This window comes from Lissotriton helveticus, chromosome 2_1 (assembly GCF_964261635.1).
Source record: "Lissotriton helveticus chromosome 2_1, aLisHel1.1, whole genome shotgun sequence".
Taxonomy (NCBI): Eukaryota; Metazoa; Chordata; class Amphibia; order Caudata; family Salamandridae; genus Lissotriton; species Lissotriton helveticus.
The window spans coordinates 95,492,443-95,636,621 of NC_136059.1; the positions used below are offsets into that span (position 1 = coordinate 95,492,443).

The following is a 144,179-nucleotide window of genomic DNA, read 5'->3' on the forward strand; positions in this document are numbered from 1 at the left end:
ACACAGTAAGGTGGTTATAGGTACAGCAGCAAACAAATTTGGAGATACGTTCTTCCTTTGGTATTATATTAGTTATTTGCGAAGACAAATGGGCCTTGACTATTGCTTTTTACTCTCCTTTTGATGTTTAGTTATCCCTGAAGTCAGCCATAATGTGGTGCAGCTCTTATGCAAACCAGGGTTTCGGTTTCGACTCATCCAATCACTCTTTTGTAGTGTCAGCTGCAATGCCAGAACGTCATGCTCTGTATCAAGAAGGCCCCGGCCACTGTCCTAGACCCAGTTTAACGCCATCCTAGCCAATCTCGGGTGCTTGTTCCAACAGGCAAAATTCACGAGTTTTGGTTGAATCATCTTGAGATTTTCATTTGGGAAGAGTTATTTGGCTGACATAGATAAATCTTCGAAGAAAGTTTGTTTTTGGACAGTTCAGTCGGCCGAACAATGGGATTTCTAGGCCCCTCAATTTAGCAAAGTCTTTTGATAGTGCATTTAGAAGTTCTGAAATATCATATTTATCAAGGGCCGGGGGTTTTCTGGTATCTCTAACTCAAACCCAGTGGAACCTACAAAAAGCAGGTAAATTGAGGCTAGTGGTCTCGTCCAATGAGATGTTTTTGCATTTCGAGTTGTTCTAGTTCACTTTGAAGGCTGACACACAAGGGCCAAGAGAGGGGACTACACTTCACTCAGGAAGCACATTAGATGTTCTGCGAAGATGGCTGTTTTTGGGAGCCGCTTTTTGTGTTCTCCCCTAATATCTACGGGGCATATTATCAAGTAAGGGTGTTACATTATCGCCGCTTTTATCGGCAGGAAACTGCCGATAAAGCCCATGTTAGATGTGAAGACATCTAACATTGGCTTCGATTGGAATTCATAGAGCATATTATCAAGCCCATTATCGCCAGTTTCCTGCTGATAAAAGCGGCGATAATGTAACGCTCTTACTTGATAATATGCCCCTACATTCTGCATCTCTGCCTCATGTTTCTCGTTAGGGCGACCAATTGAGTTTACTTAAAGTTTTGTGAAAATATATAAAAAAATTTATTGTTGGGTCCAGTTCAGGTTTATGTAGCACTTTTTTGTAGGAAACCTCAGTCCACCCAGTAACTAAGTATATTTCAATGTTTTGTAAATATTAATCTTCATGACCTGCTTGTCTAGTCTTTGGTAATTTAATCGTCAAGCTACCTGGGACTTGTTGAGCATTCAGCCTCCGACTTTGCCCCCTGGGGGCTGTAGGACTGGTCTAATAACAGAGTACGGCTGTTTATTATGACTTTATGTAGTTTAGAGGGCCACAATATCAGCTCTGCCAGAATGGTCATTGAAGTATGTGAAGCTACTTTGAAATTGATTGTTTGGTGATAGATATTGGTTAGTGTTTATTGTTAAGCTGTGTGCTTAGTGCACTTAAACGTGGAGCCATAGTTAGACAATTGTTATTCTAAACGTCCAGAGAGTTGCAGCTTCAGCGCTGACCCTGCGAACCAACACAACGGTGACCATGTGCCACAGATCAACAAGAAAGGATAACGGTGACTAAATAATTCAAGGAAAATGTGGGGCAGTGTGGCTCAGGCTTCAGTTTCCAAAACCACTAGTGTCAGATCGAATCGGACACCCACAGAGGAACACATCCACATCTGCAGTCAGCGTATGTCTAGATCGAAGTGCGGTGACGCGTTGTGGTCTCTTACTGATAGCGATAGTCGATGCATTGTGCTGTCTTACCACAAGTGATTGTCAACCTGTTGTGCTCTCTTACTGATAGCGATAGTCGATGCATTGTGCTGTCTTACCACTTGTGATTGTCAATGCGTAGTGCTCTCTTACTGATAGCGATAGTCGATGCATTGTGCTGTCTTACCACAAGTGATTGTCAACCTGTTGTGCTCTCTTACTGATAGCGATAGTCGATGCATTGTGCTGTCTTACCACTAGTGATTGTCAACGCGTTGTGCTCTCTTACTGATAGCAATAGTTGATGTGTTGTGCTCTCTTACCGCTAGTGATAGTCAACGCGTTGTGCTCTCTTACCGCTAGCAATAGTCGATGCGTTGTGCTCTCTTACTGATAGCGATAGTCGATGCATTGTGCTCTCTTACCACTAGCTGTAATTGATGCATTGTGCTCTCTTACCGCTAGCAATAGTCGGAGCGTTGTGGTCTCTTACCGCTAGCGATAGTCGATGTGATGTGCTCTCTTACCGCTAGTGATTGTCAACGCGTTGTGCTCTTTTACTGCTAGCAATAGTCGATGCGATGTGCTCTCTTACCACTAATGATTGTCAACGCGTTGTGCTCTCTTACTGATAGCAGTAGTCGAAGCATTGTGCTCTCTTACCACTAGTGATTGTCAATGCGTAGTGCTCTCTTACTGATAGCGATAGTCGATGCATTGTGCTCTCTTACCGCTAGTGATTGTCAACCTGTTGTGCTCTCTTACTGATAGCGATAGTCGATGCGTTGTGCTGTCTTTCCACTAGTGATTGTCAATGCGCTGTGCTCTCTTATTGATAGCGATAGTCGATGCATTGTGCTCTCTTATCACTAGTGATTGTCAACGCGTTGTGCTCTCTTACTGATAGCGATAGTCAATGCATTGTGCTCTCTTACCACTAGCTGTAATTGATGCATTGTGCTCTCTTACCGCTAGCAATAGTCGGAGCGTTGTGCTCTCTTACCGCTAGCGATAGTCGATGTGATGTGCTCTCTTACCGCTAGTGATTGTCAACGCGTTGTGCTCTTTTACTGCTAGCAATAGTCGATGCGATGTGCTCTCTTACCACTAATGATTGTCAACGCGTTGTGCTCTCTTACTGATAGCAGTAGTCGAAGCATTGTGCTCTCTTACCACTAGTGATTGTCAATGCGTAGTGCTCTCTTACTGATAGCGTTAGTCGATGCGTTGTGCTCTCTTACCGCTAGTGATTGTCAACCTGTTGTGCTCTCTTACTGATAGCGATAGTCGATGCGTTGTGCTGTCTTACCACTAGTGATTGTCAATGCGTTGTGCTCTCTTACTGATAGCAATAGTTGATGCGTTGTGCTCTCTTACCGCTAGTGATAGTCAACGCGTTGTGCTCTCTTACCGCTAGCAATAGTCGATGCGTTGTGCTCTCTTACTGATAGCGATAGTCGATGCATTGTGCTCTCTTACCACTAGCTGTAATTGATGCATTGTGCTCTCTTACCGCTAGCAATAGTCGGAGCGTTGTGATCTCTTACTGCTAGCAATAGTCGATGTGATGTGCTCTCTTACCGCTAGTGATTGTCAACGCGTTGTGCTCTTTTACTGCTAGCAATAGTCGATGCGCTGTGCTCTCTTACCACTAATGATTGTCAACGCGTTGTGCTCTCTTACTGATAGCAGTAGTCGAAGCATTGTGCTCTCTTACCACTAGTGATTGTCAATGCGTAGTGCTCTCTTACTGATAGTCGACGCGTTTTGCTCTTACCACTAGTGATAGTCAACGCGTTGTGCTCTCTTACTGATAGCGATAATCGACGCGTTGTGCTCTGTTACTGCTAGCAATAGTCGGCGTGTTGTGCTCTCTTACCACTAGCAATAGTCGAAGCGTAGTGCCTTCGTACATCTGGTGATGGGTGGCTTTCAGATGGTGACATCATGGCTCACAGTGGCGCTTGGTCCATAGACCTAGCATGTCCCTTGAGCAGAGCATGGGTGTGAGACACATGGTTGTAAGCAAAAAGCAATCTAGGGCTTCAAGCCCTAATTCTCTTCCATGAAGAATGCCACTCTCCTATCATTTCTTTCAATATGGCTGCTTGTTCTCATGGAGCAGGGCTAGGCCGCCACCTAGTGATAGCACCAGAATACTGGAAAAAGGGGCTGAAAAATATGGGGAGCGCTGCAGCAGGTAAAATTTAATTTACTTGAGATAGCACACAGGAATACAAGTCTGCATGATATCAGCAACGTTTAAGATTATGATGTTTGCATTTTCTTAAAAGGTTGTTGGCATTTTCTTCACTAAGAAGTGGAGCTGTTTTTAATGTGTGTTACTGTTTCTGAAGTCGGTGTCTTGAAAAGATAAAAAACATTGCAGTAGTTTTCTAACTAAACCTTTTCAGAGTTCGCTGGGAACACATGTGGTTCTTAGGATTATAAATCATTTGCTCTGTGTATCTGTGTCAAAAAGAGAACGAGTTTTGTTATTGCACGTTATTTTAATATTTATTTTCCTATGTGATGCTGTTGAAGGTGCTTCCAACTTATCCAAGCTATAATGGTTTTTAGAGTGCACGAATTTACATAACTACTTAGATTTGCATACTGCTGGTACATAGTTGATTATACTTATTTAAGGTTTCAATAGGTCATTTTCCAGCACATGATAGAACATAGAAATACTTTATGTAATACGTTTGTGAGTATATGGTCTGCTTCTGAAACGTTAATGTCAGTTCACAGCACATGCATCTGTCCATTGACATGTTATCTTGCATTACTTATGAGCTGTAATTTACAAATCTAACTATTTATGCATTCCATTTGTATTTTGCAATTGGAAATGTCTGCTTTTACTGAGAAGTAGCAAAGGAACAGGACACTTTATTGTACTAGACATGCCTGCTAATTTTGTAGGATAGGAGAGATACATTATTTCAATGTACTCAGGGGCCTATTTATGAAATATTTATTTATTTATTTTATTTTACCGATTTGTAGAGCGCGTGGCTGCCCGTAAGCGTCCCAGCGCTGAATGACAAGAACCAGAAGTAGAAGGAGTTTTACGGGAACAACCAGGTTTTAAGTGCTCTTCGGAATGAGAGGAGGTTGGGTTGGGCTCTGATGTCTGGGGGTAGTGTGTTCCATAATTTGGAAGCATTATATGCGAACAGTCGACCGCCAGAGCGGGCTTTCTTAATTCTAGGAACAGAAGCTAGATTGCAGTTTGAGGATCTGAGCGTTCTTTTGGTGGTGTGCGGTGTGATGAGGTTTTGTAGGATTGGGGGGGCCTTACCATGTAGGATTTTGTAAGTAGTGCAGAGCGCTTTGAATTGTATTCTTTCCTGAACGGGTAGCCAGTGCAAGGTGTTCAAAGCAGGTTTGGCTGAGCAGCGGCGATGAGTTCCTGTGAGGAAACGGGCGGCGGTATTTTGTACTGTCTGGAGCTTTGACAGTACTTTTTTAGGAGCCCCCAGGTAGAGGGCATTGCCGTAGTCCAGGCATGACAGCACGAGAGCATGGATTAGGAGTTTTTGGGATTGTGCAGGGAGTAGGGGTAGAATTTTCCTAGCTGACCGTAGGAGGCTGTGACACACCCCAGCCGTTTTCCTTCATTGGGCGTGAAAATTGAGGCCTTCATCTAGCCATATTCCTAGGCTCTTAATTTCCTGTTTCGGAACGGGTGGAGTACCCATGCAGGATGGCCATAGGGTTTTGGAATGGTAGAGAGATTTATTGCCCAAGATCATTATCTCTGTCTTGTCGTTGTTCAACTTAAGATGGGAGAGGTTCATCCATTTAGTTATTTCACTTAGACAGGTTTGAAGGTTAGGGAGGGAGTGGTCTTGCTGACTTAAGGAGACTACCAGCTGGGTGTCATCAGCGTAGGTAAGGAGCTTGATCCCAAAAGGGGTGACGATTTTTTCAAGGGGGGACATGTAAACATTAAAAAGGGTCGGGCTCAGGGACGAGCCCTGAGGGACCCCACAGCTGATGGCAGTGGACCTGGACGTGAAATTGCCATCTGCTACCTGGAATGATCTGTTCTCGAGAAAGGATTTAGTTGCATCAAACAGGGACAGCCCTATTCCCAAAAACAAATTACAATAAAACAAAGGACAGACGGTTGCTCATACAGTTACACAACCAACAATACTAAAAGAACAATTGACAGTGTAAACACTAAGACAATGGCAGAGGTAAAATATACAGAAACTAGTGAAGTAAACAATTGCAAAAACAGAATCAGTAGTAGATGCACCTTCTTTAATGTGTGCCAAAGATGAGCGTTTACAGCGTTTCAACCAAAACAATTAGTGTGGTCATCATCAGGACAGAAAAGACATAATTCAGAGCATCCAGTATATGATTTTGAAGGTCAAAAAATAGATTGAGGCCTTCCAAACGATGGAGAAAAACTCTCACCAGATCAAACCAACAAGAATGAGCCTAGCTGCAACACAGGCACCCTTGCACCATGGCACAAGTGTGCCTACGTTGCATGTAGGATTGTTTTTGTGCAGGAAGGGGCAAGTGATTTGTTACCGCTATCTTCCTTCTCTCGGTGAATTGCTGCTGGACTCTGCTGATTCGGTTGATGCAGACCGCCCTACGGCGCGACTCATTGCGGGTCTCCCTCTTCCTGTGGTCCCCCGTGGCCTCCCTAGAATCCATTCCAACCGCTTGTGCCCATGAACCTCGGGCCTCCCAGACCTGCTCATCCACCTAACACTTGGAAGTGAATTGATTTCCACTCCGGGTCAACATCAATTCTCCATGTGGCTGCCTAGCTCTCCAGGATTCCTCCTGCTTACACTTGTTTCGTCCTGATGATGATCTCACTTTAATGAGATCGAAATGCCGTCGACCTTTACAAACGAAAACTCCACTACTGCATTTCATTAATTTGGAGTTTTGTTCATTGTTGTTGTCAATGCGATGTAAATTTTAATGTCACGAACACCCCTCACTTCACGCACTTTCACTTTCTGTGTGAGCACTGGAACTATTACTAAAAATATATGATGATACTCCATTTATGCTGTTAATAAATGTGATGTCATACCAAACCTTGTGTCCCAGCATACATTGCGTAACCAGTCCTGCGTGGACTTCCCTTAATTATTTCTCTGATTAACGCTGTTCTGAAGAAATTTTAGTCGCCTAGGCTAAACAAGGACCCTATTGGCCTGCCACAGACCCTTGTTTTTCCAAATACTTAATTACCCCGGGTCTCAATATTGGAGTTCCCTTGTTCTTTGAAACATATATTCACAGCTCAATGTGACGCAAATGTCAGTGACATCAGATTTTGTGTCCAGATTTACGTGTTGACCCAAAATCCCATTGTGCCAGGCTCTCCGCTCAAACAATTTACAGAAAGGAGGAGTTTCACACCTTGTTTGTCAGTTACACTTTTTTCAAAATATAATCCTCTTCGCGTGCAGATTGGGACCGTGCTTCACCTCAAGCACGGATATGTATGAAAACAAATTATTGCAGCAATATTATGCTACATGAACCAATCGCACAGCTGCGACATAATACGATGCAAACTTTTCTTGTTCAAATCCATTTTATTCTGTGCTTGTCACAATTCATCCAACTTGTCTTGCTACACGATGAAAACTCTTCAAACATCCTTTTTGTTTCACATAAAATAGTTGTGCCAATCCAGGCCTCTTACTACGTCACGTCAGGACATTTGCTTCATGAATTACAGCTAAAATCTTTATCCCAATGCATTTCGGGCATTTTAGTTGCCCTTCGTCAGGGGAAGCTGTTTAGATTTAAAAATTAGAACAACCCATATCAGTCTTACCACAACGGAATAGATTATTCACAAATGCACATATAAAGGTCGTTTAATTAAAGTCCTGCCTCTGAAAATAAACCATAAACTCAACCCCCCTTAAATCCTGTCATATTCAAGAATTTACTGAACGCAGTAACCTCCCCCACTCCATCCTCGATGTTAAACCTGCCACTTTGCCTGCGTTGCTGAGTAAACACTGAACATCCCTCATGAACAAATACTAAACCCCTTCCATGCTTGTGACGGAACCGCTCCGTCTCCAGCCTCGGTCGCGCTGTGCTGGTGATGAAGCGGTTCCGTCACAACCCGCTCGGCGAGCCTGCACGGCGCTAATTTCGTGCCTGCGTGGCGCGTTCTAATGAGCGGGCGGGGCCGTGACGTAACCGCTCCGTCACAAGCCCAGCGCGTCCGAGGCTCGTGACGGAGCGGTTCCGTCACGAACATGGGAGCGCCGCGCGGGCCCCCTACCGCTGAGGCAGAATTGCCGCCGCAGCAAAGGGGTTAACTTTAACACTAACTGCCACTAAATTTCCTGCTGTCAAACGTGAGTTTAAATATAAATATTTTGTCCGTACCCTGTTGACATGCAGCTTAACGCTAAGAATTCCCCCAGATCCAATATCTTCAGTTTACCTGCTACTGACGCTGTTCTTAACCATTCTGTTCTGCCATGTAGACTGAATGCTCGAGCAACCCTCATATTGCTATGCGCGCCATCTAAACTCTCCCTTGCGTGCCGGTTCCTCTAAATTCCCTCAATTAGCTAATTTCTTTATGAATTGACTCAGTTTGAATCGTGAAGATGTTGCCATGTTGCTCTCATCATTTTTGGCGATTTTCATGTCGGGTCCAACAATGCTTGCGAGGCAAGAAATTCATTGTTAATGTACAAAAAGGAGATTCAGTTGCACTTTAATGAGATCGAAATGCCGTCGACCTTTACAAACGAAAAATCCACTACTGCATTTAATTAATTTGGAGTTTTGTTTATTGTTGTTGTCAATGCGATGTAAATTTTAATGTCACTCACATCCCTCACTTCACGCACTTTCACTTTCTGTGTGAGCACTGGAACTATTACTAAAAATATATGATGATACTCCATTTATGCTGTTAATGAATGTGATGTCATACCAAACCTTGTGTCCCAGCATACATTGCGTAACCAGGCCCGCCTGGATTTCCCTTAATTATTCCTCTAATTAACGCTGTTCTGAAGAAATTTCAGTAGCCTAGGCTACACGAGGACCCTATTGGCCTGCCACCGACCCTTGTTTTTCCAAATACTTTAATTACCCCGGGTCTCAATATTGGAGTTCCCTTGTTCTTTGAAACATATATTCACAGATCAATGTGGCGCAAATGTCAGTGAGATCAAATTTTGTGTCCAGATTTACGTGCTGACCCAAACTCCCATTGTGCCAGTGAGCGCCAGGCCCTCCGCTCAAACAGCCATATGTTTTGAAGCGAAGGCTGTCTTGTAAAATTTCCGTAATCCTATTCTTACCTGTGCAGATGGGAAACGGCCACTACAACGCGGCCGTTTCAACGAAAAGCTTAACCACGCATGCATTACAACGCATGCGTGGTTACAACGAAAACCTTTACCACGCGTACGTTTACTACGAGGTACGTAGTAAAGGCATGTGTGGTAAAGGGTACAATTAAAAAATGGGGGTGAGGGGGGTTTCCCCCCCTCAAAAAAAACCCACTAACCTTAATTAGAGAAGTGCAGGGAATCGGCATCGTAGAGGAAGGAAACGGCCGTTTTTTTTAATTACGTAACACGTCACCACGGAAAAAACGTGGAGAAGGTTATGCGTGAAAATAGTATTCCGTTGTAACGCATGCGTGGTAAAGGCATGCGTTACAACGGAGTTCGTTGTAATAACATATAACCGTGCAGATATGCACATGTATAGTGTTTCCTCATAAATGGTATCCTAAATTCATGTTCCAGCCACACCTGTGTTGGAATGTGGAACTGCTGGTAAGGTCAGTTGCCAGTAGGTCTGAAGCCATGTAGATACATGGTACTGTGCTGCTTGATAAACCTGCTAGTGCTTTATACAACTTCCTTGAATTCACCTTTTTTTTACAATTGGCACGAGGTAGAAGGTGCCGGATACCATTCGCAGCACAGGAGTGGTAGCGTTTCTAAAGAACCCTGTTTGCATTATAAGGCTTTCCATGGAAAATTGTTGAAGCAAATTGGGCTGAACGGCAAGTCTGGATTGACTCAAAATACTGAATTTAACTGAAACTACACTACAAAAGTCTGAGAGATTTACTCAATGAAAACCTTTACAATTGATGCAGCTAGTAATATGAGGTTTGGGACTCAGCATTTTTCAAGTGTGCCATGAGCACATCAGTATTGCTTGCCTGCAATGTGCACCACGCGTACTATGATGTATACTATCACCTGACTATTACACTTCTCATGGCCATCGGAGGATCGCCACCTTCAAGTGGTTGAGGACTTTGCATGTCTGAGTGACTTGGAGAGCTATGCCGGTGGAAACTGAGGGGCATATTATCAAGGGGGTTTATCTCCGCTTTTTTGGCTTTAAAAGCCAAGAAAGCGGAGATAAAATTATCTCTCTATTATCTAGCTGTCGCTAACACCAGTTAGCGACAGCTAGTAGGAGATAGTGACCATCTTGGGCCCCACTTTGCATGTCAGTGATATTTATCACTAATGACATGCAAAGTGGGCGTGCCAAGATGTTAGCGACTGGAAACAGTCGCTAACATCGCTATCTCCTATTACCAACTTTTTGAGATATTCGCGCTAAGCGTGAATATCTCCAAAAGCTAACACCTGCCCTGAGCAGTTCTTAGCCATGTTATCCAATGGGAGGTGGATAACATGGCTAAGAGCATTAGCTCGGTAATGCATGAATATCGCTGACTTTTCAGCGATATTCATGCATTGCGGCCGTTTTTTATCGCATTTGCGATAAACCTTGGTAATACCAAGGTTTATCTGCGATAAAAATCGCCGCAGCTCAGCGGTAAAATTTTGTCTCTAACCAAGCAATAGCGATAATTATCGCTATTGCTTGGTAATATGCCCGTGAGTTTCCTGTTAGTGTTGCCCAAGCTGGACAAGTCAAAGGGTGGAGACCAGACAAAGTGCGATCAACTGGTCCTCCAGGTTGGGCAAAAGGCGAATAATCTTGCCCCTTAAAACAGCAGCAAGTACTACTAAATCTTCCAGGCATGAGAGACTCCCAGAGTCTCTTCATGAAACATGCATGATGACTGTACTCCTATCCGCAAGAAAACTATTGACGGGATGACAGACGTTCTGTGTGCCAAGTGCAAGACCAGATTGGAATTGTGGAATGTACGGATTATGTATGATGCAGGAAAGTTGTCTCAAGAAACATCTGAGATATGAAAAGGAAGGTCAAAGAACACCAGGAGGAGGAATATGGAAACAGAAATGAAGGCCTTGAACCACAGCAGGAGCACTGCACACAAACTTGCTCAATAAAAAAAGAAGCTTCATTGCTGCTCTACCTGCCAGCTGGCATAACGGGCAGTAGTGCTAGTAGGAATTTATTACCTACATGAAGGCTATTGAGGGTGACAAAATGGTTACAGAAATGAAGAAAAACATATTTGTACACTGTTTAAAGTCAGAGGGCCAAGTGGTGAACAGAACAATCCCACACATCAAACCGCTAAAGAAGACAACAAGAGGACATTGATGGATTTAAAGTAGCAATATTAAGATTGTTGTGCAGGTTTAAGCCAAACTCAAGCACAGTGTTAGACAGATTTTAAATGTTGTACCTGAGTTCAAAAGGAAGGAGAATCCTTTGATATATTCCTTACAGCACTAAGAGCCCTTTCTATGACGTGTACTTTTGGGCCAATAACTGATGAAATGATTATAGATCAAAAAATTGTGAGTATGCATGTTATGAGTAAAAATATTGAGGCATAACTATGAGTCATGGGAGACACTAAGTTAGGTGCACAGACATAATATCGACTCCACAATATCGAATGGACAAAATATCGAGTTTTAAATATCGTTTGGAGAAAATATCGACAGGACAGAATATCGACAGCCAAAATATCGTTTTTAAGGTAAGTGAAGTAATATCGACTGTAAATAATATCGAAAGTAAAAAATATCTTTTTTTATATAATATGTAATTATTTATAGTGTTTTTATGTTATAATATGTGTGAAAAGTGTCAATTTATGTTATAATTATTTTTAATTAATGATTTTTTTTAAAGTATTGTGTAATTTTATTCTGTAGCGGGTTGTGGGTTTATAGGGGAATAGGGTGGGAAGTAATTTAATTATAATTAATTAAATATGTAAATTTATTAATTGGTAGTAATAATTAATTAATTGGTAATTAAATATTATATGTTAATTATTTAAAATTTAATTGGTAATTAATTTAATTTAATTGATTAATTGCTAATTATGTAAATTAAAATAATGTATTTCCTGTAGCGGGTTGTGGGTTTATAGAAGAATAGGGTGGGAAGTAATTTAATTATTATTTATTAAATATGTAAATGTATTAATTGGTAGTAATATTTAATTAATTGGTAATTAAATAATATTTGTTAATTAATTAAAATGTAATTGGTAATTAATTTAATTTTATTGATTAATTGCTAATTATGTTAAATTAAAGGGGTATTTTTAGGGTTCAGGGTCAGTTTTTAGTTTTTGGGTAAAGGGGTATTTTTAGGGTTCAGGGTCAGTTTTTAGTTTTTGGGTAAAGGGGTATTTTTAGGGTTCAGGGTCAGTTTTTAGTTTTTGGGTAAAGGGGTATTTTTAGGGTTCAGGGTCAGTTTTTAGTTTTTGGGTAAAGGGGTATTTTTAGGGTTCAGGGTCAGTTTTGGGTTTTTGGGTAAAGGGGTATTTTAAGGGTTCAGGGTCAGTTTTTAGTTTTTGGGTAAAGGGGTATTTTTAGGGTTCAGGGTCAGTTTTTAGTTTTTGGGTAAAGGGGTATTTTAAGGGTTCAGGGTCAGTTTTTAGTTTTTGGGTAAAGGTGTATTTTTAGGGTTCAGGGTCAGTTTTTAGTTTTTGGGTAAAGGGGTATTTTTAGGGTTCAGGGTCAGTTTTTAGTTTTTGGGTAAAGGGGTATTTTAAGTGTTCAGGGTCAGTTTTTAGTTTTTGGGTAAAGGGGTATTTTTAGGGTTCAGGGTCAGTTTTTAGTTTTTGGGTAAAGGGGTATTTTTAGGGTTCAGGGTCAGTTTTGGGTTTTTGGGTAAAGGGGTATTTTTAGGGTTCAGGGTCAGTTTTTAGTTTTTGGGTAAAGGGGTATTTTTAGTGTTCAGGGTCAGTTTTTAGTTTTTGGGTAAAGGGGTATTTTTAGGGTTCAGGGTCAGTTTTGGGTTTTTGGGTAAAGGGTTTTTTTAGGGTTCAGGGTCAGTTTTGGGGTACAGGGGTACAGGGGTACAGTGTAAAAATAAAGTAAAATTAAATTGACATTAATTTAATTTAATGAAATGAAATTAAATTAAATTATATTTAAATAATTTTAAATAATTTAAATTAAAAAAAATTATTATATACTTACCAATACTTACGTTGTAATGGTAGTGCGTTGTAAAAGTTGCGTTGTAACGTCATATATCCACTGTTGCACTCTTTGCAGCTGGAATAGTAATTTTTACTCTTTTGTATTTGTACGTTAATAATATTGGCTATTATTTAATTAAATTTTGTTACTATATATATATATGTTTTAAGAAATATGATTAAAAAAATATTATTTTTTTACTTTCATTAATTATTTAATTATTAAAAGTTATTTTAAGTATTGTTAATTATATTTTAGTAATTAATGTTTTATATTAATGTAATTAAACATTGTTTTTATTAAAGTCGATATTTTTTACAACTATATTTTTGTTAACGATATTTTGTACTCGATATTTTTGTACTTACCTGTTTGTACATACAAACTCGATATTTTGGTTGTAGATATTTTCTCGTCGATATTTTGGGTAGTCGATATTTTGGTAGTCGATATTATTTCAGTGATCCACTAAGTTATACTATGCTATTACAACAGTTAAGGCGTTAGAACAATCTGAGATATGGATGTTGTCCGTGCAGAATAATAGGCGCATGGAGTGTGGTGAAGAGGTATGCAGTGGAAGTTGAAGATACACTCCCTCGGGCGGTGTCTTTTGTTATAAAAAAACCCTCAATTGTTTGGTATAGATGTAGAAGCTCAAGTAATGTTGCTTTATCATCACAATGTCCTGCAATGGGCAAAGAATGCAAGAATTGTGGGCGCATAGGGCATTTTGCTCATGTGTGATAGGATGTAAAGAAGAATGTGATATCACATAAAGGAAACATTTCTAGCATTAACAAGGGAGAATAATTGAGATGTTTGTGTGAGTGCAAGAAGGAAACAGAGGATAATAAAAGAATGAGCTTAACCATAACAGACTCTAGCAAGGGTAAAGAGGAACTAAGGGTTAAGGTGTTATATTTCATATTGGTACCCTGATATAGGTTTCGGGAACATCGTACACTTTCCCTACATCATCTCCCCGTCATTTCATATGAACGAGCCTTATAAGGACATAACTCCAAATAAGGACAGACTTCCTTGTATGGACATAACGCCTTATAAGGACTGTTGCCTTTCATGGACTAAACCTTTCACCTAGTTCAATGCCGAGGGTGGGTTTTTCTCAATCGATATTGCTAAGACGTCATCCTTAGCACATATGAATAATTTATGAGTACACTCTCCGGGAGGTCCACTTCACCTCTCCCATCAACGCACAAGGTTTGTTCCCCAACATCATCCTCATACTGAACAATGGGGAACATAGGCACATGGACTGTATAAATACGGAACCTCTTGCTATCAGAAAGCAGGAGGGAACCGAGACTTCAAGACAGACACACTGACCAGAGACGCTGCAGCTCCTGGTTTTGGCCGATTTTGTTACAGGGGGGCGATATTGCTGACCGCCGGTAACAAAAAAGGTCCCCAGGGCCCAAAACCAGCCCCCACTCACCGGGAAAACGCCCGGTGCCCGCTATGGCCAGTCCGGCCCTGCCACATGCTAGGTACATCTAGATGGGCATCTTAGGAGTACGCACTTGATTTTATAAATGCATTTCATATTCATGTATGTGTTCATGACTATTGCAAAATGGTAGAACAATACTACTCCGTTTTATTCACGGTACTGCTGGTTCTATATCTCTGCTACTGTGTTACAGTTGTAGCAGCGCACTTATTTTACATGAGAAGAACAACGGTACAATAATTTATTATTGTAAACACGCTCGACTGTTTCTTCTGTGTATCTCTATGAGAGCAAAAGAAGCAAGCACGAGTGACTGGGTGAAAGGTAGTATATTGTTTCCCCTCGTCTGAGGTTCTTATGTTCTGAAGTTGCAAATCTCTCTGATAGCAGGGGATTCTAGTAGCACTGCGAGCTAGCTAATGCAAAAACATAGGCTGACATATTCGGTGGGGGTGTACAGACTCAGTTTGCCACCAAGCCCACAGTATATGTTATCCGTAAACAGCATAGGTCCCGCATGAAAGGGTACTATTGGAACTACACTACAAAGGGACCACCCAAACATATCGTTACCATTTTAAACAAACAATTGGAATTGGTGGTAGATTCAGTTCACTGTGGATGATCATAAGAAAAAAATATTTTTGAAACAATTCAGTGATGTGTTGAGGCTGGAGGGTTTAAAAGAGTCTAATAGTAGAAGGGTTTGTTGGGTCTGTCATTGATCTGAGGATATTTTATTGACATTGTAGGAAAGAGATGCTCAAATTAAATTGTATGCGACAATTAAAGTTAGGGGTGGTTATAAATCCTGGAAGCAGGAAACCTGTGTTGCTGGTGTCTGAGACAAACAGTAAGAGCTGGATAATTAGTCAATTTCCTAAGATTTTTACTGATGCCTTCAGTAAAGTAAAAAATTACTTACACGAAATCAAGATTAAGAAGGATGCAAAACCTAAAAGGGAAAAGTTGAGATTAGTGCCAATTTATCTGTGACAAGAGGTAAAACAGGTATAGGATGATATGATGAAAGAAGAGATTATTGAGGAAGTTGAATCCTTGGAGGGAGTTTCACTGACAGCTTTGTCAAGAGAGGCAGACAAAAGTTTGAGATAGTGTGTAATTCTTAGCTCTCCAAATGCTAACAAAGTATGACATTGTGTGCATGCTGGAAAGAGATAAAATATTCTTAACTCTGGACCTGAGATTTGCTTATGATCAAGACCACTGACTGCTTTGCTCACACCACAAGGGCTATGCAATTTGAACAGAAATCTATTTAGTTTAGCCTCGGCAGTGTCAGTATTCCAAAAAGCAATGTAATACATTTTCAAGGATATTGATAGTTATTTTTGGGTGATATTTTAATATTCTTCAAAGATCACCAATAATCTATTAGGGAAGTGTGGAGAAAGGTGAAAGAGAGTGATCTCACATTTAAGGGAAGTAAATGTAAATTGTTTCGTAATTCTATAGAATTGGAGGTGAAGGTGTAGTACTGAAGACATCTTTAATCAATGCCACTTTGAAAACCCCTACACCCAACAACAAAAAGAAGCTGCTATCGTTGGCTGGACTATGTGAGTGCTACTGCAAATTTATTTTTACAAAATCTGAAAAAAATGAACCTTTAAGAAAACTCACAAGAAAAAATGTGGAGTTTATGTGGTCAGGGAAACTGCAAACTGCGATCAACCAAATTAAGTCCGAAATTGTTGTAGCTCCTATCTTGAAATCATTTTAGATAATGATGAATTGCATTATTACTGTGTGTGCCAGCAAGTATTGTATAGGTGGAATTCTGTCTCAGAATTGGGAAAGAGGTGGGGAATGTAGCAGTCGCTTCTAGGACTTTAAATGGCGCCAAAAGAAGGTGTCCAGTGATACAAAAAGAGTTGTTGGCATGTGTGTGGTCGATTGAGCATTTTGGGAATTAAGATTGGGGCAGTCATTTCACGATATGCATTGACCATAAGCTACTAGGGCCGGAGTGGGACAAAATATAGGTCCGGGCACCAAAATAAGTGTCCATGATTAGTGAACCAGATAGCTAAAAAAAGTGGCCAACATTTGCAAATCAGGCCAGATTTGAGCTTGTAAAGACACGCTGTGTGAATATTTTGCAAGGTACAGGAGAATGCATGGATTTGCCATTGCTATTGCAATGAGGGGTAACGCGTCAATGATTGGGCGCTTCACTTTTAAGCCCTGAAGCACCCAGGGCACTTCATCACAGAGTGGGGTAGGGTCAGCAGTCTCACTGACCCCATCCCACTTTGTGATGACGTTGGGACTGCTGCCTTCCCTCATTGGCTGACCTTTGGTCCATCAATGAGGGAAGGCAGCAGTGCCAAGCCTCCTGGGACCTCGGAGGCAGAGCAGCAGGTAAGCATGTGTGTTTTTTTTTTAAATTAATGTTTGGTGCGTGCGTGCGTGCATGTATGTATGAATGTTTGGTAATGAGTGATGTGAAAGGATGTGTTTGTGTGTGTGTGCGCTCATGGCTGTGAGTGCGTATGAGTAGGTGTGCATGTGTGTCCCATCCACCCCTCTCCCTCCTAAACGTATGGGTCGCCACTGGGGAGCGTCACTGATAGACTCAAACTAGGGCCTCACTTTTAAGCCCTGAAGTACCAAGGGCCGAGTGTCCATAAGTGATGCTTGGCACAGAGTGGGGTGGGGCCAGCATCTCTCACTGACCCCCAACCCACTCTGTGACAAGGTTGATCTTTACCAGGGTCAATGCGTGGGAACACCCACGCTCCACTCATGAAACGCTTCCCTGGGGCAGAGTAATGCAACCCAGCGACTTGCACTGCATTGCGTTACTCTTGATTTATCAAGCCACTCAGGGCCATGCATGGTGCCGTGCATAGCTTGATAAATCACACGTAATAGTTGTGGTCGTCTTACACCCCGTTGCTTGGTGCAAGTCCTCAATATATGCTGGCATTTTAGTAACAGCAGGGCAACAGCACTGTGAATAATTTGACTGTTGTAAATATACATTTGGTTTTTATGATGTCTGCTTTATGTATTTATGTATTCCTTCTCTTCTTTAAACTAATTAAACGTGTTTCTTTTACTGTGTTTCCCTATCCAGATTTGTTTATTGTTTCTTGCTGACAGCTTCTTTCATATCCTAATTTCTGTAACTTAGCAAGGCATGTAATAGACAGAGTACTTCTAAAATTAAGTTGTTACCACTGGGCCTGGATACAGGTCAAGTAACTATCACAAAAAATGCCTGACCCAAAGTGTTCTCTGTTCTGTTAGCGAATTGTTTCTACCAGCTTCAGTGAGCGACAAATGAAAAAATAACATATATTCTATTAGAAAATGAAAATGTAGACTATCCTTCATAGTCATGATGCTTGCACACCACTGGTGCTCAGCCTATCCCAAGCAATCCATCCGTCTCTGGCCCCTTTTTATGTCCTGGCTGCACACAGCTTCAGCTCTCTGCAGGGAGACCTTTAGTTTTCAATACAGAACGTATAGTTAGAGTGGGCTTTTGTTATCCACTTGCACTTAATTGGATGGCATTGTTATCTGTCTCAATTATCTCCTTTTCATTTAATGGCTTTTCTTCCCTTTTCTAGTGTATGTCCCACTCTGAGCTTTTCGGTCTCACTGTGTTCTGATTGGATGAGTTGTATCCTTCCACTTCATACTTGTGTGGACTCCTTTTTTCTTTTTTCTTGAGGGCTTCATGAAAGTGCATGCGTTTTGTTGCTCTCTCCACAATGCTCATTATGTTAATTTTTAAATTGTATTTCTTTAGTTTTTCTTTGATGATGAGGGCGTAGTAATTGCAAAATGCTGCTGGACTGCTTATGTCCTGCTTTTCCCTCTTTGCCCTTTGCTGCCTCCTCCATCTCATGCGTTGTCTTTGGACTCCTCCTCGCCTGCTCTCGGCCCGCATCCCACCCCATCTATTAATCTTACATTTTTTAGGTCTTGCTGGCGTTGCAGCGCGAAGCGCTGCCGCCAACGAGACTTATAGCCGCCTTCATCCCTGTCAAGGGAGTAACAGCTGTGAACGAGCCCGATACAGACCTGGGCACGAGCCGACCCAGGTCTGTGAACGCGCTTCAAGGTTGAGCAGCTTGTGCACGTTTGTTGGACGTCAGGCACCGCAAGCGCAGCCAGACCAATTATCCCAGCATGAAACTCTACTTCCCGAGGCCCACAAGACCAATTATCCCAGCAGGAGTCTCCACTTCCTCAGGCGCCGCAACAATTATCACAGCATGAGACCCACTTATCACAGCATGTCAACAGGTGCCTCAGGCTGCTGGAGCACTCAACTATAAATAATGCACAGTTGAGTGCTCCAGCAGCGTGGGGCGCCTCTCTGCATGCTGTGATTATTATCACTTTGGGGCCTCATGCTGTGATAATTAGGGTGGCATGCTCTATTTGCAGCACTGAACATTTTCAAAGAAGGCGAAGCAGCGACATTCATTGGAGACACTCACCCTCATGCCCTCACCCCCCTCACTCGCCCTCACCCCCTCACACCCCCTGACCCCTCACACATCTCCTCACCCTCACACCCCCTCACTCACACACCCTCACCCTCACACACCCTCACCCACCCTCTCACCCTCACACACCCTCTCACCCTCACACCCCCTCACACCCTCACACCCCCTCACACCCTCACACCTTCACACCCCCTCACCCTCACTCACCCCCTCACCCTCACACACCCTCACCCTGCCTCACCCTCGCACCCCTCACACCTCCCACCCTCACACCCCTCACCCTCACACCCCTCACACCCCCTCACCCTCACACACTCTCACCCTCACACTCTCACCCTCACACACTCACCCTCACACACTCACCCTCACACACTCTCACCCTCACACCCCTCACATACCCTCACACACCCTCACCCACCCTCACACACCCTCACTCACCCTCACACACCCTCACACACTCACATCCTCACCCTCACACCCCCTCACCCTCACACCCTCTCACCCTCACACCCCCTCACCCTCACACCCCCTCACCCTCACCCTCACACCCCCTCACCCTCACACCCCTTCACCCTCACACCCCTTCACCCTCTCACCCTCACACACCCTCACACACCCTCACCCCCCTCACTCACCCTCACACACACTCACACACACACACACCCTCACATACCCTTACCAGCATAGCATAACAAAACATAGCATAGCATAACGAAACAGCATAGCATAGCATAACAAACAAAAGCATAGGATAGCAAAAGCACAGCATAACAAAACAAAGCATAGGATAGCAAAACACAACAAAACATAGCATAGCAAAACACAACAAAGCATAGCATAACAAAACACAACAAAACACCATAGCATAACAAAACAAAGCATAGCAAAACAAAGCATATCATAGTAAAACAACAAAACATAGCATAACATAACACAACAAAACAAAACATAGCAGAACAAAACATAGCATAACAAAGCATAGCAAAACAAAGCATATCATAGTAAAACAACAAAACATAGCATAACATAACACAACAAAACAAAACATAGCAGAACAAAACATAGCAGAACAAAACATAGCATAACAAAACATAACAAAGAATAGCAAAACAAAACATAGCATAGTAAAACAAAACAAACCATAGCATAACATAACATAACACAACAAAACAGCAGAACAAAACAGCAGAACATAACAAAACATAGCAAAACAAAGCATAGGATAGCAAAACAAAACAAGCATAGCAAAACATAGCATGTCATAGTAAAACAACAAAACATAGCATAACATAACACAACAAACCATAGCAGAACAAACCATAGCATAACAAAACATAGCATAACAAAACATAGCTAAGAGAGTCCTTTTCAAAAGTCTGACGCTGACCTTTAAAGCCCTACATGACATTGGCCCCAGTTACATCAGAAAACGCCTTGCTTTTTATAAACCTAATAGAGCTCTAAGGTCTGCCTCCTTGTCCAAAATGGTAGTCCCGACCATCAAACGCGCTAGACTGGGTGGCCGTTCTTTTCGCCACCTGGCTCCTCGCGCCTGGAACGAGCTTCCCCTTTCTCTGAGACAGATCCCTAACCTTATGTCCTTTAGAAAGGCCTTAAAAACCTGGCTATTCACCAACTAGGGCCCACCGTTTTCCTTATTTTCTGTTATGTTGCTGCCTTCTGCTGACTTCTTCGCCAAAGCGCCGGGACACTCCTCTGGAGTAGCCGTTGCGCTATAGAAGAAAATTTTAACATAACATAACATTTAACATAACATAGCATAACAAAACATAGCATAACAAAACATAGCATAACAAATCATAGCATAACAAAACATAGCATAACAAAACATAGCATAACAAAACATAGCATAACAAAACAGCAGAACATAACAAAACATAGCATAACACAGCAAAACATAGAATAGCATAACAAAACAAACCATAGCATAACATAGAATAGCATAACAAAACAAAACATAGCATAACATAACAAAGAATAGCAAAACAAAACATAGCATAGTAAAACAAAACAAACCATAGCATAGCATAACATAACAAAACAGCAGAACAAATCAGCAGAACATAACAAAACATAGCAAAACAAAGCATAGGATAGCATAGCAAAACATAGCATAACATAACTTAAAACAAAACATAGCATAGCAAAACATAGAATAGTATAGCGTAGCAAAACATAGAATAGCATAACAAAACAAAACATAGCATAGCATAACATAACACAACAAAACAGCAGAACAAAACAGCAGAACATAACAAAACATAGCAAAACAAAGCATAGGATAGCAAAACAAAACATAGCATAGCAAAACATAGCATATCATAGTAAAACAACAAAACATAGCATAACAAAACACAGCAAAGCATAACACAGCAAAGCATAGGATAGCAAAACACAGCAAAGCATAGGATAGCAAAACACAGCAAAGCATAGGATAGCAAAACACAGCAAAGCATAGGATAGCAAAACACAGCATAACATAGCACAACATAGCGCATAACATAGCGCATAGCATAGCGCATAACATAGCGCATAACATAGCGCAACACATAGCGCATAGCGCATAACATAGCGCATAACATAGCGCATAGTGCAGAACATAGCGCATAACATAGCGCATAGTGCAGAACATAGCGCATAACATAGCGCATAGTGCAGAACAGCGCATAACATAGCGCATAGTGCATAACATAGCGCATAACATAGCGCATAACATAGCGCATAACATAGCGCATAACATAGCACATAACATAGCGCATAACTTAGCGCATAACATAGCACATAGTGCAGAACATAGCGCATATCATAGCGCATAGCGCATAACATAGCGCATAACATAGCGCATAACATAGCGCATAACATAGCGCATATCATAGCGCATATCATAGCGCATAACATAGCGCATAGCATAGCGCATAGCATAGCGCATAGCATAGCGCATAACATAGCGCATAGCATAGCGCATAGCATAGCGCATAACATAGCGCATAGCATAGCGCATAACATAGCGCATAACATAGCGCATAACATAGCGCATAGCGCATAACATAGCGCATATCATAGCGCATAAAATAGCGCATAGCGCATAACATAGCGCAGCACATAGCGCAGCACATAGCGCATAACCTAGCGCATAACCTAGCGCATAACCTAGCGCATAACCTAGCGCATAACATAGCGCATAACATAGCGCATAACATAGCGCATAGTGCATAACATAGCCCATAGCATAGCGCATAACCTAGCGCATAGCGCATAGCATAGCGCATAACATAGCGCATAGCATAGCGCATAACATAGCGCATAGCATAGCGCATAACATAGCGCATAGCATAGCGCATAACATAGCGCTTAGCGCATAACATAGCGCATAGCGCATAACATAGCGCATAGCGCATAACATAGCGCATAGCGCATAACATAGCGCATAGCGCATAACATAGCGCATAGCATAGCGCATAACATAGCGCATAGCGCATAACATAGCGCAGCGCATAGCGCATAACATAGCGCATAACATAGCGCATAACAGCGCATAACATAGCGCATAACATAGCGCATAACATAGCGCATAGCATAGCGCATAGCATAGCGCATAGCATAGCGCATAACATAGCGCATAACATAGCGCATAACATAGTGCAACATAGCGCATAACATAGCGCATAGCACATAACATAGCACATAGCATAGCGCATAACATAGCGCATAGCATAGCGCATAACATAGCGCTTAGCGCATAACATAGCGCTTAGCGCATAACATAGCGCATAGCGCATAGCGCATAGCATAGCGCATAACATAGCGCATAGCGCATAACATAGCGCATAACATAGCGCAGCGCGTAGCGCATAACAGCGCATAACATAGCGCATAACAGCGCATAACATAGCGCATAGCATAGCGCATAGCATAGCGCATAGCATAGCGCATAACATAGCGCATAGCGCATAACATAGCGCATAACATAGCGCAACATAGCGCATAACATAGCGCATAGCGCATAACATAGCGCATAACATAGCGCATAACATAGCGCATAACATAGCGCATAACATAGCGCATAGCGCATAACATGGCGCATAACATAACGCATAGCGCATAACATGGCGCATAACAACGCATAGCGCATAACATGGCGCATAACATAACGCATAGCGCATAACATGGCGCATAACAACGCATAGCGCATAACATGGCGCATAACATAATGCATAGCGCATAACATGGCGCATAACATAACGCATAGCGCATAACATGGCGCATAACATAACGCATAGCGCATAACATGGCGCATAACATAACGCATAGCGCATAACATGGCGCATAACAACGCATAGCGCATAACATGGCGCATAACATAACGCATAGCGCATAACATGGCGCATAACATAACGCATAGCGCATAACATGGCGCATAACATAACGCATAGCGCATAACATGGCGCATAACATAACGCATAGCGCATAACATGGCGCATAACATAACGCATAGCATAGCGCATAACATAACGCATAACATAGCGCATAACATAGCGCATAACATAGCGCATAACATAGCGCATAACATAGCGCATAGCGCATAACATAGCGCATAACATAACGCATAGCGCATACCATGGCGCATAACATAACGCATAGCGCATAACATGGCGCATAACAATGCATAGCGCATAACATGGCGCATAACATAACGCATAGCGCATAACATGGCGCATAACATAACGCATAGCGCATAACATGGCGCATAACATAACGCATAGCGCATAACATGGCGCATAACATAACGCATAGCGCATAACATGGCGCATAACATAACGCATAGCGCATAACATAACGCATAGCGCATAACATGGCGCATAACATAACGCATAGCACATAACATAGCGCATAACATAGCGCAGCACATAGCGCATAACATAGCGCATAGCGCATAACATAGCGCATAGCATAGCGCATAGCGCATAACAGCGCATAGCATAGCGCATAGCATAGCGCATAGCATAGCGCATAACATAGCGCATAGCATAGCGCATAACAGAGCGCATAGCGCATAACATAGCGCATAACAGTGCATAACATAGCGCATAACAGCGCATAACAGCGCATAACAGCGCATAACATAGCGCATAACATAGCGCATAACATAGCGCAACATAGCGCATAACATAGCGCATAGCGCATAACATAGCGCATAGCGCAACACATAGCGCATAGCGCATAACATAGCGCATAACATAGAGCATAGCGCATAACATAGCGCATAGCGCATAACATAGCGCATAACATGGCACATAACATAACGCATGGCGCATAACATGGCGCATAACATAGCGCATAACAGCGCATAGTGCATAACAGCGCATAGCGCATAACAGCGCATAGCGCATAACATCGCATAGCGCATAACAGCGCATAGCGCATAACATAGCGCATAGCGCATAACATAGCGCATAGCGCATAACATAGCGCATAGCGCATAACATAGCGCAGCGCATAGCACATAACATAGCGCATAACATAGCGCACAACATAGCGCATAGCGCATAACATATCACACAACATAGCGCATAGCGCATAACATAGCGCATAACATAACGCATAGCGCATAACATAGCGCATAACATAACGCATAGCGCATAACATAGCGCATAACAATGCATAGCGCATAACATAGCGCATAGCGCATAACATAGCGCATAGAGCATAACATAGCGCATAGCGCATAACAAATAGCACATAGCGCATAACAAATAGCGCATAACATAGTGCATAGCGCATAACATAGCGCATAACATAGCGCATAGCGCATAACATAGCGCATAACATTGCGCATAGCGCATAACATAGCGCATAGCGCATAACCTAACCTAACCAAGCATAGCGCATAACATAGCGCATAGCGCATAACCTAACCTAACCAAGCATAGCGCATAACCTAACCTAACCAAGCATAGCGCATAACCTAACCTAACCAAGCATAGCGCATAACCTAACCTAACCAAGCATGGAGCATAACCTAACCTAACCAAGCATGGAGCATAACCTAACCTAACCAAGCATGGAGCATAACCTAACCTAACCAAGCATGGAGCATAACCTAACCAAGCATGGAGCATAACCTAACCAAGCATGGAGCATAACCTAACCAAGCATAGAGCATAACCTAACCAAGCATAGAGCATAGCCTAACCAAGCATAGAGCATAGCCTAACCAAGCATAGAGCATAGCCTAACCAAGCATAGAGCATAGCCTAACCAAGCATAGCATAGCCTAACCAAGCATAGCATAGCCTAACCAAGCATAGCATAGCTTAACAAAACACAGCATAACAAAACAAAACAAAACATAGCATAGCCTAGCAAAACATAGCATAGCAAACCAAACACAACAAAACATAGCATAGCATAACAAAACATAGCAAAACAAAGCATAACACACACCACACACAACCACGCACACACAACCACACACAACTATCTATCTATCTATCGCCCTCACTCTATCTGTCTATCTATCTATCGCCCTTACTCTATCTGTCTATCTATCGCCCTCACTCTATCTATCGGCCTCACTCTATCTATCTAATCGCCTTCACTCTTATCGCCCTCACTCTATCTATCGCCCTCACTCTATCTATCTATCGCCCTCACTCTATCTATCTATCGCCCTCACTCTATCTATCTATCGCCCTCACTCTATCTATCTATCGCCCTAACTCTAGCTATCTATCGCCCTCACTCTATCTATCGCCCTCACTCTATCTATCTAATCGCCCTCACTCTATCTATCAATCTATCAATCTATCGCCCTCACTCTATCTATCGGCCTCACTCTATCTATCGCCCTCACTCTATCTATCGCCCTCACTCTATCTATCGCCCTCACTCTATCTATCGCCCTCACTCTATCTATCTTGCTATTGCCCTCACTCTATCCATCTCCCTCTATCTATCTATCTATCTATCTATCTATCTATCTATCTATCTATCTATCTATCTATCTATCTATCTATCGATCTATCTAACACCCTCACTCTATCTATCGCCCTCACTCTATCTATCGCCCTCACTCTATCTTACGGGCCTACTCTATCTATCGCCCTCACTCTATCTATCGCCCTCACTCTATCTATCGCCCTCACTCTATCTATCGCCCTCACTCTATCTATCGCCCTCACTCTATCTATCGCCCTCACTCTATCTTGCTATTGCCCTCACTCTATCCATCTCCCTCTATCAATCTATCTATCTATCTATCTATCGATCTATCTAACACCCTCACTCTATCTAACACCCTCACTCTATCTAACACCCTCACTCTATCTAACACCCTCACTCTATCTAACACCCTCACTCTATCCAACACCCTCACTCTATCTATCGCCCTCACTCTGTCTATCTATCTACCTATCGCCCTCACTCTATCTATCTATCTATCTATCGCCCTCATTCTATCTATTTATTTAGATACTGATCGCCATCACTCTATCTAGCTGTCTAGCTATCTATCGCCCTCACTCCTATCTATCGCCCTCCCTCTATCTATCTATCGCCCTCACTCTATCTATCTATCCCACTCACTCTATCTATCGCATCACCACAGCATCACTCAGCACCACCACAGCATCACTAAGGGGCACAACAACATCACTATGCGCTACCACGGGATCATTGAATGCCACAGCATCACTAGTCGCCACCACAACATCACTCAGCGCCACCACAGCATCAATCTGTGCAACCATTCAACAACAACTGGGTCAAATATGATCTCTCAATGTTTCAAGCTTTATTACAAATGTCACAAAAAGAGGTTAGTATTTCACTTCTGTTCTTGGATTTTCGTCACAATAAAATACACTGAACATATTCTTCACAAAAGTTATTTACAAAAGTTTAAGCTATTGCTATTATAAATTACAATAACTTTTATTTAAGTATTAATTATTAAAAAAATTCAAAGCCATTGTTATTTGTAATATCAATACATCTAAGTCACGTGAATACAACACATATTGCATTACAAATGCTATAGGTGTCACAAGTTATAACTATTGGCATTGTAAATGACAAAGCTATTATTTTTGCTATTTTCAAAAACAAAACATAAATAAAAAATGTGTCATTTACAATACCAATAGCTCAAACTTTCCTAATGCGAGACCTTATGCATTGCAAATGCTTGTTTTTTTTTTGTGACGAGTGCCAGGCAGCTGCAAGGTGCCACAGGGCTGCTCACATCCCATTTTGTGCTTTGCATGAACGTTCTAGTAATTTGTGTACATGTTAACTAACCGTTCTAACATTGATATTCGCCATGTTAGAATGATAAATTTAAAAGGGCAGCCATGCGCCATGATGCATGTCCGTGCACAGTTCACAATGCTCACGTGCACATGTGTCACAACGTATGCAAGCAGTGCTTACTTTGTGCCAGTGCTCTCCGGTGCTCAGCACCAGCACTTAATTGTCATCACGGGCTCAGTCCACCACATGGTGGCGATGTCTTTATAATTTTGAGATGACCACAGAAACTGTGTTTATTAAGTCAATATACATTGAAAATGATAATACCAGCCTCGCATGCCATTATATTATTCTAGCTTTGAGGGGCCTGAAATAGTCTGAATTGTCTCACTTGTCAGAGTGCGATAGTTCGGTGCTATATTGGTACTGCCATTGGCAGCGTTGGCAGGGTATGAAGGCTGCAGTGGCCTTCCGAGAAGGGCCCTGGCACTTTATTTTTTTTACAAATTAAGCACCTCATGCAAATGTATCAGCAGCCATCTTACAATGGGTTTTTAAAAAAAATAAGAAAACCCTTTGCAAAGTTGCCAGCCATGTGTGCGCATGCGTTTTGATGCATTTGTTTGCAAGCACTTGGCAAAAAAAAGACACGCCTTTTAGAGCCAAAACCTATTGGCTTTGCCAAAGCCTGTTGTTTATTAAATGCCATAATTTACAAGAGTCTGTAAGTCAAAGCTGTAAAGGAGGTGGGAAGATTTGAGGGTGAGGATCCAGGGAGCTGGAAGGTCCTTGTGATCCACTTTCACAAGGTCCAGGGCAGATTCACTCATGGACATTCTCTTCCTGCTTCCACTCTCCTCAGAATGACGTCACCTGCCCCTCAGGCAAGCGCTGGAGGTACCAGCAGCAAGAAGCACCTGGAGAGAGACCAGCTGCTGGCGGCCGCCGTCGGGAACCTGCCGGGTCTGCAGCTCAGCTTGAAAATCACCGACGACCAGATCAAGGCGGACAAATATGTGAGTCCTTTGTACAGCCCTCAGCAGCTCTAGGGGGCTTCGAATGTGATGTTTGACAATCAGTGGTCCATTTGTACGAAATTACTGCTGTTGTACAACACATGTGGAAAGATGGCTATGGTGTTAGAAAATTTCAATGGTACAACATTTCTACTGTACTGAATGTTATAATACAATAACATAAATACATTCTTTTAAAACTATTTTTTTTAAAGTACACACAGTTCTTACTTCCTAACTCCTCAAAGGGTTCTCAATTCTTCCCTTTCTAACAAAACATCAGGTAATCCTGGCTTTTCTCCTAAATGCTTTCTCCATCTCTTTCCAAACATTTCAAAGCTTTCCTAGCCCCTCTTTCTCTCTTCCTCAACTCCCAACATTTTTTCTTGGCTGCTAAATCTGTTTTACAGACACAATTATTCGTACATGGTCCGTGACTGGCTACCCGCCCCTCTCAGCTTACCACACCTCACCTTGAAGATTGACATAGGCAAATTGTCTTTGGAAGGCGGGGGGGTCAGGAACCCCCCGGCCGTATTTATTATACAAAACAATAAAATTATGAATATCAACAAGACATCATTATGTTAGAATAACAAAATTGCAGACATTAGATTTACAGTATTGAAGACAAGTATTGAAGGCTAACCTTAACAAAAGTCTAATACAGCGTGTTTCCTATCCGAATCTAACATCCTAGCTGAATTTTGCATTCTAACATTTTGGGCCCTGACGGCAAGGTCGCTAACCGGTGTCAAGTCCTACAAACCACGCCCTTAGCTAAAGGTGCGCATGCGCGATCGGGGACCGCCTACCCCGTCGGCATCCTGAACTCCATTTAACCATAAAGGAGGGCCCTTACACTCTGCGTCATAAGTTGACGACATGGTGTATGTGCGGGGTGGCTAGTGGCCTAAGGAAAGCGTGACTCCCTCCCCCGCATTTTTAGCAGCTAGCGGATATACCTGCCCCTGAAGTTCTAGGAGGGACCAGTGGCCCCTCCCCCTGGGCCGTCCCCTCCGTGGATGGTGACGCCCCCCCTTAGGACCTTAAATTGCTGCTCACCGATCATGACCTTACCGCATGACCCACCCTAATAAATACGACGATGAACCTAGAAAGAAAACATCACTAAAGGACAACTACACTCAACTAAAACAAATAGTACCTGTGCATGCTGTACTAATGGGAAAAAGGCCTAAACATACGCAAAATTACATTTTATTGGCAAACGGTCACAGCTAGAAAACGGGAAAAAGGCCTAGGTATACAAACCATAATTGAACAACAGCAACATTAAACACAATATTCACAGCTAAACGTGGGACAAAAGGCCTACGTACACAAATCAGCCTATCTACTTCAATCATGTCCAACTGGCAAACAAGGCCTAACGCCACTATTCCTGTCTAGTAGCCTGCTTTTGGGGATGGTGGGTGGGTAAATTAGAAGCCCCAAGCGTGGGGCAGCGAGGTCTGCGGGGAGCGAGTCGGAGGCAAAGAGGGCGCTCCGCTCGCTCCCCGGCCCTCTTATGCGCCTGTCCTGCTGGGGGGTCCCCGGCCCTGCTGACCCGCCCCCCAGACTACCCGCCCCCATGCCCCAGAAGCTCTCCAGCTGCTTCCGGGTCACGGGGGAGGCTTCGGCCTATCGGTGGTGGGGCGCGCCGCGCGCGTCATCGCCAGGCGACACGCCCCACCATCGACAGGTCGGGGGAAGGGAGGGCGCCCCCCCTTTTCAGAAGCAGCTGTACTCCTAACCAGGTGACCTCAAACCATGAGTGTTTGTATATAGAATGTGTCATGCGCCTTCTTATAAAACTGGGCCCTCAGAGGTAGAGGGCGGTCTTTTTACAGGTATTGCCTGATATCTCCCGTACCCCAGGGGTCGGGTACTACCGTGAGGTCACTGACTTCCCAAGAATTTACATTTTGGCTTTTACTCTTGGCGGATACCTAAAACAAGCCTCATTACAGTATCAATCCGCATATCACTACGCCATCTTCCCCAGACCGCAAACAAAATGTTCAACAAGACCACAGAATGCGCCTGCATGGCAAGACACAGGCTGGTGAAGAAAACTTTAGTCATTCACTTTCCCTTGCAGAAGGCTGAATATGTGCTTGTAAATATTTCCTAACTCTGCCGCAAAAAGTGAGTCCCCAAAAACGCTGCATTTTATTTATTTGTATTAGATATTTATGTGAGAAGTTGGCCTGATATGCAGTGCTCACTATTCTAGTGATCACTATGTATCAGTCCAAACAACCCTTATTGATGATTGGTTGTAAGTCAACCTGATAGACCAGCTATCCTAGTAGCATGGACACGTGCAGTCTTTAGGCTAAACTCTAGAGGGCGTGTTAAGCCAGCTGTTTTACCATCACATTTACCCCTTGAACACGACACAAGTTGTTATGAAAAATAAAGTATATTTATTTATAACAGTACTACCCTGAACTCTTTATGAGTCAGGGAGCGAAGCACAATACAAAACTCTTAAGAAAACACTTTAAGTTGCACAATTTACACAAATGCCCGAGGGGCACGAAAAACCATATACTACAAAAGTGGAATGCGAATTACTAGCAGGTAAGTAACTATTCTCAGAGGCTTTGGGATCGCTAGGACTAGACTACTGAACCTTTAGATTACGAGCAGGAGGCCTAGGGAGATCGGGTGCAGAGTGTGCACTCTCACGCGGGATGCGGAACAAAGTCTATGGAGGCTAGTAAATGCAAAGTTAGTGTTATCGGACGAATCCGACTAGGTAGAGCTGAAACGAAAAAGGATCTGGACACTTAGATAGTTAAGCTATGCTGGAGCACCGAAATGCTTAGGTTACCTAGCCCAGGGGCTGCGGCTGCATAGGTCTGAAAAGACGTCGGGAATCCTCGTTGCAGTCTATGGAGCCTGAAAGAAGAAGTTGCTGGCAGGCAACCAGTGATGAAGTTCGATGTGATCCAAGCCTGGATCGATGAAGATGGAGACCTGTAAGCAGAGGGGACCAAGTCCTGAATCACTAGCCAGTGATTAGGTGGGCACCAGGATGGCACCGGGCGAAGTCACCTCGACCAGGTGAGTGGGCGACGCTGGGCTCTGCAGTCTCTCGGACCAGGAGGCGTTGTCGGCGACCAGGATGGAGGTGCGAGCTGTCCTACGGTGGTATCTGCTGTCGACGTCGCTGGACCCAGGATTGGGGCAACAACTCTTGGCAAATGCAAGCCCACGCGGTGGACTCAAAATGGCGTCTGGAGTGGACCAGGAGGGACCAGGGTGCTCCTCTGTTGGAGGGGAGCAAGGGCCAGCCTGGAGCAACCAGACCAGCGGTGTTGTCGTCGTGGTTCGTCGTCAGAAGGGCCACTAGCCAACGGGCAAGTGTCCTGGACAACGCGGTGAGCAGCAAAGAGCAGAAGGGCCCCACGCAGATCTCGTGGATGCTGGAGGGCTGGACTTCGGTGCTGGAGCTGCTCAGGGTTGGGGCTTCTCAAACCCCAAAGCACTCACTCAAGGATCCCTCGGTGGTCGTGCTGGGCAAGCGTCGTGCAGTCTTGAAGATGGCCGGTCCCTCGAGGTCTCGTCACACCCACGAATCTCAGCTGGGCTGATGATGTAGGTAGAGGTCAGAGGTGCCAGGGAAGCCGGTTCTCGTCGAGCTGGGCAGTCTTTATCCAGAGGAGAGACTTACAGCAAACCGCGATGCTTGGATGGTGCCTGCGGGTGCAGGGTGACTACTCCTTAGTCACAAGGGAGAAATCTTAGGAAGAAGTCTTGAGTTCCTTTCGTAGAAAGTAGTTTCAGGATTCAAATATGATCTGATTTGGAAGGGGGCCTGCTCCTACCTTTATCCTGAGAAAAGGGGCTGGCACGCGACTAAGTCCTGCCCTATGGGTGGGACTAGGAGGGGGGTGGTTACACCCCTCTCCTTTGTCCGGTCTCTCCCCAGCTCAGGGGCTGATGTGCCCCAGGAACTGGTTTGAGCCGGCATATGCACAGTGAGCACCGGGGTGCCACTTGCAGTCACCTTCCTCTATAGCCCTGCCTACCTGGGATACACAAAACCCTGTCTGGGATGGTGCTGGCACCGCCCCTGACAGGAAACCCTTTGTCCAAGCCTCCCGCGCTGGGAGGACTCCCAGCAGCAGGAGGGCAGACTTGTGTCTCGGTGGCAGCATCCATCTTGTGGAGCTGAGGCTATGTTCAACTTTAACCGGGGTTACAGGCTACCAACATGTCTTCTCCCACTAGAGGGGTGGAATGCTACCCCCGTCGCCAGAACTGGCGAGGGGGTAGTATTCCAAAGCGTATGACACCTTACACAACATGTTTAGATAATGTCAGACCAAAGTTACCATAACCGCGAGGGTTATAAGGCACTTAAGAGTATATGGTCTGACGCTATCATGGAAACGGCTAAGGGATAGATCCCGAAAGCCGCAGACAGGCTCAGCTCATGCCAGAGCACCATCTCACACGATTCCAAGCACTCTGCCTTCAGGATTGTTAAGGCCTGCCATAGGAGTGACTGATAGGAGATCTGTGTGCCCATTTTAGGTTTAGATATAGGTATACTATATCTAGAGCAGGGGTGATTACACCACCTTGCCCCCAGCTGTCAAGCAGCAAGTTGTGTCAGTTTTGGAGGGCCAGCCAGGGGTGGCATAATACATGCTTCAGCCCCTGGTAGGCCCTGGGTACACCTATGCCCTGGATAACTAAGGTATACTGTACAGGGACTGATAAGGTGACTCAGTATCCAATTGGATATGTACCTAGGGTACATGGAATCCATTTTAACAGAGAGAGCAGTGGGCCTGGGGTCCTGAATAGCAGGGCCTCAGGTCAACTAAGTCAGAAAACCAGCAAAACACCAGGCAAAAAGTTGGGGGCAACCATAGTCAGGGATCTACCTTCCTACAGTGTGTAGTTCATTACAGTTTTCACTCTGTTTCAAAACAACAGCCCCATCTCTCTGTTTGATTTATGTTACTTATTTGGAAATACGTTTGAAGGAATTAACCTTAAAAGCAATTGTTTATAAGGGACGCAGAGCAACATTTTATCATATATATTTGTGAATGTGTGATTATCATTTCCATGCATTTAAGTCTCTATAATTATGGTTTTGAAGCTTGGGCCATTGCATGGAGATAGATGTAACTACTAAAAAGAGGACGTGGGAAAATATTTAAACAAATGTTCAAATAGTAACTCCATTACGGAGTCTCACTTCGGATTAGAGCACAAATATTTTCATTTTAAATATGAAATCTGAATAGCTTCGACTCCTCTAAAACAATCTACTCATATATATTTAAAGGGAAGATTAAAAAACCTTCAGTGTTTACTGTTTTAAAATCAGGTAGGTAATAAGCAAGAGAGAGAAGGTGGGCAGTCAGAGTAAATAGATATGGAAAGGGTTTGCTGTACTTAAGTAGAGTCTCTGTACCTATGTGTAGCCCCTTTAAAATCTACCATGCCTCTCAGGACTAAAACTTGTATTTCCCTTCTCATTAATTTTAAACAGCAGGTTTCATATTTGCATTAACACCTCAATGGTCATCACATCAACCTCATCCACAGGAAAAGCTTTAAATCCAGCAGTTCCTATTACGACAAAATGCCGTAATGGAAAGCCCCAGTCTTACCTTGGTTATAGAATGTTAGTTCCATAGGGGCTTGTTTACAAGGCCCTTGCGTCACTTTTGCGTCATTTCTAGGTCTCGCCTGAGACAGTGCATGCGCTGTCTCTACGAGACAATTAGTAAGTGGCTTTCAAAAGTGCCACCAGAGGCTTTTGCTGGCCTACAGCTTGCATTCACGAGCTCGTGCACGTGCACAGCTGCCATCTGTGTTTTTTATTGCTGTAATCAGGCTCCTCTGCTTGCACTACCCCCCTCTCTTTTCCCCCTCCCTCCTGGTCAGCTTCATTTGTGTCTTCTAACTGTGAATCATGCTCCTCTGCTCCCACTTCCGCCTCCCTTCACCCCCCTCCCTCTTCGTCAGTTTCATTTGTGTCTTCTATCATAGTGAATGCTCCTGCTTTCACCAGGCACACACACCACTAGCCGTCAGTGCACGCTTCCACCAGGCACACACACCATCAGTCGTCAGTGCACGCTTTCACCAGGCACACACACCACCAGCCGTCAGTGCACGCTTCCACCAGGCACACACACCACCAGCTGTCAGTGCACGCTTCCACCAGGCACACACACCACCAGCCGTCAGTGCACACTTCCACCAGGCACACACACCACCAGCCATCAGTGCACGCTTCCACCAGGCACACACACCACCAGCCGTCAGTGTACGCTTTCACCAGGCACACACACCACCAGCCGTCAGTGCACGCTTCTACCAGGCACACACACTACCAGCTGTCAGTACACGCTTCAATCATCAGGTACACACACCACCAGCCGTCAGTGCACGCTTCCACCAGGCACACACACCATCAGCCGTCAGTGCACGCTTCCACCAGGCACACACACCACCAGCCATCAGTGCACGCTTTCACCAGGCACACATCCACCACCAGCCGTCAGTGCACCCTTCCACCAGGCACACACACCACCAGCCGTCAGTGCACGCTTCCACCAGGCACACACCACCAGCCGTCAGTGCACGCTTTCACCAGGCACACACACTACCAGCCGTCAGTACACGCTTCAACCAGGCCCACACACCACCAGTTGTCAGTGCACGCTTCCACCAGGCACACACACCACCATACCACCAAAAAAGCCCATCAGATATGCATCTTATAACCTACTTCCATGAAAAACACACGTCTAACAATTTTGTGAAATTCATACCAAATTTCAAGGATCTGATTTACAACAGCAATATTACCCGAGGAAGAGGATACTTCCAGGTAGCTATTGACCAGGATGAAGTAGGAACCTTGGATTTGCCTCTGGCGCTCTGACTTGACCATGGTAAATAATTACCTTGGAATACCATCCATCTTGCATAATATTGGTTAATTAGAACATTGGAATGTTGGGAGCTCCTTTGAAGTCAATGGAGTGGCTATGGGCCAATAATGGCTGGTACGGACCTTTAATTACAACATTCCAATGCTTGTCTTTATGCTTTTCCCTTTTTAATTTAGAACATTTTACCTCCACGCAGTGGAATATTCCACACCACCAGCCATCAGTGCACGCTTCCACCAGGCACACACACCACCAGCCGTCAGTGCACGCTTTCACCAGGCACACACACCACCAGCCGTCAGTGCACGCTTCCACCAGGCACACACACCACCAGCTGTCAGTGCACGCTTTCACCAGGCACACACACCACCAGCCGTCAGTGCACGCTTCTACCAGGCACACACACTACCAGCTGTCAGTACACGCTTCAATCAGGTACACACACCACCAGTCGTCAGTGCACGCTTCCACCAGGCACACACACCATCAGCCGTCAGTGCACGCTTCCACCAGGCACAAACACCACCAGCCGTCAGTGCACGCTTTCACCAGGCACACATACACCACCAGCCGTCAGTGCACACTTCCACCAGGCACACACACCACCAGCCGTCAGTGCACGCTTCCACCAGGCACACACCACCAGCCGTCAGTGCACGCTTTCACCAGGCACACACACTACCAGCCGTCAGTACACGCTTCAACCAGGCCCACACACCACCAGCCGTCAGTGCACGCTTCCACCAGGCACACACACCACCATACCACCAAAAAAGCCCATCAGATATGCATCTTGTAACCTACTTCCATGAAAAACACACGTCTAACAATTTTGTGAAATTCATACCAAATTTCAAGGATCTGATTTACAACAGCAATATTACCCGAGGAAGAGGATACTTCCAGGTAGCTATTGACCAGGATGAAGTAGGAACCTTGGATTTGCCTCTGGCGCTCTGACTTGACCATGGTAAATAATTACCTTGGAATACCATCCATCTTGCATAATATTGGTTAATTAGAACATTGGAATGTTGGGAGCTCCTTTGAAGTCAATGGAGTGGCTATGGGCCAATAATGGCTGGTACGGACCTTTAATTACAACATTCCAATGCTTGTCTTTATGCTTTTCCCTTTTTAATTTAGAACATTTTACCTCCACGCAGTGGAATGCTCCACACCACCAGCCATCAGTGCACGCTTCCACCAGGCACACACACCACCAGCCGTCAGTGCACGCTTTCACCAGGCACACACACCACCAGCCGTCAGTGCACGCTTCCACCAGGCACACACACCACCAGCTGTCAGTGCACGCTTCCACCAGGCACACACACCACCAGCCGTCAGTGCACACTTCCACCAGGCACACACACCACCAGCTGTCAGTACACGCTTCAACCAGGTACACACACCACCAGCAGTCAGTGCACGCTTTCACCAGGCACACATACACCACCAGCCGTCAGTGCACACTTCCACCAGGCACACACACCACCAGCCGTCAGTGCACGCTTCCACCAGGCACACATACACCACCAGCCGTCAGTGCACACTTCCACCAGGCACACACACCACCAGCCGTCAGTGCACGCTTCCACCAGGCACACACCACCAGCCGTCAGTGCACGCTTCCACCAGGCACACACCACCAGCCGTCAGTGCACGCTTTCACCAGGCACACACACTACCAGCCATCAGTACGCGCTTCAACCAGGCCCACACACCACCAGCCGTCATGAACGCTTCCACCAGGCACACACACCACCATACCACCAAAAAAGCCCATCAGATATGCATCTTGTAACCTACTTCCATGAAAAACACACATCTAACAATTTTGTGAAATTCATACCAAATTTCAAGGATCTGATTTACAACAGCAATATTACCCGAGGAAGAGGATACTCCCAGGTAGCTATTGACCAGGATGAAGTAGGGACCTTGGATTTGCCTCTGGCGCTCTGACTTGACCATGGTAAATAATTACCTTGGAATACCATCCATCTTGCATAATATTGGTTAATTAGAACATTGGAATGTTGGGAGCTCCTTTGAAGTCAATGGAGTGGCTATGGGCCAATAATGGCTGGTACGGACCTTTAATTACAACATTCCAATGCTTGTCTTTATGCTTTTCCCTTTTTAATTTAGAACATTATACCTCCACGCAGTGGAATGTTCTAATAGCATGATAATCCTTCTGCCTCGGGCTATACTAGTTGATAAAGACTCTCATCCTTGCTATAGGCGATGTTTGCGGCTCAGGGTTATATCTCGGGTGCAGGGCCATTAACAAGCCTGGGCAGCAGGCTATAAAGTTGTAATAACTTAAATGTCTAATCAGCACTTATACTTTAGAAACAGTAAGGACATCCAGCACGCTGTAGCACGTCTCATCGAGGTTTGGATAAATCACCCGCATGATGGATCTCCATTGACTCCCCTTGTCGGCCTATACCATCTTCAAAACCAGATCATGATTTAGAAAGTCATCATGACCAGCATCTCCGCGTATCTTTCAGACAAGCTCACCATCCTTGATGGCTCTGGACACCAGCCATGGACACATCCAACCAAGCATCAGAATTGAGACTTAGAAAAGTAAAAAAGAAAAAAACAAGCCAGCAGGCCTTTTGGACTGATGCACCCAGGATTTGGAGCAACATCCCTGTATCCATAAGGACCGCCCCGAAGCTGCTCCAATTTAGGAAAGAGTTGAAGACTCACTTCTTTAAAGAACACTAGCTCATAATTCAGTAGCAATCCAATAACCAGCTGCCTTTCATACAACTGATTGATTGCATGCTTACCTCTGACCCTGTACAGTGCTCCACTACCTTTTTGGCTAAGCGCACATTACAAACATACCACAATTTCTTTAATGTTCAGTACATCTGTGCTCACAAGTAAACTATTTCAACCCAGGTACGGACAATTTGACTGTCTTTAGCAGATAACAACCCAGTCTTCCTTGAGCACATTATAACAGAACACGGGGAACAACGGTGTGCCCTTACTTGATGCAGCCAGGTTGGTGCAAGCAGTTCACAGTGATTTGCAAGTTTATCCTAGTTAATTCTCACTTGTCAGATGCAGTTTGTATCTATGCCTGGTGGTCACTAGTAGACCAAAACTTTATTACTGCCTTGTTTCGCAAAATTTTGAAATGGTTTATTGACTCAGCAAACCCTATTCTTGTGTCTTAGACAGCCTTGCAAAATCAATCACCCTTCATCACAAAGCACTTCTTCTGATTGTGTATTCTAATGTCAGGATAGTTCTACCAGTAGCTCTTTCTCGCCACAGTCCTTAGTTTTGGGGTGGGTACCACTTCCACAAGAGGAAATTGTAGTAGAAAGGATGCTGGGATTTTAGCACCCATGAATTTCTGCGGTGCTAGAAACAAGGTAGGACCCCCCTTCACTTCCACCTGGGCTATCTGGAAGGAGAATTTGCAAACCAAACTGAGTTGAATGATTCTGAATACCAGACACTTGGACCATCAGCCAGGGTGTAAGATGTAGCTCCTCTGCTAATGAAGCTAGATGATGTTCTCAGACACTGCCTAATGACCGAGAGTCAGTGATATACTTTCAAAAGATTCATGATTGGTCCAGATAGACCATAACAGATGTCCAGTGAATGCATGGAACTTTCATCCTCTGACTGTAGAGGTAGAAAACAATGGAAGCATCAGCTACTAAGACATACAAAAATTAGGTGGAATATTGATCGAATGCAAGATGAACCAGCTTTGAAAATCAATGTATCTGGCTGGGTTGACATGAACAGTTCGAATAGACACCAGGACAGGTTTATAGCCACAAGAAAAGTGTATGCCATTGTCGGGGATTCAGGCCTGTCATCCCCAAGGGCTTGCAGGGTGAGATTGTAGTGCATTTAAGACTTATAGGAGTTATTGGTAGAGGGCACCAAAGAGAGAGGAGGGGGCCTGGATAGTGGAAATTGAAACAGATTTAAGTAATCGGCCCTTCAGGGCTTCCTCTGCCATTCTCATGGTCCTGGAGGAACCTTACTGGTGGCTCATAACACATGGTGCTTTGCCCAGGAAAGTCTCTGCCAGGACCTCTCCAGGAGAAAACAGACAGAGTGGAGTCATGTCTTCACCCCATTTCTGAAGTGCAGACCAGTGTTTCCAAGATTGACTTATGGCTCCTACACAGTCTTCGGAGCCACTTTTGCTGCAGCTTTGCCCTCTCAACAATCGAAGCTGATAAGGCCAGACGCTTTGGAGCCTGACCATCTAGCGAATACTGTTTTGAGGAACTTTAGGAATCTTTTGTGCCAGGATCAATGCTATCACTTTCCTGCTTCCTTCCTTCAGCTCTGGTACAAAGAGCACAGGAGCTACCTTATGCCAAACCTTGTTATCCCCAAGTTGCACCTCAGCCCGTCCAGCTATAGAAATACACACAGGAGGACAGATTAATTTAAAGTCACTGGGGTAGGCACTTCCATGCAGCAGAGCCTGGCAGGGGAAGTGGGGATCTGTTACTAAAGTCTCAAGTGTTTCATTTGAAGACAGGAACAAGTAGGTGGATTATGGGGGCTCTTACTCCTTGTAGCACCCCGGGTGAGATGGCGGGGGCTAGAATGCCAGCATCTCTTCTACCGAGGTTTCCGGTCTTGGAAGTGGAACCCATTTTAATGGTTAAGACTATGATGAGCAAGTAAGACGTAGAGCCCATCCGTAGCTTGATGCTCAGTCACATACTGCAGCTTGCAGTTGAATAGATAACCCTCCAATGAATGGCAACAACACAGAGGGGCATATTTACAATGCTCCAGCTGCACTCTTATGCCGCTGGAGCGTCTGGCCCACATTTACAAGGCCTCGGAAAGCCCCCTTGCGTGGCTTTTCCTGGCCTTGTAAATATGGAGTAAGGCAATGCCTTACTCTGCGTGGAAGGGGCATTCCATGGGTGATGCTGTGGGTGTTCCCACTCAACATCCATGGTTTTTGACACTGCCCCAGATTTACAACATTGCATAAATCAGGGGCAGTGCCAGAACTAATGCCTTCCCAAAGCAGGTGTAACAAGGAGAAATGTTTACATTTTTTTCCTCTGCCCACATGCATTGCATTTTGCAGCATAAATAGAAGGAGGAAATCAACTCCTGTCACTTCCTGCACAAAAACAATCCTGCCAACAACACAGACACCTTTGTACCATTTGCGCTGGCCCGGCAGAAAGGACAGGAATGCACCATATCTTGTAGATGCAGCGCATTCCTGCCCTTTTCTTTAGATGTAGGGCAGTGCAGCTAGGCTTGTGGCTCTGCCCTATGCCAAAATATTGTAAACATGCCCCAGCGTTTCTCCCAGGCTCACTTGCTTAACCAAATGCTGAACACATTGTCGTAGAACCCATGCTCAAAACCTCTCCCACCAAGGCAATACAGTCAGACATTATGCTATCAGATCCATCCTGAGATCACAACCTGGGTGTTGGACTCATAGAAACGGTCATGATACACCCATAGTCGCAAATGTACATTCCCACCATTGTAGAGTACTCCACTTCATTGTAGCTAGGCTCATGCTCCACAAATGTTTTTGGAGACTTACTTGCATTGCCTGACAGGCGATCAAGATGCATTTCAGATGCACAGAAAATAATTAATGAGTACAGGTACGTGCATAAACCTCTCCCTCCACCTTTGCATAGCTTTCCATTACTTTGTATTATATAAAAGCAGATTTGGTAGCATACATCCATACATACCTACTTTGACAACATCAAATGCTCCAACTCAGACTCACTTGAAGAAGCTGTTGCATTTGTGCATGGTTTCTTATCCGTACCCACGCCTTGTCGTGTATGGTTCCTTATCCGTACCCACGCCTTGTCGTGTATGGTTCCTTATCTGTACCCACACCTTGTCGTGTATGGTTCCTTATCTGTACCCACACCTTGTCGTGTATGGTTCCTTATCTGTACCCACACCTTGTCGTGTATGGTTCCTTATCTGTACCCACACCTTGTCGTGTATGGTTCCTTATCCGTACCCACGCCTTGTCGTGTATGGTTCCTTATCCGTACCCACACCTTGTCGTGTATGGTTCCTTATCCGTACCCACGCCTTGTCGTGTATGGTTCCTTATCTGTACCCACACCTTGTCGTGTATGGTTCCTTATCTGTACCCACACCTTGTCGTGTATGGTTCCTTATCTGTACCCACACCTTGTCGTGTATGGTTCCTTATCTGTACCCACACCTTTGTCTTTGTATAGCGCTCTATACTTTTGTAGCAAGGTTTGCGCATTGTAAAATTATGCACACACATAGAAAACCTGACAACAGAAAAACTGCATCTGGGACTCAGAGAGATGATTCTGACAGATGGTGTTAAATGAAGGAATGATGTTTGGACTACTGGCCTTGAAACAGAGGCTCACAAGCCTGCCTAGGCTGACAGGTGACATGTTCTCAATGATGCCAGGGCATGCAAGGTGGACTGCAAAGTGATATGTACACACAAAAGGTCTATAGGTCCCTGCTGACAACATACATTTCCTAATATGACCTTATGGGTCACACCGGTAGGGTTGTGATTAATGGGGTGGGCACACTAGATGACAGCAAAGGGGCAGAGACTATGTTGAATATAAAAAGAGATAGGAAAGAGTGAAGGAAAATTCACAAAACAGTCAAAATGTGATAAGATAGCATATGCATGATATTTTTCCAATATAGACATGCCCACACATCACGGGTACCGTTAAAATCATCACGATTAAAAGGGTATAAACAACTTTTAAAATCATCATAGTAAAAGATCTTTAAGAGAAAACAAACTTACCTTGTAAAAAATAGTGGATAAAGTTTAAAGGTGAGTGATATTATCACTTGCTTGAGGCAGTTTTAGTCTAGTGACACACAGTGGTGAGTTGATGACATTACAGTTTAGTTATTTGCGTCTGGCACTTGGCTCTGATAGGTAAATACATGAATAAACATAACTGATAACCATCTAATGAATCTCAGTTTTGTTTCACCTTACTCCAAAAAGGGATTCACAGCGGTTCATCTAGCCGCTCTTCATGGAAGGCTCCAATGTTTACAACTCTTAGTTCGCTACTACAAGGCTGACGTGAACCAAAGGAGCAAGGCAGGATGGCGACCCATTCATCTAGCGCTGAGCAAAAAGGGTGGACCGCGGGCTGTGGAATGTGTGAAGTACCTAATCGAACAAGGTGCCGATGTCAACTTGTAAGTAGCGACTTTGCGCTAAGTGAACATTTCCTGCGTGGTAGAGCCACAGCGTTGCATGTGTTTCTCACCATGGTTATGTTGTCATTTGTATTGTAAAATATCATCCTACTTACATAGGTATGAAAATATATATGTAAAAATGCGAAATCAATAAAATGGGTATATAAAATAGAGGGAATGTCTCATGTAGCCATCATGAAACTTTCTATGCTATACTTGTTTCTGAAATTTGACACATGTGATCACTATATAACTGTCAATGTACCAATAAATGACAAAAAAAATACATAAAAGAGCAATTTCTGCATGTAAAGGTACAAGTTTTCACCAGATTTTTGTTGTTGGTGCTCAGAGGCACGGATTTACCACACAATGATTGGGTATTAAGGCATTTGTAATGTGTTATTACCATTTTGCTGGAAAGAACAAAAAGGGCAAAACAAACAAAAATTCACTTATTTTACTTTTAACACAATTTTTAACCAGTGGTTAATTTGTAAAACAATAAGTGCTGGGGCTCTCGTCAAGAGGCAGCTTGCACCTGCCCATTTCTCCTGTTAGTGCCGCCTAAAACAGAATCATGAAAGTGGGGAGAGGATGTGGCATACTGGCCAGAGCTGCTGACTTTGGAGCTGGGTAACCAGGTTCGAGTCACGGCGTCGGCTCAACATCCTGTGATTTTGGGCAAATCACGTAATCTCCCTGTGTCTACCATAAATGAATGTGTCCTTAACTGCTGCTTGTGAAAAGCGCCAGTGTTGATGATTAAGTGCCTGTGCTTAGCACCGGACACCAACGGCTCAAATGAAGCACTGTTATTAACAGAAATCGTCTTCACAATTGAGGGCCTCACTGTGGAACAGGTGGGCAAGAAATGGATGCACTTAGATGGACAATAACAACGGGCCTGATTCACAGAACTAACTTAAGACAAAATCCTAAAGGTACTACTTTTAGTATTCACAGAAGTTAGGATTTTGTCTTAAGTTTGTCTTAAGTCAGACTTAAGACTGACTTAAGTTAGAATTTTGTCTTAAGTCTGTCTTAAGTCTGTCTTAAGACAAACTTAAGACAACATCCTAACTTCTGTGAATACCAAAAGTAGTAAGTTTAGGATTTTGTCTTAAGTTAGTTCTGTGATTCGGGCCCAACGTTATTAGATGATAGTAGAACAAATGATCTCTTTAAAGGGCCACTGGTTTGCATGGTACGTCTCAGTTTCATTGCTGATGAGCAGTCTCTCATTGTGGTCACACTAGACAACAGCTAAGTCTATCAAGTGTTTCCACTGTACCTTCAATGAATATTGTGAACTTTTCTACAACCAATAGGTTTTCTACTCGAGTGGCAGCTTTCACAACATGAGCGTCCTCTTTCTCAACGCGAGCGGTAGTGACCTGCCGCAACTGCCCGCATTGAGAAATTTCACCGGGAGGCGGCTTAGCACTCGTTTTTTCCCACTCATGCTTGACAACTTAATGTTGGTGAGCGGCGAGCAAGAAAGACTCCGCCATGTGTCAGGTTGGTAGAGTTCTTGCTGAACTCTGTGCTTTACGCTCGTGGAGTGGGCAAAACTCCACAAACTCCAGCAGCAAAGCGGAGTTTACCGTCCACCTGTAGTGTAGACTTGACCATATGATTCACGTTCATTACAAATGGTGAGCTACTTAAGAAAGGAGACTGAAAAGGAGTTTGCATCCAGCTAGGTGACAGCAGAGAAGATGTGTTATTCAAGTCTCAGGGTTTGGGTAAAGCTCAGCAAATAGACATTTTATTCCTGTAATGGGAGACCCTATGCAATGCACAATCCATTGATTCATGTGGCCACGAAGTGCAAATGAGCAGAATAGAACAGCTAAAGGAAGACTGGTTATTATTGAAATCCTTGTTTTTGTTTAGAAAGACAGATAGCAAAGTGACTCCGCTGCACCAGGCTGCCAACGAGGGTCTACTGGACTGTATTGTTGTGCTCACTGAAGCGGGAGCCGATACTCACGCTATAGATGCTTACGGACGAAGACCTATTGACTTGAGCAAAATGTGGAACCACAGACCCTGTGTCAGGTATGATCACCGCTACAAATATGGCGTCTAACTTTTATTTATGTGCACTTACATTGGTTAGTGAGGAGGTGGCTAATTTTCAGTGTAGTTAATTATAAAGTCACGCCTATGGGATAAGTAAACTTGGATAGCTATGGCAAGGTTTTTGTGGAAGCCATCAAATGGGAAATATCTTGGGGTTATGTCCTCTAGGGCTATAAAGTTTTGGGACTGGGTTTGGCGAGATGGCAACATTGAGGTACATATCTATTTTTGTATGAATTTTTTATTGTGAAGAGACTAGAGACAAGATGTAGGTAGGCATTTACCAGTCGGTAACGGCCGAATTCGGCCGTTACCGACCGGTAAATGGAATTTGAGATGTAGGGGCAGATTTTTACAGAATCGGTAAATTTACCGATCGGTAAATTTACCGATTCTGTAAAATACCGAATCGGTATTTTTACCGATTCGGTAAATTTGATATGTAGGTGGGACTCTTCAGAGTCCCACAAGCATTACAGAATCGGTATTTTACCATCAAAATCAATTTGATGGTAAAATACCGATTCCGGTGTGCATGCACATGTGTGCATGCACACCTGTGCCATATGACAGGCAGACCTGCCCTTAGGGCAGGTATGCCTGCCACATGGCACCCGAACCTGTTTTGGGGGTGCTAGAGGGTGTCAAAGGGACACCCCCTGCACCCTTGAGAAATTCGGTATTTACCGATTCGGTAAATACCGACCGGTAATGCCCATTCATTCCTATGGGCTTCAAAGCCCATAGGAATGAATGGGCATTACCGGTCGGTATTTACCGAATCGGTAAATACCGAATTTCTCAAGGGTGCAGGGGGTGTCCCTTTGACACCCTCTAGCACCCCCAAAACAGGTTCGGGTGCCATGTGGCAGGCATACCTGCCCTAAGGGCAGGTCTGCCTGTCATATGGCACAGGTGTGCATGCACACATGTGCATGCACACCGGAATCGGTATTTTACCATCAAATTGATTTTGATGGTAAAATACCGATTCTGTAATGCTTGTGGGACTCTGAAGAGTCCCACCTACATATCAAATTTACCGAATCGGTAAAAATACCGATTCGGTATTTTACAGAATCGGTAAAAGTCGGTATTTACCGATTCGGTAAATACCGACCGGTAATGCCCATTCATTCCTATGGGCTTCAAAGCCCATAGGAATGAATGGGCATTACCGGTCGGTATTTACCGAATCGGTAAATACCGACTTTTACAGATTCGGTAAATCCACATCTGGATTTACCTACATCTCGGTACTTCTATTTTACAGATTCATAAATACCGAATCGGTAAAATTCGGTTTTTATGAGTCGGTAAAATAGAATTACCTACATCTGGCCCCAGGTGGTAAGCCTGCAATTTCTTGAAAAAAAAATCAATGTAACACATTTTCAGGCTGTGTTTAAAAAAAATAGATTGTAAACAGTCATATTACTTGTTGATCCTTGCCTCTGACAACAATCCACATGCATAACTTGTTACAGGCTGGTGAGGGGAGGACCTACTAATAACATCAGGTAAGATCGGAGGAGAAGGGGTGTGGCCTTTGCAACCTAGGTTTCAATCAGCTTGTAGGCTAGTGTCATAGCATCTTCCCAAATATGTTGCAAAAAGCTGAGCAAGTGTGGTGACTCTTATGAAACCACTAATAAGGAGCTGTTGTTGATAGGACTGTACTAACCATTGGTCATGGGTAATGTCTCACTTGGGGCAATGTGTTCAATTATTGAGTCCACATTTCCAGAAGAGTAAAAGCAGACCTTTATTCAATTTGCACACAATGTTTTATGAGAAATTGGATTGTTGGTTGAATGGGGGGTGACCTGTTCAAGCAACAGCCACAATCCATGTCAGGTGAACCACAAAAGTCCCTAACTCAACCCGCGCTGAATACAAGCAGTCAGGCTTAACTTAGAGGCATGTGTAAAGTATGTTTGCAGCACAAAAACAGTAATAAAGTAAAAACACAACACAAGAAAAATCCCAGGCCAATTTAGAAAAATCAAGTACATTTTAATAAATTATTTGACACCAAAACAATGAAATCCAATCATTAGAATCGTAGTTATAAATTTTTAACGTTAAAGGTAACAACTAGTGCCAAAAAGATCAGAGCACCAACCGCAGCCATCTAGTTGTGAGAAAACGTGTTAAAGTTGAAAGATATGGCTGATAGCGATGAAGTGCGAGCCGGATACAGAAAGTAGATTAGCCCCTGTCGGTGCTTACCTTTGTATTTAGAAGAAATTTGAAGAAAAATGCTCCTTATTGCTGATTCCTAGAAATTCTATAAAAAGAAAACTTGCAACAGAGTCTTCTCAGGATTTGACCCGAGAATTTTGAACTCCTTACCACTGGAAATCAGACTGATCCACTCAACTGTATCATTTAAAAAAAAAAATTAAAATACTACTTATGAACACATTTCTGCTCTACTTCACTCAATATGGCACGTTGTTTACACCCATGACTATTATTCGCCTGTTTCTTATTTTGTTGTTTTTTGCTCTTCTTGTCTCTTCCTTCCGATCATTTGTAAAGCGCTCTGATTCCCTCATGGGTCATGTTTGTACTAAGCGAAACTCCTATAAATAAATTAAATAAATATTTGGAGACGGTAAAGCTCAGCGGGGCAAGTCTGCAGTCGGTGTACATGGAGGGAGTGTCATTGTCGGGAGGCAGCTGGACGAAGTTGCAGTGTAGATTTCTTCATTTGGACTTAGTCACTTTTTGGTATTTGAAAATCTCCAGTGCAATGAGGCTGAATGCTGTAGCTGACAAGAGTTCCAAGAGGTCGGATACCCCTTTGACGGAGGTACACTGAACAGGATTTTCTGCTGCGGAGAACATAGCAGGAGCTGCCGCAAAGTCAGGCCGACCAGCACTGGGCAGATAGACAACCAGGTTGGTCCCAGTCTCCTCTCGGTTCTCAGAGCAGTTTTTGGGCAAAAATATTTTAAGTCCCAAGTTTTGGTATTTTTAGCACCAACACCAAGGATCCAGGACGGAAGGGGCACTACTTGGAGGAATGAGAATCAGTCACGCTGGGTCCAGGTGCAGGTTCAAAATGGTTGAAGCCTTTCAGGAGGCCAACCAACTTGCCCTTGGAGTCACTCTGGTAGTCCTGGGTTCAAGCAGTGGAACAGGGTTCAAGCAGTGTAGTGTAGTTCCTATATTCCCAATAGGCTCTGTGCATTGGAATAAAATATCCTATAGAATTGACATAGGACTTAGGTCGACTAGGTCTCTATCGAATATATTAGACTTAATTGTGAGTGCCAGCTAGCTCAGAGATCACTAGAAACTTTCTCGAATAAACAAGAAAGGATTCGTTTCTGACAACCGCATAAACATGACAACTTTGTTTCCCAAGAATAAACGTATCTTCAGAGTCGTGGAAACAATAGATAGATATTTTACTCAGTCAATCATGCATGCTTCGTTTCATCAGAGTTGCAGAGAAATAGAGAGACGGGTGTTTTCAATAAAAGTATTTATTGAACAGTCTTCTTTCTCATGCAAGTAAAGTGAACTGCTACAATCGTAATACAGGCTGCAAAGTATAATACTTACAGCGAGAAGAGTATTATAAAATAATACTGTAAAAGCATGGTATGGTGTCTAAGCCATAAAATGCATACATAAATAACAAAGACTAAAAGTACTCACCTGGTGCTTCTAAAATATGCCTACCCCTAAGTCTAGTACGAGGGAAGAAGTAAGTATGGTGTAGCATAGGTTTAGTATTTTTTGCCAAGAATCTATCCAAGATTTCGTTTAGGGTCTAATCAGCTCCATACCTTGCTTTTAGAATGAAGGAGGTTTGGTATCTCTTTCTCAGGACTCGATTTTCCAACACCCCGCAAGGGGAGCTTGGAAACACTGGAGCTGGATTTCTCGGCAAGAGAAAGGACAGCGTCTCTTTCAGTGTGTCAGCTGGAGGGTAGGCTTCCTTCGGCACTTGCTGTAGCGAGCTGCATTGGGCAAGTAGATAGTCGAGCTGCTCCGAACCACTGTGTGTTTGCTAGGGCAAGTGTAGGCATATTTATACCTTGAAGGTGCCGAGTTTGACGTAAAGTTGGACATAATAACGTCAGCAAAGAACCCCAAGGGAATGGTAGTTCTTTGAAAACTCCATGAGTTTTTGGACAATTCAATATTCAAGCAAGGGGATGTCCCTGACTGCTGAAGCCGAGTTTTCCAAGAAATTGTTTTGGCTTTTCGGAACTAGATGAAGTATCCATGCCTGTATTTGGACTGCATGGGCTATGTCTAAATGTGGTTATGATTTCTATGCATATATAAGGGCAAGGTGAATTGTACCTATATAAGGGCATATATCGGGAAAATTTCACTCGGGTCCTAAAACGCTATACAACAGCAGCAGGACAGGCCTCATAGGGTTCAAAGCAGGCTCCAGGCAGCAAAGCAGTCCGTCCAGGTGCAGCAAAGCAGTTTTGTGGAGAGCACAGCAGGCCCCAACAACAGCAGGCAGGCCTCTGAGAGTCCTTCCGCAAGTTCAGAAAGTGAACTGATGCCTTCTTTGAAGTAGGAGAAGTTTCAAGAAAATCCCCTTTAAAGTGCTTGAAGTTTCCTGCTTCCCCTGCGTGGTTCCAACTTGGCTGCATGAACAATGCAGTGGTGACAAGTCCTTCGTGTGAAGGCAGGGCATAGCCTATTTAGTTACAAGTGGGGCTGTGCCCACTCAGCCCCGATCCTGCCAGTGATGGCACATCCTGGCACACCTAACCTCTCTATTGTGTAGCTGTCTAGGAGGAAACAACAAAGTTCAACTGCCATACTACAATCAGTCATGTGACCCAGGAACAGGTTGCAGGCGCAATATAGTTAGAACCCCCTTTTGTACCGCAATATAGTTAGGGCAGAAAAGTGCCAACTTGCTAAAAGTGGCATTTTCTAAATTGTAACTTAAAATCCAACTTTACCATTAAAGAGGTTTTTAAATAATAATTTCTCAGACTCCATGCGTGAAATGTTTACCTGTTCCCAATCAAAAGCTAACACTTATTAAATGTAATAAGGCAACCCAATGTTACCCTATTGTAGCGGTAGGCCTCACAGTAGTGAACACATGAATTTAGGAGTTTTTCACTACCAGGAAATGTAAAAATTAGAAGTACATGTCCCACTTTTTAATTGCAATGCACCCTGCTTTTTGGGTTACCTGCGGCTTATCTTTGGGGTGACTTATATGTCATTAAAGGGGAGTAAAAGTGTTTATTTTGCCAAGTCGAATTGGCAGATTAAAACTGCAATCAGGCTGCAATGGCAGACCTGCGACATGTTTTAGGGGCTACTTAAGTTAGTGGCAAAGCAAGTGCTAGTAGCATTTAATTAACAGACCCTGGGTATATGGTATACCACTTTACTAAGGACTTACCAGTAAAATAAATATGCCAGTCAGGTGTAAGCCAGTTTTACTGTGTTTTAGGAAGTGAGCACAAGCACGTTAGTACTGGTTAGCAGTGGTAAAGTGCACAGAGTCCCAAGGCCCACAAAACTGATTCCAGCAAAAATAGGAGGGTAGAGGCAAAATGTTTGGGGGCGACCCTGCAGAGAGGGCCAAGTCCAACAGATTGCAGTTTGAAATGCTTAATGTTAATGAGATAGAGAAAGGCGGAGACAAGCCTTTCTATCACAATGAGTAGATGCCTCCAATGGATGTTTCCATCAGGTCCATGATGCTGACTGCTTGCTGATTTACATCTAATAGGTGTTGAGGATAAGTGTGGGCAGAGAGCGGTCCATCAAGGGTTGTGGACGTTAAAGCCTGGAAGAGGTAGAGCATGGACATGTAACCTACATCATGGTCCTGGGCGCTGATGCCCCAGCTGTTACACATTTTCATTTGCAAATCACCCTGGTTGCTGTACCACAACACCTAACTCTCAAATACCTGAGTCTTCAATTCAAACATAAATTTTACCAGAAAAAGCAAATCTGAGAAGTAGTAAAACCCCTTCGATGCGGGGGTAATTCCCCCGCTGTGCTGGGGGGGAGGGGGGTGCGCACAGCGCCCGCATGCTCACGACGAGCTCAGCTCGTCATGAGGCACGGCGCTCCTGTGCCCATGACGTGATGAGCTCGTCACAGGTGCACCGGCTCCCGTGGAACGCTCAGCACAGCAGGGGAATTCTCCTTGCACCTGAGCGTTCCACGGCCCATGATGAGCTGAGCTCGTCATGAGCACTGGAGCACCGTGGCTCATGACGAGCTCAGCTCGTCATGAGCATGGTAAAGGTTAAGACTTGCAGTGACCATCTCGGACTAGGCAAAGAACAGTAGTTATGAGAGCCACACACAGTCTTCAGGAACTTCAGGTGATCCCTTTATAGTTTCCACAGTCTAGACTAGAGTCTGTAGCCGGACTTCAGCACATCGAGAATAGAGCAGGACAAGAAGACTCTAGGCTATTAGGTAGAGAGCTTGCCTCATGTGAGTGGAACTGCCTGTACTGGCTTTCTCCATATTTTCTCCTTGGATCTGGAGCAACATTTCTGTCAACCTCAAAACCGCCTCAACCCTCCTGAAATTTACAAATGATCTGAATGCGCACCTCTCCTGAGGACACTACATCTCCATATGATAGATGTCACCATCCTTGAATTTTTACCTTCTTGTAAACTATCCTGATTCAAATCCCGGGTTTTCCGCCCATGTTGAGTCCTCTGTTGCAGTATTACCTAAGGTTTGTTCTCCCCACATGCCCATACATACATGCAAAAACTTGGTTCTGCATTCTCGCCCACTAAAAGCATCCCTAAATATAGAAGGATGTCAGGGTGGATCTCATCTCTTGAAAGAGCCAGACTCAAGTGCCACCTCCCAGCAATTCTCCAGGGAGAAGAAAACCATTTGTGGTTTGAAAGTGGTTTAAAACCAAAGAAAGTATTTAGGGCCAGATTTACTTAGAATTCAGGCGACGTAGTGAAGCAGGACAAGTTGCTGCGCTGTGTCGCGTTAATGGGAGAGATTTAAAAAACACCATATCTACTAAGATATGGTGCTGTTCAGCTCTCTCCCGGCTCTGGTGCACTTCAGGCTGCCTTCCGCCAGTGTAGCCACTCTTGTACCGTGGTGCAAGGGTGCCTGCGTTATGGGCAAGATAGTCTTTGTGCAGGAATGGCCACCTTCCTGCACAAAAGCAATCCTTATCAGCGTATTCCTCTTTCTGTGTTTGCTTCTGGATGCGGCATGTGTGGAAAGTGGAAACAATGAGGAGAAATAAAGATATTTCTCCTGGCGATGCCCCATTGGGAAAGGTGCAGAATTTTGACGCAGTCCGTGGTTTACTAACTTTAGTCCATGGGTGAACGCATGGGAACTCACACTCCACCGATGGAACACCTTCACAAAGCAACGTAACACACGTTGTGTTACTTTGTATTTACTAAACCAAGCAGAGTGGCTTTGCGTGGTTCAGTAAATATCAAAAACGATTTTACGTTGAAGTTGCACCACAAAAGCAAGGCAATCCTGTCGCAAAACCATAGTAAATCTGCCCCTTGGCTCAGAAATAGGCTAGGCTCATAACAGGCGTGTGGTTGAGAAGAAAGGGTGGACTCTTTACACTAGATTTGATAAATGTTCACAAAACTGAGAAATGGCTAACAATCACACGTCTATTTGAAATACCTAGTTGATAGCACATGATATTGTGCTTTTTTGTGTGCTATCAACATTTTTTAAATTGATGCAAAAATTAAGGACTAGAGTTCTTTCCAAAATAGTCCCTTGAAGCAAACACGTCACCTAGTGCTGTGTAGTTCCTATAAACCTATATAGGATCTGCGCGTTTAGACAACATACACTGTAGGATTGATGTCTGGACTAATTCGAGACACCCCCACCGGGTATGTTGGCCTGTATACCAGGTAGCTCACAGTGCCACTAGAAACCCGTCTTACCAAGGAGAGAATAGTTCTTGGCAACTATCGAACATGAAAACTTTGATCCCTCGGGATCGTGGAAACAGTGCGATACTTTTCGCTCAGTCACTCCTGCTCACTTTGTCTCAGAGAGATTCATAGAATAAATGGTGAGGACGTTTTTCAATAAGCATTTATTGAACCAGCGTTATTCTAGTGTAAAATAGTTGTGCAGAAATAACCATTAGAAACAGATATAAATGATTAGAAGCACTAACAGAGTAAAAAGGATGGTAGATTTCTACCATCGTGCTTAAACAATGAATACAGTCAAGTATATAAAATACATGACCAGTGGCGGTTTGTCCGTTTGGGCAGTGGGGCATTGCCCCACTAATAATTATTGCGCATTTCAAGAGCACGCCGCTTTACTGTTATTGATACAATTTCAACTTTCAATGTTGAAATTGTATTAAGAATTTTCAGCGACGCGCTCTATCGCGCAGTGGCTTTTCCTGTCACCGTCATAGAACAACCAGCCTGGCCTGCAATGTCGGATCACGGTGAAAATCTGCATTGTCATCAATAAGCAGCAGCATATACACATAGATGCGCACTGTGCGTGTCTCAGTGCGTACTACTGCTCATGTTGGGTTTGGCCAGCTGCCTTTCAGTGGCCGGTAACTCAACATGTGCACAGTGGCCTTAGGAAAGCAAGCACAAGGTGAGTGGGGGTTTGGCTAAAGCCACAGACCCCAGTAGTGGGAAAATGTGTGGCGAGTTTGCCTGCTCACCACAATCCTGGTGCTATTCTCTTACAGAGAGATCCTCTTGCTGTAAGAGAGCAGCGTCAGGATTGGCTGCAGTGCTGCTGCAGCATGAAGTGCGCGGCGGCGGTTGACAGTCTAGTCTGTGAGCAGAGACTGACTGACGACTTGTCACTGCGGGGGTGGGAGAAGGGCCAATTCCCAATCACTGTAATGGCTTATTGTTAAGCTATGGAGTGATTGGTCACATTCTGCCGCTGCTAGGCAAATCGGGCCGGCCAGTCAACCTTCCTCCCCCTCAGTCACGCCACGGGAGGCGCACGTGCCCTACAGTGTAGTAACTCAACTCGACTCGTCACTAGATCGAATCGAGCCCAGCAGTAGTGAGCCCTCCAATCGTCTGTCAAGAGTCAACTCTAGACAAGTAGTCACAGTGTGTTTAGCTGGTAGTTTTGTGTGAAACTTAAAAGTCTACACTTATACTCTAAGTTAGCGTTAATTGCACGTTTTTTTTCCAAGGCCGGCGTGCGCACTTAGGGCCTCATTTATGAGGCCTTGCGTCAGTTTTGCGCTTCCGATGCGTCACTTTTTGTGACGCATCGGCGGCGTAAAACATGCCTCCTGTTGCGCACTATTTACAAAGTGACGCATCTAAGCAGATGCGTCACTTTGTAAACCCCTGTGCTACATTATACCTTCGTCAGGTATAATGTATGCAGAGGGGGCGTTCCCCCGCAAAAAGCCTCGTAATAGTGACGCAGTGAAATCTATGAGATTTCGCTGCGTCACTTTTAGTACGCTGTTGCGTCAAAATCTTGCGCCTGCCTCACAGCAGGCGTAAGACTGACGCAAGCCCATTCACATGGGGCTTTCCCCATGTGAAAGGACGCATTGCTGGAGTTGCGTACCTTTTGTGACACATTCCAGCAATGCGTCACTTTTGCGCTTACAGATACGTCAGAAATACTGACGTATCTGTAACTCCTTGCGACAGGATGCGTCATATTATAAATATGACGCATCATTGGTGTCGCAAGGAGGGCGCAATGAAATGTGACGTATCGCTGTTTTCACGCAGCGATGCGTCACTTTTCATAAATGAGGCCCCAAGAATTGTTTTGTAGGCCTTGTGGGTGAGAGAGACAGTTGAAAGTGATATGATGCTTATGTAACAACCTCTGCCCCTGGCCTCACATGTCTGCATGCTTGATTTCCCTAACCACACTCTGTGTTCGTTTCTCCCTTCGCAGATATCCTCTCCTACCCCCGAGCCCCCCTTAACTACCTCGGTCTGTACATGTTCCTGACCCCCAGGGGGAGGGTGATGTATTTGGCACCATTGCTTAGGGAAAGGCCGCCGTATGTGAGGAGGCTACGAGAGGCCAAGGTGGCGAGGCTTAGGCGCTTAATGGGAGAATGCCCCTGAACGCCCCTTAGGTTGTTGGGCTCACTCGATATGCTCGCTCGCTATGGTGCAGTATGAGAAGCATTTTACGCCACATCACTTTCAAATGTCACCAGCCGCCACTGTACATGACAATAGAATGCGTACTCCAACGATGCAACCCTAACTAGATGTTCCTAAGTGTACCTAGCATGTATGCAGGTGTAAAGCCAGGAATCCTTCTAGGATAAAGTCAACCCCATTACCTGAATTGAGAGACTGTGGGACCCCGTTTTGGTCTCGAAATGGACACCAAGCATGGCGGCAGCTAGCTGAACTGTCGCGGTGCTCTGACCTGAGTTCCTGTCCGTAATGGTCTGCGGGTGAGCGTCGAGTGGGAGAGTGAACGTTTGGCGGATCGTCGGATTTGAGCACGTTTTGACAGAATTCAACACCCGAGTGCCTCGGTGTTTGGAGTTCGATGTGCGGAGGCAGAGAGTGCTTTTTCGTCCCCAGAGCCGTTCCTGGAGTTGCTGATCTAAGCGGTGATTTTGCCGGCGACTCTGCAGATGTGTGTACCGCAGTGTGTGCGGCCGAGCTTACTCCGCCTTCCGGCCCGACCCCGAGTCGGCTGTAGCAGGGAGGCGGCCCGGTTTGCTGCCCGATTTTCAGCTTTCTCGGACGAGGGCGAGACAGGCTGCTTTTGGCTTGCAGCTTTGGAGCTTGGCTGCGCTGGAGCTCCGTCGCGGGAGGAAGATCCGCAGCCTTCTCCTGGGCCCACGAAGAAACTTGGTGGAATCCAGCCCCGGCATCTCCTTGGTATCCGGTAGGAGGTGCAGGTGGGGGGGCGGAGGAGGAGAAGGACACAAGGGGTGTAAAGTCTAGCGTAGAGGTTGTCTCGGCTAAGGCTGCAGAAACACCACAGGGGGCTCACAGCAGGTTAGGGAGCCCGGAGGTATATAGCGTAATATCTGCGATATCTGTGCCTGCGAATCTGAGGTCCCTGATATCAGCCATATCCCCGGTCTATCGCCTCCTCTAGAAAGCGGTTGAAAAGTGAATACCCCAACTACAAATTCAAAGCATAAAGCCAGAAGGAGGGGGAGAGGTACTTTTAGCAGGAAGGCTAAAACTGTTGGGGGGCCACCGACCTGGGTGTTGAGGTTGAGGTAGAACTAAGTTCAGAGGCAACAGCAGCTTCGAGGCAGATAGCACAGGGGGTCCCCTTAAAGAATAAAGTCTCCTCATATCTAACTGGTGAGGTTAAAGCGAAACGTGCTTTTACTTGCAAAACGGCAAAGGGCTCTAAAAGCGCCAAAAACGCTAAGGCAGCTAATAACGTAGGGTCTAGGACAACGCTGTCCTTGCGGTCTTATTTTAAGGTTGTACCGCAAATCTTGCGTCTTTTCGACCAATGACCACCTGAAGCCACCTCTCTTACAATGGCGTCGCTGGTACATCATGAGTCCACTGCATCAGCCACAGACACAGATTTAAACACCTCTATCTTAGTGCCTGTTCCTGCTACAAGGCTAGTCTCTGCTACAGTGAACATCTCGCAGGACCCAGCTGAGGTGGAGGATGCGGATGCTGAGGCAAATACAGTTCATCCCACAAATGAGCTTCATGAGATAAGGGTGGTTCATCCCGGAGTGAAGGCCGGGGCCGAGGCTGAGGGTGAGGTTAATGTGGATGGTTCCCTAGCCCAGACTATGAGTCCTCGCGGATCACCGAGTCAGTCCGCCGGCTATCCGTGTAGAAAAAGACTCTTCACACTCCACGGAGCCGCTGATTTTCTCGCCCCCCTCAACACACCCGGCTACAGCGTCATTGTCGTTGGCGCCTAACCCAGGGTTGCTGTCATCAGAGTTGCTATTAAACACTGAGCTACTACAGGAGGACTTACGGGGGGCCACGGCCTCCGACGCATACTCGGGCAGCGGGGTTGATCCACCTCTAGCTTCATATCTCCAGGCGATATTTTCATCTCTATCGGCAGACATCAAGAAAGGCTTTGAGGCTTCGGCAGCTATCCAATCCGAAATTCGGAACTTTTACGAGTCCTTAGATAGCAAAGTAGGTAGCCTTGCCACAAGAACGGAAAGATTGGAGGATACAGTGACAGGTATGTCTCTGTACCTGGACGAAGCCAAGATGGGTATTGTTAAGCTCAAAAAGAGGATCTGATGCTGGCAGAGAGAATGGAGTCCTTGGAGAATAAGAAGCGCGTCGCAGTAACCTCCGCATTCTTAACATCCCAGAAGGTAGCGAGGGGTCGGATATAAATCAATACATCATCCAACTGTCGGTCGAGGAGTTGTCTCTGGACATCCAACGTGTCCATAGAGACCCTTTCAGGAGGAATCCCCAAAGAACAAAGTCGAGGAAAATACTCGTGAACTTCCACACTTACACCTTAAAAGAGTCCATCTTGAGTTTAGCCCTAAAGCAGAAGTCATTAAGTGGGAAGGGTTTTAACTTCCAGATTAGATCAGACTCTCAAGGGCTACGCTGGACAAGCAGTGGGAGTTTGGGAGGAGGGTTAGATGCCTTTAAGAGCCTAGGTGCAGTAGCCCAGGTAGTCTTCCCTGCGGCTTTGAAGGTTATGCACAATAATACAATGCATAACATTCGATCGGTGCAGGCAGCTGATGAGCTGTTAATCTCTTTGGGGAAAGATAAGGATAAAAACAAGGGGACCTCAAGCTAAAGCAGTAAAGTATTGCTCTTGTGAAAAAAAAAAAAAAATGAGCTTAGATAAATCCATGAGTAGCGTTAAAGGAGTTAGTGTAATTTCTAGAGGAATTAGCAGAGTAATTTAAAGTGATTTTCTATTGGATTAGGAAATCCGCAAAAATTCTAATGAATACTATAAAATTATAAAATCAATGTCCTGTTCCTCTATCTGAAGGGTCATTTAGTTTTTCTTTGTTGTTTTCTTTTCTTTCTCTCACTCACGCACATGTAAAAGGCAATGGTTAGTTAGGACAGGAACTCAGCAGGGGTGCTATCTTCTGGTGTTTCCAGATAGATAGAGCAAAGGGTTTCCCATGGGGTGGGGGGAGGTTCAGGGGGGCAAGAGGGGGGGGGGGTGCAAGTAAAAGAATTTTTAAAAGTCCTCATTTTTCGCTCATTGTTATCTTTTTGGTTATGGAGAGGTATAGGTCTGGAGGTAAACGTCGGTATTGTCAGTAGATGTTTCCTTGCCTTGGGTGTTGGTATCGGGTGGTGGCGGAGTGCAAACTGCTCCTATGGATAAATTAAAAGTTCTTTCTTGGAACATTAACAGCCTGCGTTCTAGTCCAAGAAAGTGGAAGATTATGCAGTACCTTCGCGACTCTGACGCTCAGGTACTCATACTTCAAGAGACCCATCTCACAGAAAATGAAATTCTTTCTTTTGTTAAAAAAAATAGGTGGGTCGATTTCTGCGTATCCACCACACAAAATTCTAATACCATAGGAGTGGCGATCATCTTTAAAAAATCTTTAAAAGCAAGGCTAGTTGACAAACTCGCAGACTCAGGGGGCAGGTGGCTCATTGTCTCGGTAGTTATAGCTGGGGCCCCAATTACTATAGTCGGCTATTATGGGCCTAACCAGGACGATCCATCAGCTTTGAGTTCAGTGTTTACTCATCTCCTTCTTTATCCGGAACCGATCATTTTGGCCGGAGATTTCAATGTGGTCTTGGACCCTAATCTGGATAAATCTCCGCCGAACAGACCGATACTTCCATCTAAAACTAGGGCCTTCCTACTTGAAAAAATGAAGGAGCTCGGGTATGTGAATATATGGAGATTTAAATCTGGGCTAAAACAGGGCATATGGGGCCAGATGTAGGTAGGGTTTTACCGGTCGGTAACGGCCGAATTCGGCCGTTACCGACCGGTAAAAGGATTTTGAGATGTAGGGGGCAGAATCGATAAATTTACCGTTCGGTAAATTTAGCGATCGGTAATTTTACCGAATCTGTAAATATACCGGTCGGTAAATTTACCGACCGGTATTTTTACAGATTCGGTAAAATTGATATGTAGGGGGGACTCTTATGAGTCCCACAAGGCCTAAGAAATCGGTATTTTACCATCAAATTCAATTTGATGGTGAAATACCGATTCAGGTGTGCATGCACATGTGTGCATGCACACCTGTGCCATATGGCAGGCAGACCTGCCCTTAGGGCAGGTCTGCCTGCCATATGGCCCCGACCCTTTTTTGGGGGTGCTAGAGGGTGTCAAAGTGACACCCCCTGCACCCTTGTCAAAATCGGTATTTACCGATTCGGTAAATACCGACCGGTAATGCCCCATTCATTCCTATGGGCTTCAAAGCCCATAGGAATGAATGGAGCATTACCGGTCGGTATTTACCGATTCGGTAAATACCGATTTTTACCGATTCGGTAAAATACACATCTGGATGGACCTACATGTCCACCCTTCATATTTACCGATTCTTAATTACCGAATCGGTAAAATTCGGTAATTAAGAATCGGTAAATATTTTTTACCTACATCTGGGCCCTCATTCCGTAACTATAAGTATCATCATCAGTCAAGGATAGATTTAGCGCTGGTGAGTCAGGATTTAGTTAAATCTGTGCAAAATGTTTATTTTCTTCCTTTCCATTTATCTGATCATGCAGCTTTGTGCCTGGAATTGGTCGGGCTGTTAAAAACCACGCTTAGAACATGGTCGTTTGACCGCTCCTTCCTTAATGTTCCAGACGACATTTCCTTTTTAAAATCAGAAGCACAGGGGTTTTTCGATAACAACACCGGGTCCGCTTCCCCCGGTTGCATCTGGGATGCATTTAAGGCTTTTCTGCAAGGCCTAATCACCAACAAGGTCTCATATAAAAGGAAGATCTATAGAGACACGGTCACCTCGCTGGAAGCCGATATGGCTAGGGTACAGGAGAATATCTTGTTGCATCCTACAGCGCCACCAGAAATTTATAAAGATTGGCAAAATAAGCTAATCACATTAAAAGGGGAACTGGGTTCAACCCTGAATGCACGAGTTCTCCAGAGATGGGAGGCCAGTAAGATGGCCCACTTTGAATATGGATAATGTGCAGGCAAGCTCCTGGCATGGAAGGTAAAAACAGATCGAGTCAGAAACAACATAGACCATATTAAAGTTTAAGGAGTGGTTCCTCGGTGGATAGTGACATTAGAAGTGCCTTTCGTGATTTTTTAAGGCCATCTATCATGAGGACAAGACTATCGAGGCGAGGCAAGTGGATGATTGGCTGATCGGAGTATCCTTCCCTTTCGTCCGACCAGAAAACTACCTTAGACAGACACATTACGAATTAAGAGGTTACTAGAGCTATCGCAGATAGTAAGAAGGGCAGGGCATCAGGTCCCAATGGCCTCCCTTCGGAGGTCTATCTGGCCCAATTACCAACAATAGTCCCCTCTTTAACCCAGTTGTTCAATCAGATCTTCCTGGAGGGGTTGTCCCCACCTGACTCTTAGAACGACGCTTCAATTACTCTGATATTGAAGCCTGGTAAACCAGCTGATAGCTGCGGCTCATACAGACCGATCTTCATTTTAAATTCAGACTATAAGCTTTTCACATCTGTCCTTGCCAGAAGATTGGGGGAGGTGGCACCCTGTATTCTACATCAGGACCAACGAGGCTTTGTGAAGGGTTGCCAGCTCTTTGAGCTGACTTATGATCTACTGGGAGCCATTGATATGGCGACTGCGAACTCTTTGCCCCTAGCTGTGATCACGTTGGATGCCACCAAGACCTTCGACAGGGTGAACTGGGCATTCCTGTTGGGGGTCTTGGGGAAGTTCAACATTGGGGAGGGCTTTCGCAGAGCGGTGAGCCTATTGTATCGGAACCCCACAGCTTCTTTGTTGGTCAAAGGGGAATTGTCAGCCCCTTTTAACATCACTCGGGGTACCAGGCAGGGCTGCCCTCTCTCCTCTCTCCTATTTGATTTATATATTGAACCCTTTGCCCAACGGCTGAGGGACGATGTTAACATCACGCCTTTTATATATAGGGGATGGGAGAGGAAAGTAGCCCTGTACGCGGATGACATTCTTGTCTTCTCTTCAGATCTGCGTACAGCACTCCCTGCGGTCATTGCACTGGCACATAACTATGGTGAGATATCTGGATATCAAATTAATGCATCCAAAACGGAGATGATGCTGTGGAATGAGGCTGAGCCAGTGGCAGGGGCTCAGCTAAGCCATTCTATGCGCTATCTGGGTCTCACCATCGTAAAGGACATAGATAAAATCGTACCGTTGAACTTTGATATTGTTGCGAGAAACTGTAGAAAGCTCATGAGGTCTTGGTCTTCGCTCCCCCTTTCCATCTTAAGTAGAGCTAACCTGGTTAAAATGTCTATTTTACCCAAAATCACTTTTTTGTTCAATACTGTCCCGTTACATTTTGAATCCTCTATTTTAACAAAACTTCAAGGCTATATTAGTTCTTTTATTTGGAATGACCATATACCACGGATAGCATGGAAAAAGATTAGGCGCCGTAGAGAAAAGGGGGGTCTGGCAGCACCTGACTTACAACTTTACACTTGGGCTTTTCAATTTTCCCATGCCAGGATGCTGCTTAAAATGCCGACAAATTTAGGGGTAGGCAGTATGGTTGCCGCACTTCTTAGAGGAGAGGGAGTAGGCCAGCAGGGTTTTTTGCTTAAATTCGGGGATCCTAAGTTTTTAAAAAAAAGATTAAGTTGAAGATTCTGTTGGGTTTTACAAAGACATGGGTTAAATTAAGACGTCCACTTTAGGTTCCACTTCACCATGACACCCTGGGTTCACGACACCACTCCAAGATGGCGTTACAATCTGGATTCTGTGGAGTCCTTTTTCTATTTTCACACTGTTTGTTTAAATGAACAACATGGTACACCGTTTGCGGTAAACTGATGTCATCCACCTAGTAATCCCATAGAAACTCCGAGGATACGATATGCTACATGAAGGTGAGATGCAATTTTTGCACGCATAAGCACTGCAATTTGCAGCGAGATGGTGAATTTTCTACACAATTTCGAACCGATACCACGGGACCTCAGAGCTTTAGCGCACAGCGATTAACACAGACCACGCACCAGTTAAATTTGTGATTACACATCGTTCATATAAGAAAACTAACGCTGCCATATGCAAAACAAAGGTCACTTCTTCTTCAACACTTACCAGTCACCTCAGCGCTATAGAATGTTTAGACATATTTTCAGGTTGTTTCTAAACCACATAGACACCGTACTAACATTATAGTATATTGTTTTTTACAATGCAATTTAATATTCTATGATTTCAGGGTCCACTATGCTTTTTGAATTTTGGAAACTTTATTTCAATCATCATGGTCACTTTTTCGATTATAACAATTGTTGCTTGTTTAAGATGAAGTTCATTGAATTTACAGCGTCTAACGAGCCATGTTTAACTGTAATCCCCACATTTGCAATTAGTATTGTCGTATGTACACTTAATGAGAATACGGTGTGTGCCCTTAACACACTTCATGTTTTGAATTACAGATTCCCCTGATGTAGTGCGCCTGCACGCACGAAATGCATTGGGATCAAAAGAAAATATACTCACGTCATGCTCCATGTTAAGGATTAATTGGATGATATATTTGATAACACTTCAAGATTGAATTTGAAATCAAAGTATGAAAGTTATGAAATAAATAACTACAGATATCTATACAACGTTGCCAGTACACCTTTATTTATTTTTCCTTTAAGCATTCAACGCCATTGGGCAAGACTGTGCTGTGCCTTGAGGGTCGCCCCTGAAGTATAGGGACGCTCTTTGGTTAAATTAAGAGGTGCCATAAAGGTGGGGTACTTTGCAAGTAGGTCTCCACTGTGGGACTCTCCGGGTTGTCCGGCGTGGCTCCTTGATAGCTTGGCAACACCCTTGAGAGAGGCTGGTCTGGAGGTCTGGGGGGACCTTTACTCAGATGGTGTCTTGCTATCTTGGGACTACTTATCAGCCAGAGTGGGGTTGGGTCTCTCTAGATTTAAATACCTACAGATAGCGAGCTGGGCCCATGCACAGAGCTCTGTTAAGGGTAGATTCCAAATGGGAGGTGATAGCAGAATATTGACCCTGATGATGGACAAACCTCCTGTAACTAAGGAGATCTCATTCTGGTACAATCTATTACTAGAAGAAGTCGACGGGGACTTCATTCTACCCGAAACATTGTGGAGCTCTTCCTTTATTGGAAAAGATCTTGAGAATACTTGGTACTCCTCCTTTAAGATCTTGTGGGACACAGTGAAGCCGGCATGGTTGCTTAGGAACCATCTTTTTACGCTACATAGGGCGTACTATTCTCCACAGAGGTTATCGAAGTTTTCTATTGACTCCACCGTGGCATGCCCCAAGTGTGGGTTGCTCGCAGCCTCTGACCTACACATGTTCTTTGAATGCCGATTGCTGTTACTGTAATGGGACTCTATCAGTACTCTGTTGACAACATCTTTGGGGTATCAAATCCCAATCAATGCAATGCTCGTAATTTTAGGAACATCACTGGAAATCCAAGGTCCTGTCAAAAAACTCCTGTTCTATTGTATTCTATTGGCAAGGAGAGAAATCTGCAGGAAATGGAAGGATCCACTGCCTCCCACCTTGTTAGATTGGCGTACATCAGTCCTGCAAATGTCTAAAATAGATCTAGCAAGATCTGGTAACCCCGATAAACGTGGCTTTTGGCACCTTTTAAATTGGGCCTAGGTGATCTTTCTTTTGACTGTGAGTTTTCTTTTTCTTTTCTTTTTTTTTTTTTTCTCCCCACTGTGCGATGATTAACGCTGCTTGGTCTGCTCTCCTTTCTCGACTTACCCAATGCTATGGCCTCCCCGATCTACAATGGGTATTGAATAGCAGCAACATTGCTCTTTCATGGTTAATATCTCGCGGCGCACCTATTGGAGAGTTTGAACAATACTGAGTGTCAATATCAGTTGGTTGATGGCACTACCAGTCTATCTGTGACAGTACAGTTAATTTCCCTCTCCTAGTGCTCCTATGTGGTTTTCCAAGGGCAAAATGAGGACACAAAAAAACAACAAAAATAAATGATGGACACCCCGCAAGGGATGTCAGACCACTGCGAGCTGGAGTGTCTGTGGGCAGGAGCCTCAGCGTCTCGCATCAGTGTGTCGGCATGGAAGTACTTTTCTCCTCTGACTAACTCAGCAAGATATGGTGTTTATATACCCAAAGTGGTACCCTCAGGGGTCTACCTTGCTGTGTCATGTTGGACTTAGGATGACGAAAGGAATGACCCTTATACATAGTTATTATACAGGAGATGGCAGTCCTGCTGAGTTTCCAAGAATCCTCTTGCATGATGAATGAGGCTAGTTTTCAGGGAAAACCCGACGTCGTGTAAGCAGTATCATAACTAGGTAAAAGGTTAGTCCCAAGAACCGTTATATAGTGTAATGATTGGAGAGAATATAGGTGAAAGGTTAGATGACTACCTGAGCCTATATTGGTGTACCTATATGAAACATAATACTAGTTCTCTTTACACTACAGAGATATGTTTACAAAAGAGGGGTTCTCTTTCCAATGCCAAGGCCCACTGAGTCATCACCCCTGATATTTCTCCTTTCCACTTCATATTGCTTTATAAAATATTGCCTCCTTGTAATAAAGATATTGAAAATCCAAGATAATTCCAAGTAAAATCCAAGGTTTATTGAACTGCAGCAAAGTACATCCACTCTCCAAGTTACCAGTCCTTTTTCTCCACCCCAATCCATTTCAGACCATAACAATTCTAAATGGAATCCATAACACAATGTGCATGAGCAGCTATGAAGAGACATTCTATTTAAAAGGGAAATATGTACAATATTGGAATTTGTATTAAAAGGGAAATATCTGTAAACAAGAATACTACACATTTTCCCCCTAAAGAAAATTAAGTGACTACGTAAACATTAAAAAAAAAAATCTTTACACATAAAAGAAATTACTGGTTATAATAGAAAATTTAAGACACACATTTGGATACTCTTCTAACATTCCATCTTTTGCCATCTTGTGTGACAACGCTATTGTGATAAACTTTCACAACCTTCATAGGTTTGCCAAACTTTGTCTCACCTTTGGTAATATAACCAGGTTTACGAATCCTAACCACATCACCTACCATAAAAGCAGGTTGTTTGACTTTCATCCTAGTATCATAATCACTTTTGTATTTGCACTGTTTGAGTTCCACTTTCTCAGCTACTTCTTTGACATTCACATCAACCATGCGATAACCAGCACTTTTCTTAAACCACCAAGGACATAGGTTAGATACAGGATCTCTACCCTTTAGTAGGCGGAAAGGAAAAACTTCTGTAGTGGCATGAGGCGTTATACGGTACAGCCATAACTTTTCTCTCAATTTCTCCTTCCACATTCCCCCAAACTTCCGAGCCCATAGGATATCTTGTTTGAGAACCCTGTTATATCTCTCCACTAGCCCATTTCCTTGTGGTTCATACAGAGCAGTGGTGCAATGCTTTATACCATAAGTACTCAAAAACTCCAACATCTCTGAAGATTTGAACTGTACCCCATTATCTGATACAAGGCTTTCTGGGAATCCTTCTCTTGAAAATATCTCTCTCAAAAATAAAATAACACTTTCAGTGTTAGGATGAGGTACCAGTTTGACCTTAGGCCATTTGGAGTGATAATCCACAGCAACTATAGCGAATCTACACTCCTGTGGTAAAAAATTGAATGGGCCAGCAATATCGATCCCTAATTTCTGCCATGGATGATCTGGCCACTTCACAGGAGTCAAAGGTGCCGGATCACATTTGCACGTCTTATCACTTTCAATGCACTCAGGACACTCTCTAACAAATTTATCTACAAACCTATCCACTCCTGGCCACCAGAAATTTGACCTAATTAATCTTTTCATGGACGACATGCCCATGTGACATTCATGACTCATTTGCAAAATAACATCTCTTACCGCAAAAGGTGGAATACATTTTCCAGCTCTGAATAGTAGATTTCCCTCTATGGCCAACTCATCAGCAACATTGTAAAATGGTATAACTTCAGCTGGAATTAATTCCTTAGAAGGCCAACCCACACTCACATAATCTCTCACTTTGCACAAGACATCATCCTCACTCATGCTTTTCATCCATAAATCTTCTGAAATGATACTGAATTTCTCAGACAATAATTCTGAAATGCTAGTTACGACTTCAGTATCTTCATCATCACTGATACTGGGATATGGTAATCTTGACAAACAATCTGCAGTCACATTGAGTTTCCCAGGCACATATTCTATGTCAAAACTATATTCTTGTAATCGTGACATCAATCTAGCAATACGAGCAGTCGCACTTAAACCTCCACCGGGTGAAAGAATACCCACCAAAGGCTTATGATCAGTACGTATCAAAAATCTTGCACCCCAAATATAATTCCGGAAATGTTCAACAGCCCAGACACATCCTAATAATTCCTTTTCGATTACAGCGTATCGTTTTTCAGTGTTATTTAGAGATCTAGACGCGAATGCAACATTCCAGTCCTCCTTACCCGAACGTTGCGAAAGCACGCAACCCAGGCCATAAAGGCTAGCATCCACTGTCAAAACACAAACTTTGTTCAAACAAAACGGTCTAAGTGTAGGAGCTGACACCATGTCAAGTTTAATACTGTCAAAAGCGTTTTGTTGTTTAGTTCCCCACAAAAATTCAACATCTTTCCTGGTTAGTTCTCTTAACGGCTCCACTTTAGTTGCGAAACTAACTATAAACTTATTGTAATATTCACAGAGTCCTAAAAATGATAACAATTTATCTTTGCAATCGGGTGCAGGAGCTTTCAGGATTGCATCAACTAACGATTTCTTAGGAGTAACACTATTCCCAGAAATAGTATGCCCTAAATATTCTATCTTCTTTTGAAATAACTTGCACTTTTTACTCTTAATGGTAAGACCAAACTTACTTAACATTTTACACACATTACTCAGGTATTCCATATGTACTTCATCACTCTTAGAAAATACTAAAATGTCATCCTGAAAACACTTCACATAGTCACTCATGTCTTTAAAAATATGATACATCGATCTCTGAAAAACTGAGGCTGCCGATGCCAAACCAAATGGCATCCGTTTGAATTGATATAATCCCTGAGGTGTAATAAATGCTGTGAGATGACGTGATTCTTCTGCTAACACTACCTGATGATACGCAGATCTCAAGTCTAAGGTAGAAAAAACTACAGCCTCACCAATCATGCTCACTACTTCATTGATATTCGGCAGAGGATGACAATCTACTACTATATTAGCATTAAGTGCTCTCAAATCTATGCAAAGTCTCAGAGATTTATCAGGTTTGCGTGCCAAAACTACTGGCGAAACCCATTCTGACGATTCTATCTCCTCTATGACATTATTTTTTAACATATCTTTTAGAGTATCACTTAACTCTTCTCTAACATTGAGTGGTACAGGTCTAAGCTTTTGCACAACTGGTTCAGCTTGTTGTTTGAGCTTGATGACATGAGTGAACCCGCTTAGCTTACCTAACTTGTCTGAAAAAACTCCAGGAAACTCACACGAAAGTAACTTCCAAGCATTACTCTCTTCTACAAACATAACTCTTTTATTTAACTCATCTCTATCCTTTAACACCATCACTGGATCTTTGCTGCGTGGATTCAACGTAATGTTAAGTTTGAATTGATCGCGCCAACCCAGAACATTCACACCCTTTACTACAACATATAATTTGATGTACGCAGATTGATCCTTAAAATATATGGTGGAAGCAATATAACCAATGAAATCAATGTATGAACAATTGAAACCTTTTGCCATTACATCAGGAGGGTACAAATCACTCTTAGCAATCTTAGATTCATACATTTCATGAAAGTATTCTTCCGTTATGATGGTCCAAGGAGACCCAGAATCAGCCACTAGCTCTAGTTCAACACCCATAAATGTAACCACACACTTAGGAGAGTCCAACACATCCTCTTCAAGCAACCCTAAACTCACTAATGATGCAATCATTCCTCTTTCTTTAAGGGATTCATCAGACACGACATGCTCACATCTTGACAAATTTGATCCCAAATCAGTGTCATCTCTCACACAAGAGACTTCCCCTTTTTTGAAATAATTACTTTTGTCCCCAATTTTCTTTTTGTCTTCCCTGCAGGACTTGGAAAAATGACCAACTCTACCACATTTGTTGCACTCTTTTCCCAAGGCAGGACAAAACTTGAAGGAAGCTACATGATTGTAACTCCCACATCCAAAACATACAATGCGGTTACGTGATATATTCCTATAGTTTTGAAAACCTTTTGTAACATTGTTCATAGCACATACTTCTTCACTTAGTTTATCATTCTTGCTACCCCTAGTGCTCGTTTCTTCAATAGTTTTCATCCATTTGCTAGATTGTTCAAAAGCCTTGGCAGTGGAAATGCTTTCTAATAAAGTGGGATTACCTAATATCCACAATTGTTCCTGTGTTTTCTTACATTTAACATTGACAATTATCTGATCTCTGATCATTTCGTCTGTCATTGCACCAAAATTACATGAAACCACCAAAGCTCTCAAACACGTTAAAAAATCATCAAAAGATTCATTTTCTTTCTGTGCCCTCGTATAAAACTTGTAACGATTCAGAGCAATACTGGTTGTGGGTTTGAAACGTGTTTCTACACGAAGCATTGCTTCATCAAATACACCAGAGTCACCCGGAACAGGTGGTACATTTCTAAAAATAGCTTGCCCTTCGGATCCTAAACAATGAAGAAAAATATTCTTTTTTCTTTCATTTCCCATCCTTTCCCCATCAATAGCCTTTAAATAAGTTAAAAACTCCTCCTTCCATCTGTTCCAGGGGATGGGAGGATCACCCTTACATTGTAAAAATTTCGAAGGAGGGTCAAACTGCATGGTGAAAATGATAATTGTACAAATAAATAGTGAACAAAATGAAGCAATATGATATTATTACCGTTGAAAGAAAATAAAATGCAAAGTAAATAAACACAAATTCAATCCTTGAGTACACCAGCTGTGTACATCAGCGCTGTAATGTCCTACACAGCAGTTGTAGATTATAGTGCAAAAGTCTAGCACTAGCTCGAAATTTCCAGCAATAATGCACGCGATGTGAAAATGTTGTCAAACAGATAGTTGTGAAGTTTGTCGTGCGGCGTGGCTTATTTGATCAATATATTCCAAAATGTGAAACAGTACCTTTATTTCACGAGCACACCGAGTCACTACTTGGAAACCATGGTAACTGCACGCTCCAACACGGCGCATGGAGATTTGTTGCACGGGAAGACTCAGTCCTTCGCGTGTTGCCCGTTGAAACCACATTCAAAGGTAAACATTTGCTTATTTCGTTTAAAATTGTGAAACTTTCGCGCAAACACCCATAAATTTCGTAGTTTACGGTAAACACAGCGTCCTCAACCGTGCAGTCTCCAAGATGAAAAGCGTTACCAATAGAATATTGTACACCAGTGAGAGCAGGTGTAAATAGTATTCCAAGTAAAATAAAGTTTTAAATCCTTCAGTCCTTAAGTAGGATAGTCGATAGCAACGTCTTCTATGTAGGATTGAACCAAGCTCCAATCTTCTAAAGTTTATAAAATCCAAACTAGGTTAAGATCAGGTAAAAATCCCAAATCCTTTCAAAATCAGGTGTACCACACCTGTGCTGCTGTAGTAGTAGGTACTAGACACCCTCGTCGCCAATTTTGTAATAAAGATGTTGAAAATCCAAGATAATTCCAAGTAAAATCCAAGGTTAATTGAACTGCAGCACAGTACATCCACTCTCCAAGTTACCAGTCCTTTTTCTCCACCCCAATCCATTTCAGACCATAACAATTCTAAATGGAATCCATAACACAATGTGCATGAGCAGCTATGAAGAGACATTCTATTTAAAAGGGAAATATGTACAATATTGGAATTTGTATTAAAAGGGAAATATCTGTAAACAAGAATACTACACTCCTCTTGTTGGTTTTGAGTGAGAAACACCAGTCACCAGTTAAGCCTTCATAAAAAAAGATTGCTTTCTAATGTGAACTAAGTGAATGAAATATTAGATTATCTGAACTAATAACCTGGTAGGCAAAGGCATTCCTCTACCTTTCCCTTTGCACATCACTTCCAGCTGGCAATGGAAAAGGGAGTTTTCATACACGGGAAGGAGTAGAGAAAGAGATTTTTAGGGGTGGGCATTGTCTGGTCCAATCCATTGCATGCTACTTACTAGAATTCTACATGTGATGACAAAGCAGAAGACGTAAGCACTGGTGCAGGCTGCCACCCCAGGAATGCAGTCAGAAAGCTGCTTCAATAACAAGTGGTCAGCGGCCACTATGACGAAGGAGCGTCGTTCCTTGCTGACAGCAGCCAAACAAATCAAAAACAAAGCGATACTAAACCCTTGTTTATTATTGTTTTATTTTTGTTCTCGTAGCTGAGGCTTGGGGGCAGGGCCATGAGGATGACAGGCACTAGGGGGAGTGTTTTTCACTGTTATCAGTGCGCACAACGGTTTGGCCTGCAGTCTCATGACGCCCAAACCGTCATGCGCACTGAAGCTCTCCCCAACCCGAGCTGCATTGCCGGGTTGGAGAGAGAAGGCGTTCGCTCCCAGTCTAACTGGGAGCGTAAATCAAGGGCAGCGTCAGTATTGTCTGCAGTGGATTCTGGTAGCCTGTGCCTGGAGTGGGGAGGAGTGCGATGCGGCGATGCAGCAGGTACGTTTTTCCTTATTTGTCTCGTCATCCGTCCGTCCCCCCTCCCCCTCCCTCTGCCCTGCCACTCTATTGAGATACTGTCCGCTACTGCAAATGATCAACCATGGTTTGCACGCTGTACGAATGCGTTGGTTTGAAGTGAACTCGTGTAATCCCATAATAGCAGTGGCAGGGGCTGTAGGAAGCAAGGGAAGTATTTAAAGCAGTGATACTCAAAGTACGGCCCGTAGTCCGCAAGCGGCCATCCCTACCTTTACATGCGGACCCGGTGGAACAACAGCACTAGGCCGCTGTTTACTTTACAAAGTCCTAATATTCATAAATATATCGGCAAGCATTTATTTATAGTTGAACTGAAGTGAAAAAAGAAGCACAGAAGGTGTCCTGCAACACTTGACTTTATGAACACTTTCATTTTTAAAGACATCTTGGAACGATGGGTAAAAATATAATGAAGTTCCTTAAAAATTAAAAAAAGTGTATTTCATTAATATGCAGAAGCATTTTGCCTTAGTACATCAGATTATAAAAGTGAATGTGATTTTTTTTTAATTAAAGCTACCATTTTCAAACATGAGTTAAGACTAATTCATGCTTCCTGCCACCCTGACAACAATGCCAATAGTGAACTAAGAGGAATGTTAGTTGTTATGTGCACCCTCTTGCTGTCCTGGGTTGCTATGATACATGAACAACATTATATAGTTTATTAAATCAAACATAAGAAAGTTTTGGACCACACACATCCTGAAGCCATGTATTTCGAGCTCCTCTTATATGTGATAATGAAGAAAAGGGAGGCAAAGTAAAATAAAACAATTGCCTAGTATCACACAAAAGTGGAAAAGCCGGGATTGATCTCTGGTGCAATCCCGCCACTAGATGTACATGTGTCACTTCCCCTACACCCACCTTACACCTTACACGCCCCGACCGCTACCCTGCGGGCAGCAATGTGGCCCGCGGTCACTCCACAGGCCGAACTTTTTTGCCCCATGGAAAATGTTTGCGAGTATCCATGATTTAAATCCTCTGATAAAAAACTGCTCACTCTCCTTAATGTTGGTGGCATCAGTGCTTAATTTGTAAAAAATATAAGTGCCAGGGCCCTCGTAAGGTGATCACTACAGATTGCCCCTGCCAGCGCTGCGAATATTAGTAGCAACACAACTACTAGCCATCACACTCCTACAAGTGCGACAATTCAGACTGTTCCGGGCATTAAAGCTTTAAAAAGGGATGTAATAGTCATTTTCAATCTATATTCAGTTAATAAACAACTGTTGTTGTATTAATCTCTAAATTATACAGACAGCGCCACCCTGAGGCAGACTGTCACAAACGCTGGTGTTGACAATTAAGTGCCTGTGTCGAGCACTGGAGACCACTGGCTCAAGTTAAGCACTGCTGTGGCTGCATATATTTGAGCGTTTTGAGTCTGCTGCAGGTTGAGAAGAGCACTTTGCCTGTCAGTAACCCAATCAGTACCCACAAGCAGCTGCTCTGGTCTTCAATTGGCAGTACAGACTTCAGTTTCTTTAAAATATGGCATGGATTTACGTTTCAGACCAGTATATACTCATATATATGCATATCAATAATAAATAGCCCAATGACACACTTTTAAACCCAGTGCAAGACTCGTTTTTTCCATTTTGCTTTGACTTGTTAGTTTTTAGGTCGAGCCTGGGCAGCACATGCGCTGCTCTGCAAGACATGCTGTATTCAGGTAGGTACTTGAAGCTCCGCTCATATTTTTTCATTGGCTTGTGTCATTTTCCACTGTAAACTGTGGCTGTTCATTGGTCAATAGGCTTGGTAGGGTCTCCTTAGTACCGCCTTGTCTCATTTTGTAACCTCCCATGGCGACACCCCCTGTTACGTATGTTGTTACTCAGTAGGCTCTAATTACAGCCTCTGAGCACTATTTTCCCAAATAGCTTTGTTCTACCTGCTGTTGCAGTCAGAACACGCCCTCTCCTAATGCTTTTTAAAAATATTAATAGCACTAACGCATTTGCAATGCAGAAGGTCTCGCATTTGTTGAGAGTTTAAGCTATTGGCATTGTAAATGACAATGCCTTTTATTTACCGGTTTCAAAATCAACACATGAATAAAAAGAATTGTCATTTACAATGCCAATAGCTCAAACTTTTGAAAATGCGAGAACTATTGCATTGCAAATACTTGTTCATAGTTTTAGTCGGGTGTAAATTGATGTATATTTTTATATGCTGTGGAATGCTATGTTGCAGTTTTAACGTGTGTAACATATTCAGTATTTCAATAAGTACTGATCATTATTGCACATACAATATATAGACCCGTGCTAATCAATGCCTTCCGTCTCCATGCTGTGTCTTCAGATACCTACGTCACGCGATGTGGATGAGGGACAAGGACGAGCTAGCCGAAGAAATGCACAAAATGGAACAATTAAAAATTAACCTGGGAAATGACAAGTTTGTGAGTAAAAAATACAAGGTAATTTATTTAGATTTTTAAAATATTTAGTAAAGCTTTAGCATGTGTCCTTTCGACCACTTGAGACAGTGACCCTCATGCGCCTCCCTGAGACTGTGGAGCATCACGCTGTGTCGTCACTGGGTTCGTGGAGGCACGTCATGGGCGCAGGTTGCTAAACTTCGTTCCTGACACTGGGAGGCAGGTTTGAATACAGCGCTTTTTTGCTTGATAAGCCGACTTCTGAAAGATTACGTCTCCCACATTTTTGTCAGCCGCAGTCCATGCAGGTAACAGTGGTGGGGCGATGGGGCGAGGCGGTGTGGGGGGATTCCGATGGACGATGACGAGGGAAAATTAATTAATTATTCACCTGTGAAAGATACAAAACATGGGCGTGTCCTTGTGTACTTTGCATGGGTGCCTATTTCATTATTAGCTCCGAGGGCACAAGGTTCAAGGAAACAAAGGGGGCAGGAGGGTCTAGGGTGATTCAGGGGGTTCATATACATGCCACCAAAATGCCAGGGGTAACGGAAGTGACATCACATACCTTTTGACCCCCAATTTCACACACATACACATGCTTACAAATACACACATAATCACACACACTCTCTCCCACGTAAACACACACTCACCCACATGCACACCCTCAACATACATTTACAAGCATGTATTTTTACTTTTCTCAGGTGCCAGGGAAAGGGCATATTCCAGCTAATTGCACTCCATTTTTCAATACACTAATAGCGAATATTGAGGCACTATCCACTATTAGTGTACTAAAAGAAATTAAAGAAAAGAAAGACAGAAAATCTCCAACCGACGTCCATAAGAACGAGCTGTCACTGTTCCTGGAGCTGATTTTGCCACCTCTAAGGCCGGACGGCTCAAAGGCAGTGCCAGGGGTCTCAGGTGACAAGCCAGGGTTCTCAGCCACAACCCCTAAATGACGTCCATAGTCGTATAAAACAACATAGCTGACCCGGCACTGGACCTTATCATAGTGATTATAACCCTAATATGACATTGTAGCACCTGTGGTGCAGATATATGAGGTGATAGATGCCGAACCCGTGTGGCTACCACCATGATTTTTTAAATCATTTTTTTATTGGATTGTAACAAGAGAATGTAAAGAAAACAGTACATACAGTGGTGACATCGCATCCAACTGCCCCCCATTACATAGTATCTTGGTAGCCACCCCCCCCACCACCATATTATCAAGGACGGCGTTAAAATTATCGCTGGTTTAGCGGCAAAGAACTGCCACTAAAGCGGCGATAATGGGCTTGATAATATGCCCTGAAGAATTCCAATAGAAGCCCAGGTTCACACCAGAACACGGACTTCTATTGGAATTCTCAAGGGCGTATTATCAAGCCCAATATCGCCGCTTTAGCTGCAGTTTTCTGCCGCTAAACTGGCGATAATTTTTAACGGAGTTCTTGATAATATGCCCCTGCATTGTATATAACAGTAAGCAGGATATAGGATGGAGCAGTGTCGCCTCTCCCCACCCCCACCTTTGTCCTATTCGGGCCCACCTTCCATTGTTCTCTCTTGCCCCTGACATGTACTCCATTTATCTTGATCCCATTTGGTGCCTAGTTCTCGTTCCCTGATGGAGCAAGTGTCCTGCTCACTCTCCCACCTGCATGTGTCCTGTTTTGTTGCCTCTTGGGGGATCCTCCCTCTATCCTCAACTCTACTAACCTGCTTGTCTCGTTCAGCCCCTCCTCCATCGCTTGGTGCTCAAGCTCAGTGCCCTGCCCCCACCACCCCTTGCCTGCTTGTTGTTCATCCCTCCATTGGTGCCTGTTTTCTTGTTCTTCTTAACCTTCTCCATGTCTGTGTCTCATCGCCCCATAGCCCCCGACACCTGTGTCATCTTTGACCACCACCTCCATCCACCACCAAAATCCACACCTTTGAACTATTTAATGAATAAGGGACCAATATTTTACAAACAAATGCTTTTTTACAAGATGTTACTTAAAACTATGATCACTTTTCTAGTCTCACTTGTATGAACTGTGAGATTTAAAATGTGTGTATTAATAAGGCGATAAGAGTATATGCTTTTTATTACCACTATTCAGTGTGGAGCGAGGTTATCTTTTTATACATGGATAAATATATTTCTACAGCACAAACCTAGCCAAAAGGACAGGGTCAAAGACAAGCATAGAGTCAACAAGTGATAGAAGAGGTAGCTGGTGTGTTCATTGTTAATGTCTTGTGATGTAATGTTCTTTAAAGAGGTGCATCATCAACTCTTTCCTACACTGGAGCAGCGTTAGGGCGGTTCTGAAGGATATGCAGATGTTGTTCCAGATCTTGGGTGCATTGATAAAAAAGGCTTTCTGCCTTCTTTTTAATTTTTTACATTTCATCGTCTGCAGTCTGAATGATTCCTGGCTGTGGTTGTGCTGAGATCCCAGGATGCAAGATAAGCGGGGGAGCTGGTCGTGATGGCTTTGTAGATTATGTGGGCCAGCAAGTGAAGCCAATGGGGTTTCATCAGGATGAAATGATATGTTCAGATTTCTGAAGGCTCTGAATGAGGCCTGCTATGGCATGTATGTTGCCCCTAAAGGGTGCCAGTGCTGAGCCTTGGAATCTGAAGACGCTTTCTGGTAGAAATGGTTTGACTTTCTTTAGTAGAGAGAGCTGGTACCAGTCCATCTTTGGTTATTTGGGCAATGTGTTCCTTGAGGCAGAGGTTGGTGTATACAGTGAATCCAGGTGACTCGGCGTTCAGTGAAACCTGGGGTTCCCAGCTGTGAAGATTCATGTGATTGAGCTTGGTTTAGCTCAGGAGAGGTGATGCCTTAAGTGGGTCCCTCTGCCTCATCCTGCCCTCAGCAGTGGTGAGCAACAACATACTATTTTCTGCGCATCTGCAAATAGGGTTTATCTGGGTGCTGTGTTTCCTGAGCAGAATTCAGAAACAAAGGTATTTAAACATAGCCAGAACCCCATCTCGTTGAAAGGCTTACGAGAAGGGGCCCAGTTCTTTGTAACACACTTTTAATATGAAAATCTGAAAAGAATCAATACGTTTATTCTGCTGAAAAATCATTTATTTGCAATGTTTGTGATCAAAGTTCAGTTGATGAGTCTGTGTGCTATTGAGGCTTTGAAACAATCCTGCCACAGCCTTCCTTCAACAAGTCTTTCCTTTGTTCCCTAAATCCCTTGTAATTTATTGTGCACAAATCGAGCCCGCCAGGCTTGGCATGAAGCGACACTGTGAAGACAGACTGTGCTCTTACATGGGCCACCCTCGAGCGGGGACACAGCGCAAAAGAATGCTAAGTACATTTAATTTGTGCCGGAACATAAAACTGAATCTTCAATGCCTGCCGCATCGCTTGGCTTTATTGTATTGTATTGTAATTGCATTTATATAGCACTTACTACCCCTGACGAGGAGTCGAAGCGCTTTTTCGGCGAGTAGCACGCTAATCCGGGACCCGTAGAGGATCGGTGTTGAATTAGTATAGTGAAACATGCAAGTACATTTTAAGTGGTAGATAGGTTAGTCAGTCATTTGGATTTGGAATGATAGCAGAAGGTTTGAGGAGGGAAAAGGTTTGTATTTATATAGTGCTTGTTGACGCACGCTATTCAGGAAGCCTAAGAAGGATTAGTGGTGAATTAATATGGTGAAATATGAAGTAATTTGAGTGGTGGATATTAGTCCGTTATTTGGAGTGGAAAGGATAGCGTCGGGATAAATGGGGAAGAAAGGTTTGCATTTACATAGCACTTGCTACCCCTGATGGGCGTTGAAGCACTTTTCTGGCGAGTAGCACACCACTCCGGAACCCATAAAGGATTAGTGTTGAAAATTAGTATGGTAAAATATGAAGTAATTTGAGTAGTGGATATGTTATTCAGTTATTTGTGTATAGAAGGATAGGTGGCGGGATAGAAGAGGGAAAGAGGTTTCTATTTATATAGCGTTTGCTACCCCTGATGGGGTTTTGAAGCGCAAGTAGCACACGTACATAAACGTCTTCATTGAACAGATATGTAAAGCCCACACAAGGGCACGTGAAGGTATGTGTGGGGATACCCGGATACAAGTTTTAGATCTTCCGGGTTCTCCCCTGAAATGCTAGTGGGCCTGGGTGAGAGTCAGCGACATGCTATTCTCGCCTTTAGAGCCTATCACATGCCAGGCATAGATGTGATGGTCACGTGTTAGATTCATCTATGAGAGGGCTGTAGAGATGGGGCAGAGTCAGTCATATGTCTTGCTGGTATCTCTGAGAGGCTGTTGCGACCAGGTCACAGCTGGGCCAGAGCTGATGTCTCTGAAAGGCCCCGAGGGCATTGTCCAGTCAGAGACATGTCATGTCAGTGGCTGGGACAGAGGCAGCCACATACGAACATGAATGCTAGAACGGCAGGTACAGATGGCGGTCGGTGTGTAGCCAGTGCTTCTTGAAAACTTGGGGGTCTGGGGAAGTAATTCACATCAGCTAATGCTTGTTGGGGCTTAGGGGCTGGCCACATCCACATAAACATCCTGTGTGGCATATTTACACGCCCCTAACACCAATGGGCATCACTTTTTTTGACGCTCCGGTGGCGTAGTGCCATTCCCCATATTTACAAGGTGGCTGCTGCGGCAAAGGGGCGGGCATTGGGTGTTGCGGTGGGCGTTCCACCGCAGCACACATTGGTTTTTGACACCAGATTTACAAGGCTGGGGCAGCGTAAAAAACCAATGCCAGGAAATAGCTGGTCTTACAATGGCGAGTCGAGGATAAATTATTAATTTCTTTACATGTGTGCTGCATTCTGCAGCACACGTAGAAAGAGCAAATCAGCATCATTGATTGTTTATGTGCAGGAAGGTGTCCCTTCTTGCACATAAACAATCACCCCTGCAGCGCAGGCACCCTTGCACCATGATGGAAGGGTGCCTGTGCTGGTCCCAGCCAGCTTTTTTAGCGCTAGGGGAAGAACAGGGGTTCGCCATATTTTTGTAAATACGGCGCATCCCTGCATTTTGAAAATATCAAAGCGTGGCGTTGCCAAATTTGGGGTAACACTGCGCATTGGCATTTTCTTGTAAATATCCCCCTGTGTGTCTTCTGGGCATGCAAGCTTCGCTGGGCTCACTTACATGTCATGGATAGCCAGCAGGGCAAGTGACAAGTAAAGCTCCTGTCATCTTGATGCTTCTGTATAGATTCTAGGCTTGGGGACAGCATCACTCACATCCCAAGCTTTAGCCGCGCCAGGTAGGTAGGTGTTGTGCAGGTGTCCCTGGGGGGGTCAGGGGGCAGCGGGGTTTGATGGTCCATTAGTTCAGGTCAGTACCTATGAAAGAAGGTGATTCTACAGCCAGTTGGTCTCATTTTGAACAACCATCTCTTGGAGGACAGTATGAAGGGTCAGTTCATGATACTGCACCTGTAAGAGCAGAAGAGGTTTAAAGGTTAGGAACACTAATCAAGTGGCTGCAATGTCTGTTCAATCCACCTCTTGGAACCTGCCTCAGTGATGGAGAGCTCTTGCATCAGCATCCCTGCACCTGGAAGGATGGATAGCACACAGATGTATGAGTGCCTGTACCCAGACATGTTTTAAGGCAAGGTGTGCTCTGGCCCAGGGCCCCCACCTTTTAGGGGCCCAATCATTAAGCTTTCAGACCAGTCCCAAACAGTGCCATAATGCAAAGGTGATGGAGTCCCCTGCACAATTTGAAAAGGGGCTTCCAGGTCTCCAATATCTTCTAAACATTCAATGGGGGGGGGCCTGAAGGACTGGGGCCCCCTTACAGTTTAGTGTGCCAATGAAGAGGGTTGTCAATGATCAGACCATAGTTGCTGAGGGCTTGAATGAGCTGAAGAAGTATCATAAATGTAGAGTTGTTCTGAGCAGGGGGCCCCAAATTATATTTCGCCCGGGACCCTCAAATCCCTAAGAAGTCCCTGCCTGCCCACACAAGTCTGCCCTGTGTCAATGAGCTGTAACAGCGTGGATTGATGTTCCACTTCTACTCCTGCCTGTTCTTCTCATTATCAAGCCTTTTATCAAATGCACATTTCCCTGCTTTTAGCAAGTGATATGTCTGGGCGAAATACAAACCGCTAGTGTTTGCCGCGCAAAGACCAGCAGTTTGGCTGGCCAGGCCGGGAATTACCTTAAGTCGGAATGCGAGCCACAGTATATTAAACAGTTGCAAATACCTATTTCATGAATCTTCCTGCCCTCTCCGCTATCTTAAAGTTAGATCTGAGTAGTGCAACCTTTAGATTTTGGAAACTCTGATTGGGCCCAGAAAAAATGTCCCCTCCATAACCGTTATTTTTATTGTTATTTAATATTTGCGCAGAGAACAATTTACCACCATTGATCTATTTCACACACAGTTAAGTAAACCACATGGTTTGACGCACTGGTGAATCAACCCTATATTGTGGTAGAATGGCATAAATTAGCTACTCTTCTGTTCTTCCAAACCTGTGGTGCACTTGCTCTGTTAACAGTCTGGAGAACCGCTGGATTACCACTGGAAGAGAGTCCGTTAGCTTCCCCGACAGTAACCCCTGACCGAGGCAGTCTGTCCATCATAGCACCCAGTCAGTGTCACTGTAGACCAGTTTTATTTACAGTCTGAAGAACCTCTGGAATACCATTGGAAGAGCCTCTGTACACTTTGCTGACAGTCACCCTTGACCCAGCAGTCCGTCCGCCATAGGACCCAGTCACTGTAGACCACTTACGTTCGCTGCAATAAAAAGTATAATGAGAAAACAGACTAGATCACTTTCCAAGACTATGGATCTGCAACAAATTAATACCACTCCACCACTAAGGGCCCTGGCAGCTTCATACAACAATGAAAGTCAAGTTGGACTTAGGACACAACCTTATCTTAATTGCACTATAGGGAAAGCCTGTCTGACTAAAATCTTGGCAGTAAGGATGCTGGCACTACAAATCAAAGATTTTAATCCCAATTGGCCGCTGCTGTCTAAAGTAGTCAAGTGTAGACTCTGCGGCTTCAAATCAGAATCTTTTCTACATTTACTGTGCAGCTGTCCGACCTTGCTTGACTGCCGTAGAATCTTACTGAAGCCACTCTTTTTAATTCACGGCATAAGAACATGCAACCAAGCAATGAACTGGATTTTTAGTACAATGGTCCCCCTCGAACTGGCAAGAATAGGTAAAGTTTTTTAAAGCAGCGCAGGACTTCCTAAAAAAGAGTTATCTTATGCCATAATTGCGTCTTCTCTTAGCTGAAACTTTTTAATTCATTTTATGGAAGGTTTTTCAATTTACTTTTATTCATTATCTTCATAATAGATTTGTGAAAGGGAAGATTGTAGAGTGAAAGCCTGTACACGAAGTGCCTCCTTCCTTTGAGCATAAAAGCCAGTCATATTATACGGTTCTGACATGTAACTAGCATTTTATTTTGCTTCTGTACAATTATGTTTCTTTTTTAAAATCTTTTCTATTGTCATGGTTTTAAGTAATCTACACAATAAACTTTGTATTAACTAACCACTGTAGACCAGATTTATTTATAGTCTGAAGAACCTCTGGACTACCATTGGAAGAGCATCAGTTGGCTTTTCCGAGAGTAACCCTTGACCCAGCAGTCTGTCCGCCGGTGGACCCAGTCACTGTCACTGTCATTGTAGACCTGACCTGCTCTATTAAAGGTGGGGCGGTCGCCACTCATTTCCCTGCCCGTGTCCACCATGCGAGACATGGCAGGAATTGGCAGAGAAAATGTTAAGTCCCCGACACACAGCCACCATTTTTTTTCTTCTTGTATTTATGTATTTGCATGGTGTTAGTACCCTTGACAGCATCAAGCCGGCCAGTGGAACCAGCTAAAAGAGACGCGTGAGCACCAAGAGTGTAATGCTCGTCACTTCATCACTGAGTAACGCAATATAATGGTGTCATTTGATGGCGCTTAATCAATAGGTTTAGGATATTAAGAGACTTAAAAAGTATCAGAGGGGCTGGATAAATGAATAAACAGCCACATAGGTAAATATGTGGAGACATTCAATTAATATTAAAGTATATTACTATTTATTGTCCGCATTTGTGTTGTCACGCCAGCAGAAGCCCCACAGTGGTATTTCATGCCTCACTGGTGTAGATATTGACTCAGAAAAAGAATGTTCTTCCTCCTTTTCCAATTTCCAAAAATAAAATAAGTGAAGTGAAAGCGGAACTATGAAAAATGTATATATGATATGATATGAATTTTATAAAGCGCACTAAAACCCGCAGGTACCAAAGCGGTTTTGCAAGACAGACTAGTCAACAGAATCAGACCAACCAAGAGATCAGGAAACTTTAGTGAAAAATATATGAAATGATTTAGTGTCATTCTTGTCCTTAGGATCACATTCACTTACTGACTGGACTAGTCCTCCTCTCTCCTTTTCAAGGGGGTGGAGTTTGAGAGAACTACACTAGCCATAAACAACCGAAAATCAGGATGACAGGGACCCAACATCCTAAAATACAAGCGCCCCTAGCTGGAACCCTGGATTGTTGCTGCTTTCCACCTCCCATCTATCGCCTTTATTTTTATCTTGGGATATAGACATAGTGAGTCACAGCATGTTTCTTGACTTATCCAGTTCAAGTTGCTCTCCCTTCTTATCATACTTTGGCTCTTAGGTGCACATGCATAAAAATAGCCAATAGCGAATCCTTAATTGTGATTGTTAAGGAATCGCAATTAAAGATTCGCTATTGGCTATGCATGTAGGAATCATAAATAAATTAGCAATTCCTACAAATTCCTTAATTGCGACTCGCAAATTGCGAGTCGCAATTAAGGAATTGCTTTCCATTCATTCCTATGGGCCTAGACGGCCATAGGAATCAATGGAAATTGCATGCGCAATTTGCGAGTATCAAATATGTACTCGCAAATTGCCCATGCAATTGCAAGGGTGCCAAAAGGACACCCTGTTGCACCCTTGAAATTGCCATGTGACCACATGTTGGACACACACATGGCCTAAGAGCATGTGTGTGTGTAACATGTAACTTTGAAAAATGCACTCTAGTGCACTTTTCAAAGTTTTCTCAAATTAACATCCAGTTTCATTTGACGGTAAATTGGGACCCCTAATAGCGAAATCGCTATTTTAAATTACATCATGCATTGCATTTCAAGTAATCGCAATGTGCGATTCCTTAAATGCATTCGCAATTTAAGTAATCGCAAATTCTGCGATTCCTTATATTGCAATTTTTGCATTTGGGATGATGCATCCCAAATGCAAAAATACCGGTCGCAAAGGGACAGATTCAGAGAATCTGCCCGTTTGCAACCGTTTTTTTCGTTGATGCCTGGGGCCCTTAGTGACTTATTTTTGGTTGAACTGTTCTTATAAAGTTTTAGGTATGGAACTTAACACGTACCATCGCCTACACCCCAACGGCCAGCAAGGAAAGGAAGCATGCCAGTAGGTATGTAACGCAGTCATAGTTGGAACTAGTACCTCATAACACCCTCCCACCCACATCCAGTGATTATCATGGGTGAGACTTCTGTGTGAGGGTCGTGGGTCAGCATGGGTCGAATCTGGGTTACCTGAGATGTGCTATTCACAGGAGCAAGCAGGAAGTCAAGACTGCTCACTGTGGATGAGACATAGCACTTTTTGAACTTTGGGGCACTATCTCTCAGGATAGGATGCGTATGATGGGGTCAATGGTGACTTCATATACGTGGGTGGAGTCTTCGGCCACCATTTATTTTTCCATGGCCATCCTTTCCCAAATGCGGTTCATCCAGTCACGTAGTGTAGGTGTGGGGGCCGTTCCCCAAAATGTTATTATAAACTGAAGGGCTGCAATCAGGGTCATGGCTATGTGTTTTTCCCTAACTGGAAATCATTGGAATGGATATTGTTTGCCCAAAAGGATAACCCCTGGGTCTCGTGGGATGTGCGTCCCAAAGTGATCACCAGTCTCTTTAAGCACATCTTTTCAGTAGCTATGGAGCTTGTCAATGTAAATGTAGAGAAATTTGTAAAGCGCACTGCAACCCATCTGGCATCCTGGTGCTAAAGATGGAAGAAGACAGTAAAAGAACAGCTGTGACCAAAGAGCAGCTAGAGATTATGTTCTAGGAAAAAGCCAGGTCTTAATTTGTTTACAAAAAGGCAGAAGATCATGTATCTGTCGCAGCTCCATAGGTAGCTTGTTCCAGAGTTTTGCAGCAGCAACACTAAAAGCTTGACCCCCCAAACTAGCTCTCCTAGTCATGGGTACTTTCACCCAATTTGCTGCGGAGGACCAAAGGCAGCGGGAAGGGGCATACCAATGGAATTTACTCCGCAGAGGTATGGGACCTAACCCATGCAGTGCCTTAAACACAACGCAGAGGGATTTAAAGTCAATCCTCTGCACAATGGGGAGCCAATGTAGCTCTGCGAGGGCCGCGGAGGAGGAAGAATAATGGGGGCGAGACAGAGCCAGCTTGGCTGCCATGTTCTGAATTCTCTGCAGTCTGCCAGTTAAAAGCTTGGGAGACTCCAACAGAAGAATGTTACAGTAGTCCAACCTGCTCAAAATAACGCTCCTGACTACCAAGGAGCGTGTTTAAGCAGGGAGCAGAGGCAGAATTTTCCTCAGAACCCTAATGAAGGAAAAGCAATTCCCTACAGTTTTATTAACATGTGTCTCCAAGGTTAACTCCTCATTAAATAAAACTCCCAAATTACGAACCGACTTAGATGCCAACAGCGGCAATAGGCCAAAAGTCAGGCGGAAGAAAATAAGGCACTCTCCCACTTTTAGTACACAGAATTTCAGTTTTATCTGCATTAAATTGCAGAGAGTTGTTTTTTAGCCATTGGGCCACATTCTGCATGCACGTGTGAAAATTCTACAATGAAGATGACTGTTCTCCCTCCAGTGATAGAATCAACTGGGTGTCATCAGCATAGTTTGCCACACCTATACCAAAGGATTTAATGATGTTCACCAGTGGCCGCATATAAATGTTAAAGAGAATGGGGCTTATTGCAGAGCCATGCAGCACACCATAAACGTTGATTGGAAAGGGGGGAAGGCCACAGCCTGACATCTATCAGATAGATAAAAGTGGAACCATTTCAATGCCAGACCAACTACCCCACCTCCTTCCAACCATTGCTAAGAACCCTGTGATTGACCGTGTCGAAAGCGGCAGACAGATCTAATAGGATCAAGATGGCATGTTGACCCTTGTCTGCACACAGACGGAGATCATCCAATACAGTCAACAGTGCAGAATCTGTCCCATGTCCCTGGCGAAAGCCAAACTGAACATCATCAGTAGGCCATTCGTCTCCAGGAACTGGGAGAGTGCCCTGCTCACAAGGCGCTCGATGATCTTCACAGGGAAAGGAAGAAGGGAGATAGTGCCAAAGAAGTGTAGCAAGGTGCCCATTGGCATTAGGCAGATTTTGCTGGGTTCCATTATGCTACTTTTTTGGAGGTTTATGCCAATAAGTCTGAATTTTGATCTGGGTTTCCTGCTGGTGCACACCGGAGGCGAAGCAGCATCCTATGTTGACATTTTTGTCACAGTCTTTCTATATGAGGTCATATCCCAACTCCCTCGCCCACCTCTTCTGCCCCAGTGTCTTATCCCTGCTGGGGGAATCTGTGAGAAATCAGCAGAGAATGGATATCAGGGCTCTGTTATCGGGTCCATCTTTAAACCATTTCTCTAGTCACGTGAGCGATTTAGCCGCCTATTCCATCAAAGTGGGATGAGGACTCACTGTTGTATTTGGATGTGTGCAAAACGTTAGGTTTCGTGAATCCTGAATTGTTTTCTGACCTCTTCAAAGGAGAGAATTTGCCGGTTCCTGAGGAGGGAGCCTACCATAAGATATTAATGTTCTCTCCATGTGTCAAACTGGGAGGGCGACAGCGCTGGGGAAAAATCTGGGTTATAGGAGATAGGTGTGAATTGTGACGGAAATAAGGTGAAACCCAGGCGGGTAGCAACTTTTCCCCAGACTGACAGAGCGAGTAGTGGAGGCCCTAGCTTTGATGGGATTTCTTCATCCAGGGGATTTGCCGTAATGGGGGTCCTTCTATGAGTTGATCGATATGGAACCAATACGTTTGCGAATCATTCTTGCCCCATTCTCCGAAAATCCTGAGTTGAGCAGCTTGATAGGATGAAGTGAGGTGGGATAGCTCCAGGCCACCCTGCCTTACCAGTTTGCAGAGAATGTGGCTGTCAATCCTCGGGCCTTTATGTTGCAGAATAAGCTTACGGTGCGTGAAAAAAAGGGCAGCAGCTGTGGTAGCAGTATCGTCTGGAATAAGTAAAGGATCTGTGGCAGAAGTCTCTTTTTACCCACCATTAGAAGCCCTGAACAGAAAATCAGCTTGAAATGCCAATGCAGTATGTCTTGCTGCAGCGTTTTAAGCATGCATGTGTAGTTGAAAGTGGTCACTTGGGCCCAGGTGGGGCCAATGAGAATGCCCAGCTATTTCACATGACCCGACAACAAGCAAATGGGAATTAGGCGTTCCAAGATTTCTCTCTGTCCTGGGCGGGGGTACAGTAGGAGAGCCTCTGATTTTACATTGTTGATTTTAAAGTTGGAGACAGCCTGGAACACGCAAAGTTCCGGCAAGACTAGCGACATGGATCATTCAGGGCCTATTAGGGAGAACATAATGCCATCTGCAAACATCAATAACTTAAAGACTCTGGGGCATATTATCAAGGACAGGCGATACACATCTAACATGGGCTTCGATTGGAATTCATAGAGCATATTATCAAGGCCATTATCGCTGCTTTATCGGCAGTTTCCTGCCGATAAAAGCGGCGATAATGTATCACCTGTCCTTGATAATATGCCCCTCTATCCCCAGTTCAAGCACCTTGTAACCCTTCAACAGAGTATACAGCTTTAGCAAAGGGCTTTAGAATTAGAGCAAATATAAGCGGCGAAAGCGGACAGCCTTGCCGAGTTCCGTGTTTAAAAATTGATGCATTGAAAAAAGGTGCCATTGACTCATATTTTAGCCACTGGTTTCTGATAATTGGAAGTGACCCAGCAGAGAAACTGTGGCCCCATCCTATTTTTGCCAAAACCCCTTTTATGTATTTACAGTCTACACTATCAAATGCCTTTTCCGGACAGGAGAAGGACATTCTTAGATGTTCTTTGGGCATTCTCCACTATATGAATAAGCCTTTCCCAGTGTTGAGCTTAGGGATGGTTGCTATCACCTCCTCTCCTAGGACTGGCTCATCTAGGTGGGTTACCACCTTTAGGCAATAGATAATATTGTGTCAAGAGGATGGGCGATCATCTCCAGGCTAAGGGGTTCCTTAATGTAAAGAGTTTTGTAAAACTTTCTAAAGGCATCTGCTATAGCTGGGTTGTTGCATGAGGTCTCAGAAGTAGAGACTGTGATCTCTTTGACTCTACTCTTGCTAGTCTGGAGGAGTAGTTGTGCCATCAGGACCCTACCTGCCCTATTGGTCAGGGAGTAATAAATGTGTTTGGTGCAGCTCAAGGCATAGTCAGCTTTGTCCCAGTCCTGGGATTTCAGCTGCATTCGAAGGGTAGTGACTTTGTGTAAATTTCAGGCTAGTAAAAGGGGTCTCTTTGTGGGTGCTCTCTGTATGTCCTAGCATCTCTTTGAGTTCATGGCGTTTGTCCGCTTGCAGATTTTTGTGTTGTGTGGCTACCAAGATAAAGATCTCTCTTAAGTATGCTTTAAGGGTGTCCTATAAGGCCGCTACTGAGATAGTCGGTGTATCAATGATGCGTGGGAAATTTGCTAATTCATCTATGATCTATCATTTTATGACTGGGTCATGTAAGAGAAAGTCATCGAGTCTCCAGGTGGAGAACCCACAGCGTCCCTGTGGAATGGAGATGTTAAGTTTGACAGGGGCATGGTCGGCAAGTGTTATGTGCCCTATGCCTAAGGAAGTGATTGCGCTGATCAAGCTATATCCCTAGAGGAAATGATCGAAATGAGTGTATGATTTTTGAGCCATGGAATAAAAGGTGTAATCCTGGTTCCTAGCATAGACTGATCTCCACCCATCTATCAAGCCCATGTCATCCAACTAGCCTTTGAGTGCGGGAATGGCTGCACCTAAACCGGAGTCAAAGGGGGATGGAGTCCTGTCAGTCGTGTTGTCCTTTACTAGGTTTAGGTCCCCACCCACTATTCAATCCCCTTTCGTATATTGAAGTGCCTGGGAGATGGTGTTCTTCATGAACGCTTACTGGTGGGTATTAGGAACGTACATATTTAAAATATCTGTGTACCCAGTCATATAACTATACCTAGCGAGCGGGCCATTTTTCCCGGGTTTACATCCAGAATCCAGCCTGAGAATGACTTGCTACATAAGATAGCTACACCCGTCTTCTTGGTGGTGGTGGAGCCGAAGTGTTGGGATGGAAAAAACTGGGCACACATACGGTCAGTGTCCTTTGCCAAAAGGTAGTTTCTGGGGGGAGGCATGTGTGGGCATCCGTATGTCTCAGGTAGTTGATTATGGCTATTCTCTTAGTTAGTGAGTTGAGCCCTGTGACATTAAAGGTGACAAATTAAACCATGTGTGCTTTGGGACTGGAAGCTACATGTCATCTCTCTGGGTGTGGTGGAGTGTTTGGTTTAAGCCGCACCTCTTTTGCTATCAGTGTTACCAAGAGCTCTGACGCATTCTGCATGTGTTTCCTGGCTGTGACACCCCTAGCTACCTTCCCCACCCGTAACAGATTCCCAACTAACAAATTGGTTAACCTCCCAAGTGGGAAAACATTACCCACAGTGATGTAACCCACCGTAGTCATTTGAGTTTGTGTGAATAGGTCAGTGAGTCACTCCACTGTTCCTGTGTACGGTCACCATGTCCGGTGCGATGGCTCACGCCCTACGCTTCCTGATCAAGGTCTTCCTCTCCGCCGTGCTCATTTTATTGACCTCAAAAGGATGAAAGGCGGAGTGGATCTGCCAGTATTTCAACCTGTGACCATGAGGTAGAACACAGGCCCCTACAGTGGACGCATTAGTCCACTAAGTCACCAGACCGAGCTAACAATGACTATGACAGGACTAAGATTTGTTTGTTTCAAAAGGTGAGAAAATCGATAGCTATTGGTGGGTTTGACCACTGTCACTCAGTACTCCTCATATGAAAGTCACAAACTGGAGAATGTAGGCTTCCATCTGTAAATCTCAATGCATCGATCATGTGAATGACATCAGATCAATGCAGTTGTTTCCTCTTGCTTTCAACCGCCGTTTCTCTAAAAGAAAATCTGCCCGACTAATTATTGCTGCAACTCAACGCATGTATATTCTCACAACTGGTTTATGGTAATGCACTTTACCTGAGCCTCCTCAGAAACCCCTATGGGAAACTCCATTCTAACCATAACCTTTCACCCAAAGTCATCTGTAGCTTTGGTAATTTGATTCTGTCACCTCGGTCTAGTAAAGGCCACATTGCCTTCCCTTGCCACATCACATTCTGTTTACGGGTTCTACTTTGAATATCATGCACATTAACACACTGGACCTTCTGTTCGGTTTAAAGAACATGAAGCCACATCTGTCCATGTGTAAACTTTGCTGTAAGTTCCAGGGCCTAAAGATGATTTCCAAGTATTAGTGCACTTGTAATGGCAACCGTGCAGTCTCTACCACTTGATCTGCAGTTTACCGCTAATCATCTACCTTACGGCAAGTCAAAAAATTCTTTCGGCTTAACTCTTCTAAAGCAGGCTTCTTCCTAAGCTCAAGTCACATTGCCATGGAGTCTTGAGGTGTAAGTATGCTATGTAAGTTCTGCTCCAACAATTGACCAGTCAATCAAGTCAAGTGTGTTTCTCCATTCCAGTTATCAACTAGGTGGTTAAGTGTTATGTCATGTGAATTTGTAAAGCACGGCTAATCGCCCGTGAGGGTAGCCAGATGCTGAGTAGAGCAGGCTTGAGAGGGGAGTAGGAGCTCATGCCTGTTTCAGCTGTAAAAGCCATTACCTCTTCGACCGTCTTCCTCGCCACAGTAATAACACATGAGCACTCTGCTCCCACAGAAACTCCAAGTAAAATCAGTTAGCTTACAAGTCTCCCTATCCCTCCAATATGGCCCCCATCATCCTCCACCAATTCCATTAAAGGAATTCACCCATGAACTACAACCAGTTTTTTTTGTTTCTGCACTACTCCGAGTGCTGTTTCTTGGTTTCAGGTGAGTGGGGGCGGCGGTCCTGCTTTAGCGGATTCTTATGCCCCAGGGGGTCTTGGTTTGTGAGGCATTCGATAAACGGCCTCTTTTACCGTGCTCCTTGGGTCCTTCTCTAGGGGACTTACTGAGAGGGCGTTGTTTGTTTTGTTTAAACATACTTTCTGGTACTTGCCAAGTCCTGCTCTAGCTGACTTGGCGGGTTTTGTCATTTTGACCAGCGGTTTCCCGATCGGTTGCCCCCGTTTGCTGCCTTATTTCCCTGCGGTGTGGATTGGGTTTCTATTCACCGCTGCATCTCGTCTGAGGACCAGGTGTGGTCGTTGTCTTGTGTTGCGGCTCGGGCATGGCTATTAATTTTTTATTACCACGCACTGGTGGGCTCCAGTTTAGTTGACGTACACGCTTAGGATGTGCTGGAGGCCTTCTGGAGGCATTGTGGGGGTTGTTATGGGCAACAAGGCGGTACTTGAACATCCTTGCTTGCTGTACTGTTTCTCCTGCATTTTGTACTATGGATGGTATGGAGGAAGGTGCTGCCTTGGATTCTTCCCTCACTGGGGAGTCTTCTGGTCCTGCTGACGCTGTGCCTTCGCTGGCTGCGATACAACAGATGATCCAGTCAGCTGTTGCTGTGGCCTCTCGTAATAGGGAGGCTGTTCCTCCTTTTAAAAAAGCTAGGAGTGACCCTGGTCCCTCCCAGGACTCTGATGGGGAGGAGGATGTGGAACTTAATGGTCGGTTTGTGCAAGAGTCGGATCTTAGAGACGACCCTCAGCATACTCGCTCCAACCTATTGTTTCTGGATTCTGGAATTGATGTGGAGGATACGGATTTCTTTTCTCGATATCAGAAGAAGTAGCCAGAGTTGTTGCCTCTTCACTCCTCTATATTGAAGGTGTTGGATTTGGAGTGGAAAGATGTTTATAGGAATAGTTTCCCCTGGTTTCTGGCCAAGAGATACCCTCGCAGGACTTTGATGTTAAATATCCGGCCTTGGTGAAGGTGGATTCTTTGATGGCTGGCATAGCGCTATTATTTCAGAGGATGCTTCTCCTGCCGACCCGGTTGATAAGAAAGTTGATGTGGCTGTGAAGCATACTTTTGCTGCCACCAATTTTTCTATTTGAGCTGCCACATATTCCTCTTATGCCATCCAGTCATTGTGGAAGGACTTCCAGTCGTTGGCTGAGTTGTTGGACCAGGGCGAGAAAGTTTCTCCCACTCTCGCCCTGATAGAACAGCAGGTCAGGCTCCTTTCTGACATTTCATTGGATTCCTTGGGAGCGGCGGCCTCTACGGCTGGGTCTTCTGTCGCAGCTTGTCGCCAATTGTGGTTGCGTTCCTGGAAGGCTGATGCGGCTCAGAAGGGCTTACTCATGAAGATTCCTTTTTTGGGTGTTAAGCTCTTGGGTGCTCCCTTAGAGGAAATGGGCAAGAAGTCTGCGGAAGATCGTAAACTTTTGGCTCCGGAGACAGTAGCGCGTTCCCGTTTTTTTAGGGACACGTAGAGCTTTTGGCCCTGCTCGTCAAGGGAAGGTTTCTCAGCTCTTCCGTGGAAGGGGGCATGGCCAGGGTGCAACTTGCTCTGACAAGTCCCGGTTCCCTCCCGCTTCTTCCTACTCTTCTGCCCCCTCAAAATCCTGACTGGGTTGCTCTGGGTAGTGGGTCCAGTGGTGGGTCGCCTGTCTCTCTTTGTGGACAACTGGATGAGTACTGTTTCGGATCAATGAGTCCTTCAGGTGGTGTCGGAAGGTTTTTGAATTGGGTTTGTCCAGACGCCCCCAGACTGTTTTTGGGTCCGTGTCCCAGAGACGATTTAAAGAAAGAGGCGCTCCTGGATGGCATCCGTTGTCTAGTGGCCAAGGGAGCTGTGGTTCCGATACCCAAGGAGAAGTGGGGGCTAGGGGTGTACTCTATTCTCTTCCTGGTGGAGAAACATACCGGCGACCTCAGACCGGTGTTGGATCTGAAGTGGTTGAATTGGTTCATTCCTCTGGTCAAGTTCAAGATGGTTTCCTTGCAGGTGATCCTGCCTCTGATCAATCAAGGGGATTTTCTGGCTTCCCTTGACCTACAGGATGTGTATCTCCATGTCCCTGTCCATATGCGGTCCCAGAGGTTTCTCCGCTTCTATGTATTGGGCCTTCATTATCAGTTCACGGTAATACCCTTTGATCTGTGTTCCTCCCCTCGTGACGAAGCTTGGATCACACTGGACCTAGCCCGGAATGGAAATCTGTGGATTCACATATTGAGTTGAGCTGGCGCCTTACACTCTCCTAGGCACAGTAGAGGGATGGAATTTCTGAAGGACCCTGAAGCAGAAAGGTTCCCTAGAAACATCTGAGGACAGAGTCTGCAGAGGGGTAACCTTCATCAGAAGTCCACCCCTTGACTACATCTATTCACACAAGTGCCTTTCAAGTTGCCACAGACTCTATGGGACCTGAAGACTGAAGGAATGGAGGGTATTCTGCCTTAACGGCTGCGAGATGCTCCTGGAGGTGAGGCCAAATTTGTCTCCAATGCTGCTTGTAGGCATATTTAGCAAAACAGACTGCAGAGTGATCTGCCATGTTGCAGCCCACTTTTCGTGGTTTTTCAGAAACAAACTCCTAAAGCGAAGTTTTGTAAGTTTTGGGCTGCTATTCAGTGCTTGCACAACGTCACTTTTAGTGAGGTTATGGTGGCAATAGGGGCTTTGCCTTATTTACAAGGCAGCATTAAGCCACTTAGCATGGCTTAACGCTGCCTTGTAAATAAGGCACCCATTCACGCTGTACTTAGCGTGAAAGGGGAGGGCAATGCTTGCAAGTTAGGCCGCTCCCCACACCGCACTGTACCACCTGTGTGTCCGTGCCCCGCTGCTGCCATCTCTGTAAATTCGCCGCTCCCCTCGGCTCTGCCATTACCCTTGCCTGCTCCTGTTTAATTACTTGCCTCTGTTAATTGTTGCCTGATTATTGTATTTAGCCTTTTAGCCTCTTTTCTTTTTAATTGTATTTGCCCTCTTGCCTGTTAATAGTATTGGCCTTTTTGCCTTTTTGCATCTCTGTTCTGTTGCCCTTCTTCCCCCTTGCCTTCTGTATCCAGTTTTTCCCGCTGCTGGTCCCATGCGGCCCCACACCCCCACTCGCCCGTTTGCCACCCCGCTCCAGCCTCCCAACTGCTCCTCCCTCCCACATCCCCTTATACATCTGCCGCTGCGTGGTGAAAGGAGCGACCCTTGACCCTGCTTGCAGGTTAGGCCGCTCCCGTCACCGCACAGCACCACTGTGTGTCTGTGCCCTACTGCTGCCGTCTCTGTAAGTTCGCCGCTCCCCTTGGCTCTGCCATTACTCTTGCCTGCTCCTGTGTAATTGCTTGCCTCTGTCAATTGTTGCCTGATTATTGTATTTTGCCTTTTTGCCTCTTTTCCTGTTAATTGTATTTGCCTTCTTGCCTGTTAATTGTAATGGCCTTTTGGCCTTTTCGCCTCTCTGTTCTGTTGCCCTTCTTCCCCCTTGCCTTCTGTATCCCATTTTTCCTGCCGCTGCTAACCTGAGGCCCCGCCCCCCCAACTCGCCCATTCAGCGCCCCATTCCCACCTCACAGCTGCTCCTCCCTCCCACCTCCCCTTATATGGCGGCCGCTGCGCGGACGCGCCGCTGGTGTGCCGAACGCGAGCCAAAGGCAAGCCCTTCTGCGCCCGTCTGCGCCTGGACCGCGCCCAGTGCCAGAACCCCTGGCCCCCGTGAACGCCACACCTGCGTCCGGGCCGCCCCATAGCACACCCAAGGACCCTTCACCTGCCGGAGTTGCAGCTTCACCAGCATTCATTCCACAACTCCACCCACCGTGAAAGAACTCAACCACCTCAACTGCATCCTCCTCAACACCCGCTCCGCCCGCAAACACGCCATTGAACTCTGGAACCTACTGGACTCCACCTCCCCAGATATCACCTTCCTGACCGAAACCGGGATGAACCCCTCCCTGGCACATGACATCGCCATAGCCATCCCCGACAGCTACAAGATCACCCGCAGGGACCGCACCAATGGAACAGGAGAAGGAATCGCTATTGTCCACAGGATCACTCTCAGAATCTCGACCAGCACCGACGACACACTCCGCCCCACCGAACACCTGCACTTCCAGATCCACACCGACCCCAACACCACCCTCTGAGGAACCCTCGTCTACAGACACCCTGTACCCCTACCACAGTTCTGCGACTCCCTCGCCTCCACAAACTTCATCCTCCTCGAGGACCTGAACTTCCAGCTCGAGAGCAACAACGACACCAACTCCACCACCCTGATCGACAACATTGCCAACCTCTGACTCAGACAGCTCGTCTCAACACCCACCCACTCCGCCGGCCACACACTTGACTCTATCCTCTCCACAAGCTCCAACGTGGCCTTCAGCCACACTACCGCACTCCATTGGACCGACAATCGCTGCATCCACAACACCTTCCGGAAACCCACCACGCACCACCTCACCCAACAGATCCTCCGCAGCTGCTGGTCCAAAGTCACGGAAGACAAGCTCACCTCCACCCTCGCCCAGAGTCCACCTGCTGATCCCACTGATCCCGACACCGCCGCCCGCAACCTCAGACAGTGGATCGAAGACTGCGCCAACACTCTCGCCCAATCAGGAAACCCGCCAAGCATGAAAGCAAGCTGGTTCACCGAGGACCTCCAAGCATCCAAGCAAGACGGCCGAAAACTTGAGAAGAAGTGGCACAGCGAACAGACACCAGACAGCTAAGCGGCCCACAAGAACGCCACCCGCAGACACCATCAGCTCATCAGATCCGCCAAAAGGACCTCCTTCAAAGACCGCCCAGACAACAACGCACACAACAGCAAAGAGCTCTTCAACATCGCAAAGGAACTCTTCAACCCTATCTCCAACACCAATGACATCCCACCTTGACAAGACGTGTGCGACTACCTCGCCACCTTCTTCCATCTCAAGATCGCAGACATCCACGACAGTTTCATCGTCTCGACTAACCCGACAACCACTGAGACCTCTGTCCCCACGACCACCATCAGCACCAACCTCCTGCTTTCTTGGGCCAACATAAACGACGCCGACACCATCAAAACCATGAACACCATCCTCTCGGGCTCTCCATCAGACCCTTGCCCACACCACATCCTCAACAAAGCCAGTGCCACCATTGCACCCCATCTCCTGAAAGCCATCAACATCTCCTTCGAGACGGCTACCTTCCCGGAGAGCTGGAAGCATGCCGAGATCAACGCCTTACTGAAGAAACCCAAGGCTGACCCCAAAGACCTCAAGAACTACTAGCCCATCTCCCTGCTCCCATTCCCGGCAAAGGTCATCGAGAAGACCGTCAACAAACAACTGACCCGCTATCTCCAGGAGAACAGCATCCTGGACTCATCCCAGTCCGGGTTCCGCAGCAACCACAGCACCGAGACTGCCCTCATCGCCGTCACTGATGACATCAGAGCCTTGCTGAACAAAGGCAAGACCTCGGCCCTCATTCTCCTGGACCTATCAGCCGCCTTCGACACGTCTGCCACCGTACCCTACGCACACACCTCCACGACGCTGGAATCCAGGACTAGGCTCTAGACTGGACCACCTCCTTCCTCTCCGGCAGAACCCAGAGCGTCCGTCTCCCCCCCTTCCGCTCCGAAGCCACAGAGATCAACTGCAGCGTACACCAAGGCTCGTCCCTCAGTTCGACATTGTTCAACATCTACATGGCACCACTCGCCCATGTCACCCAACTGCACGACCTCAACATCACCTCCTACGCCGACGACACCCAGCTGATCCTCTCCCTCACCAAGGACCCCCTCACCGCCAAACCCAACCTCCACAAAGGAATAAAAGCCATTGCCGAATGGATGAAGATTAGCCGCCTGAAGCTAAACTCGGACAAGACAGAAGTCCTCATCCTTGGCTCCACTCCCTTGGCCTGGCATGACTCCTGTTGGTCGACCGCACTGGGAACAGCACCAACACCCACCGACCATGCATGCAACCTGGCATTCATCCTCTACACCACCCTCTCCATGACAAAGCAGGTGAACCCCGTCTCATCCTCCTGCTTCAACACCCTCCGCATGCTCCGCAAGATCTACAGGTGGATCCCCACTGATACAAGAAGAACGGTTACCCAGGCTTTCATCAGCAGCAGATTGGACTACGTAAACGACCTCTACGCAGGAGCCCCGGCCAAACTCCTGAAACGACTACAACACATTCAGAATGCCTCCGCACGCCTGATCCTCGACATCCCTCGTCGCAGCCACATCACACCCCACCTGAGAGACCTACACTGGCTCCCCGTCAACAAGAGGATCACCTTCAAGCTCCTCACCAACGCACACAAGGCACTTCACAACACTGGACCAGCCTACCTCAACAGCCATCTTACCTTCTACACCCCAAGCCGCCAACACCGATCGCAGACCTCGCCCTCGCCACAGTCCCCCACATCCGAAGAACGACCTCCGGCTGCAGATCGTTCTCCCACCTCGCCGCCAAGACCTGGTACACTCTCCCCATCCTCCTATGACAGACCCAGGACCTGCTAACCTTCAGAAGACTACTCAAGACCTGGCTATTCAAACAGTAGCAGCACCCCCCCAGCACCTTGAGACCCTCATGGGTGTGTAGCGAGCTTACAAGTGTTTTGATTGATTGATTGGGTATTGCTGTGGATGTTCCACCGCAACACCCATTGATTTTGAGGCTGCCCCCTGTTTACAAGGGTGACGTAAATAGGAGGCTATGCCAACATTAAAGCCAGGGAAAACCTGCTCTTAAACAGGCAAAACGAGGAAAAATGCTTTATTTCTCCTTGTTTTTGCTGTTTCCATGTGTGCTGCATTCGCAAATGATTGTTTATGTGCAGGAAAGTCCTTTGGGCATATTTACAATAAAGTGGCAAAAAGTGTCGCTAAGCAAAGAAGGCTAACGAAACGCTCCATCACTTTAGAAACGCAGAGCTGCACCATGTTTACAAGAATATGGTGCAGCTCTACGTTTCCCCCTGAGCCTAGAGCCAACACAGGCACCCTTGCACCATAGTGTAAGGGTGTCTGCGTTGAGGAGAAGATTGTTTACATGTAGGAAGGCCCTTCCTGCACATAAACAATCATTTGCGTTTTACTTTTTCCATGTGTGCTGCACAAAGCAGCACACATGGAATCAGCAAAAGCGAGGAGAAATAAAGCATTCGTCCTTGTTTTGCCTGTTTAAGACCAGGGTTTCCCTGGCCTTCATTTTTGCGCTGCCTCGTATTTACATCATCCTTGTGAATAAGGGGTAGCGTCATAATCAATGGGTGTTGCGGTAGCACGCCCACCGCAACACCAATTACCCTCCCCTTTCAAGTTAAGTACAGTCTTAAAGGGTGCCTTAAGTACAAGGCAGTATTAAGCCACATTAAGTGGCTTAATGCTGCCATGTCGATAAGGTGAAGTCCCTATCGCCAGCACAACCTCACTAACAGTGCCCCCTGGTCTTAAACAGGCAAAACGTTTTTGCTGTTTCCATGTGTGCTGCACTCATAGAAAGCACAAAATGCCATTGAATATTGTTGTGCAGGAAGGGTCACCTTCCTGCACATAAACAATCAATGGGTTTTGCTGCTATTTTCCCCCCCAAAAATAAAGTTTTGCAACTTCTATGTGGTGCTGCATTAAACAACTCACATAGAAGTTTCAAAACGCCATGAATGATTGTTTATGTGGAGGAAGGGGGACCTTTCAGCACTGTGGTGAAAGGGTGTCTGCGTTGGCGCTAGGCAGCTGCACTCAACACCAGCGCTAAGGGGTGCTCCGCATTCTTCTTTTTTAAAAATCTTTTTTATTAAGAGAATCAACATAAAAACATTACAACCAAAACAAGTGCAGTGCAATGTAGTCATCAACATTTTCGTGTAATCGCAATATACTAGTACAATGAAGACAAATCATAGCACATGGTCTACAGTGCAATCACAGGTATCATAGTTCCCATTATATTTGAAACATTAAATGTCCTCATTATCGATCACCGATGAAGGAGGGTCACTGAAAGGGGTACATAGCAAACCTCTACTCTTATTCCAAGGGCCCCAGATTTTCATCCATTTATGCGGGTATCCCCTGCTCTCGTAGATAACCCTCTCCTCTTGCCTACACCAATCCATGTCTGACTCCCAGTCAGTGTATCTTGGCTTGACCCTCCATTCCATGTTCTGGCTATATTGCGCTTCGCCACCATGCAGCCCAAAGTATCCCACAACTTCTCAGTTCGGGACAAATTGTTGGTTTCCCAGATATTTAGAAGACAAAGCCGGGGGAGACATCTATGGGTGCTTTAGTTATCCGGGACATAACAGATATAACCTTTCCCCAGTATTTCCGGAGGATCGGACAATCCCACCATTGGTGTATGTAGGTACCGGTGAGACCGCATCCTCTGGGACAGGCCGGGGTGTCTGGTACCCCCATTTTGATATAAACTGAGCTAGTATAGTAGGCTTGGTGGAGTAGTTTAAGTTGAATGAGTTTGAAACAGGACTGGATCGACATCTCGCTGGGAGAAGCCAGGGCTTTCTGCCAGTCGTCGTCATCCAAGTCCCCTATGTCATCTACCCATTTTGCACGTGTTTTCTCATGAGCATCTGGCGTGTTATTCAGGATTTTACGGTAAGTTAATGAGATTACTTTTTCCTGAAGGTAATCGTCCAATAGCTTATCTTCTAGGGGCAAAGAGACCAGCAAGTCTGTTCCTTTAGGGATCGCTTTATGTAAAGGTTGCTCCACATTCTTGTGAATACGGCACATCCCTGCATTTTCAGAATGGAGAAGCATGGTGTTAGCAATGTTTGCCTAACGCCACGCTTCTCTATTTTGTTGTAAATATGTCACTTTGGGTCATCGTTTTATGCGTACTTGCACATCATTTTACTATTCAACAATGATTTTTTAGCTTACTGATGAACCATTTACTACATTGAACAAGAACTGTGCACTGCTCAATGTTTTTTTTAACACTGATGACCGGGATTTTTAATATTATGTTTATTTATGTGGATATGTTTTATGATGTATGTGGTTGTATGGATCTTGAATCCGAAATAAACTTTTTTGATAATGTTTCTTAAATATACGGATAAGGAGTTTCTCTCTACATGTGTGGCCAGTGTTTAGCTTAAACTTTTTGTCCAGCTACACCCCGCCTCGCATGCCAGACCCCACTGGTGAAATCGGATTTAGGAGGCCTCTCTTAACGAGGGCAGACCTCCGTGTGTACTATTAGAAGTGGCCTTGTGGTGGATTCACCGCCACCATTGATTGTGCACTTGCGGAGCTGCTGAAGGTTCCACTGGGAAAAACCAAAGGTGGTGATGGACGGAGCGTTGACAATACAAACACTCACCCCCAGTCAACTGATCTGGGTTTAATCCATCACCGTTCTTTAGCTCACTCCGCCACCCCAATTCAGACATGGCCATATGCAAATCAGTCTGACCCTGTGCCTCATGGGAACAGTCCAGCCCGAACTGCCAAGCCATGTTTTCCCTGGACCGGAATCAAGCTTCCCAGGACCGGTTTCTGGCATTACAGCCGTCTTCAGCCGGGCTAGCCTGACTCCAGTGGCAAAGTGAGCAAGGGACTCACGTCTGAGCATACCCTGCCAACTTAGGGCGAACTGGAGCATTATAAGTGGTAGCACCACCTCGAAGGCATACATTAGGAGTGCTTAAGACATTACAGTGGGTCAGGTCAGCCGTGGTCCGTGCAGGTAACAGCGGTGGGGCCATGGGGGGGGGGGGTCGGGGGGAATTTCAAGGGAAGTTGCAGAGGGAAAATTTAATAAAAAATTCATTTTCCCTCTGCATCGTCCATCGAAATTCCCCCCACACAGCCCCAGCACCCCACCGCTGTTACCTGCTCGGACCGCGGCTGGGTCAGGTAAGCTGTGTAAAACAGCGGGTATAAAATTAGGGACAACCTGGGAAATTTTAATACTCCGATTCTGATAGTAATTTCTCATTTCTAAGGGGGAACTTTGGGTCCCGCCTTTAGTACCTGTTAACTAGTGCTAACTCTGTCCTCTGTAGGTACCAGTACCCTTAGTTTTAGTAACTCCGGGAGGCTGAGTAACCGGGTGACACCCTGGGGCACTCAGAATGAGGCCCTCAACAGGCACAGGGACCACCAGTTTGGCAGAGCTGTACCTCTTACCAGTGTATAGTGGAGCAGCTGTCCCTTCCAAACTCTAACAGGTCCCCTGAGCCTACACCTTTTCATGAGAAGATTTCATTTGCAGCTGCACTTCCCTTACAAATGTACCCGCTTAGAGACAGGTTTTTGTTAGACCTGGATTTAAGCTCTAGAGATGGGCACATAACAGTGAATATGCGATCAAATCCCGCATTCTTTATCTCCGCGGGGAATCACAACGCGGTCGTTATCACGACTTGTGGAGTAATGGTATGCGGAATCACAACGTGGTCGTGATAACGACCGCGTTGTGATTCTCGGCGGGGATAAAGTTTCGTTGTTACCGTTGTTTACCCATAACAGTGCCTCCCTCAAATCCAGATGTATGAATTAGAACTCCAATTCTGTAAATAATAATTATTATTATTAGTATGATTACTATTATTAGGCTGTAAACACAACCTGGTTTTAATGCATGCTGATGCACAGCATGGTGACACCACACAGCAAACTGTTCCCTATTTGATGATAAACGTATCACTGAACAGTGGCGGTTCGTCCTCTAAGGCGAAGGAATGTTGCTCCACTGCTGCAAAGCAGTGAAAGAAAAAACAAATACAATGATAATAACTTGAGGTTATTATCATTGTATTTGTTCCTGATGCGCGGCTTTAAGGGGCGGGCGGGTCGGGCTGCTCTTAGTGCAGAGAAGGAGTGATTTGCCCACTCCAAGTGTATAATGACTGTTTGGCCGGCCCTCTGCCCAAAACTTCATGATAAGTCGATAAAGTATGTTTTCCTTTCAAATAAATGAGTCTCTTAAGGTTGCAGGCTTTATAGTTTGAATTCCTCTTCCTATAGACCAAAGCGAATTGGTGTATAACCCATGATAATTTACAATGCCATTGACTTATCTGCTTTTGTTACAGAAAGAACAAGACCTTTTCTGCCAGATGGCTTTCTGTGATTGGCTGGAGAATAAGCGCTTTGAAGAAAAGTGTAAGAAGGCATCCTTGGAAGCTGGACTTTCTCCAGACACAGACGCCCACGACCCACGCAGAACTAAAAAAAGGCGTGGGATCATCGAAAAACTGCTGCACAAAGCCGAGGAGTATCAAAGAGAAGTCGTGGTGCTTCCTTCACCTGAGCCTCAGAAGGAGGAAACTGCTTCTACAAGTAAGTCTCCAACAAAAGGTAAAAGTCCACCACATCCAGTAGTACCCGATAAGAAGGCGGCAGAGAAGAAGACGCCAGAGAAGAAGACGCCAGAGAAGAAGACGCCAGTCAAAGAAGATCTGAAGGAAAAGATGTTTTTTGAGGCCACACCGCGTACAGGTTCTGGCCTCAAGAAGGAAATCACTCTGGAGGATCTGAAAGATTTTGACTTTGGATCCTATCTGTCCTACACCAAAGATATGTTTGATAAACCGAATATTCAACTACTCAGGGGGGGAAGCATCGCCCCACCAACCAAGTTAACCAAAGACGAAATGAGGAGAACAATTGTGCCAACGGCTGCATTGCACAGAATAAAAATGCCAGAGGAATTCAAGGCAAAACACATTTTTGACGTCAAGCGGAAACGAATGCCGGCTCATGGATTTAGACAGGAGTCGGAGGTGGGAATGCACCTTCGTGAAACCTTAGACCCATCTGGCCTGGGTGCAGGCGAGCCCAGGCCCTCCTCCACAGCAAGTTACTGTAGTAGCTAGGAACATACAGAAGCGTTGTGAAGAAGTGTCAGATAGTAGCCTAGCTACCAGCCAATTGGTGTATGAGTTCAGGTAAAATACACAGACAATAATTACTATGGGTGAAGTAGTATCTTGTCCCATTTTGTTTGAGAAGTAAGGCGGTGATAATGAGTTCCTAAGGGTGCAGTGTTTTCTGCGGCAGCTGTCCTAAACTGTGAAATAATGTAAGATCACAAACTAGGCAGATTTTTAAAACATATGTGTTTTTTATATTTTAAAAAATTACAAAAGGACACAAAGACCCATGCTAAAGAGTGTGAACATGATGTTTAGAAAGTACAATAAAAAGGTCAAAAACATAATAAATATACATTTTATTGATTTTATAAGAAACAAATAAACATATACTAGCTAAGCATTAGATAGTAATTCTGGAGTTAATCATACATCATAACATATCTTCAAGTAATGAAACTGGGCAGCACATTCATAATCAAGGTACAATCCCCCACATAGCCATAGATGTTAATATTTTATGGAGAAGGCGGTTCCTTTGCCTCTCCTTGTCCGGTAGTGCAGTCAGTTCCGTCCAATCACGTAGATATTCTGTTAATTTATCATCATTGTATACTCTTGCCGTAAAGATCTGTTCCACCACCACCTATTTTCTGTGGTGACATAAGTACCCATCAAAGTACAGGCTTGAGGTTTGCAGCCAACTCTTTCCTGGAAGAGGGGAAAGCGATACCGCGTACATTTGGTGCAGGCCACGTAGACACTGATTCAAGGAGGCTGAGATTTTAATGCGTTACCTCACAGCCACAGGACTCTTCCACCATCAGGAATAGTCAGATCATGTATATAGAATCTGCATGTCGTTCAAGGTACCTGGGACAGCTGTCTGTATGAGATGGATAAACATTTTACAATTTTACAAGGGCAAAGTAGGTTCTGTGTCTGGAATTATATTGTGCGTAGTAATATCGAGCGGTGTTACAGTTGCTACAGTTTTGTTATAGCTAAGTCTTCTATTCCATTCCGTTCAGTATAGTATCTGCTCCCGGACATCTTTGCAACTTGGCTCGACCATCCATCTTGTCTCAGGGTGATCTGTACAGAGCTTGTTGTAAAGCATCAAGATAGCTACCACCCGTGGGGAAAAATACTGCGCTTAACATCCGCCGACTACATGGGGTGCTAGGCAGAGTAGACACTATACGAGCGCATTCGGCAATACTATCGCTAGATTCCTGTAAGGCTTTCGACATGGTCGAATGGCCATATCGATTTGCAGTCCTTGGCATTGCTCTGATTATTGCATGCAGACACACTGGCGCAGATGGTGGTGAATAGTATTTCACAGATCCTACCTGTCAAGTAATACCTTAGTGAAAATGGAAATAGCGTTAGATTCCAAGTGTGGTAGAGGTTGTGGGCGGGAGGGATATTTATATCATTTTCTATGGGACAGCCCAGAGATTAGGACCTATTGGGAAGTTACAATACAGTGCATACAAGGGGTGTGTGGGGTAGACTTGCAACCTTCACCTGAATGTTGTATTCTCAACGCATGCGATGATGCAGACCTCAACTGCAAAGAACGACTCTGGGCAACTATGGGGGCAATGATTGCTAAACAAAATGTGGCCCAGAGATGGGGGACATCAGCAGCGCCAACACTATCAGAATGGAAGAAAGACATGGACTGGTGCATGGTGGCAGAGAAATCTGTATATGAAAGGGGATGCCCTAAGAAATGGGAGCAGATTTGGGGAAAATGGAATACTTACAGACAGAACATATGCATCCCCCTCCTCCATGTTTGGGGGCATGGCGCCGGGAGTGGCCGGCTGGGAACAACTGGATAGTTAAACCTGAAATAGGATATAAGATCAAGAGCGGGACAATTGCAATACTCTGCTGTATTGATACTCTATATGCACTTGGCTGCTTGCAACTGATTTATTTTGATGTGATGCTTTATACTATGTTTAATAAAAAATACATGTAAAAAAAGAAGGCTATCACCCCTCACCTGGAAGTGAAATTACATTAACCTCAAGTGTCCTCCAAAGGACACCCTCCCACATAAGCCCAGCAGTAGTAACCAGGCAAGCATATCAAAAACTATCCTGATTGGGTTTCAAACTGGTCGTTTGCTTCCTTGACTGTTCAAAAATTATCTTTATCATTTACCACCCATTACCTAACATTTACCACAAATCCATTCTTCAACGCTCATTTAATTTCTGAGTCTATGAAGCCACCTAGGCCTCAAATTTCAGTGTCTGTGGAAATGGGTAAAAGAACTGTTGAAATTTGCAGGACCAATCTGCATAGCCATTTCCAAGAGGGAAATCCTGTTAAATATTTTATCGCATTAGTTGTACCACAAGCCCATTGAGGGGTGGGGGCTACAGGCCAATATGGTTGCCTACCACTCCATTTTAGGAATGGTCAGAAAATCCTCGTTTAAAACCTTCCAGGTGACTGGGCGGTTAAACGCCACTCTTCCCTTCGCTCTGACATAATGGTTTCATATTGCTTCCGATTCCATCTAGAGTCCTTATTGGGAAGAAGACCTTTCAGAGTATGTGTCTTATTCTCTCACTGAGTTACTTAATCAGTAAGGAGTGATAAGAGGTCATACCAAATGTGCTATAATTTCTGAAATATCTGTCCTGGAGCCAACTGGACTTGATACCCAAGGATAGGTCTGGTTTCTGGTCATACTCCAGAGTTTAGTTTACCTCCTAAATGGACACCAAGATTCAACAACTCAGATTTAGCTTCTAATAAAATGTTGCACATTAATCTGAAAGGCAAATTAACAACTTGTATCACCTTCCCCTGATTATAATTACATGCCGCTGGCTCACTGTCTGCATAGAAGAGGTGTGGCGCCGCGGCCAGGGCGACTGACGCTGGAATCTGGGGACCACGGTTCGATCCCCGGCTCCGGCGGCAGGTTAGCCCAGCACCATGTGACTCTGGGCAATAGCTCGCTTAATCTTCCCGACGGCCCCCAGCGCCTAGAGACCCTTACGGGTGATTGTGCGCTTTACAAATGTGGACTTTATAGTTGATGGCAAACCATCTCAGAAAAATCCTAGATGCACTCATAAGGACACTATGATTTAAGTGGCCAAAGCTGAGGGAAAATGTGCCTGTGTACTCAGTATGAATCATACCCTGATCAGTTCCCCCCCTCTTGCTGGTGTAAAGCCTTCAACTGTAGCTGTCTTTGTTTGGGAGGGGGCTACCTGAAATTACAAACAGCCTGAAGGAGAATAGTTCTAATTTCAGTTTTACCTGTTAAGGTTAACCAAGGAGAAGGACTGCTTAAAGGTAAAGTGATTGCTTTTCTGCTGTCATGTGGGCTTCTCTTTCACCTTTTGTTTTAGCTTTAGTTACCACTAGATGGTGTTCCACCTCAGCAGGGCCCAGCAGCATCTCACGGTTAAACAGTGATTTAGTCTTTGTTTTACAGGGCAGGCTGATATTTAGGTTATATGTGTTTCTAATGAAATTGTTTTTTTCTTTTAGACAACTTTTATTGTTTTCAAGATTCAAACAATAATACAAACAGAAGAAACATCAGCTATCCCATATAATTGACATAGAGTAGCAGGTTATCACAGTTCACACCTGACAATATTACAGAAGCATTGTATCCCAACATTCTCCTCTCAAGGCACTACTACAGGAGCGGAGGTATTTGAGGTGGAAGGGGAGTGCACCTCGTCGTTGACGTAGTTACCTGCAACCCTCCCTGATCTACAAACGTAGTCAGCAATGTCCCCCAAACTTGCAGGTCCTCTTCCACCTTCAGATAATGGCGACACTTTGAGGCACACTTCCTCCGCAACTCCCCACTCATTTACATCCTTCACCAACCGTCCACACTGGGCCCAACTTGCCCCATCCAGGTAATTGCAACTCGTCTCTTAGCCTGTAACAACAGCAGATGCAGGAATTTAAACTCAATCTTTTACCCTTACTCCGTAGAACATCCCCCAGTAAGCAAGTAATCGGGTCAGTTCCTATTGGAGCCCACACAACTGTAGCCACTCGTGCCACAACAGACGTCCAGAAGGAGTGCACCTGTGGGCAGTACCACGCAAGGTGTAAGAAAGTTGCCTCTGGAGCCTGGCACCGGCAGCAACCACTAGGTTTACTGGGATCCATTCTGTTGAGCAGCTCTGGTGTCGCAATTGTGCCACGTGAGAAATTAAAATTGATTAATTTAAACCGTGCATTACATGGAAGAGACTGGACCAGAGCACAGGGCCTACACCATTGGGCAGCCTCCAAAGGTAACCCCAATTCCTCCTCCCAAGTTGCCCCGGGGACAAAAGGGGATCAAGCTCTATCAGCTGTCATGGCTTTATATAAATGCGAAACCAAGTGATAGGCTCCCCACCAGCTCTAAGAACCCTCGACACATAGGCAACGTGGAAGGGGCAGCTGAGTAGGGCAGCTGAGTAGGGCAGCTATGTAGGCGTGCATTAAGTGTTGCTCATTCCTAAATCCAAAGGCTTCCTGCACTACCTCAAAAGTAATAAACTCCTCATTGATGTATAAGTTTCCAAGGGTCTCACATTTGCCCCCGACTAAGTAGTAACATTCACAGATTCAGCGAATGCTGGCAGGTTCCAAAAGTTAAACTCTCTAGCAAAGGGGGCCCCTCCCAGCACTACCTTAACAGTCCGTTTCCAAAGGGACGTCAGGTGTCTCAAAAGTAGGGCTCCCGGTTTTATGATATTTATTTTTTTGACATTTCCGTCTGCATTTATCCATATTTATTTTTCGCTCATTTTTTTTCTGTATTTATCCATTCTTATTTTGGTTTTTCTGTATAAATAAAGCCGCAATGGGTATTTTTCCACATTTATTTAACTGATAAATGTATACTCTCGCATTTAAATGCCCAAAAGGTTTCAGTAGTATACAGTGCAATAGCGTTATCTGAAAACACTTGCATTGTAGAATGGTATAAATAACTCTAGATCTGCACTTAATTAAGCTTAATTAGGAAATCTCTTGTCTTTTTTCATCTCTCGTACCCCTCAATCTGTACACCTACTGACCTGGCACTCATGATAGACAAAATAAAAAAATCATCCAAAGAAGGCCTATTTCATATTTAAAAATAAATACAGATATGAAAATAAAGAGTTTTCTGTCTGTATTTATCTGCAAAAATCAGTAAAAACGGAAAACTGGGAGCCCTACTCATAAGGTACAATACAGACCCCGCATACTGCTCCCCCAAGATCAATGATTGCGGGAGAGAAAGAGCTTGTGTCGCATTCACCAATAGCGATTTCTCCCAGTTGCACCGTCCAACACCCAGTCGACGGAATGCTGCAGCTGGGTGTCCAATTAGTACAGTTCCAGGTTATGGAACCAGTGCGGAGAAAAACAAAAAATCATGTGCTACCCGACTTCTGCCACCGGCCCATATCAGCGTTGTAAGAAGAGAATGTATTCTCTGAAAGGCAGCCTGGGGAGGGTGACAAATGAGTGTTGCATAAGTGTACAGGCATTGCTGCAAAACACCATTTTGGCTCTGCCACTTGACCCATCAGGGACAGAGGGAGGGTATTCCAAAATTGGACCGACGAACACAGCCCCTTTGTGATTCGATCAATATTATGATTCTTTCACTTTTGGGAGGTGTGCACGACCATGATCCCCAGATAATGGAACTGATCTGTTTCCCGGGGCAGGGGCAGGGCAGGCAAGGAGGCTGGTTCCCGGGCAGTCAAAGCACCCAGCGGGAACAACAGCGATTTGCCATTCATTTTAAGACGTGTTTGGTCCCCAAAAGCATCCAGATATTGTAGGAGAAGAGGAAGGGACTCCCAGGGGGACGTAAAATAAAAGAGGATGTCATCTGCATAAAGAGACACCAGATGATTAATGTGCCCCACCTGTATCCCCCATTCCGGCATAGTCTTCCAAATTTGTATAGTCAGGGGCTCGAGTGCTATGGCAAAGAAATGAAATGAAATGAAATGAAAATTAAACTTATATAGCGCATAACTACCCTGAGGCCTCGCAGCGCTTTAGCTAGAACCATTCAGGCGGCAGGGCAGGGCGCTAAGCTCTTGCAAACAAATGCGTTTTTAATAGCTTTCTAAAAGCTGTCAGGTTGTTATTTTCTCTCAAGACCAACGGAAGAGCGTTCCACAATCTTGCAGCACTGTGCGAAAAAGAGCGACCACCCCAGTGGGATTTATTTACTTTTGTGGTGGTGGCCAGATGTAGCACACTGGAGCGGAGAGCTCTAGAAGTATGGAGTGACCAAAGGGAGCATGATGGATGGACCTGACTTACGAAGAGCCTTCTGAACCAGGCACATAGATTTAAATTGTATCCTGGACGCTACCGGGAGCCAATGCAACTTCTTCAGGGCAGGTTTGGCCGACTGCCAGCGAGGAATCTGAAAAAGTAGTCTGGCCGCTCAATTTTGAGTAACGTGAAGTTTGGTAATTGTAGCAAGGGGGGCTCCAAGGTAAAGTGCATTGCCGTAATCCAGGCGTGAGAGAATCAGGGCCTGGACCATGACTCTCCTCGCCTGGAACGGCAATAGAGGGAGAACCATCCGGAGCATTCTCATAAGTCCGAAGCACGTGGCAGAAGTCTTAGTAGCCTGGACAGTGAAATCAAGTGAACTGTCTAGCCAAACTCCCAGGCTCTTTATCTGGGGTTTGGGGGGAGGAGGTGGGCCTAGACAGGAAGGCCAGATGGGGGTCAGGATGGTTGGTAAGGGATTACCCAACAACATGACTTCCGTCTTTTCCCCGTTTAATCTGAGACAGGAAAGTTCCATCCATCTGGCGACAGCCTCAAGGCATGGGCTCAGAGTGCTAGACGACCCCTCAGCATTGTTCAAGGATACCACAAGCTGAGTGTCGTCTGCATAGGTGACAATACGGACGCCAAATGGATGGACGATCTGTGCAAGGGGCCTCATATAGACATTAAAAAGTGTGGGGCTCAGGGCAGAGCCCTGAGGCACCCCACAGCTGAGTGGCTGTTTGGCGGAGGTAGCTTCCCCTTCAAAAACTTGGAAGAAGCGTTCCTCTAGGAAGGAGGTGAGCCATAACAGTGCCGAGCCCGACACTCCCATGCCACTAAGACGGTGTAATAAAGTGGCATGGTTAACCGTGTCGAACGCGGCGCTGAGATCTAGTAATATGATGGGCGCTTTTCCTCCCTGGTCCAAAACTGTTCTGGCCTCCTCAGTCACTGCTAATAGAGCTGTCTCTGTCCCATGTTGGGGACGGAATCCAGTTTGAGAGGCACATAACAAATCATTGGATTCAAGATGTTCCACTAGGATGTTATTAATGTGCTTCTCCAGCAGCTTACTCATCCATGGCAACAGAGAGATGGGACGAAAATTAACTAAATTATTCTGATCTAAATGAGTTTTTTTTAGTAAGGCCCTAACCATTGCACATTTCCAGGACTTTGGGACGGTGCTTGAGATGATAGAGGAATTTAAAACTTCCAAAATGACTGGGCGAATTAAAGAGAAGAGGGGATAAGGGGCAGCCCTGACATGTACCCCTACCCACCACCTAAGAATCAGAGCACAAGTGACTAACCTTCAACCTGGCCTTTGGTGAAGTATACAACAAGCTCATGTATATCCGAAAGTGCCTACCAAACCCCATTTCCTTCAACACTCTCATAAGATAGTGCCAATCCACAGTATCAAATGCCTTACCAATATCAATGGATACCATCCCCAATTACTTCTCCCTACCCTCCACTTCATGCAGAACATGCATCAGCCATCTGAGGTTCATGGTAGTATTACATCCCCGGATAAAACCGCACTAATCCTCATAGACCAATTGTGAAATCACCAGGCTCAGCCTAATGGCCAATGCCTTACAAAGAACCTTTGTATACGTGTTTAGCATTGTGAGTGGATGATAGGTTTATGGATCTGAGGTGGCAGCACCGGGCTTCAAAACCAAAGAGATGCAGCCCTCCCACATAAACGGGGGCAGCATGCCGGTGCTACGGTCCTCCTGATACACCGCAAACAGCCACTGTGTGAGGACCAGGATAAAAGCCTGATAAAACTCAGCAAGAAAGCCATCGCTTCCTGGTGTCTTCCCCTTAGCAGACAAGCAAAGGCAAGCATTCTGCCTCCTCGAGGGTTAGATTACCATCTAGTCCTTGGGCTGCAACATCGCCCAACCTTGGAACAGGTAGAGCTGCCAAAAAAACAGTAATGTGCTCTGGGTCTGTTCGCCAAGGGTTATAATACACCTGCACGAGGTGGACCTCTAAGGGTTTTCACAATACCATTATGCATGTAAACATCACGCCCCTGGGGAATCATAAGATGAAGAACAGGAAAACGGGTGATTCCGAGGGTATTATTAAAGCCAAAACTTCACAGAATTGCCCCCCCCCCTATATAATAACTGGTGATAAGACTTCAAGGTGTAGGTCTCACTTCTATCTCTCACAGAGGCTACCTGATGCAGGACCACTATTTCATCCCGACGTCCCTCCACGTCATCTGGAGGGAGCTGCTGGATCTATGCTAAATTCCTCTCCTTTAAGAAAATTTCCAAGTGAAACTCCCGCCGCACCCCGCATGAGAGACCCAAACACCACCCCATAATAAGGCCTTCACCTCCTCCTATTCCATCACCCAGCTTTGAGTAGAAGTCCAGGTAAGCTCAAAGTATTCTGCAAGGGGACTTTGCTAGTTTCGTAGCCTCAGTGCCAGTAAGTTGGGTCTCCTGCAAACGTGCTATGTCAATACTGTGCCTCTTAAGAAGCAATAACATCCTATACCGCTTTTTATAGGATCACATTCCAAGAGAGGAGCTTACACTTTCCCATGACAGTCATCTTGTCGGAACACCAAGTGGCTAGACCGTGTACTTCCCTCAGTGTCAAGATGGCAACAAGCACCTAAAACCATATAACAAACAACCCGCTTCAATCCCTCACCTCACCACGGACAAGTAGTAGAAAGCAAAAACCATGCACATGTCCAAAGAAATTGAAGTGCCAGGATGTGCACCATCACTGCCAAAACCTAGGTTGCAGCATGGTGTAGCAGAAAGAACAGACAGGGAAATAGATATGCTATTGTCCACACACTTTAAAGTACACAACCTTATTGAACTACCTTTGTATTGCTCTGCTTACGTCCAGGACAGGTCGAATTTAGTTCGATAGTACCGTGCCCCAGATTTCTTCTCGCTAGATTGCCTTTGGCTAGCAGCAGCCTTTCCCTTTTTGGAAGTCATAGCTGAAGTGCAGGGCTCACTGGCATCTGTATCAGACATTATTCTGCCAAGTCAGGGAAGGGAAAAAAGCTCAAATATGCCCAATATTCTACATGTATGACCAATGGCGATAAAGCATGGGTTTGCCTATCCACAATGCGGTCACAGTGAAGCTGCAACCAGCAGGAGCTGCCTCCCAAATGAATCTATGATGCTCCTGAGCTCCCTGTTTTTATTCCACATAAGGACATTGTTTTGACGGTTCACAACTATCTGGCATAATTGAAAATCTCTCTTTTCATACAAGTCAGCCATGTTTAGCAACTAATTTGTTCAGACCTTCTGAAATACTAAATGATGCCCTTTCACCAATACTAATGTGTCTATACCTGAGGTACACAGCCAAAGCCCAAATTTAAGAGTTTTAGTACTCACAGTCCACTGGTGTGTCACTGACCCTGTTCTACTATGCAGTGTGCAGTAGCTGATCCTGTTCAGTGTAGTCCTACAAAGATTTCTTGGGTCTCTCAAGCACTCACGTCAAAGATAATGGACTACGAATATCTATAAAAATACACACACAAAAAAACGATTTGAGTTTACTGGCCCAGATTTATAATGAAAGTTTTAAGCATAGGTATATGATTCCTGATTATACTCAATGCAGTGTTATAACCCAGAATGCACTATAGCAACACAAATTAACATTTCAATATGGTGTAAGTTAGCAAATTGAATTCAATCAAGCACAACTTAGATCAAGGGAGACATCATTGAAGAAACACTGGGTTAAAGTCCGAGCTATATTAAGCCTGTGCATTGTTCCCAGCTACTGCTCCTCCAGTTCTCAGCTCCCACTGTGCCACAGCTCAAAGGAAAAGAGGGAAAAAGGGCAGTTAATATGACCACACACCAAATAACACCACAATATACCAAGTCAGCTAGCCAGACAGTATCAACGTTAATTTGCACAGACACAAAAAAAACTCACCGCAGGATTGCTATGTTATTAAAGTGCTAAGCATTGTGATGGCAGGCTTACAATCATGGATGCCTTCACCTAGTACTCGGCCTGTTTTATTTAGCTAACACACTGCATTATTGAGGACTTGAGGTTTTTGTTCACCATACAGAAACAGGCAATATTAAACGTTACCAAAACCAGCCAAGCTTAGGGGTAGGCAAGCAGGTACACTCAAACTATTGAAACATCTGTGTCAATATAAGAGTAAAATGTATTATTACTGAATGCCCTCTCTTCTCACAATTAAGCATTTTTTTGAAAAATCCTACTGTACCTTATCAAACAAGACGTTATACACAAGTTTCAGCATAATAACGTTGTCTCTGCAGAAGTTTAACAAGGGCAAGTATAGTTTTTTTTTGGGGGGAATAATTTTTATTGTTTTTGCCATCTATCAAACCATTATTCCAATACCATACTCAAGACCATTACTCAGATGGTCCACAAGCAAATGTATAGCAACAGGAAAATCAATTCTCAACGTTCTCCTCCTACCTATCCTACCCCCCTCCCTCTCTACTCCCACCCCCCCTGTTAGTGTGCCCGTGTCTGTCCCCCTCATCCAAACTGGTAACTCCCCCCATGTCAATGTAAGGATCACAAATCAACGGATAAGGACCTCATCTCCAGTCTCAAAAAGCAATGCATTCCGTTCAATTACTTTGGTGTGCTCAGGCCTCCTATCCCGATTCTCCAGCACTTCTTCGTCTAGATCTCATAGGCTGACTCCTCTCGTAAAGTGTGCCTAGATGTCTTCCTTCCCATCTCACTTCCCAGTATTCCCGGGAATAGCCTCCTTGTCTTGGCCTCTTCCTGCGTCACCTCCGTCCCCCTCATCCACTTCTACAGATGGGTGTAGCTCTGCAACTAATGCCCCCCAAGGTCTCGCTGACTCCAGTGCCTTCTCATTAGCGGTACACCTGGCTAATTGAAGACGAAGTGTCCCTTCACTGCCTACCCAGCTTAATAAACTCGCCTTCCATCTTCGAAACTTAGGGCCTGCTCTCGCCTTCCAATGCATGGTGAGCTCCCTCTTAGCGAGTATCAACCCCAAATCACAGAACTTGCTAGTAACTTTAGTATTGGGAGTGTGCGGAAACCACAGCAAAAGGCAAGTTCCCATCTCTACCTCTAGCTCACGCTCTGTTACCCGGTTCAGGCACGCCACCGCATCTGCCCAGTAATCCTGCGCAGGCCCAAAACATATGACCAAAATCTGCACCTTCCGCGTTGCATCTGGGGCATGAAGATTGAGTTCCCCCAAAATACTGTTGAAGTTTAACCGGAGTTAAATAGGCCCTGTGAAGGGTAAAAAATAGAACCAGTTGGAACCGGGCACAGGTATAGTCCTGCCAAGGTCCTCCTCCCATTTGCCCTTCAACCCATCTGAGGGTGAGATTCTCTCTGTGGACAGTCATCTATACAGGCAGGTGATAGCTTTGTATGTACCCGCCGCCATAGTAACATATTGGCAACCTAACGAAGTCGGGGGTTCCGTCAGTCCCATCCTCCATTGTTTCTGGATTCCCGTCACCAGAGCCGCGCGCAGTAAATAATCTCCCTTCGGCAGGTCGAAGATATTCTGCAAATCTGCGAAAGGTAGTAGGGTGCCATCTCTATATAAGTCTCCAATCATGTGGACCCCTCGCTCCTCCCAGCCGGCCAGTGCTGACCAGTCCCCTCCATGCGGGAGAGCTGAAGGGCAAGTATAGGTTGCAATGGCAGGGTAGCCTGTAACATGATTAACCACAGCCTTAGGACACAGTTGATGGACCATGATAGTTGCTTCTTTTGTCATGTCTGCAGGATAGCCTTAGGACATGTATACAAACATTGTGACCTCCACTTCTTTAGCTCAGGTGCCATGCACAGAACTTGCAGAAGTAAGAAATTGATTTTTTAGTATGAAATGCAATAAGTCACAGCCAACCTCAAAATACACAGTTCTGATAAAACATGTGGTTTATGCTCTTTTGTGAAAACTGTCACTAGACAAAACACTCATTTTTCTGCAGCATTATTCACCAGTTATTGTGACATTTGTTATTGCATGAAAACTCCTGGGAACACAAATTCAGCCCCAACTTCATTTAAACACAGCACCCTCAAGGTGAGCGCCAGGAGCAGCCAGGACAGAAGTTCCAAACACAAGTAAACAAAACAGGTCTCATGATCTGGTTGTTAAAAGCAATAATACAGCTAACCTCAAAATACACAGTTCTGATAAAAACATGTGGTTTATGATCTTTTGTGAAAACTGTCACTAGACAAAAAAAACTCATCTTGCTGCAGCATTATTCACCAGTTATTGTGACATTTGTTATTGCATGAAAACTCCAGGGTACACAAATTGAGCCCCAACTTCATTTAAACACAGCACCCTCAAGGCGAGCAGCAGGAGCAGCCAGGAGAGACGTTTCAAAAACAAGTAAACAAAACATGTCTCATGATCTGGTTGTTAAAAGCAATAATACAGCTAACCTCAAAATACACAGTTCTGATAAAAACATGTGGTTTATGATCTTTTGTGAAAACTGTCACTAGATAAAAAAACTCATGTTGCTGCAGCATTATTCACCAGTTATCTTGACATTTTTGTTATTGCATGAAAACTCCTGGGTACACAAAGACTTCAGATCCCCCAACATCTAGAGAAAGCCCCCTCAAGGTGAGCACCAGGAGCAGCCAGGACAGAAGTTCCACAAGTAAACAAAACAGGTCTTTTAGGAAACTGCTTAAAATATGGCTGTTCTCTCCTAAATAAGTCGTAGGACTGATAGAGCAGCCTCCCTCTCACCCCCCTCAGCGCCAATATGCCATGGCAATCGAGCACTTTATAAACCTATTTTATCTTTATCTCATCATGATCTGGTTGCGAAAAGCATTAACTCACAGCTAACATCAAAATACACAGTAGTGCTAAAACACGTGGTTCATGTTTCTGCAGCAGGGATATTACCCTCTGCGTCGCCTGCGGAACACTGCTACTAAACAAAACACTGATCTTGCAAGGAACATTCATGTTCATGTTCACACTGAATTACCTTGACCTTACCTCAACAAACTTGCTGTGTGAACTAGGTAACCCACCCTGTGACAGAAGTTGGTTGCACTACAAGGGCTATGAGCAATAAGGGAAGCAACACCTCACCTGACTGACCGTGCCTGTCCGGAGGCGGCCATTGGTGTTCACGAAGAGGTTTCCTTTTTTTCTCTCTCTAAAATGTTTTGTTTTGATCTGAAAGTTGGGGGGTGGGGGATGTAGTGTCCTTCAAGATGCTGGAATATGCCATCCATAGTCAAATGACACACTTGGTCTCTCCCATGTTCAGTGTCACATGCTCTATAAATAAAGTGAGCAAGCATGCATGCAGTGATCAACCAAACTTTGTGTGCACTTTCATTATTACCTTTCAAGCAGGCTCCCAAACAACAATCCAATAGTCTCAACATGCGGCTGGCATCAGCCCCACTACCCCACTTAGCGCCCCCTCTGTCTGCTCATGGCACTGCGCTGTGAAAGGAGAACTAAGACTCCCTGGCCTGGCAGTGACAAGTGTCAAGACACTATGTGCACTGCCCTGTACTGTGGACATCCAGCTCAGAGTGCCACTGCCCCTACCAGTTCCCCAGGCCCCTCCTCAGCCCAGGCCCAGTCCCGCCCCTCCAAGTACAGAGTCCTATGGAGTGGGAGCAGTAAGACAAACAAAAGTGAATCAAAGGAAGGGAGAGTAAACCAATAATTAGAGAGAATAAGTGGCACACTGTGGAGAGAAAGACCACAATTTACTTTTTTATGAACTTCCAGTAGCATATGATCTTTTAAAAGGCAAATTCAGCCCCTTAATACTGTCAATTATGATTTTAAAACATCAGCAACATGCCACCTAAACCAGGAGCATTGGCATGCGTGTGAAATGAAAATAAATGCAATACTTTTGTACATAATTTAAGTGGGATTCTTTGGAACCTTTTAAATTAAATGTCTTTATCGTAGTTTTCTTGTGCTTAACTATTCAAGTCAAGCTCTTTTCTGTTCAGGAGTATTGGCGTTTACACACTTATTTAAATGGCAGACAGTGTGTAATATTTACAACCCCAACAAATTTAGGCAGTAGGCTACTGCCTTTTAGCAATGTCTAACATCTACTGATTATGCTTCCTGTTCTTCCTGCTTTTTAGGTTGAAGCCTACCAGACAGCGCAGGTGTCGGGTTTGCTAACAACATCTCAGGGACATTCTAAAAGCTTCTCTAGGAATGCATTCGCTCATTGCTTACCAAGGGCTGTGTGTATTGTAACTCTCAATTGCTAGCTAATTATTTGCTGACTTTATTTGTTTTAGGTTGTCCAGCTTGAGTTCACCTCTCCGGTGGAGCATAGCTTATTTACTGTATTCTTCCACAAGTGCTCGCTTTTTGTAAACCGACCTTTAAATCTTGTTCTTGTCACATTTGCGGTGCATTCAAAGACAGAGTCAGATGTCAAGATCTGTCTTCTGATGGCGCTTGGTGTTTACTTTTCTTTCTCTGACTTAAAAGTGAGAGGATTTATGAGACAATCTTGCTGTGAAAGTGTGAAAGGAAATGCTTTATTTTCAAGCAAACAACAACAATTGCATTCATTGACTTGTACAGATATTTCAGAATATATCAGAAGTAGGATAGCAAAAATTAAGCACTTTTTTGTAATTCTGAAGTGTGCTGGAAACAAATATTTTAATACGATCAAAACAAATCAATACTCAAGGTGATAGTTCCACAAATTATCGTTTGTACCGTATATACTTTAATCAGAAAAACTCTACGTCTGTGCAAATATAGTGGTCATATCAATTGGAAATGTGTTGTCAGTAACAGCAGTACACTACCACACAATGCATACTCCACACTACGCCGCTACACTACTCTAACCCATTCTATGTTATGTTATTTGAGTCTTGATATAGCGCACAACTTGTCCCCGGAGGGACATCTTGGCACTGGAGTAGAGGCAGCATTAAAACAGCCAGGTTTTAATGTGTTTTTTTAATTCAGATAGACTTGAACATGCACGGATGAACAGATGATCTTTATTCCGAGTGGAGTGGGCCAAGATAAGAAAAGACTCTACCCTCTTGCTTAGCGGTGTGAATGCGCTGCGGACATAGTTGAGATTGATGGCTTGAACGCAGCTTCCTGTTTGGGAGGTAAGGAGTGAGTCTATTCTGAAGGTACTTTGGGACAGAGCCAGAAAAGGATTTGTGGGTCAGGCAAAGCGGTTTGAATAGTGCTCTCTTGCGAATGGGGAGCCAATGTAGGGTTCTGATGGAGTCTTAGGAGGCAAGTTGTTTACCGTACGGGCCGCAGTGTTTTGGACCACTTGCAGTTTCGATAAAAGGGATTCATTTGAGGCGAGGAACAGGGCATTGCCATAGTCTGACTAGAGCCTGGATGAGTGTTTTATGTGAGATCAACGGCAGTTACCAACAGATTTTCTTGAGGAGATCGTTGGTACCAAAACAGGTTCCACATATGGAGGTGATATGGTCATGCATGGATAGTTGGTCATCTATGAGCATGTCTAGGTTTCTAGCGGTTCGACTGGGCAAAGGGGAGGGGCCAAGTTCTGCCGGCCACCATTCCTCCATCCAATAGAGCTGATCTTTGCCAAACAAAAAAATCTCTGACTTCCCCCCATTAAGATGAAGCCAGTTGAGGGACATCCAGATGGCAGTCTCCATCCAGATGGCAGTCTCTCTCAAGCATGTGATAAACCTGTTTGACACTCTCCATGACCTGCCCAAATGAAATGACCAACTGAGTGCCGTCTGCCTATGAAAAAGTCTCAAACCCAAAGAACTTAACTAATTGGGTTAAGGGGGGTACAAAGATGTTAAAAAGTATAGGGCTCAAGAAGGAGCTCTGAGGAACTTGCTTGTCTAGGGGGATGGTGCTGGAGTGGAATGTAGCCATAGAAACATTTGGACCTTAGATTTGAGGAAGTCCACCAACCTGTTGCGGGCAACTCCCTGGCTACCTATCTGCTGGAGAAGCTGCACCAGGACAGAGTGCGAGATGGTATCAAATGCTGCTGATAGATTATGCAGAGAGAAAAAAACAAATCTTCCCCCATAAGCTTCAAAAAGCTGGTGATTCATCCAAAATAAGCATATAGTTGTCCCACAGACATGTGTATAAGCTTTTATTATAAAAAAATATAGATATTCATGGATACAACATACATATAAATGAATTGCTTCAAATCACATGTGAACATATACATTCATGTGAATAATAGCAAATCATTCATAAAAGAAGAAGAAGCTCCTCAACCGAGGGTATCCCCAAAGACTCATCAGAGATGCCTACAAGAGGGCTAAGTATTACAAACTATATATCTATGGAAGATACCAAATTGGTATGCGTCACAAGACATCCCAATGTAAATAACAAACTGCGCCAAATTGTTGACTCCCAGTGGCACATTCTAAACTGTGGCCAAGGTACTCCACTACCCAGACTGGTATTTGCTTTTTGTCGTAACAGGAACCTGTGTAACACACTTTTCAAATCTGTTTGCCACTCAGAATGAGTTTACCCAGAGATCCATCACAGGTGGCAATCCCATCTCTGGTCACCCATAAGGGTGGCAATTGCCACGCGTGTAGTTTTGCCATGGTGGCGGTGGAACTCGAATGGGGCAAGAGAAAATTCTTCTTTAAACAAACGAGCAACTGTAGAACGACTAATGTAATCTACCTGATCCTCTGTCCCTGTAATCAGGGCTATGTGGATGAGACGGGCAGAGAATTTAGGGTGAGATTCAGCGAGCACAAGTCAGCTATCAGAAACAACGGACAGGAGCCCCATTGGTCGAACATTGGAATACTAAACAACACACGGAACTAGACCTAAGATGGATCATCTTAGAGAGAGTCTCGAACCCCAAAGATGGCAATATAGATGGGCTTAGACGTAAAAGAGAGGTATATTGGATTTATACTCTTCAAACTGCCACCTCTGGGCTCAATGACCATCTCCCGTGGGAGAACGCTTTACTGTGAATCTTCCCAGTTACTGAAAACCTATTTCATGAATGTCAATTTTTTGCATTTTTAATTTAGGTGGATGATGGCTGTTTATTTCATTACGTGCTGATAATTAGTCCACAGCCTACATCCTTCGTTTTCTGACGCCTTCCTTATCTTCGAGAGCTAGACATGCGAGTTACTAATAATTTGTGCTTGCCTGTCTTTTCCTGGTCTTTACTCTCAAGGCTAGATCAGCAGCAGAACATATGGCGACTGTTATTTACATTTTTATTTACATTTTCTTCATTCATTTTTTATTTCTTAAAGAACTTCAGAGAACTTTGTGGGTCTTCTAGCCTCTAATCTGCTATCTCCCACCATACCCCAGTACTCTATGTAGTATATCCTAGTTTAAATACTTACTCTAGTACGGTGCCCGGTTCTATGCGACATATCCTTCAATAGTAATCCTTACCCGTATTACTAATGTTCCTTCTCCTCTCCTATTAAGAGTGCTTAATAATTCCGGTTGAGAGTTTGTTCGGAATTTTGCCCCCTCCATAAATCAATAGATATTATTATACTCCACATTGTATGTCCAGGCTGCTCCCTAATTGCATACTCTAACGCAGCGGCGGTGAAGGATTCCAATATGGCGCCCACACTCAGATGCGCTCTACTCTCCTGGCTGGCCCTTGCATATATAACCTCTGTATGAGAAACAACCCCTCCACCATCGCGTCCAGGAACGGTTGCCGACCTACGCCATGCTTCGGGCAGCGGACTCGATTACGGGTAAGAGCCTTTCGGGCATTTCCTCCCCCCAAACTGGCTAGTTTTTTGTCAACACACCCCTGCACATCTTTGGGAGTGTAATTCATTTCTATAATTTCACTCTAGACCACTCTATCTAAGGCTGTTTGGAGCGAGGCACTGTGTGCCCGTGATCTCCTAGAAATTGCGTACAGTGCATCCCTTACGTCGATACACCTCTGCGACATCGTGAATAGACTCTTTTTGTAAGTATGGCCATCTCTCGCTTTTTTTCCATTCGGAATTGTACCTTACGGGTTACCCGCTTCCCACTCTATGTATTGTTAGGTGCTGGGTATATAGATGCACCAATAGCTTTGTTGTTTACGGGTAGTCTATCCAGATTCTGCCTCTACACAAACTGCGCATATCCCATACTTAAGCCTCTTGGTGGCTGCCAGTAATCATCGCACTTACGGTGTTGTAGCGGATATATTTTTGTTTGCCTTTTTAAATTGCCTGATCTACCTACATATTCGTGAGAATATAGATCGAGAGGTCCTGACTGTGATCTGCATTTTCACTGCTTATTTTTCTATCGTACTTCTCACAACTAGGCATGCATTCCACATGGTGTTCTGTCTGTGGCATCTGGGTATTTGAGTTATTTTCTCTTCATTCTGCACTTGTGGATATCGTCATGTGCCACTGTGGCACCAACCTCTTGGGATATCTAAGGGTCTATGTCAAGTTCCAATAGTAATTCGTTAGCTTTATTTTTAATATATATGTTTTGTTGTCCCTGCAGACATATTATGTTACTCTATAACTGAGCTCCTTGTACCACATATCCGGTGGACCCTACATGACAAACAGATGGCTTGTTATTACTGAACGTATCATAATCTCTACGCCCTGAAGAAGGAATTGTCTATGTACTTCAGTGTTCCGAAACGCGCGTCGGCGTTTTGTCCTGTTTGTTTATTTCTTGCCTCCAACTCATTACATAATCACTGTATTATATATTATTGTTGTTGTTTCTTTATTGTTCAGTGTCTGAATTTCTTGTGTTTGGTCGTCTGGTTTTTACCTATTTTATGATTGTCATATCATGTCATGTGTTGGATTATTATGTTCAATGGGCTCTTCTTTTATGAATGATTTGCTATTATTCACATGAATGTATATGTTCACATGTGATTTGAAGCAATTAATTTATATGTATGTTGTAACCATGAATATCTAAATGTTTTGATGATAAAGTTATAAGTAGAGCAGTCCCAGTACTGTGTGATGGCCAGAGGCCTGATTGCGAAATGCGCAGCAGACTGTTGTTCTCTAGGTTGGCAGAGAACTGTTTGTTGACATGGGTCTCCAGAACCTTTCCCAACAGAAGGAGGAGAGATACGGGACGGTAATTAGTTGGGACCTTGGAGTCTGCTGTGGGTTTCTTCATGATAGGTGTAACATGAGCTGCTTTCCATAATCTCAGGAGAGTGGCTTGAATCAGCGATTGGTTACACAGTGCTGCAAAGGTTGGAGCAAGGAGAGGGGAAAGGAGAGTAATGACATGTGGACGACATGGATTGGTAGGGGACCCCAAATTTGCTTTAGTAGGTCCAGCATTTGTGTTTGAGAAATGGGTTCAAATCTTTCTAGTACCACTGAGGCGGAGCATTTGTGGTGTAACGATGGAACGTTTAATCATACAGTGAAAACTGTTGTAGATGTTGTCAATTTTAGCTTGAAAATAAGTAGCCAAAGTGTTGCAAAATGTTTGAGAAGCTGGAGTATCAGAGGAACAAGCCTGAGGTTTGACAGAGGTGTTTAGGATTTTAAATAGTTTCTTTGAAGAGTTGCCTGCCTGGCCTCTTTTGTTGGCAATATGTTGTCTGCGTGCTATCTTTATTTTGGCGTGATATGAGCGTAGAGCATCTTGGAATATTTGTTCATCTGCACTGGATTTTGGTATCCTCCAGTTACTCTCCAGCCTTTCACAGCGTGATTTATTGGCTTCCAGTTCCACTGAATACCAAGGTGCCTTGTGTCTCAGGTGCTTTCTAGAGAGTGGTTTGTAGGGAGCCACAGTATCAATTTATGTCTTGTGAATTATCTGGCGTGGGGGCAGGAAAAACAGCTTGAAGTGACTCCCGAGTAATCAGTTTCCAAGGTCTTGAAATGAATTGATTATGGACCCGGGGTTTATCGGGGAAGGTGGTGATTGGGGTTGAAAAACTGATTAGAAGGTGATCCCTCCAAGTTAGTGGCTGTGGAGAAAATTAGGTCTAGCGTGTGTCCTGCTGAATCACCGGGCCGGTTCTTGTTAGATGCAGGTCTAACATTTCAAGATTATCTAGTAGAAAAGGAACGTCAGGATCAGTGGCAACATCGGTGTGGTAGTTGAAATCCCCTATTAACAAAACATCTTGTGTAGTTAATGCATAGGGTGCTAATAGCTCTGTTAGATTGGGACTGAAATCCTTTTTTTGTCCTGGACGATAGATAAGAGCACCATTCCAGGAGTTGCCTTTTGGGGGTTGTATTTTGAATGTAATCAACTCAACCCAATTGGTGAGTAAAGATTCAAGGATTTCGACTCTTAGAGGGTCCCAATAGGCTACAGCTATTCCACCTCCCCGTTTGGATTCCCAGTGTGCCTTATTCATTCATTCATGGTGCAGTGAGCTAAAAAACGGTGATGGATTAAAACCATGATCTCTTGACTTGGTAAGAGTATTCTGCATCTTTCAGAAACTCTGTCCATCACCACCCCCCTTTTCCAAAATCGGTTTTATCCACACTATGTGTGGGAGGGTATACTCAGACGTGAGTCCCTTGCTCATTGCACCATCAGGATTCAAGCAAGCTGGGCCGAAGAAGGCTGTGATGCCAGAAACCGGTCCCCGGAAGCTTGTTTCCTTCCCAGTATAAGAATTGGCTTGGTAGTTTGGTTTGCCCTGTTCCCATCATGCACTGGGACAGGAACAGACTAATTTGCATATAGCCAGGTTCTGAGCTGGGATGGTGCAGTGAGCTAAAAAACGGTGATGGATTAAAACCATGATCTCTTGACTTGGTAAGAGTATTCTGCATCTTTCAGAAACTCTGTCCATCACCACCCCCCTTTTCCAAAATCGGTTTTATCCACACTATGTGTGGGAGGGTATACTCAGACGTGAGTCCCTTGCTCATTGCACCATCAGGATTCAAGCAAGCTGGGCCGAAGAAGGCTGTGATGCCAGAAACCGGTCCCCGGAAGCTTGTTTCCTTCCCAGTATAAGAATTGGCTTGGGAGTTTGGTTTGCCCTGTTCCCATCATGCACTGGGACAGGAACAGACTAATTTGCATATAGCCAGGTTCTGAGCTGGGATGGTGCAGTGAGCTAAAAACCGGTGATGGATTAAAACCATGATCTCTTGACTTGGTAAGAGTATTCTGCATCTTTCAGAAACTCTGTCCATCACCACCCCCCTTTTCCAAAATTGGTTTTATCCACACTATGTGTGGGGGGGTATACTCAGACGTGAGTCCCTTGCTCATTGCACCATCAGGATTCAAGCAAGCTGGGCCGAAGAAGGCTGTGATGCCATAAACCGGTCCCCGGAAGCTTGTTTCCTTCCCAGTATAAGAATTGGCTTGGTAGTTTGGTTTGCCCTGTTCCCATCATGCACTGGGACAGGAACAGACTAATTTGCATATAGCCAGGTTCTGAGCTGGGATGGTGCAGTGAGCTAAAAAACGGTGATGGATTAAAACCATGATCTCTTGACTTGGTAAGAGTATTCTGCATCTTTCAGAAACTCTGTCCATCACCACCCCCCTTTTCCAAAATCGGTTTTATCCACACTATGTGTGGGAGGGTATACTCAGACGTGAGTCCCTTGCTCATTGCACCATCAGGATTCAAGCAAGCTGGGCCGAAGAAGGCTGTGATGCCAGAAACCGGTCCCCGGAAGCTTGTTTCCTTCCCAGTATAAGAATTGGCTTGGTAGTTTGGTTTGCCCTGTTCCCATCATGCACTGGGACAGGAACAGACTAATTTGCATATAGCCAGGTTCTGAGCTGGGATGGTGCAGTGAGCTAAAAAACGGTGATGGATTAAAACCATGATCTCTTGACTTGGTAAGAGTATTCTGCATCTTTCAGAAACTCTGTCCATCACCACCCCCCTTTTCCAAAATCGGTTTTATCCACACTATGTGTGGGAGGGTATACTCAGACGTGAGTCCCTTGCTCATTGCACCATCAGGATTCAAGCAAGCTGGGCCGAAGAAGGCTGTGATGCCAGAAACCGGTCCCCGGAAGCTTGTTTCCTTCCCAGTATAAGAATTGGCTTGGTAGTTTGGTTTGCCCTGTTCCCATCATGCACTGGGACAGGAACAGACTAATTTGCATATAGCCAGGTTCTGAGCTGGGATGGTGCAGTGAGCTAAAAAACGGTGATGGATTAAAACCATGATCTCTTGACTTGGTAAGAGTATTCTGCATCTTTCAGAAACTCTGTCCATCACCACCCCCCTTTTCCAAAATCGGTTTTATCCACACTAAGGGGCCGATTAGGATGGCGGACGGACTTGCGTCCGTCCGCCACCCTTGAGGAGGAGGGAACGTCCGCAGGGGCTGCGGCGTTCCCTCCGTGCTGATTAGGATGTGACCGCCAGGGTGGCGGTCACATCCTCTATATTTAACATTGCGGCGGGTGCAGCTTCAAGCTGCACCCGCCGCAATGTTAAAAAAGCATGTTTTACATTTACATGCACAAAGCGGCCGGCACCGCACGGTGCCTGCTGCTTTGTGCACGCAAATGCAGGGGGGTACCATAGGTACCCCCCATGTGCACCCCCCACCCCCCATTCACCCAGGGGGCCCGCAACGGGCCCCCAAAGTGAATGTCCGTATGCTTTTCCATGGCGGAAAAGCCGCCGTGGAAAAGCATGTATTTACGAACATCCTAATATGGCGGACGGTGTCTCATAGACACCGCCTGCCATGTTATAGCTTTTCCGCCACGGTCGGAAGCCGACCGCGGCGGAAAAGCGGCGGACGGAATTCCAGACCCACCAGCCATCCTAATTTGGCGGTGGGTCTTTGGAGGCTCCGCAGCGGTTTTTCCGCATCCTCCAGGCCGGCGGACACTTCCGCCGGCCCGGAGGATGCGGAAAAACCGCCATCCTAATCGGCCCCTATGTGTGGGAGGGTATACTCAGACGTGAGTCCCTTGCTCATTGCACCATCAGGATTCAAGCAAGCTGGGCCGAAGAAGGCTGTGATGCCAGAAACCGGTCCCCGGAAGCTTGTTTCCTTCCCAGTATAAGAATTGGCTTGGTAGTTTGGTTTGCCCTGTTCCCATCATGCACTGGGACAGGAACAGACTAATTTGCATATAGCCAGGTTCTGAGCTGGGATGGTGCAGTGAGCTAAAAAACGGTGATGGATTAAAACCATGATCTCTTGACTTGGTAAGAGTATTCTGCATCTTTCAGAAACTCTGTCCATCACCACCCCCCTTTTCCAAAATCGGTTTTATCCACACTATGTGTGGGAGGGTATACTCAGACGTGAGTCCCTTGCTCATTGCACCATCAGGATTCAAGCAAGCTGGGCCGAAGAAGGCTGTGATGCCAGAAACCGGTCCCCGGAAGCTTGTTTCCTTCCCAGTATAAGAATTGGCTTGGTAGTTTGGTTTGCCCTGTTCCCATCATGCACTGGGACAGGAACAGACTAATTTGCATATAGCCAGGTTCTGAGCTGGGATGGTGCAGTGAGCTAAAAAACGGTGATGGATTAAAACCATGATCTCTTGACTTGGTAAGAGTATTCTGCATCTTTCAGAAACTCTGTCCATCACCACCCCCCTTTTCCAAAATCGGTTTTATCCACACTATGTGTGGGAGGGTATACTCAGACGTGAGTCCCTTGCTCATTGCACCATCAGGATTCAAGCAAGCTGGGCCGAAGAAGGCTGTGATGCCAGAAACCGGTCCCCGGAAGCTTGTTTCCTTCCCAGTATAAGAATTGGCTTGGTAGTTTGGTTTGCCCAGTTCCCATCATGCACTGGGACAGGAACAGACTAATTTGCATATAGCCAGGTTCTGAGCTGGGATGGTGCAGTGAGCTAAAAAACGGTGATGGATTAAAACCATGATCTCTTGACTTGGTAAGAGTATTCTGCATCTTTCAGAAACTCTGTCCATCACCACCCCCCTTTTCCAAAATCGGTTTTATCCACACTATGTGTGGGAGGGTATACTCAGACGTGAGTCCCTTGCTCATTGCACCATCAGGATTCAAGCAAGCTGGGCCGAAGAAGGCTGTGATGCCAGAAACCGGTCCCCGGAAGCTTGTTTCCTTCCCAGTATAAGAATTGGCTTGGTAGTTTGGTTTGCCCTGTTCCCATCATGCACTGGGACAGGAACAGACTAATTTGCATATAGCCAGGTTCTGAGCTGGGATGGTGCAGTGAGCTAAAAAACGGTGATGGATTAAAACCATGATCTCTTGACTTGGTAAGAGTATTCTGCATCTTTCAGAAACTCTGTCCATCACCACCCCCCTTTTCCAAAATCGGTTTTATCCACACTATGTGTGGGAGGGTATACTCAGACGTGAGTCCCTTGCTCATTGCACCATCAGGATTCAAGCAAGCTGGGCCGAAGAAGGCTGTGATGCCAGAAACCGGTCCCCGGAAGCTTGTTTCCTTCCCAGTATAAGAATTGGCTTGGTAGTTTGGTTTGCCCTGTTCCCATCATGCACTGGGACAGGAACAGACTAATTTGCATATAGCCAGGTTCTGAGCTGGGATGGTGCAGTGAGCTAAAAAACGGTGATGGATTAAAACCATGATCTCTTGACTTGGTAAGAGTATTCTGCATCTTTCAGAAACTCTGTCCATCACCACCCCCCTTTTCCAAAATCGGTTTTATCCACACTATGTGTGGGAGGGTATACTCAGACGTGAGTCCCTTGCTCATTGCACCATCAGGATTCAAGCAAGCTGGGCCGAAGAAGGCTGTGATGCCAGAAACCGGTCCCCGGAAGCTTGGTTCCTTCCCAGTATAAGAATTGGCTTGGTAGTTTGGTTTGCCCTGTTCCCATCATGCACTGGGACAGGAACAGACTAATTTGCATATAGCCAGGTTCTGAGCTGGGATGGTGCAGTGAGCTAAAAAACGGTGATGGATTAAAACCATGATCTCTTGACTTGGTAAGAGTATTCTGCATCTTTCAGAAACTCTGTCCATCACCACCCCCCTTTTCCAAAATCGGTTTTACCCACACTATGTGTGGGAGGGTATACTCAGACGTGAGTCCCTTGCTCATTGCACCATCAGGATTCAAGCAAGCTGGGCCGAAGAAGGCTGTGATGCCAGAAACCGGTCCCCGGAAGCTTGTTTCCTTCCCAGTATAAGAATTGGCTTGGTAGTTTGGTTTGCCCTGTTCCCATCATGCACTGGGACAGGAACAGACTAATTTGCATATAGCCAGGTTCTGAGCTGGGATGGTGCAGTGAGCTAAAAAACGGTGATGGATTAAAACCATGATCTCTTGACTTGGTAAGAGTATTCTGCATCTTTCAGAAACTCTGTCCATCACCACTCCCCTTTTCCAAAATCGGTTTTATCCACACTATGTGTGGGAGGGTATACTCAGACGTGAGTCCCTTGCTCATTGCACCATCAGGATTCAAGCAAGCTGGGCCGAAGAAGGCTGTGATGCCAGAAACCGGTCCCCGGAAGCTTGTTTCCTTCCCAGTATAAGAATTGGCTTGGTAGTTTGGTTTGCCCTGTTCCCATCATGCACTGGGACAGGAACAGACTAATTTGCATATAGCCAGGTTCTGAGCTGGGATGGTGCAGTGAGCTAAAAAACGGTGATGGATTAAAACCATGATCTCTTGACTTGGTAAGAGTATTCTGCATCTTTCAGAAACTCTGTCCATCACCACCCCCCTTTTCCAAAATCGGTTTTATCCACACTATGTGTGGGAGGGTATACTCAGACGTGAGTCCCTTGCTCATTGCACCATCAGGATTCAAGCAAGCTGGGCCGAAGAATGCTGTGATGCCAGAAACCGGTCCCCGGAAGCTTGTTTCCTTCCCAGTATAAGAATTGGCTTGGTAGTTTGGTTTGCCCTGTTCCCATCATGCACTGGGACAGGAACAGACTAATTTGCATATAGCCAGGTTCTGAGCTGGGATGGTGCAGTGAGCTAAAAAACGGTGATGGATTAAAACCATGATCTCTTGACTTGGTAAGAGTATTCTGCATCTTTCAGAAACTCTGTCCATCACCACCCCCCTTTTCCAAAATCGGTTTTATCCACACTATGTGTGGGAGGGTATACTCAGACGTGAGTCCCTTGCTCATTGCACCATCAGGATTCAAGCAAGCTGGGCCGAAGAAGGCTGTGATGCCAGAAACCGGTCCCCGGAAGCTTGTTTCCTTCCCAGTATAAGAATTGGCTTGGTAGTTTGGTTTGCCTTGTTCCCATCATGCACTGGGACAGGAACATACTAATTTGCATATAGCCAGGTTCTGAGCTGGGATGGTGCAGTGAGCTAAAAAACGGTGATGGATTAAAACCATGATCTCTTGACTTGGTAAGAGTATTCTGCATCTTTCAGAAACTCTGTCCATCACCACCCCCCTTTTCCAAAATCGGTTTTATCCACACTATGTGTGGGAGGGTATACTCAGACGTGAGTCCCTTGCTCATTGCACCATCAGGATTCAAGCAAGCTGGGCCGAAGAAGGCTGTGATGCCAGAAACCGTTCCCTGGAAGCTTGTTTCCTTCCCAGTATAAGAATTGGCTTGGTAGTTTGGTTTGCCCTGTTCCCATCATGCACTGGGACAGGAACAGACTAATTTGCATATAGCCAGGTTCTGAGCTGGGAATGGAGCAGTGAGCTAAAAAACGGTGATGGATTAAAACCATGATCTCTTGACTTGGTAAGAGTATTCTGCATCTTTCAGAAACTCTGTCCATCACCACCCCCCTTTTCCAAAATCGGTTTTATCCACACTATGTGTGGGAGGGTATACTCAGACGTGAGTCCCTTGCTCATTGCACCATCAGGATTCAAGCAAGCTGGGCCGAAGAAGGCTGTGATGCCAGAAACCGGTCCCCGGAAGCTTGTTTCCTTCCCAGTATAAGAATTGGCTTGGTAGTTTGGTTTGCCCTGTTCCCATCATGCACTGGGACAGGAACAGACTAATTTGCATTTCGCAGGTTCTGAGCTGGGATGGTGCAGTGAGCTAAAAAACGGTGATGGATTAAAACCATGATCTCTTGACTTGGTAAGAGTATTCTGCATCTTTCAGAAACTCTGTCCATCACCACCCCCCTTTTCCAAAATCGGTTTTATCCACACTATGTGTGGGAGGGTATACTCAGACGTGAGTCCCTTGCTCATTGCACCATCAGGATTCAAGCAAGCTGGCCCGAAGAAGGCTGTGATGCCAGAAACCGGTCCCCGGAAGCTTGTTTCCTTCCCAGTATAAGAATTGGCTTGGTAGTTTGGTTTGCCCTGTTCCCATCATGCACTGGGACAGGAACAGACTAATTTGCATATAGCCAGGTTCTGAGCTGGGATGGTGCAGTGAGCTAAAAAAACGGTGATGGATTAAAACCATGATCTCTTGACTTGGTAAGAGTATTCTGCATCTTTCAGAAACTCTGTCCATCACCACCCCCCTTTTCCAAAATCGGTTTTATCCACACTATGTGTGGGAGGGTATACTCAGACGTGAGTCCCTTGCTCATTGCACCATCAGGATTCAAGCAAGCTGGGCCGAAGAAGGCTGTGATGCCAGAAACCGGTCCCCGGAAGCTTGTTTCCTTCCCAGTATAAGAATTGGCTTGGTAGTTTGGTTTGCCCTGTTCCCATCATGCACTGGGACAGGAACAGACTAATTTGCATATAGCCAGGTTCTGAGCTGGGATGGTGCAGTGAGCTAAAAAACGGTGATGGATTAAAACCATGATCTCTTGACTTGGTAAGAGTATTCTGCATCTTTCAGAAACTCTGTCCATCACCACCCCCCTTTTCCAAAATCGGTTTTACCCACACTATGTGTGGGAGGGTATACTCAGACGTGAGTCCCTTGCTCATTGCACCATCAGGATTCAAGCAAGCTGGGCCGAAGAAGGCTGTGATGCCAGAAACCGGTCCCCGGAAGCTTGTTTCCTTCCCAGTATAAGAATTGGCTTGGTAGTTTGGTTTGCCCTGTTCCCATCATGCACTGGGACAGGAACAGACTAATTTGCATATAGCCAGGTTCTGAGCTGGGATGGTGCAGTGAGCTAAAAAACGGTGATGGATTAAAACCATGATCTCTTGACTTGGTAAGAGTATTCTGCATCTTTCAGAAACTCTGTCCATCACCACCCCCCTTTTCCAAAATCGGTTTTATCCACACTATGTGTGGGAGGGTATACTCAGACGTGAGTCCCTTGCTCATTGCACCATCAGGATTCAAGCAAGCTGGGCCGAAGAAGGCTGTGATGCCAGAAACCGGTCCCCGGAAGCTTGTTTCCTTCCCAGTATAAGAATTGGCTTGGTAGTTTGGTTTGCCCTGTTCCCATCATGCACTGGGACAGGAACAGACTAATTTGCATATAGCCAGGTTCTGAGCTGGGATGGTGCAGTGAGCTAAAAAACGGTGATGGATTAAAACCATGATCTCTTGACTTGGTAAGAGTATTCTGCATCTTTCAGAAACTCTGTCCATCACCACCCCCCTTTTCCAAAATCGGTTTTATCCACACTATGTGTGGGAGGGTATACTCAGACGTGAGTCCCTTGCTCATTGCACCATCAGGATTCAAGCAAGCTGGGCCGAAGAAGGCTGTGATGCCAGAAACCGGTCCCCGGAAGCTTGTTTCCTTCCCAGTATAAGAATTGGCTTGGTAGTTTGGTTTGCCCTGTTCCCATCATGCACTGGGACAGGAACAGACTAATTTGCATATAGCCAGGTTCTGAGCTGGGATGGTGCAGTGAGCTAAAAAACGGTGATGGATTAAAACCATGATCTCTTGACTTGGTAAGAGTATTCTGCATCTTTCAGAAACTCTGTCCATCACCACCCCCCTTTTCCAAAATCGGTTTTATCCACACTATGTGTGGGAGGGTATACTCAGACGTGAGTCCCTTGCTCATTGCACCATCAGGATTCAAGCAAGCTGGGCCGAAGAAGGCTGTGATGCCAGAAACCGGTCCCCGGAAGCTTGTTTCCTTCCCAGTATAAGAATTGGCTTGGTAGTTTGGTTTGCCCTGTTCCCATCATGCACTGGGACAGGAACAGACTAATTTGCATATAGCCAGGTTCTGAGCTGGGATGGTGCAGTGAGCTAAAAAACGGTGATGGATTAAAACCATGATCTCTTGACTTGGTAAGAGTATTCTGCATCTTTCAGAAACTCTGTCCATCACCACCCCCCTTTTCCAAAACCGGTTTTTGGAAATGCAACAGGAATGCTGGGCAATGCTAACTGGTGTAGCCATGTTTCTGTGATGAAACACAAATCTGGTTGTACTGAAGTAAGAAAGTCCCACATTTCTGCTGTGTGTTTGGGTATGGCTCTAGCATTGAAGTATTTCCATTTGAGCGTGGAAGGAAGGTTCTGTGATTTGCTGGAGGGAACTGGTACCCACAAGGGTGGATTCCATAGAGGCTTTGTGCAACTGTTTATGAGAGGGAGAACTATCCCACTTTTCCAGCAATGCGATAGGTTTGGCGATAGAGCATGAAACCCTACATGTAAGGCAGGAAAAATGGTCTTCATGTGAGACAAGGAAATGGGAAGTCTAAGTTTTATTCATTACAATTGTAGCGTATTATGGATTGTGGAATGGTACCTGAGGGAGTAGATGCAGGGTTCCTGGGTTCTGGCGACGGTCGGGCGCAGACATGCTTGCCTTTGGCGCACACTCTGCACGCATCCGCTGCACGTTGGCATCATGCTTGTAATTTATAATGAGGGTGTGACAGCTATACCGCGCCATCTCAGAATAGCTGCATTACAGCAATCAGCCTTGTCTGCCCTGAGCTCCTTCCGCTCAACCAGTAAAGGCACGTCCGACTGGGGAACTCGTGTGAGGAGTAAGGAATACAGAGAAAATTTTTAACATAGCAGTTTCCAGATTTCCCTTTCTATTAGCTGTTGAGTATATGTCAAATAAGGCGCAAACAAAGGTATAAAAATGTGTAGCCAAAGCCAGCTGAAATAAAAGATAGGAATAGCGTGCCTTTTTAAAATACAGCTTCTCTGTGGCCAGCCTGTCTATGCCCCTTCAATATACGCCACTTTATAATATGCTACTCCATGACTTGACACGTCACTCCACTCTTCTCTACGACACTCTATTTCAGGTCACTCCACTCGACGACACAGCATTTCACGCCATTCCACGCCACTCCTCTTACCCTACTCCACCCTATGCCACACTACTCCATGGCATGCCACTCCACTCTAAGACACTCTACGACACAATACTCCACTCTATGCCACTTTACTCTACAACACTCCACTCTATGACACTCTACTCCACTCAACTTCCTCTGCGCCATGCTACTTTACTCCATTGTACGCCACTCCACTTCATTTTATGCCACTCATGACACACTACAGTCCTACACTACACACTATGCCACTCCACACCACTACCGTCTATGCCAATCCACTCTACAACAGTCTTCTACATGCCACATCACTCAACTCCACTGTATGCAACTCCCTCTATGCCACTTTATTGTATGCCACTCCACTCTAAGACACTGTATGCTACTCCACTGTACAAGCGTCTACACCATGGGTATTCCCAAACATTTTTCCAAGGGCCAGAAAGTTTGGTCTGTGGTGTGACCGAGGTACACATTGATTTCAGCAGGGAGTTGGGGTGAGGGGGAGATTTGGGGATTGTAAGGTGGGTGTAGTGGAAGTGAGGCATGTATATCTAGTGGCTGAATTGCACAATGTGAAACCAGAAAACCTGGGATCAATCTAAGCTACCCCATTTGACCAAATTGTTTGACTTAATGAAGTGGTTTTATTTCACATTCCCTCCTTTTTATTCATTAACACATATAAGAGGACTTTGATATACTTGCCTCCGATTTTGCTATTACGATTGTTGGCAGTGGGGGTGGAAGGCAGCATGAATCTTTCTTAAATTCATATTTGAAAAATCTCATTTAGAAAAGAAATAACACTTCTCAATACACTGGTATAATCTGATGTACGGAGGTGAAATGGTTCTGCGTATTAATGAAATACACTTTATCATATCTTCATACGTTTGTGGCAGGATGTCTTTAAATAATTAAAGTTTTCCTAAAGTTAAGTGGTGCAGGAAAACTTTGTTACTTTCTTTTTAAACTTCAATTAATCTGAAAACAAATGCTTGCCCATTTATTTAACATCTGTTTTATGTTAGGGCTGAGTAAACAGCAGCCTAGTGCTGCTGTTAACCAGGGGGCCGCATCTAAAAATCCGGATGGCCACATGCGGCCCCAGGGGAATATTTTGAGTATCACTGCTTTACGCCCTTCCACTGTACTCCCTTGATGACACTCTACATCACTCCCTGTGCACCACTCTACTCTACGCCACGCCTCTCCACTCTATGAGTCTCTATGCCACCCCATTCTGTTACACTCCACCCTACTCTATACCACTCCATGACAATGTACTCCACTCCACTGTACGGGCCCGATTCACAAAACTAACTTAAGACAAAATCCTAAACTTACTACCATTTTCATATTCACAGAAGGCACTTACTCTTTTTGGTATTCACAGAAGACACTTACTCATTTCGGTATTCACAGAAGTTAGGACTCCTAACTTTAGGACTCCTAAATGCATTCTGTGAATACCGTAAGTCTTAAAATTAGGATTTTTCTCAATTTAGTAGTAGTAAAGTTAGGACTCCTTACTTTAGGACTCCTAAATGCCTTCTGTGAATACCGTAAGTCTTAAAATTAGGATTTTTCTCAATTTAATAGTAGTAAAGTTAGGACTCCTAACTTTAGGACTCCTAAACTGAGAAAAATCCTAATTTTAAGACTTTCGGTATTCACAGAATGCATTTAGGAGTCCTAAAGTTAGGAGTCCTAACTTCTGTGAATACCGAAATGAGTAAGTGTCTTCTGTGAATACCAAAATGAGTAAGTGCCTTCTGTGAATACGAAAATGGTAGTAAGTTTAGGATTTTGTCTTAAGTTAGTTCTGTGAATCGGGCCCTACGTAACTGCCTCTACACCACAACATGCCACTTCACTCTACGGCACTATACTCTATGACACTCATTACTCCACACCACTGTACAACACTCTACTCTGTCAACGAGACTCTAGGCCACTCCACTCTATACCACACCACAACACTTGACTTCTTCTACACCACTCTACTCTACACTACTCCACTTTAGGGCACTCCATGCCACTGTCCTCTAAGCCACTAACTTTTAACCATCCTGAACAGCAGCCAAGCTGGTGTACAACATAGCTAAAACTCTTTTGTGAAGTTAATAGCTCTTGCATAGGTGAGACCAACTGGTGTTGTCAATGCTTGTTAAATGTAAATGTAAATGTAAATGTACAGGAATTTATATAGCGCAAATCACCAAGCGGTTTCTAAGCGCTTGCTTAGGGAACCCGTCCTGGTATTCCCCTGTGAGATAACCCCGGCAGGGTATCTGCAAGGTGAAAGCCAGGCATCCCGCCGCGAGGGGCCGTTGTGGAGATTAAGCAAGCTATTGCCCAGAGTCGCAGAGTGTGAACCCATGATTCGAGTAGGCACCGGAGCGAGAATTGTCGAGTCCATGGACATTTTAGGACTCAAGACCCCGCCGAGCCGGGAATTGAACCCTGGTCCCGGGCTGACCTCTGCTTCCAGGTCTGCCTCCTCTAACCAGTGAGCCACACTTCTCCACAAAGAGAAGAAAAAGTTAAGGCCTGCTGCTGGCTTGAGATCGTATAACAACATTGCTGAGAGCTGGAGAACATGGTGTTCTGTGAGTACTTCTCAGCTAAACTATGACAACACTGATAAGCTGCAGGCTGGCACAGCCTGAGGCTCTACTAAGCTGCAAATGACAGATTCAACTTTTAACCAATTGGAACTTAGTCCTCAGCTGCCAGCCTGCTGCCTCTGGAGCCAATAGGCTGTCTCGAGGGGCGGATCTGATGATGTCTCCAGGCTGCAGAGCTCTGGGAGAGCATGTGGCGTCATCTCATTGTTCCTCCTCAAGACTACACAAGGACACTGGCACTGTCTTGTGCGCCACAGTGGGCACTAAAACTAACAAACCGCAAAACCGTACTCTGCTTCCAGTCAAGACTGCAGAGAATATGTGGAAATAAGTCTGGAAGTTAACCGGTTGAGATGCGCTGAAATGCAGCTTCACTTAAAGGTAGTTTTAGTGTTGCTCCGAGAGTAAGCTGTGTTAGTTTTCATCTGTTCACACTTGAATCAACAGACCTTGAATTTACAGGTAAGGGACCAGAGCTCAAGGTGGCCACAGCAGCCTGGTATTGGGCTTCAGGGAAGGGGAGCTCTCCCCACCACCCCATAGCAGACAGCTGCACTGGCAGCCCCTTCACTAAGAAGAGTTCCTGGTCCTCATAGGTGTAACCACTCAGCATGGGAAGGGGCTTGGGGGAGAATAACTGGAACTCAGAATAAGACCCACACCCTCTCATCCAGTGCTCCCACATTGTGTATTACAGGGAAACTCCTAGATGCATGGCGAGGTGCAAAAATCGAATAGTTAGTGAAGAACCAAAAGACAGAAAAAAGAAAAATAACAAAGAAAGAGAATGAGATAGAGAAGGGATGTAAGAAAAGTATGTATGTATATATGTATATATATATATATTGCCACACAGCCTCACAAAGTAAAGATTACGACACCGTGTCCTTGATATGAAGTTTTAATTCAGATGTCGGCTGTTGTTGGACGCGTTTCGCCTGCGCAGCTGGCTTGCTCACCAACAATTCAATAAAGCTTGTTCAACCATTTTTAATAATCCCGTTTGTAAAGCGTGTCACACGAAAGACTACCAGTGCAATAAAAAGTGAAGACAGGCCTGTAGTTCTTCAAATGGTAGTGCGCATTTTTCAACTACATTCATCAAGCTCGTAACAATCTAAAACATTATTTAGTAGTTTCCTACACGTGAATATTAAAATCCATTATGGATTCTTTAAAGCCTCTAGATAAATCTACAATTAAAGAACTGCCGATGCCCACAAGAACCTGCTGGTTGCGGGTTATGAACTTGCACACCGGCTTTCCCTCTTCCCTAATGCCGCTTTGTAATAACGCTTACCTGGGCACTCTCTGCGAACTCCGCTGGTCTTCCGACTCTTCGGATTTCGCACGTTGCCTCAAGGCAGCAGTTCGTTAGATGAACCGGTGCCGTCCCCCTTTCCTGAACTCTGCAGATAGGAGGGGGCTGCGGCAAACAAATCCTCATGCACTGCTTGTGTTTGATCCACCGCTTCTCCAAAACAGAGGGCGCGTCGTCGAACAGGACTCCCCAAGCACAATCCAGATTGAATTGCCACACAACCTCACAAAGTAAGGATAAACTATACAGACAACATAGTGATAGGTAATGAGTCAGCCCACATGGGCAGAATTTGTATTTTCATATCCTCATATATCATTGTTTATATGTTGATATGTGTGGGACTTGGCCCTTTCCCCAGAAATTTTTCGTTTTTTACCCCTTTTAATTTAGAATGCCCCTATTGTAACAACAATGTATAGGCCTTGTGTAGTGAGGAAAGCCCTGTGTACTGTGAAACTGATGTTAAGATGCAGGTGTCTTATACCCCTAACATGGCTGCCACTGACCACTGCTGCTGCAGCGGGGTTAGTGGGCGCATTCTAGTGGCTAGGGCCTGGCTGGAACCCTCCAAACAATGTATCAACTTAGCCTGCCAGCCTGCCCACAGGTAGAATGGTGGAACCTCCTAGAACCCCCTGGAACCTTCTGGAACAGGTGAGGTGACACCAACTGCCACTGCCAACTGTCAACTGGCACTGTATAAGGAAAGGAAGGTAAACTTTCCTGTCAGAGTGACTGAGGGGAAGACCTGGGGAAGAACCTACGCAGGAGGATAGGCAGTGAGGGTCAGGGCAGGGTCTTACGATGCTGGAAATGACAGGGCCTAGAGTGCTGCTTTACAAGTATTGAGGCATCCTGTACCCCCCCCACTGACCTAACCCCGCGGCAGGGAACCCCCAGGGACCACTTGAGGGGATTGGCTGAGGAGATCTAACACCAGCCACCAACTTAACCCCCTTCAAGGAAACAAGAAACCAAAGGGCGCAAGAAACATCACGCCAACAATTAACTAAGCTTCTATTTACAAGGGCGCAAGAAACATCACGCCAAGAAGAAACTAAGCCTCTATTTACAAGGGCGCAAGAAACCTAAAGCGCTAAGAAGAAATTAAATCATCACAGGACTTTTGAAGAAGCAAACAGGTATTGGTGCGGTACTGACCCTGCGTTTCCTGATGTCACCTGGGGTCTCCCTTGCTAACCTGCTACTGGGGTGTCACCTGTCCTGTATATCTAGCGCTGCCCTTGCTGACCCTGTGAAGAGCGCTGAAGTAATGGAGGAGGTTGCTGCCTTCTGAAGCGCTATATTTGCCTGAACTGCAGCACCCTGAACTGAATGTTATTAGACCTGCTGGTCTTGCCCCCACCTCGTGTGGGCCAAAGCGCTATAGCCCTGCACCCTGCTGTCTGTGAAGCGCTAGAATCCTGGGCGTGATTCCTGCCTGAAGCGCTATATTCTGTGGTGCCCTTCAGCAGCGCTACCTGGAATGAACTGTCTGCCGAGCGCTACCTCTGCTGTGAATTGCCTGCTATATCATAGCGCTGTGAATCATGAAAAGCGCTATCCCCCTGAAGCGCTGTGTCACCAAGAACTTCTGTGGCTCTAGAAGTTGCTGCCTTCTGAAGCGCTGACTCCCTGCTCCCCCAACGCTCCTTTGCTGTCCCTGTGAAGAGTGCTGAGGTACTGAAGGGGGTTGCTGCCTAGTGAAGTGCTGTACCTGCAGGGTGCTATTATCTAAACCTGATTGCCTGCTGAAGCGCTGTCCCCAGCATTGCCTGTGGCCGAGCGCTGTCATGTGAGGAACTGAGGTAGTGCCCAGGGAAGCGCTGTAATTTCACTCCAAGCGCTTTCTTGAATGTCGCATAGAAGCGCTGTAATTGTGCCTCCAAGCGCTCTCTTGTAGGCCCCAGAGAAACGCTGTATTTTTGACCTTAAGTGCCCACCTGTTGGCCCCTATGTGCCTCTAGTGACGTGGAGGCCATTAAGTTACTGTTTATGCCTGAGGACAGGCTTGCCATTCATTAACTGTTTGGGCCCTGGTTCCGGCGTAGGCCTAAAGACATACTGAGTTCACCTGCGATGGCTTAGCCCTGCATAGGGGAGTCCAAGGCATAGTAAAATGCTCATTGAGAATGCTTTACTGAATTGCTTATTGAAATGTTCACCTTAATTAACAGAAATGTTTTACTAGTCTAAAGCAAGGCCTGTGCTTGCTTAATGAGATGTTGCTCTCTAGCAATGAGTAATGTTCTATTTATAAGTTACTTAATGAAATGCCTATGCCTGATTCCTTCCCTGTAATGTTTACTCCTGATTAGGGGGATGTTACCTATGATTGGGGAAGAGTTTTGAAGTGGTTATTCCTGCTTGGAACCAGGATTATTCTGAACTATAGAAGTTTTATTACACCCCTGCCCCAGTGTTATAACCTCTACTTATTTACAGGATTACTCTTGGGTGCTGAAAGGTTTATGCCTGCTTAATGTAGGAATTAGAATGTTGATCCTGGCCTGGGGGTGGAAACGCCAACAGCTGCATAATGAACTGTGTCTGCTGACTAATGAAACATTTATTCATGTTGGTTGAAAGGTGGAGCACATGCCCACAGTTATGGAGTGAGGTGCTCCTTGCTTTAAAGAAATGTTTACATTTACTAAAAGGCTTTACATGCATAAACCAAGTCTTCTAAGCTCAGGCTTGCCTGTTAAAAATGAAGAGTTGTAAACTGTTGATTGCTGAGTAGGGGAACGTTAATGCTATAAGGATATAGTTACACTGCCTAATGAGATGTTTTATCCACTGTGGCGTGTTTTTATTCCTGCCATAGGAGTTTCATTCCTGCCTAAGGAAATGGTTAATGAAATGTTTTACCCTCAGTGAAGTGTTTTACTTCTGCTAAACTGATTATCTCTATTGCCGGAAATGTTTTACCTGTAAGCTCCTGATTAATAGGGGGAAGGCCCTGCCTGTTCAGGCATCAGGTAATAGGATGGTGTGTGATGCCCAAAGAAATACTTTATGCCTAATGAAAGGTGTTGACCTCATTTGAGGCAATGTTTACTCCTGCCCAGGGAAGGGTCTCATACCCCTGCTATAACAGAGATCTACTTACACCTGCTCAATGTAGGGATTTCTACTTCCCTGATGGAATGTTGGTGTAGCCCTGATACAGTTAAACCTGCACAAGGGGATGGTTACCTAGTTTGCAATGTTTTCTCCTAGTTAGTGCTGGCTAATGCAATGGTTAGCTGGGCCCAATGAGAAGTTCTCCCAAAGGGATGCCCAACCTTGTTATATGGAATAATTATTCTTAATGAAATGTTTAATTCCTATTACAGGAGGAGAGTTACGTCCACATACTTTTGTGGCAAATGAAATGTTTCATATTTAAGGAAATGTTTGAACTACACTTAACGAATTGTTTATTCCTACAGCGGGGAGATGCTTCTGTTATGGAACTGTCCCTTTGTTTACCTGAGGAAATGGATATTGATGCTTAATGCAGTGTTGTTCTTATGACTTTGAGATGTATTCCTTTCAGGTACTGACCAAGAAGCAAGGCGTAGGTCGGGCCTGTGTCCCACTAAAAATGTATTTAACTATTTATTGATCCAATATTTAATATTTATTGCAGAACGGATATTTATTCATCCAATATTGATTGCAAGTCTTGAGACACATGTATTTTAAATGAATTTATGATTTCCCTGATCCTGCTCTATCTATCTGATTATTTATCTTAATACAAATCACTTGTTTTTATACAAGCTCTGGAGTGGAGTCATTTATTGCGTGCCCAGGTTTCTGTCTCGGTGTGAGTGTGTGCTGCATGATCGCTTAACACATGTGCTTTCGGATGCCTACCCGCTCGTGCCAGGCTACCCTAGGGGACTGGTGACCCCAGTTCCAACAATATGTATTTATGCGTTTGAGATCGATATTTTGTCTCAAAAGCGCACTTGATATTCGGTATTTAGTCCCAATTGGCATGATGCAAATACGTTGTAGTGACTGATTTCATTACCAGCAATTTTCAAATTTTATTTCTTCATTGCTTTAAAGAATCTATAGTGGATCATAACATGCATGTTTATGAGACGACTAAATAATGTTTTAGATTGTTGCGAGCTTGATGAATGTAATTGCAAAATTCGCACTACCATTTGAAGAACTACAGGTCTGTCTTCACTTTTTATTGCACTGGTAGTTTTTCACGTGACACGCTTTACAAGCAGGATGTTTAAAACTGGTTTAACAAGCTTTATTGAATTGTTGGTGAGTAAACCTGCTGCACAGGCGAAACGCGTCCGACAACAGCCGACATCTGAATTAAAACTTCATATCAAAGACACAGCGTCGTCATCCATACTTTGTAAGGTTGTGTGGCAATTCAATCTGGACTGTACTTGGGGAGTCCAGCTCAACTACTCTGTTTTGGAGAAGCAGCGGATCAAACACAAGCAGTGCATGATGATGTGTGTATGTGTATATATATATGAAGCGGAAAAACAGTTAGGTGATACATCTTGCTACCGCAGAACCAACATCACCATAATCAAAACGGCCTGGAATGACCTCAATGCTAAACTGATTGGCTGGCGCAGCAGTGGGTTGATCACCCTGGATGAATTAAAGTTTCTAAAGAAAGAATTCCCGGTGATACCCACATTTTACCTTTTGCCGAAGGTCCACAAAGATTCCCTTGTTCCACCAGGAAGGCCAATAATATCGGCTATCAACAGTGCAACGGAAAACCTTTCAAGGTACATTGATTATTTTTTACAAGAATGGGTTAAAGGATTGAACTCTTATATAAGAGACACGACTGACTTCTTATGTAAATTGTCTCAGCTTTGCTGGAATGAGAACTATATATTGATGACATTGGACATATGTTCTCTTTATACCTCCATAAGACACATGGATGGCTTGAAGGCGGTCCAATTCTTTCTAGACAAGCGTCCTTTATACAATGCTCAACATAACAGAATGCTTATGGGAATGTTACAAATATGTTTACAACAGAATTTTTTTAGTTTTGGTGGCCAAGCCTATCAACAACTCAGAGGGGTGGCCATGGGGTCTTGCTTCTCCCCCAGCTTTGCGTGTCTACACATGAGGCTGTGGGAGGAGCAGACCCTCATGGGACAGCACAGAACAATTGTTGAACAAAATGTAGTACTATACCTCAGATATATAGACGATTTGTTCTTTGTCTGGAGGGGGTCAATGGAAAGTGCTGTTGATTTTGTTGCGAAATTGAACATTAATGATGTAAATTTGGAATTTACTTCAACCATAAGTGACTGCTCAGTGCAGTTCCTGGATGTAGAAGTGTATGTTGATAAGGATAAAAACAAACTGGAAACTAAACTACACAGGAAGGTTACCGCTGGTAACACCTTGCTACATGCTTCAAGCAATCATCCGCGCCATCTAATTCGCAGCATACCCTATGGGGAGATGCTGCGCATAAAGCGCATTTGCAGCACAGACAACGAATGCAAATTAGCCCAAGATATGTGTAAAATACGTTTTTAGGTCGAGCTGACGTTAGCATTCATGCGAAGCATGAATGCTGTCAGCTCGACAACTAATGTGATCCGTTTTTAGGAGAGTGGACACCAAAGTGTTACGAGCGTGTTCAGTGCCGGATTTCACCTCGGGAGCGCGCAGCATTGTCTGCAGTGGCAGGGTCAGTTTCGCTTTTGTATTACTTTCGTTTTTTCCGAGGCTGGCTGAGGGTAGCTTGAAATGAACAGGCTTGCTTTGAACATCATGAGTAATTATTTCTAGCCGTCTTGTAATGAACATGCACGCTGGTATTCTTTTTAAAACACTTCTTTGTAAAGGCACATTTTTAATTATCGGAAGCATCACAGTGAATAAATGGGTCAAGCTGCTGGTTTATTTATTTATTATTTTGGCGTCATATTTACTTTTACATTTAAATGAGTGGCCCCCACCCCTCTGCATGCACGCACGCACACACAGGCGCACACACACACACACACATACACACTGCCGCCCTGCACCCCCTGCATACACACAGACACGCAAGCACGGAGCCCCACTCACCCGGACTTCTACTCGTCCCGCTCCGGGCTGCTCCCTCCGGCGTCAACGGGCACAGGGACACTGGCACTCCGCTCCTTGGCTTCCCGGGCGGACGCCGGCTGCACGCAGGGCTCTCCTCTCTCTGCTCCGGAGCCTTGCGCCAGCCATTGCAGCCTGCCTCCTGGGAAGCTCCGGTCGCGGTCGACTTCCTGCTTCTGGTCAGGCCCCGCCTCTGTCTCGAGGAGGGCTGCCTGACTTCCGCCCAGCCCGGCCTGCTTTCGCTGGAACAGCCGCTGGACGATCAGAGCCATCAGACGAGCACAAGAGGTTTACGGTAAATGTCTTTTTAATTTTTTTTTTTTATAAACACTATTACTAGCCTATGCACTGATTCTCTTATCCCATACCCGCATATGCTATCTCTCATCACGCATCTCACTATATGAGTGACATTTTGATAACGTATGAAACTTTTTGAGAGGCACTTCACTGCGAGTAGAAGGCGGCAGTTATGTCGTTGTAATAAAATGAATATAAGAAATAGATTCCTTTGTGCGTTACAGTAGGCACTTAGCTTTGTTCCCATTCAAGCATGGGTTTCCCGGTCCAACATACAAGTGGCGATGACTAAAAATACAGGACTGCCTGAACAAATAAACTTTCAAACAACACAATGATTTTGGACTTTAAGCAAAAAAAACCTGATAGATTATTTATGTATAGCCCACTGTTAAACAGCGCCTTCACTGAGTGAATTTAATTGTCCTGGTGGCAGACACTCACGAAAGCTACACAAATGAAGCCTTTTTTCCTACATATTGCCCCTTTGTTTCTCTCTTCTCTGCTTTATATCAACCGCCTCAATACAATTTCTTTTCCCCTCTGCCTTTCTCTTCAACTCTTCTCTCATCTCCCTGCTCTCGCTCTCCCTCCCTACTTACACCCTCCCCTCTATCCACACCCTGTGATGTCGGCTTACAGGCCCTCTTGCCGCACATGGAATCTACCCGTCTCTCACTGAGAGTGACTATTTTAAGTGAAAGTCGATGACATTATGTAAGCCACTGGTTTTTAAATGCCGCAAACTTTTATCCCCCTCCTGTGATGTGAACCTTCTTTCGGGACGTGGTCGCCTATCGCCACCTGCAGGCCTCACACCCTCACTCACCCTCACTCACCCTCACACCTCCTCACCCTCACACCTCCTCACCCTCACACCTCCTCACCCTCACACCTCCTCACCCTCACACCGCCTCACCCTACCCTCACTCATCCTCACTCATCCTCACTCACACACCCTCACACACCCTCACACACCTTCAGACACCTTCAGACCGTCACACCCCCTCACCCCCCTCACCCTTATCCTCACACACCCTCACTCACCCTCACCCCCTCACTCGCCTTCGCCCCTCACCCACCCTCACTCACACCCTCACCCACCTTCATACCCTCACACACCCTCATCCTCACTCACCCTCACACCTCCTTACCATCACACACCCTCACATCCTCACCCACCAACACACCCTCACCAACACACCCTTACCCTCACTCACACCCTAACACCCCCTCACCCCCTCATCCCCTCATCCCCTCATCCTCATTCACCCTCACACCTCCTCACCATCACACCCCCTCACCCACCCTCACACACCCTCATTCACCCTCACACACCCTCACTCACTTTGACACCCCCCACCCTCACACCCTCACCCCCTCATCCTCACTCACCCTCACACCTCCTCACCATCGCATACCCTCACATCCTCGCACCCTCACCAACCCTCACACACCATCACTCACCTTCACACCCCCTCACCCCCTCATCCTCACACACCCCTCACCCTCACAACCCTCACACCCGCACTCACCCTCACCCCTCACTCACCTTCACACCCTCACACCCCCTCACCCTCACACACCCTCACCCCCTCACCCCCTCATCCTCATACACCATCCCTCACCCTCACACCCTCACTCACCCTTACACCCTCACACACCCTCACTCACCCTCACCCCCCCTCACTCTCCCTCACACCCTCAGCCTCACCCCCCCATCACTCACCCTCACACCCCATCACCCTCACACCCCCACTCACCTTCACACCCCCTCACCTTCACCCCTCACCCCCTCATCCTCCTACACCCGCACTCACCCTCACACACCCGCACTCACCCTCACACACCCGCACTCCCCCTCCCACCCTCACTCACCCTCCCACCCTCACTCACCCTCACACCCTCTCACCTTCACCCCTCACACACCCTCACTCACCCTCACTCACCCTCACCCTCACACCCTCCGCCTCACACACCATCACTCACCCTCGTCACCCTCACACCCTCATCACCCACCCTCACTCACATCACACCTCCTCACCTTCACACACCCTCACATCCTCACGCCCTCACTCACACCCTCACCCACCCTCTCACCCCTCACCCCCTCATCCTCACCCACCCTCACACCCCTCACCCACCCTCACACCCTCACTCACCTTCACACCCTCACACACACTCACCCTCACACCTCCTCACCATCACACCTTCACATCCTCACCCACCCTCGCACCCTCACCCACCCTCGCACCCTCACCCACCCTCACTCACCTTCACCCCCTCA

At 45.0% G+C, this 144,179-nt stretch overlaps 1 protein-coding gene across 1 annotated transcript; it reads left to right on the forward strand.

Moving 5' to 3' along the window:
- The first annotated feature begins 16,031 nt into the window (after positions 1-16,031).
- ANKRD53 (ankyrin repeat domain 53) lies at positions 16,032-102,494 on the forward strand. Its single transcript, XM_078677194.1, has 6 exons — positions 16,032-16,139; positions 28,183-28,336; positions 42,314-42,513; positions 44,416-44,580; positions 72,832-72,949; positions 100,311-102,494. The coding sequence occupies exons 2-6, from the start codon at positions 28,184-28,186 to the stop codon at positions 101,091-101,093; spliced, it is 1,419 nt and encodes a 472-aa protein (XP_078533320.1). The 5' UTR covers positions 16,032-16,139; position 28,183; the 3' UTR covers positions 101,094-102,494.
- The last annotated feature ends 41,685 nt before the right edge of the window (positions 102,495-144,179 follow it).

What these genes read in the sequence shown, in the direction of transcription:
- ANKRD53 (XM_078677194.1), top strand. Translation starts at nt 28,184, where the DNA reads ATGACGTCACCTGCCCCTCAGGCAAGCGCTGGAGGTACCAGCAGCAAG. An exon ending in AGATCAAGGCGGACAAATAT is followed by an intron (nt 28,337 to 42,313) that starts GTGAGTCCTTTG and finishes TACTCCAAAAAG; the next exon opens with GGATTCACAGCGGTTCATCT. An exon ending in TTGTGAGTAAAAAATACAAG is followed by an intron (nt 72,950 to 100,310) that starts GTAATTTATTTA and finishes CTTTTGTTACAG; the next exon opens with AAAGAACAAGACCTTTTCTG.